Source organism: Bidens hawaiensis, unplaced genomic scaffold (assembly GCF_021521415.1).
Source record: "Bidens hawaiensis isolate Kalapana, Puna unplaced genomic scaffold, B.hawaiensis_p1.1 tig00009070_1, whole genome shotgun sequence".
Lineage (NCBI taxonomy): Eukaryota > Viridiplantae > Streptophyta > Magnoliopsida > Asterales > Asteraceae > Bidens > Bidens hawaiensis.
This window is the reverse complement of record NW_027491665.1, coordinates 507927-652105: the sequence shown is the minus strand read 5'-3', so window position 1 is coordinate 652105 and position 144179 is coordinate 507927. Positions and strand designations below refer to the sequence as shown.

General features: G+C 37.2%; 7 protein-coding genes, 1 non-coding gene and 4 pseudogenes across 10 annotated transcripts; 5 read left to right on the top strand and 7 right to left on the bottom strand.

Moving 5' to 3' along the window:
- The first annotated feature begins 33695 nt into the window (after positions 1 to 33695).
- On the top strand, positions 33696 to 35760 carry LOC143530999 (transcription factor TCP4-like; annotated as a pseudogene). Its single transcript, XR_013134948.1, has 2 exons — positions 33696 to 35025; positions 35114 to 35760. The product of XR_013134948.1 is annotated as a transcription factor TCP4-like (transcript).
- Positions 35761 to 38708: 2948 nt separating this feature from the next.
- On the bottom strand, positions 38709 to 41153 carry LOC143531043 (protein IQ-DOMAIN 10-like). The gene is made up of 4 exons (XM_077026433.1): positions 41010 to 41153; positions 40010 to 40237; positions 39580 to 39693; positions 38709 to 38960 (listed from the first exon to the last, which is right to left on the bottom strand). The coding sequence occupies exons 1-4, from the start codon at positions 41082 to 41084 to the stop codon at positions 38709 to 38711; spliced, it is 669 nt and encodes a 222-aa protein (XP_076882548.1). The 5' UTR covers positions 41085 to 41153.
- Positions 41154 to 42468: 1315 nt separating this feature from the next.
- On the bottom strand, positions 42469 to 42542 carry TRNAI-UAU (transfer RNA isoleucine (anticodon UAU)). Its single transcript has one exon. It is a non-coding gene; the product is annotated as a tRNA-Ile (tRNA).
- Positions 42543 to 48369: 5827 nt separating this feature from the next.
- LOC143531042 (uncharacterized) lies at positions 48370 to 49849 on the top strand. The gene is made up of 5 exons (XM_077026432.1): positions 48370 to 48861; positions 48944 to 49069; positions 49157 to 49317; positions 49410 to 49608; positions 49694 to 49849. The coding sequence occupies exons 1-5, from the start codon at positions 48370 to 48372 to the stop codon at positions 49847 to 49849; spliced, it is 1134 nt and encodes a 377-aa protein (XP_076882547.1).
- Positions 49850 to 50737: 888 nt separating this feature from the next.
- LOC143531022 (sodium/calcium exchanger NCL-like) lies at positions 50738 to 55830 on the bottom strand. Its single transcript, XM_077026419.1, has 7 exons — positions 55467 to 55830; positions 52910 to 53095; positions 52082 to 52263; positions 51859 to 52004; positions 51498 to 51774; positions 51094 to 51402; positions 50738 to 51004 (listed from the first exon to the last, which is right to left on the bottom strand). Exons 1-7 carry the CDS (start codon positions 55828 to 55830, stop codon positions 50756 to 50758), a joined length of 1713 nt encoding a protein of 570 aa, XP_076882534.1. The 3' UTR covers positions 50738 to 50755.
- Positions 55831 to 56876: 1046 nt separating this feature from the next.
- On the bottom strand, positions 56877 to 62917 carry LOC143531021 (sodium/calcium exchanger NCL-like). The gene is made up of 7 exons (XM_077026418.1): positions 62524 to 62917; positions 59605 to 59790; positions 59359 to 59540; positions 59126 to 59271; positions 58780 to 59044; positions 57483 to 57777; positions 56877 to 57180 (listed from the first exon to the last, which is right to left on the bottom strand). Exons 1-7 carry the CDS (start codon positions 62900 to 62902, stop codon positions 56921 to 56923), a joined length of 1713 nt encoding a protein of 570 aa, XP_076882533.1. The 5' UTR covers positions 62903 to 62917; the 3' UTR covers positions 56877 to 56920.
- A 7333-nt stretch (positions 62918 to 70250) lies between these two features.
- Positions 70251 to 74333, bottom strand: LOC143530998 (sodium/calcium exchanger NCL2-like). The gene is made up of 9 exons (XM_077026401.1): positions 73943 to 74333; positions 73642 to 73851; positions 73007 to 73191; positions 72789 to 72934; positions 71987 to 72254; positions 71734 to 71879; positions 71388 to 71646; positions 70618 to 70893; positions 70251 to 70487 (listed from the first exon to the last, which is right to left on the bottom strand). The coding sequence occupies exons 1-9, from the start codon at positions 74331 to 74333 to the stop codon at positions 70251 to 70253; spliced, it is 2118 nt and encodes a 705-aa protein (XP_076882516.1).
- Positions 74334 to 94709: 20376 nt separating this feature from the next.
- Positions 94710 to 96764, top strand: LOC143531041 (putative pentatricopeptide repeat-containing protein At1g56570 pseudogene; annotated as a pseudogene).
- Positions 96765 to 97032: 268 nt separating this feature from the next.
- Positions 97033 to 99483, bottom strand: LOC143530996 (pentatricopeptide repeat-containing protein At3g62890 pseudogene; annotated as a pseudogene).
- Positions 99484 to 109566: 10083 nt separating this feature from the next.
- On the top strand, positions 109567 to 111036 carry LOC143531040 (putative pentatricopeptide repeat-containing protein At5g40405). The gene has a single exon (XM_077026431.1). It carries the CDS (start codon positions 109567 to 109569, stop codon positions 111034 to 111036), a length of 1470 nt encoding a protein of 489 aa, XP_076882546.1.
- Positions 111037 to 111267: 231 nt separating this feature from the next.
- On the bottom strand, positions 111268 to 114236 carry LOC143530997 (sodium/calcium exchanger NCL1-like; annotated as a pseudogene). Its single transcript, XR_013134947.1, has 8 exons — positions 113830 to 114236; positions 113532 to 113740; positions 113150 to 113328; positions 112969 to 113114; positions 112634 to 112901; positions 112154 to 112558; positions 111789 to 112067; positions 111268 to 111504 (listed from the first exon to the last, which is right to left on the bottom strand). The product of XR_013134947.1 is annotated as a sodium/calcium exchanger NCL1-like (transcript).
- A 4182-nt stretch (positions 114237 to 118418) lies between these two features.
- Positions 118419 to 140777, top strand: LOC143531015 (glutamate receptor 2.2-like). Its single transcript, XM_077026414.1, has 6 exons — positions 118419 to 118704; positions 130551 to 131713; positions 131801 to 132113; positions 133026 to 133423; positions 134405 to 134491; positions 140245 to 140777. Exons 1-6 carry the CDS (start codon positions 118419 to 118421, stop codon positions 140500 to 140502), a joined length of 2505 nt encoding a protein of 834 aa, XP_076882529.1. The 3' UTR covers positions 140503 to 140777.
- The last annotated feature ends 3402 nt before the right edge of the window (positions 140778 to 144179 follow it).

The window sequence follows — 144179 nt, the reverse complement described above, 5'->3', positions numbered from 1 at the left end:
TTTCACCATGTTACTTTTTCATCACTTCTTTCGTTATTGGTAGCTCTTTTCTTATATATTTGTAGTTATGTTTATGTGCCTGTGTGTTTTGGAATCAAGGGTCTCTCTGAAAGCAACATCTTTATCATCAGGGATAGAGGTAATGCTTGTCTATATCACAACCTCTTCAGACCCTACCAATATTTGCGTAATTTACCGAGTGTGACTGTTGCTTTAAGCAACGCCTCTTATAATCGAACCCTATTAATTTGATTCATTTGTTGGCTATATACGAATCAAGTCCGTCCCTAAGAATTTGGATGTTCTGTGCAACTTGAAAAACATGGGCTCTCAATATATTAACTAATATATGTGTGTGCGTGTGTGTGAAAAATCAATAATACAACGATAAATGTGAACAATAAACAAAAGAAAAATGTTTTTAGCAAAATGATCTGTTTTAAATAGCTCAACGAATCACAAGGGTTTTGGGTTGTACACCATGTATATATATGCTTATATACAAGATCAAATCTGGATGAGCATATACAGATCAATGTGCTCTTTAGCCAGATGGAATGACTAATGTCTAAACTATCATGTCCAGATTTGTGTAATTATAGATTTACCTAAGCATTCTCATATTAGGTACCTCTAGCTCCACATGTGTCTTTTAATGACCCAACAATCTCTTTCGTAATAATACAAAAGTAACAAATAGTTAAATGATGCTTAATATCACCTGAAGCCTAAAAGTTGATATATTGTCCAATGCTAGTTTTGTTGATACATTTTAAGTAAAACAAGGTTTGTACTTACAGATGCACTAATATTTGGATTAAGTTGTGGATATTGTTTTCAAGTATAACAGCATATCCTACGTACAGTCTCACTTTCTCTTAGATTTTTTTAAATTACAAACTCACACACCCCTAAACATACTCATGAATTTATGAGGCTAATAACAGAACTAACCAAATAGTGTCACACGTTCACGAAATCGATCCATTCTTCTACGACGCTTGTCATGCTTTTATTTTCATGGCACTTGCCATGCTTTCGTAATTTTAAGCATGCATCATGCTTCTATGGTAGTTCCGCAATTGTAACGTTTTCCCACTTTTTGAGAAAATTGCGTGGTCTAGTACGAAACCAGCCAATTACAAGATGCAACGTATCCACAAAGTTCATACTTTCTGGATTTCTAAGAAATTACACTACCGCAAACAAAGCCTTTCAGCTTGAGCCACAAATCGCTAGACTTTTCGTTTTTGGGTTGTTTAATAGACAAATATGTAACTATTTTATTCGATAAAATATACTCAAATGACTAGCCACATGAAGTTATCGGTCAAAGATCCATTTACTTCACAATGGTGTTGACTTTTCTAATAAAAAACTTTTTAGTTAAATTGAAAAGTTTTATTAAATAACATAATAAAGTCAAAATGATGACAAATTCTTGCACTCTGAAAAATGGATAATCATGTCACGTTTAGCAACATAATTAGTTGTCAGTCTAACATAATTTGAAGTGGGTATTAAATAACATACCAGCTTGAAAGCGGTCCTTTTTTAGAGGGCTTTACTTATAACTAGTGCTTTGAACATCATCAATAACAAACCTAAAAAGCACTCAAAAACATATCTTGTCGGTCTCCATATCATAAAAACACTCATTTTTCAAAATATTAACAAACTTTTCCAATAAGTAAACCCAAAAACACTACAACATCATCACCACCATACACATTTAGTTTAAGGAAAAATTCCCAATTGTCCCTTTTGGAGAGACAGTCCCAAACTCCCAATGTCCTTGGATGATTAATCCCAAAGACAAGTTTTGAATCAAATCCGTCTTCGCAGACATGATTTGTTTGAGCCAATCAAAAATGTTTCAAATTTGTCTTCGCCAACAAGTTTTGATCGAAATCCGTCATCAACGACCAAACTTAAGTATTCTTTTTTCTTTAATATTTAATTATTAATTTAGTATAATTAATTTCACTTATACTTAGTTTTCTTTTATAACTTTTAAAATATAAAGTATTACAAAATTTTGAATATAGCGTTGAAACATGCTTATTTTATCAACATGCCAATCTAAATTTTACTTAGAACCGAGTCAGGCCAAATTTAGATCAAATTATGAGACGCTGAGATGGGTCAAGTTTTGAGGGTAGTCTCTAGTATGAATATGAGGTTTTAGGTCTGGCCAGGAGGTTTTCTCACCAATTGTGGGTTTCCTTCTAAAGATAGTCTCTGGTACTCGGAGAATGGATATAAACAGGTAGACCAGTGGCCAGTCAGTAATCCAAATTAGCCGTTAAAAAAACACATGTCTAAATCACTTCATATTTCACCCTAGCAAATGCCCGTTATTTTATGTTTGGCATAAAAGTAACTGATTGATTATGTCATGTTTTACAACTTATTGGAGCATGCCAAATTCGTCTAAAATTTACAAAATTGAGTTATATTAAAACAGGATTTACCTAAAAAGGTAAAACCCAAAATGTTTTCATTTGGGCCTGAGTGGTCCAGGATTAAACTCATTGGGGTTTCGGTCCTTTTCAAGATTTGAACTTTTACCAGGCCCAAGTCTGGGCTTTGTATACCTGATTTTTAAGAAACATGTTTAGACTTTAGAACCTAATCAGGTTTCAAACCCCACCAGGCCCGATAAGGTTTTCTGGGTTGGTTCATATTCAGGCCCGTTTGGTTCACCTATACGTTTATCCACTAAGTAGGATGCCCCAAACATTGAGTTGTGTTCGGGCTCGTTTAGCTTTAAAGAGCCTGAGCTCGATTCTAGAGCTCGTGCTCGGCTCGGGCTTAACTCGTTTATTATTTATTTATAAATTTTATTTATTTTTGTATTGAATTCTTTTTATTTTTAATATTATATATAATTTTGTTTTTTATTCCAATCTTATATATAACATTTATTGTGTAACTATAAATTTAGTATTCCAATAAAAGTTGCACAAATAGCATGTATGTTTAAGGTCACACATCTATTCGAGCTTGATAAGCGAAATTAGGCTAGGCCTCATTTATTAAATGAGCTCCATTGCTTCAATGTATGCTCGAGTTCATTGAAGCTTTAACGTAAATCAAGCTTTTGAAAAACAACTTTCAAATAACTCATAAGAGGCACGACTCTTTTGCACGTTAGATATACAAATTCAGTCATCTCGAAACCTTAACATCACACAGAGGAACAACATGATATCACTAAGCCATGCCCTTTGGTTGATTAAATTCTTTTAATAAATCTTTATGTGTAATGTCATATTGCTTGATAAGAAAAAAAAGTTCAAAGGGTTTTTAAAAACATAAATAAATAAATTTCTAAAGTGTCATCTAACGACTAACATTGGCTGCAATTTTTCCAACCACAAACCATATCACTTAAATGTTAATTTCTTTTTTCTAGATTTAATGTGGAAACAAATAGGTGGTTGATCCTCGTGGGTATTGAGGAACCTGTTCATTTCCGGTCGTATAGTGATAAACGGTGTACATTTATAAGGTTTTTAATCACGTCAGATTGAATGATGAACTATTCAACTCCATGGTAAAAATGATTGATTAATTTCATTCAATAGTGTTAGGGTTGTAAACGAACCGAACGAACACGAACAAGGTCTTGTTCATGTTTGTTTGTTAAGAAACTAATATGTTCTCGAACGGTTCACGAACACTTACCGAACAAGATTTTATGTTCGTGTTCGTTCATTAACGAAATTAATGCGTTCAAGAACGGTTCACGAACAGAAACGAACACAAATAAAATCGACAGAGCCTATAGATTGAGACCAATGTATTCATCAATGTGAATAATGAAAGCCTGTAAATGAATCGAATGAACACGAACAAAGGCATGCTCGTGTTCGTTCATTTAACTTTAAAAGAATAAGGACACTTAATCGAACAAATATTTATGTTCATGTTTGTTTATATAAAAAGGAACATTTGTGTTCGTTTGTTTAAAATATAAACGAACGTAACTGAACAAATATAAATGAACACAAACAAACATAAATGAACTTAAATGAAAACACTTAAATGAACGCAAATTAACAAATATAAAAACCTTTAATCAGATTATCTATCTAGATAATACTTAATTATGTTCTATTAATACATAAACAAACATAAACGAACGTTCATGAACATAAATGAACGAACGGAACATGTGTTCATGTTCGTTCGTTTAATTAAATGAACACAAATTTTTTGTTCATGTTCGTTCGTTTATTAAATAAACGAACATGAACGAACTTCCCGTCGAACGGTTGACGAATAATTCCCGAAAGTTCGATTCATTTTAGAGGCCTAAATAGTGGTAGAATTTTTAGAGATAACCTGGCCCGTAGGCTTCTATGCTAAACCCTATATATATTATATTTCAATACTAACACGACCTGTATTTTTTATACTTTTAATTATAACTTTTACACCTACCGTAAAATATATTATTTTGTACTGTTATTATAATTTTCATGAAACGTAAATTTTGTAATTCAAATAAAAGTTACACAAAGCATGCTCCTTTAAGTCCGTGAGTCTGTTCAAGCTCCATAATTAAAGTTTCGTTTCGAACTCGTTTATTAAATGAGCTTCAATAATGGTTCGAGCCAAGACTCAACTAAGCTCGAAATGTACCAAGCTAAGGCTCAATTAAGCTCGAAATGTGCCGAGCCATTAAATGTGCAAGAGTTGGCCATTTTATTCTTGAAATGGATTGGATTGCTATTAGTTTGGATACGGCAAAATTAATGTATTCAAAACCGGTTTTCATCCATCACCGATTATATATATAATAAAGAAAAAACTGTTGATACAAATTGTTTAATAAATCTGTAAAGCGTAATCCTATCTTGGTTAATAAGAAAAAGGAGAACTTTAGAAGTTTAGACAACGTCCATATAGTGGGACAAGTTGGTCCTTTATTATTTTGAAAATTGAAAATAATTGTACTTTTTTTCAGTGTACTAAAATTCTAAATTTGATGGGATGCGAAGTGATTCATCTTAGGCTGAGGGGTGTGGGGCTTCAACGGGGGCGCTAGAGCCCCTTCACTCGCGCCCCCAGGCGTTAACACCACACCACCGGGGCGCTAACGCGGAAAACCATGCAGGCGTGAGCCTGTTAGCGGGAGAAGAGAGAGAAAAGCACGGGATTTGATGGTTTTTTGACCGTTGGGAGCCGAACAAACCCAAAAAAAAAATATTTTTCCTATATAATTATACCCCATTAAAGCCCCCCACACCAGGGCCAGGGGCTCCAACGGGGGCTCCAACACCCCCTTATCCAGTTTCTCTCTCTGCCACACGTCATAATATTATTGGTTGGAGCCCCCATTAAAGCCCCCACACCCCTCAGCCTTATAACGCTCAAGATAGGAACAATCGGCCAACGATATAAGATTGTGACGTGTTTCGTTTTCTTGACTTTAATTAGGGATATAGTTTGTTGTATTCACTTATTTTCGCAATAATAATTTGTTTTACGGTGAGACAAACTATTTTTATATATGTCGGATCTATTTACTTACTTTAAAGGACTAGTTCACGATATGGGTGTACACACGTTAATACTTAATAGATAATAAATCAAAAATAAATATTAAATAAAATAATATACAATAGTAATAATAGTCAATATAGGAACACTTAGCGGCGGTGTTCTCAGCGATGGTAGCATCCCGTGTCGTGACGGACCAAGAAAAAATTTTCACGAGAGTCAGAAGAGGATTGGTATCAAAATTTCATAGAGATTGGATCGGATTTTAACATATTTATACCTCTAAAAAAGTTTTTTCCACATGGTATGGGCCGTATGGCCAACCCCTTATAAGCAGGTTCGCCAATGAGTTCCCAAGCCATTCCTTCAACTGTAAGATCGTGCGTAGTGGACGCCATACCCACCCAAAACGCCCCCAAAGCGACTGATCCCCCCCCTCCCCCATCATCGGATGAGAGGAAGAAGCTGATTAATGATTGGTGGGTTAACTTTAGTTGTTTTATTTTTAATAAAAAATAATAATAATGAGATAATGAGTAGAATGAACTATTTCACTCTACCATTTTAGTGTAAAGCACACTTAATAGTTCTTTAATTTGTTTGTATATTGATAGGTCGTATGTAGTTTTCTTTAGGATACTTAATGCTCTAATTTTATTTATATAAAATATATTTATCCTCTTATCAAGACAAAATTGGAGTATGATTGTTTTTATCGAGAAAATTTTCATATATCATAAGAAAATAAATGAAATCCCGATTTTGTTTGTTTGTGGATTAGATCTATCTACCTAATCCATTTATGGACGGACATGTGATCCTATTTTAATGATCAAGTAATGCGATGAAATACAACTTTTTGTCTGTAACTTTCAAAATTTTGTTTTTATTTCTACTGTTTACTCATCTGTCATCCTTTCGGTTCCTATATAGACAGCCAGACAGGAGTTGGGGTCTTTAAAACATCAAGATTAAGAGTTCTTGAGTTTAAATCTCACAAATGATAGAAATTCGTTGTTTAAGAAAAATAGATATGACATTGCCACTTTACCCTTACAATTTAAGGACGAGTTAACAAATGGTTACAATTTATCCCAATTGTAGTGATCGGGAAGAAGCACATTTAAATGTCGCTCCCTTTGCACTTCTGCCTTCATTATAGAAAAGACTCTACAGAATAGCCTTTATCTTTTTCCACAAGATAAGAATGCAATGATAAGAACTTGTCACGCAATGGCCAACGTTATCCATTACATAACATATCGTATCTAACCTGATTTAATGCAATGTTTCATACGGCATCACCCGCATATTATTGTTCGGTCGTTCCAAACGAGCATCAAGAGAGTTTACGTAGGCACCAATGATTGTGTTAAGCTCGATTACTTTCGGGACCCCGAATGATCAATTTTCTTATGTCAAGTGAGTACAATCCACTTATGTCACTCCTAGTTGAACTTTTAGCCATGAGTGTTTGTTGCTACCTCCTGTGGTTGAAAATAATGATTTGAGTTTGAATCCATATTATATGTTCATAAGCTTTGTATTAAATTTCACTTTTATCTGTCTATAAGGAAAATATTTTGATAGTAAACTAGTTACTTAAAATTCGCGTTACGACGGGAACGCAATGGAAACTTTGTCGGTATCGGTTCGATTTGACACACACCCGTCATTTCCTATAGTAAACGATGTGTGTAACCGACGTGCCTATTTTAGGATTTCAAGAATACTCTTAGCTAAAATTTTACATTTCGAAAATAATCTAGTTAAATAACAAAAACTACCAAATAAGTTTGGTCGCTCACTATAGTAACCGTTGTGTGTAAAAAAACTGAGACGACTTACATAATGTTTTCTTCGCATTAACCCATTTGCAACAAGGATGATTGACATGACATACTTTTAAAATTGCTCTACTAAAAGTTTGTTAGTTTTAATAAATACGTATTGTAAAGAAAAAACATGTGACATGTGAGGGTAAATCAAAACATTTAACTCGATTCGTTATATCTATAATGATAAATGATGAGAGAGGTTGGTCTAAAAAAGTTGCTTTAAGGCATGCGTGCCTGTGCATTTATGTTGAAAAAAAGACTTCCCCATTTATCCATCATGCTCCAATTATTATCTCACGCCTATTTTCATATTTTGGTATTTCATAATTCATATGTAATTTTATTTAAAAATTTTAATAAAGTAAAAAATTTGATTTAATGTTAACTGAACATCCTTTATATATGTTGTAATACGTTATAGGTAGTTGAAATGATGTATAAGTATGTCAGACCCTGTGTTACACACTGGTGAAAATATATAAAATTTTATAGATATACTAGATTTTATCCCTCGTATTACGGGGTTGTTTTACATTATTCGTTTTTAATATTTATATATGTATATTGGATTTTAATTTTATTTATTGTAAAAAGTTGATAATTAATATACTTGAGCTTTGATGATGAAATGGTTTCACAAATAAATGATATGTTATAATCCAGTTTAAAAGCTATTTGGGTTTGGTGATGCCCATTACCCGTTTATTTTCTTTATTATAAAATTGTTTCTTAATTATAGATAATATTTTTTAAATAAAATAGGATATTAATTTTTAGTATATCTCTATTTTATAGGATTTCATATCAAATATTTGATGAGATTATTTTTTAATATAATGAGATGTTATAATCTGTTTAAGAGCTATCTGGGTTTGGTGAGACCTTTACCCGTGAATTTGGGTCAAATGCGTGAGAAACCTTCATTTACAAATAAAGCAATCTGATGGCTTGAGAGAATGGTTGTTTTACATTTTTCGCTTTTTAATACTTATTTTTTAGATTTTAATTTTCTTTATTGTAAGAAAATTAATAATATACTTAGGGTTTGATGATGAAAGAGTTTCATAAATAAATGATATGTTATAACGTCCCTTTTAAAAGCTACCTGGATTTGGTGACCCTTGACCAACTTATGTCTCTTACTACAAAATTGTTTATTAATTATAAATAATATCTTTTTTTTTAATTGGATATTAAATTTTAGTATATCCCTATTTTATAGGATTTTCACATAAATAATTGGTAATATTAATTTTTAATTTAATGAGATGTTATAACCCGTTTAAGAGCTATCTGGTTTTGGTAAGACTCACACCCATGAATTTGGGTTAAATCAATAAGAGGTCTCCATTTCAAAATTAAGCAATCTGGTGTCTTCCATAAAAGGGGGGAGCGACCACATCGCGACACGTAGGATTTTAGGGTTTTTGTTTATATATATTATAGATGTGTGTGCGTGTGTGTTATACATTTTAATGAATTGTAAACGACAGATAATCTAACATTATTAATATAAGGTATCACATTATTGCTTTAATTAAAAAAATCCAGCATACAAAGAAAAACAGAGATAAATAACAATTTAAAACATATTTCTACCTTATACCATGAATTAAGAAAAGACATATTAATTAAACTTCATTATGTACTGAAATCATATGTTATAAGCTATGAATTGTAAACATGTAGATATTGTAACATAAGTTGCGTGTTATAAAAACTATTTTTATTGAAATTATAAAACATATAAGTATACAACATAAAGAATGCTACAAATATGAATATAACAATGAGATATAACAATTATAATTTTGATTAAACCTTTTACTAAAGAAACAATAAAATCTAAACTTCGTGACTTAAACAACCATTTCAATCCAACATCCAGTCCAAACGTTCATAAATAATTTCCCAAAATCCAACAAATAAAATAAAATAATAATAACAAAGTCTCAAAATTTTAGAAAATAACAATGAAGACAATTAATTGTCTTTGTTACTCAATAAATGGTGATTATAACCATTTATTTTGAAACATTATCCAACCTAGGAGTTATTGTTTAAAAATAAATTGTTTATTAGGTGGATAATTTATTTATAAAAATTGTATACTTGGCATCCTATGTGGATAACCTAGTTAAATGACATGTGAAAAAGATATGTTTTTAATATGTGAAAAAGATATGTTGCTTTAATAATATAGTAAGATATTTAAAGAATTCAAACTAATTAAAATGACCAATGGCATTTAGTCCAAATGATATGAAGATGTGTTGTTAAGACGGAGCCTTTTTTTAGTGTTCAACTCTCATAGTAGATAAAAGTTTGGGTAATATGTTACTATTAACAAAAAAAATTCAACTAATTACACCCTTATTTATGTGAACATTTTGTTCTATAATCTTCTTGTTGTTTTAATATATAAATTTATCCCCGTTTATTATTAATATTTAATATTTATATAAGTTCAAATACAAATAAAATGTCACACCCCGACCAAAGGCAGCGGAACATGCCGAGGTGTAACGATTGTCCATAAGCACATGACACTAATTAAAGTAACAGTATTTAATAAACTCATTTCATTTCACAACATCGAAAATGTCACATAACAATTATCCATAAAATAACCATGAACAAGATATCACAAAATATGGCAAATTGATATTATTCATTTTTACTAATATCCTAAGGTCTTTGATGTCGTTTTCTTCACAATCATAAATCAACCAAGATGCAAACCTACAACATTTCATAAAATAAAGTTTGTCAACACAAAGGTCGGTGAACAATTTATAAGTTTAATCATATTAGTATATAATAAAGATAGCCACAAAACTTGCATACGAAACGATAAATAAAGGTGGTAATTTGGATAAATAGATATCGCTAAACACATTAGCGACACCTAGCTATAAGGGGATGCCAAATAGTCTAGGATTTTATAGTTATCGTTAATTGCATTACGTTAACGACACCTTGCTATAAGGGGATGCCAAATAGTCTAGGATTTTATAGTTCCACCAACCAAAAGCGATAAACACATAGGCATATAAGCATAGAACACCAAATCGAGCAATTATTTAGGTAAAGTATACAACTACGTTTGTGGTTTAAGATTCAAATATAAAGCATTTTGTTGAATAAGTATGAAATGTCACCCCCAAAATAAAAGATGGAAAATGGGGTATGAAGTACTCACCTTCAAGTAGTAAACTTGAAAGATGATAATTTGGAGATTTGTTAGAACGACGAGTTTAACGCACAATGCATAAAAAAGAAAGAAGTCTTGAATTTAAAAAGGTTGTATTGAAGGTCTTTAAACAAAATAACTGTTGAGAAATGTAAATAATTAAAGTTCAAGGTTTAAAATGTAACTATTTAAGAATTTATAATAATAACCCTTTAAAAATGTAAGTTTGCTCGAAACCGGGTTAAAGTATCTAACCTTAATATTTACTCAACCTATGTTAAGTAATAAGGTGGGTAAAATGCAAGAATGCAAATCCCTTTGGAATAAAGATACTAAAACGGTTTTTTTTTATCGAGTGTTCGGGTTGTCGGTTCGGGTCTTGATAATTGGTCAAACCCAAAGTCAACTTTCCAAAATATTGAATGTTATGAGATAACTCAATAAAATTTAATAAGACTTAACCAAGTATGTAGTTCCATTGTTTTAGAACTAACAACGCACGTTAAGCGAGTGTTCGGTTTTGTCGGTCCAAACTTTGTTATGAGATCAAGTTGGATCCAACATTTCCAAGTACTTAAGAAAATATTTAAAAATCAATTTGTAACTATTTTTAAAGAAATATACAAGTCTTGATGGCTAAAAAAACACACTTGTGTGTCTTAAGCGAGCAATAATCGGTTTGGTTCGGTTTCCATCTTACAACAAGTTCATAGATGGTTTCCACATGTCCAAACACTAAATAACTTGTATAATAATGTACAAATAAAAAAATACCAAAAGTTAACAATAAAGTCTTTAAACAAAAGTTCGGTTTTCGGTTCGGATCGTGTTTCGGGTTAAGACCGAGGTAAGATTCTACAAACCCATAACCATAGAATTTGTAAAAATGATTTTAGAAACTTATATCTAACACTAAGTATGTTTAAACAAACAAAACTAGTAACAAAGTTCGGTTTACGGTTTAGAGCTATTTACGGTTAAACCGAAGCATAGACTCTTAAAAACCCATAACCATGGAACTTGTAAACATGACCAACAAACTAAAATAAGCAAGATTAATATGTATGAACAAGTTATATAGATGTATATATATCAAGGACACGAAGTCCTCCATGAAGCCTTGCCTTATGGGGTCCGAAACCTCACCGACCGGAATCGGAGAAGTAACTACCAAAGGTAAACAAGGGGTGTATATTATATATATGTTGCACAACCATAAACAAGTATTAATAAGGCTACATAAACTAATTAAGATGAAAGACCAAAATCCTTCAAGAACACTTAAGAAGATAACCTTGAATCTTTGATATTTGAGAGAGTTTTTTTTTTTTTTTTTTGAGTTGTAGCAAGGGAAAATGAAGAGAAAAGGTGGTGTATATATAGGGTAATGTTGGTGGTCAAATATGGGTGTGAGACACAAGAGTTTTCATGCAAAATGGATTAAGACAAAAACACAAAACAAAAAAATAATAATAATAAAAAAAAAATAAATAAATAAAAATAAAAATAAAGGTAGGATGTTTTCAAGACCCAACAAGTGTGAAACAATATTGTAACATAAATCCATTATTTTGATTATAACATAAGCTTCGGTTTACAAATTGGGTCGGTTTACATAATAAACAAATACAAAAACGAATACAAACAAGACCCGAAATGGACGAATGTCACAGTATCCCCTACTTTAGGAAATTTCGTCCCGAAATTAAGACGAAGACGATGCTGCGAACAAATGTGGATACTTCTCTTTCATTTTGTCTTCTCTCTCCCAAGTGAATTCCGCGCCGCGCCGTGATTCCCATCGAACTTTGACTAACCGAATACGGCTACGCTTGGTTCTCTTCTCGTTGCGATCCATGATCTCAACGGGTCGTTCAACCAAGACCATCGACTCATCGACATGTACTTCGTCGAGAGGTATATGGAGATTACCCTCGGCTAAGCACTTTTTAAGATTTGAAACATGAAATGTCGGATGAACACCGGTAAGTTCTTCCGATAGTTCGAGTCGATAAGCTACTTTTCCAACACGCTCAAGGATTTTAAAAGGACCAACGAAACGAGGAGCTAGTTTGCCCTTCTTTCCGAAACGGGCTACCCCCTTCCAAGGAGATACTTTTAGAAGGAATAGAACGCCAACATTAAATTCGATCGGTTTTCACCATTTGTCGGCGTAACTCTTTTGACGACTTCTAGCGGCTAGGAGGTTCTTACGGATTCGATCAATAACGTCGGTGGCTTCTTGAACCATTTCGGGTCCCGTGATTTGAGCTTCACCGACTTCGTTCCTACTTATCGGAGAACGACATTTACGACCGTAAAGAGCTTCGAAAGGAGCCATCTCAATGCTCGAATGGTAGCTATTGTTATAAGAAAACTCAATGAACGGAATGTGAGAATCCCAATTCCCACCGAAATCAAGAACACATGCTCGTAGCATATCCTCGAGAGTTTGTATTGTACGTTAGGATTGACCGTCCGTTTGAGGATGATAAGCGGTGCTAAGATCGAGACGTGTTCCCAAAACTTCTTGAAGTGAACGCCAAAAATAAGAGGTATAACGAGCATCACAGTCAGAGATAATAGTCAATGGTAAACCGTGTCGGCACACGATTTCACGAACATAGATTTGAGCAAGCTGCTCGACAGAATACTTCTCGCGGATCAGAATGAACTGAGCAGATTTGGTCAAACGATCGATGATCACCCAAATTCTATTGTTGCCCTTTTGGGTGTTGGGTAATTTAGTGATAAAGTCCATAGCAATGTCTTCCCATTTCCAAACGGGAATCGGTGGTTGCTCGAGTAGACCAAAAGGTCTTTGATGTTCGGCTTTAACTTTTGAGCAAGTAAGACATTTAGATACGAATAACGCTAGGTCCTTTTTCATACCCGGCCACCAAAAGGTAGCACGAAGATCGAAATACATCTTATCCGCACCGGGATGAATGGAATACCGCGAATTGTGAGCTTCGTCGAGTATACAAGTACGAAGGTCATCGCGATTTAGAACCCACAAACGATTGAGAAAGTACAAAAGACCATCGGGTTTGGTTTCGAGTTGAAGTTCGGCTCCACATGACATTTCGTCATACATGTTACCTTCTTCAACGGAGATACGTTGAGCTTGGAAGATTCTAATTTGAAGATCGGTTTGAACGACAATGCTTAGAGGCAGAACGGATTTAACATTAACCTTTCGACTTAGGGCATCGGCGACAACATTCGCTTTACCGGGATGGTAACGAATTTCGCAATCGTAATCACTAAGTAATTCGGCCCATCGTCGTTGTCTCATATTGAGATCTTTTTGGTCAAAAATGTGTTGAAGGCTTTTATGATCGGTAAAAACCACACATTTCGTACCATAAAGGTAATGTCTCCAAATTTTGAGAGCGAAAACAACGGCACCAAGTTCGAGATCATGAGTCGTGTAGTTCTTCTCGTTGACCTTAAGTTGCCTTGATGCGTAAGCGATGACTTGACCTCGTTGCATGAGGACACAACCAAGACCTTGATGAGAGGCATCGCAAAATACCACGAAATCGTCGTTTCCATCAGGAAGGGTTAAAATGGGAGCATTGCAAAGCATATCCTTGAGAGTACAAAAGGCTTTTTCTTGCTTCGAACCCCAATCAAATGGTTTTCCTTTATGAGTGAGGGAGGTAAGAGGCAAAGAGATCTTGGAAAAGTTTCGAATGAAACGTCGATAATATCCGGCTAAACCGAGGAAGGATCGAATTTCCGTGGGAGTCGTTGGAGTTTTCCATTCCTTAACGGCCTCAATTTTAGCGGGATCAACATGAATACCTTTGTTGTTTACGATATGTCCCAAAAATTGAACTTGCTCCAGCCAAAATTCGCATTTGGAGAACTTTGCTTAAAGTCGTTCGTTTCTAAGAAGTTCGAGAATGGAACGCAAATGATGCTCATGTTCGGCTTTGGATTTGGAAAAGATGAGAATGTCATCAATAAAGACAATAACGAATTTATCGAGGAATGGTTTGCAAAAGCGGTTCATGAGGTCCATAAACACCGCGGGTGAATTTGTTAACCCGAAGGGCATAACCAAAAATTCGAAATGTCCATATCGAGTACGGAAAGCGGTTTTTGGAATGTCTTCTTCGCGAACGCGCAATTGATGATAACCTGATCGAAGATCGATTTTGGAGAAGCAAGTTGCGCCTTGAAGTTGGTCGAATAGGTCATCGATTCGTGGCAAGGGATAACGATTTTTAATGGTGAGTTTGTTAAGTTCCCTATAATCGATGCACATACGAAACGAACCATCCTTCTTTTTCACGAAGAGAACAGGAGCGCCCCAAGGAGAAGAGCTAGGACGAATGAAACCTTTATTGGAAAGTTCTTCGAGTTGGTTCGATAATTCTTGCATTTCTGACGGGGCTAAACGGTAAGGAGCCTTGGCCACAGGCATCGCGCTGGGTACAAGATCGATTCGAAATTCAATCGGACGAAGGGGTGGAAGACCGGTGACATCGTCGGGAAAGACATCGAGGAAATCACGAACAATAGAAATATCTTGGATTTTCCTTTCCTTTTTGTTTTTTGTCGCCAAGAGAGCTAGGAGCGGAGCATTCTTTTGGCGTAAGTATTTTTTGCGATTGAGAGCACGACATGAGATTAAGCCTTCTCGAAGTAGCTTTTCCGAAGACCTTAATGATTTTACCGTTAACAAGCGGAATGCGAATGAATTTATCGAAGCAAACAACTTCGGCACGGTGCAAAGATAACCAATCCATGCCTACTATGAAATCGAAACTTCCCATTTGCATCGGGATGAGATCGATGGAGAATTTATGGTTAGCAAGAACGAGAGTACAATCGCAGACGACGGAATTTATGGTCATGGAGTTCCCATTGGCGACTTCACCAGAAAAAGACCAGGAAAGCTTGGTTTGAGACACGGCAATTTTCGACTCAAATTTCAAAGAAATGAAACTTCTATCGGCACCCGTATCAAATAAAATGGAAGCCAAATGTTGGTTCACTAAAAACATACCGTTCACAACATCGTTTTCCGCTTGATCTTGATTAACATTCATCATGAAAGCTCATCCTTGATTGCCTTGGTTGACTTGAGGTGCTTGCGGTGGTGGAGGAGGTGGTGCTTGTATGGCTTGGATGGGTTGGATGAGTGGTGCATTGTGTTGGGAAAGTTGAGGTTGGTAGGTTTGAACTTGGTAAGCTTGAGTTTGGTAGTAAGGTGCGGTCATGGTTTGGTTAGTAAGGATGAGGCGAGGACAATTGTTGCGGAAATGGTTAGGGTCACCGCAATTGTAGCAAGCTCGGGGTTGTTGAGGTTGGTTTGGGGGGTAAGGTGCATATCGGTGTTGAGTATTTTGGGGAAAAGTTCTTGGTTGGTTTGGTTGGTTAGGTTGGGTTCGTTGTGCGGATCGGCATGTGGTGTTGAGATGACCAAGTCGGTTAAAAATGGTACAATGGCGACAAGGCATGTCTGGTGGGTGATGGAGTTGGCAAATGTTGCATAGTGGGGCGGTACCGGTATAGGGTTTTCAGGTTTGGGGTGGAATTTGGGTTTGTTGTTGAGGTTGGGGTTGGGTAACGGCATAGTTTCGGTAGTTGGTTTTGGGTTTCTTCTTGTTGTTGTTATTGTTGTGACGGGAAGAGTTGGAGTAGTTAATGGCTTGTGGTGCGGGTTCAACCTTGGCTTGTGGTGCGGGCTCGGGTTTGGCTTTTTCGTTTGGTTTCTTGAGGGTTAGGGTACCCGCTTTCACATGATTCTCCGATAGCGCACCGGCTAGAGTAATGGCATCCTCAAGATTCACGGGTTTGCTACTCATGACTGAGTCCCGGATTTGCATAGGTAAACCCCCAATGTATTTGTCAAGCTCATGCTTAGCCGGGGTAACCAAATGAGAGACGAGAATGCTCAACTCGTGGAAACGGAGTGAGTAAGCGGCGTTATCACCACTATCTTGCTTGAGGTTCCAAAATTCCTTCTCAAGCTTTTGAAGTTCGTGTTTGGGACAAAACTTCTTCATCATGAGTGCCTTGAGGTCGGACCATGGAAGAGTCATAGCCGTTTCCGACCCTAGGAGATGCATGACACTACCCCACCATGTTAAAGCGGTTTTTCTAAACATGCTTAAAGCGAAATTTGTCTTTTTCGCTTTGGGGCACTCGCTATATCTAAACACATTCTCCATAGACTCGAACCATTGCAACAAGGTAGTCGCACAGTTCGTACCCTAGAATTCGGTTGGGTTGACACTAGTAAGTTGCTTATATGGGTAGGATACGGGTTTGGGTTCAACGGGTGCAACAACGGGTGGAGGAGATTGGGTAGCTTGGATTTGAGTTACAAGTTCGGGAATCACAGCGGCCATTTGCTTGATGATAAAAGCAGCCATACGTCGGTTGGTGCTCTTGCGCGGTCTTAGTGGAGGCATGCTAAAAGATTATAAAGAAATGGAATAAGTTTTAGGTAAAAAAAGAAATGGATATGAGAGTGTATAAAATAAGGTGAAGCTAAATTTTCTTTTTGATTGTGAATCCTAGAGTTAGTGAGGAGTAGATGTTAGTGTTAGATAAAATATAAATCTTTGTATATAAACAACAAACTGGAAACAATCGTAAATGATTTTGAGATTTTGAGGGGTTAAAAGCTTAAAAATTTGAGATTTTGAGGTTTATAGAGTCGGAAAATCGTACATGAACCACCATGATTTGATATTACAACTCAAAAAAAAAATTTATAAAACACAACGTTGGAGTCTAAACATGTGCACGAATCACCGCAATTTTTTTTTTCATGTTTTCGACTCAAATAACGATAATAACACCATAAATCGGGATACAACGTCATGTCAAAGCACTAGTCCACGAATCACCGTAGTTCTATTGTTTTGACACCGAAAAATTATGATGGCGACCGGAACGCTCGCATTCGACTACTTAAAGTATTGACATGTATAACATGGTTTGTGGCCTAGAAAACGAGCACTATAATCCCACCATTCCAGGTAAGTAAATCACCTTCGATTCTTGAAATCTTTTTGTCAAATGGTCGTTTTATAATGTCTCGCTTTCTATGAGGGCTACGAACCCGATATAAATGCAACCTTTAAGGGATTATAAACAACGGGATCCAAGTTAATCTTGTAATCCATAAACACAATGAAAATCTACTTTTTGCGTTTTAAGGTAAGGATACCTTGGAAATACTATGAAAGTGTGTGTATGTGAACATTTAGGATATTGGTGAATTTTAAACAAGTTTATAAATAATATGCGATATGAATAATCAAAATAGAGTAAACACGTATGAGCACACGTATAGGACCCTAAGCATAACAATACTAGGTCGTTACGTCTAACCACCTATCCTATTGTCATGGCTCTGATACCAATCTGTCACACCCCGACCAAAGGCAGCGGAACATGCCGAGGTGTAACGATTGTCCATAAGCACATGACACTAATTAAAGTGACAGTATTTAATAAACTCATTTAATTTCACAACATCGAAAATGTCACATAACAATTATCCATAAAATAACCATGAACAAGATATCACAAAATATGGCAAATTGATATTGTTCATTTTTACTAATATCCTAAGGTCTTTGATGTTGTTTTCTTCACAATCATAAATCAACCAAGATGCAAACCTGCAACATTTCATAAAATAAAGTTTGTCAACACAAAGGTCGGTGAGCAATTTATAAGTTTAATCATATTAGTATATAATAAAGATAGCCACAAAACTTGCATACGAAACGATAAATAAAAGTGGTAATTTGGATAAATAGATATCGCTAAACACATTAGCGACACCTAGCTATAAGGGGATGCCAAATAGTCTAGGATTTTGTTGGTGCATGTTTTGTAACAGATGATCTTTTGTGTTTGTTAGAATTGAGAGCAACGGTCAAAGGGGAGTCTGTTGGTACATTTTGTGACCGTCGCTATGCAATTCTGATCAGCGGAAACGAAAAACGAAGTTAGGACAACTTCGCCGTAGGCGAAGTTGTAACAACTTCTGCCGTAGGCGAAGTTGTAACAACTTCTGCCGTAGGCGAAGTTAGAACAACTTCGCCTACTGGCCCAAGCCCAAGCCCGCGAAGTTGTTTCGATATATATATACGTGTCTTGTTTAGGTTAGAGTATCCAGAAAGTTAGAGAGTTTTGTGTTACAGTTCATTTGTCTAGAGAGAAACCGAGAGGGAGAGTCGTGTGGGACGGCCCGAGGTAGAGCTCACCTCGGGTCGGCCGTGTTTCTGTTTATGTTCGGTATGTAACGTGTTTGGTTATTATATAAAAGATCTGTAGATGTGTTTATCCCGTTCGTGTGTTTGTATGTGTGTAATCGTGTTCTTCGTCTTCTACACCAATAAACGAGTCTAGGAGGATTCCGCACTCCTAGACCTCGTGCGGATCTCGTATCGATCGGCGACGCCCCGGGGGGACTTACAAGTGGTATCAGAGCCTTAGGCTCTTATGCTATGGTTCGAGATCTGCGTTTTGGTGTTTCTGGCACGTTTCTGATGCGTTTCTGGCCGAACAGCCGCCGCAGGCGAAGTTATGGGGTTCAGGCGAAGTTGTCGCTTAAATTTTAGGGTTTAGGCGAAGATATAAGGTTAAGCGAAGTAATTCACAACTTCGCCTACCTCACAAGTTCGCTTATCTCAGACGAAGTTATCTGTCAGGCAAAGTTTTGGACAGGCGAAGTTATGGACAGGCGAAGTTAAGGAGGAGCGAAGTTGACTTTAGGCGAAGTTAAAAAAAAAAAGTGTTTGGAGTTTTCGTCTGTATGGCCAGGTGTACACGATTATTGTGAGACCGAAGACGTTGTTCCGTCAACGAGTGAAACTTGTTATCTCTTGGTCTTACGTGTGAACAAATACGTGTCAACTCTGGATATGGAGTTGAGGTTGTGAATGGGATATTGATTGAAACTGGATATTGACACATATTTGGGTGTTTGTGGGCAATGAAATTGTTTTTGTTCGAGGTTGACCAACTGAAGAAAGTCAAATTGAACTGAAGGTTTTTGTCATTACTGGATTGCGGTCAGAGTATATTATTTATGTTATTTTCAAGGCGTTCGAGAATTGAATCCTGAAACGTGATGCTTATTTATTAAAGTGAAAATTCTGGAACAAGTTGGATTTAATCGGGAATTAAAGTGTTTATGTTCTTGATCGTTATCCCTGGTGATTGAAGATGCTTCGGATTAAGTAATGGTCATGTGTGTTAGATTCTGTCAAGGTGGTTTTGTGATGAAATTGATCACTTGATGTTGAGTAGTTGAAGATTAAACCTTATCGTATGCCGACGTGTTGGTGAAGTGGTGGAGGGAGCCCAACTTCACGTGTTGGTGAAGTCAGAAGGACTCACGTGATTGGTTGAGATGATCAATTAGGCACGGGGATGCATGCATTTCAAATACCTCAATCTATATAGTCGGAGAAGCTTATACTGAAGGGGAGATCTGATATGGAAGACGCTGGGTGATTGGTAGATTTGTGAAGCTACAAGACAGTTTCAGACACGGCTGGTTGAAGAGCAAACAGAAGATCATCAGTTAAGAGGGAGTCTGTTGGTGCATGTTTTGTAACAGATGATCTTTTGTGTTTGTTAGAATTGAGAGCAACGGTCAAAGGGGAGTCTGTTGGTACTTTTTGTGACCGTCGCTATGCAATTCTGATCAGCGGAAACGAAAAACGAAGTTAGGACAACTTCGCCATAGGCGGCGAAGTTGTAACAACTTCTATCGTAGGCGAAGTTGTAACAACTTCTGCCGTAGGCGAAGTTAGAACAACTTCGCCTACTGGCCCAAGCCCAAGCCCGCGAAGTTGTTTCGATATATATATACGTGTCTTGTTTAGGTTAGAGTATCCAGAAAGTTAGAGAGTTTTGTGTTACAGTTCATTTGTCTAGAGAGAAACCGAGAGGGAGAGTCGTGTGGGACGGCCCGAGGTAGAGCTCACCTCGGGTCGGCCGTGTTTCTGTTTATGTTCGGTATGTAACGTGTTTGGTTATTATATAAAAGATCTGCAGATGTGTTTATCCCGTTCGTGTGTTTGTTCGTGTGTTTGTATGTGTGTAATCGTGTTCTTCGTCTTCTACACCAATAAACGAGTCTAGGAGGATTCCGCACTCCTAGACCTCGTGCGGATCTCGTATCGATCGGCGACGCCCCGGGGGGACTTACAGATTTTATAGTTATCGTTAATTGCATTACGTTAACGACACCTTGCTATAAGGGGATGCCAAATAGTCTAGGATTTTATAGTTACACCAACCAAAAGCGATAAACACATAGGCATATAAGCATAGAACACCAAATCGAGCAATTATTTAGGTAAAGTATACAACTACGTTTGTGGTTTAAGATTCAAATATAAAGCATTTTGTTGAATAAGTATGAAATGTCACCCCCAAAATAAAAGATGGAAAATAGGGTATGAAGTACTCACCTTCAAGTAGTAAACTTGAAAGATGATAATTTGGAGATTTGTCGGAACGGCGAGTTTAACGCACAATGCCTAAAAAGAAAAGAGTTTTCATGCAAAATGGATCAAGACAAAAACACAAAACAACAAAAAAATAAATAAATAAATAATAAATAAATAAATAAAAATAAAAATTGGATGTTTTCAAGACCCAACAAGTGTGAAACAATATTGTAACATAAATCCATTATTTTGATTATAACATAAGCTTCGGTTTACAAATCGGGTCGGTTTACATAATAAACAAATACAAAAACGAATACAAACAAGACCCGAAATTGACGAATGTCACATTAAATTTATCAAAAAATGGTTCATTTTTAATGTAACACTATATAGAAAATGATCATAAAAAACTTATATTAAAATGAAGATAAAAATATACCTATTGTTGTACTGTATTCATACTTAAATAAAATAAAATACATATTAAAAGTAATAAAAGTTAAGTTATAAATGAAACGAAAAATTAGAAAAAAAACGTAAAGATAAATGATATAATCGACAAGAAAATATTAGGATGCATTTATACTTCCTCTGGTAAAAAATTATACCCCTACTTAACAAATATAGCTTATAACCATTATCTACTTTAGAGTATGCGTAGTGAGGCGACTTTGGGCTACCCCCTCCCCCCTCGGGCGATACGGGGTGCAACATAGATTTGTTGCCGTGAGTTTGTTTGGAAATATTATTATTTGTGTGATATATATATATATCTATATATATATAAGTATATATACATATATGATGTGATGAGGTAATATTAGGCTACAAACCACTATGTCCCTAAAATAAAAATCGTCTCTATGGTGGCATTGTCACACCCCGACCATGACGGAAACGTCGGGGCGCAACCGATTGTTCATCGCACACGACACTATTAAGTGACAATATTTAATCAACTTATTTAAATTCATACGTGTCTTGTTCAAGTATAAATAAGTGTTAACAAGTTGATTATAATGTAAGACTATGGTCAGTTTGACTTTGGAAAGTCAAACTGCCAAAAAAAATATGAAGAACACCTTTGAATGCTTGAGAATTGAAAGAGAAAGAGATGAATGAGTAGGGATTAATGAAGGGGATAGGGGTGTATATATAGGATGAGTTGAAATGGTCAAGCATGAGGTGTGATATCAAGGTTTGCATGCAAGATGGGTCAAGACAAGTCACAAAAAAAAAAAAAAAAAAAAAGATGGGGCTGCTGGTCTGCACGTCGGTTCGCGTCCAAAGTTCGTTTTTGATGTATTTTGAGGGTTTTAAGTCCGTTTTCGAAATCCGTAAAAGGGGTTTTTCAAATTAGACAAGCGGGAATGTTTTAGTAACATAAAATCCAATATTTTATATATTTGAAATGTTCGTGATATAAATCGGGTCAGTTTACAACATAAAAACAAATACAAAATAAATACAATTTGACCCGAAATCGAGGGATGTCACAGGCATGATGCCACGTGTTATAACCTATAACCTTTTATTTTAGACCTTAATCACCGACGCCACCAAAATGGAAATGAACATGATAATGATAATGATAATGATAATAATAATAATAATATACCTATTATTAAGCAAATGTATGTTAGAAAGGAACAATTATTTGCCAGTTGTACAGGGTTTTTATTTTATAAAAATTAAAGTGGGTGGACAGGGGAAAGGCTTACCAAGGTGGACATAGAAAAGGGGTCACCAGTAGTTGAAACGAAGGTTTTATGACGATGGAGATTGGATTGGGTCTACTACACCATCTATATTTATTTCTCTCTTCATACATTTTATTTTACTTCTTTAGGCCGGGTGAAACAAAAACTAGTAACGTGTTAAGCCTAACTTCTGCATCATTCATCTGTTTGATTTCAATAGACTTATCCACTCTTTTGAAATTAAAACCCGAGTTATTATAAAGACCGTTCACTTTGATTTTTCTTAACTGAATTCGTGAATATGGTTTGTTAAATGGCTATGGAGGCATTATGTACACGTTTAACTATGTTGACTGAAGATCCTTTCTTCAAACGTCCTACATCTCTTATATTCAATGTCATAAATTCAATATAACTGATTTTCAACATACTCTCCTTGAAACAATGTTTCTATCTTGATTGTGAAAATTGGTTAATTGGAAACTGAAGCATGTTATATGGCTTATTGCTACTAGAATTTCTACGTCTAAATCATATATAAATTCTTCTCATTTGCTTTATTGATATTTTTTAAAATATTTCTCGTACATTCGAAAAAGTTCAACTTGCCGCTTCTTATCCTTGTGAACATGTTTACAAACATGCTCTTTAGTATCGTTCGTCCAAGTTTTACGACTTTCAAATGATTTAATATTTGACATTAGATGTCATTTTTCTTTTAAAATGTGATACCTACAAAACAATTCTTTTTTTTAAACGATAAGCTTTCCATAAAACAGCCAAACTAACAAGTCACTAGAGACGTAAAACAAACATACAAATGTCTAAAAGTAGAAAGTACACGAATCTTTCTAGAGCAATGCTTTAAAAATAGATATGTTTTTTTTCAAAAAAAAAAAAAAATTACTTACCTTTGGCATCATAATTTCATTTTTTTGGGAAATAGTCTCACTTTTTTTTGGCTTTCGAATATACAAATACGTCGTCATTATAATGCCTTGTAACACCCTTTTTCTTTTTATAACAAATCAAGACTGGTTTTTTAACGGACTGGAAATTCCGAAGTGGGAAAACCAAAAGGTAGAGGCCTAGCATGAAATATTTTTTTTTCTTGTTTATCACGAACCAAGAAATGGACATGTCTAAGAAAAATTTTATCATAAAATATATATGTTTCCAGTTAGATTAATTGGAACCCGTAGTGGTTTTCTTTTTTCGAAATAACTTGTAATTTTAATTAACTACTTGAAATAAACGTGTGCGATGCGTTGGGATTCAATTCGGACATTCGGTCGTTATCAATGTACTTGTATAGGAACCGAAAGAGAACCGATGAATATAGTCGTAATATGTCTGAATGGACCCAAACGTGTTTGGCTCACTAGTTTTAGTTTTTATAATGTGGCTAGAAAAAGAAATTAGTTGATTTTTTTACTTTTTTTAAGTTGTAGTGGTGATAAAGCCATGAGATGCAGCGAGCGATAATTCAAGTATTGGTGTACTCACTATAGCAACCGAAAGATAAAACATAAAAAGTATAGTCGTCAGGGACGAAGCTTGGTGCATGGTGTATCTTCCCCCCCCCCCCTCCTTCTCCGTTTTATCCGGAATTTTTTACGCATAATATAAATTTAACTGTTTTCGTCTGAAATTTTGAGTCCAGCCCACTCCATTAATGAAAAAATCTATACGTATTGTGTCTGCCCCCCCCCCCCCCCTATTTCATCCAAGTTTTGCTATTGATAGTTGTAGGGTGCCCAAAAAGGTATCCGCTGGTGTTTGATTTGTTGTTTTTTTTAATGTAGCTAAAATGAATTTAGATGTTTTCTTTCTTTGATCTCGTAACTAAAATTCTATTATTATTAAATAATAAATATCATAGACCCGTAATATCACTCGATTCATATTTATACTTTTAACAACTACTAAATATATTTTGACATATTGTTTACATGGAGACAACATATATAGAAGTAAGGATGAGCAAAAATTGGTATGGTATCAAGTGGTATCGGTATTGAAAACGGTACCTACCGTCGGTATCGAATCAGTACCAAGGTTTTGAGTTTTCTGGACCGGTACGATAGGGTACCGATATTTCTCGAATTTTACCTTAAATACCGGTAACGGTACCAAAAAATTGCGATTTTCAGAATCGGGATTTTCACTACCCCGGTACTGGTACCGAGCTCATCCCTGCATAGAAGTGCCAAATTGATGTTTCTTTTAAGGGACGCAAATAATGAGAGACCACATAAAAAGGGTAAAAGACTAAAGAGGGTCGCTTTTACAAAGGTTGCATCATGGCATTTCTTTCCTTCCATTAACTTTATGATAAAACACATTTAAATCTATAAATTTTGAAATATAAACCAATATGTTTCTACCCAGAAAATATTTTATATATTTATTTTAAAGTGTTATGAATTATTTATAACGAACGAGCATATCTTGTGTTAAAGCCGTAGTGATTTCGTTTTTCTATATGTCATGCGTACAAAGTTTCATGTAAAAACCTGTGTATTTTAGGGCAATATATATGTGCATGTAAAAACCTTCGTAACAGTGTAAATATATTGTTATGTGTTGTAATTGTTAGATACACGTTATAATTGTTTAGACACAGTAATCCTTTAAATACGACGTTGTATTTTTAACAAATTATTTGCACCACTATAACTTTATACGTGCCACTGTAATCTAGAATGCATCAAAATTTATAAAGAAAAATGCATTTTCTTAATTATAACAACACTATATTCAAAATATTCAACTCACTAAATTATACTTTTTCATTATTCAAATCGTCTAAAACAAGGATTTCTAAGCTGATATATAAATATACAATTGAAAATTTTCACACCCCTTATTATCTTTTTTTTTGAACGGCCAATTATATGTAATTATTCAAGAACAGAAAGACTAGCAAGAAGGTAGACTTAAACAACAAAAACATCCAGCTACAAATACATACTATTACACCATGATTACCAAAACGAAAATAAACGCCAATTATTCATGTCAATCTCTGCTAGTTTCCCTGTATGCTTCACCCAAAGAAAGATCGAACTCTTGATGCCTTTCTTTATTCTATCGATGGACACTCTTTTGTTGTCAAATAACGTTTCATTCCTTGTCTTCCAAATGCACTAACATGTCATGATGATCACCGGTTGACTTGCTTTACTTTTAATCTTATCATATCCACCATTGAGGTGGAGTTTAAAAAGATCACGAATTGCGAACGCATACATCGGGTGATGCTAATTTTTCACTTCCAACCGAAAATGCTAATTTTTAGCGGGATCAAACTATTCCAATCCAAGACAAAATTCGATACATCTTTTGTGTTACTCTGGTGTTTACGTCGACATAACCTAGCGGAAAAGGATCCATCAGGATCTAAAGCCCAATCCATGTTTCAAGCCGAAATAGTATTTGTTTTCCATTACCCACCTTACCTTTTATCATTTCAGTTAATGAAATATTACGCCCTTTTAGTTTCTCAACGATTTTTACGATATTATTCCATACACCACCTCACTGTTTTATTTAATTATTTAACATAATATTTTTAAGTGAATACTTCACATCATATATTTCTTTTAAATTCTAATCAGATTTATAACTTGTTTTCTCTTATAAAATACGTGTATAAATTCAATTAGAATTTTATTTTGCATTAGTGCAGTTTTAACTAATAACACAATGTTTTCTTTTGATTAAACTATTTTATTTTATAATATACAATATTTTCCCTGCCTTATGGTTACGTTTTCAAGCTTAAAACCAACGTTCTAAGCAGAATAGATGTTCTATCTTTTTCATTAGATCTTAATGCCTTTCAAAAATAAAAAAGATGTTCTATCTTAAGTTCCCTCTTTTATAGTTTGGGTATGAAAACTTGTACGAAAATTGATTGAAAGAAAACATTACCCAGTAATAAAAAGGATTTTTAATGCTATTATATTCGTGCAACTTAAAAGACTAACTTAGTTCTTGCCTTGGTGGCAAATATGTGGTTGTTTGTATTCTGCTGTTCATATGCCCTGCTCTGGTTTGATTCTTTGCAAATACACATGAGTATTTTTTCTTTCTTGTCGTTGTAGGTGGACATCAACAACATGTTTTGGTTAATAAATATTTTGAGTATAGGGGGTTGATAATACTTTTTTCTAGAAAAAGTATTTAAAATATGTTTATTGTAAATTCAATTTTTAAAACATTTGAGTTGTACCAACGGACTAAACGTCGTTTTAAATATCTTATTTGTTTATATGTGAATTTGACGAATTTTATCTTTAAGGAATTAACGCTTGGATTTTACCAACATTGTTTATACCGTTTTTAACTAGGTCCATTTGGCGGCATCTGATTGGGCTAAGTATAATATATATATATATATATATATATATATATATATATATATATATAGGGTAAGGTTAAAATAAAAACCCACTTGTTTTAAGTTTGATGATTAAACGGTTATTCGCGTCCACTCACCATTACAACGCCCTAAATAGGCAACACGCGAGACTTACTGACGACTGGATTTTACAGACATTTTTGTTTTAGTTCCGAACCATAAAGAACGTAATGGTAACCAACCAAATTGATGTCGACTCACCGCCGTAAAACCGTGACCGACAACGCTCGAGTGTTACTAAAGCCCGTGTTTTATCAACTAAATAACCGACGTTTTAGATATTTTTTTTATATGCTAATTGACGAATTTACTTTTTGGGTTTTAATGCTTAGGTTTTACCAACATTGTTTATACTAAACCGTAACTGAAACCAACCAAATTCGTGTCGACTCACCGCCAGAACGCTACGAACCGATAATGCTCGGTTATACCAATGTTCGGGTTTTAATGGTCAAATAAACTTCGTTTTAAATATTATATTTGTTTTAACGCTTGCATCTAAGGATTTAGAGTAACGTGACTGGTATACAAGCATATTTGACAAGTCTCGACGCAACGCGCCGGGTAATTTACTAGTATATAGTAAACTAGAAGTCTAGAATCCTGGCGCCATAAAGTTCTAATTCTTTTGATTTCTAATATATAACTGATAATTGTGAAATACTAACACAAAGTTGTTTGTAGTTGGGTGGTTATTTTGTGGGTGGGTTTTTGGTTTGAGTAGGGTGTCTATAACCGGGGTTCGATTATTGGCTATGAAAAGAAGTATTTCCTTGTTTTTTTTTGGTTTATGTAGTTGGTTGGTTATTTTGTTGACATTTGATACTTTCTTTTTAAACGTGTCTTTTATGATTTGGTGCCGACATCGTTAATATCAGTCGAATTCACGTCGATTCACGACAATTATACATGCAGTTTTTTTTAAATTGTCAATTTTCGACGAATTTGTTTGTTTGTTTTTTATCATTTTAAATATGTTACTTTGTTGGGGGTTGGCGAATTTTAGTTCAAACATCGTAATGAACGTAAGCAGTACCGTTCGACTCGCGACGACTCGCCGCCGCAACATCCTGGTTTTACGGACCGGATAATCGTCATTTTAAACATGCTGTTGTAATATAAACTATACGACTTTTATGAGTGTTTACTATTTTTTTTTTTGGTTTAGTGCCAATACCGTAACAAATTCAACTGACGCACCGTGCATTTTTTGTTTTGTTTTGGTTTTTTTAATTGTCGATTTCCGCTGTGTATTTGTTTTTTTGTTTCATTTAAATATGTTAATTTGTTTAGGCGTTGGCGAATTTTAGTTCTGGTGCCGTGATGAACGTAACCGGTACCGTTCAATTCGCGACGACTCGTCGCCACAACGTCCGGGTTTTACTACCGGATAAACGTCAATTTAAATATGTTGTTGTAATATAAACTATACGACTTTTCTGAATGTTTACTATATTTTTTTTGTTTAGTGCCAATACCATAACAAATTCAACTAATACCAATCCAGTTTGTCTCACTTTGATCATAAGTTGTATGTGTATCAATGTTATTTTGGACGTTTACGGATTTATTTTTTTGATTCAGTGTCGTTGCCATTTCAAAGTCAATGTGATTGACCGAATTCACAACGGGTTTTGAGGTTGTATAATCTATCAAATATTGATTAAGTGCGGAGAAGATAGATTGACCAAATTCGCATAGTTGCGTCGCGGTCGCAACGCGACGGAGTTACATCTAGTTAATTATTAATTGTTATGTAACTCAATACTATAAAGAGAAAGAACTGAACAACAAAATCACAAGGAGTTTGATTCATACAAAACATGTAATAAAGTCAAAGTTTTAATACTTATCTTTTAGATCAACTGTCATCAGAGGAAGATGAAAGATTTAGAAGGCTATAAGAGTTTTATTGTAGTAGGCTTTTAGGATGCGAGTTTTTCTTGAAACAAGAGATGATAAACTTAGGCTATCCAGTGTTGTCTATAATCACGGGCTTATGGCAACCGTCTTTTGTCATCGTGTTACCTCGGGGTAGTAGGCGTTTATTTGTTGGTCGTTCAAAAAAAAATAAATAAATAAAATACTTGCATTGAATTTACTCTTAAGTAGTGTTTGGTATACAGAACTAACATGTGGAATGGAATGAAAAAAATGATATATCATTGTTCAAAAGAATTGGATCACCTATTCCATAGCGAATCTCATAGCCTCTAAGCACCCTAAAATCATTCCTCCACCCCCCCCCCCCCGTATTTTCCATTGCATTCCCTCATTCACCCAACCATCGTCACCACCCCAACTGGCCACCACCTATGGCCACTGCTATCATCGTTGTCACCGGCACCACCATCACTCACCACCAAACCCACCCGCACACCACCATCGACTACTACCCTAACCAACACCATCACCTCCGGCTGCCACCGCCATGACCACTAGTCACTGGTACTACTACCTACGGTCGCCATCACAACCACAACTTTTGTAGTCTAATATTTCTTCTGTTCCTGACTTACAAGCAACACAAAATAATAATTCATTTAATCTCTCATAGTAAACAATCTAGACGCTAAAATGATAGACATTCATTCTATTTCTTGTTCATTCCATTATATTCAAACAAAAATCACATTTAAAAAGAATGAGTGTACTCAAAATCAATCTATCATCCTGTCTCCACGTTTGTTACCACAAAAGAATGAATATAATATATAAGAAAAGATTAATTTCTACCTCTCAATGCTATTATCTACCATCGAGTAGAGTCACCGTAATACACTATCATTGTTGACCACCATATGTCGCAACCATTACTATCACCATATCACACCACCTTATTAATACTGCTGATTTCAATTTCACAACTCATGTAATCTTGCCCTATCTTCCACCGTCTTCTCTGTTAAGAATGTTAATAGTCTGGTTTAACCTATTTTAACAAAATGTTTGAGATGGTCCACTAACTACGATTTTGAGAAATGACAAACCAAAAAATTGGATTTAACAGTTTAATTGTTTATATCAGTTAACCTTTTTTTTTAATTAATAGTTTGTATTAATTTATTTAAGATTACAATACATATAAATGGTGTGTTCTAAAAAAGTTATATAAATAATAACAGTTAAATAATCGGTTTAGCTTATACGACCGATTTTGTTGACTACCAAACTGTCAAAACCAAACAAACAATAATATATAGTCTTGTTAGTTATCTTCTCTTCTTTGATGTGGACAAACTCAATCCTCTTGAAAAGAAAATAATAGCAACATCAATATACCTAAATACCGTGATATCTTGACCAAGTGCATATATAACACTAAACAACATGCTTTACCAAATTACCTCTTAAAATATCATGATAATTTGGTGACATTATTTGTCAAATGACATAAATGGTTTATAAATGCATTTAAACTATAGGTGCAGGACCAACAATAACATAAATACAATAACAATAACATATCAATAGTTGTAATCCACCAGTCCAGAAATAGTCATCCATTGAAAAACTATAGTCAGGGCCGTTTCTGAGAATTAACAAGCCCCGGCCAAGACGAAAAAATATGCTCCTTAAGATTTATTGTACTAAATAATATAAACACATTTTTATACGCCGATTAAAGTTATGACAATAAATATAACAATTAACAAAATCATGGTATTAGAATGAGTTTATGATATACTGAATAGACTAATAGCTAACAGAGGATTTGTGAAGTTCTCCTAACATTTTTGATATCAAATTGATGAATCAACTCTTCACAATTTATGCTCTCTAATATTCCGTTCTCGATAGCTATCATTGCCAACCCGCTAGTCTTTCTGAGGGCATTGTGGATCATAAATAAGATTTCAATAACTATAGTATCGAAAAGCTGCTTTGCATATGCTACTGTGACTGTTGGTGTTCGAAGTCGACTTTGTTGTTATCCCGCCTATTCATTTCTTTTTATTTATTTAACTTTTATTGATTAGTTAAAGTAATGAGCATTTTTCAATTTTCAATGAACCTATAAGTCTTTGGATATTCTAAAAAAAGTAGGTCTAAAAGGTTTTTGAGTATTATGTGTAAAAATAGTAAAAGTATAAGCGTTCAGGTATTCTATATAAACATCGGGAATTTTTTAAATTTTTTGTGCCCAAAAAAACGTGTCCCGGCCAGGCGTCCACATGACACACCCTTAGAGCCGACTATGACTACTATTATGATACGATGAAGATGATCAATGTTTGGATGGAGTCCATGAAAACCTAATATTCAACTCTTCGTCACTCTTCATCTTAAAACAAATAACTTGTTTAATTGAAAAGAAAAATCCGTCCAAACTCCGGTTTCTATAGCACAAGTTTCATTCACGAGTAAATTTTTTAAGTTCGAGCTCGTTTATCTTTTGTTTATTTGATTTCATTAACATATATAATTACACATATATATAGAGAGAGAAAGAGAGAAATTATGCAATTGGATATTATTATAATATCAAACTATTATATTTATTATAGATATATCGTTACAATCCATTTATCAACTATAACATAAAGGGTTATTTAATCATTATTGTAATACTTTTATTGCCAAACTGCTTTAAACTATAACAAAACCATAGGTTGTTTACAAAAAAATAAATACGAGGAAAAGAAAAGAAAAACATTTATTCTCCTTTTAGACATGATGCTTCTTACACTATACTTTTCTATCATTTTTTCAAATAATATTTTTTAGAAATATTACTCCTAAAGATTTTCTGACCGTCGTATCAATCAGGACCGTTTGTTATGCTTTAGTGGTAATAAAACTAAAGGGATATTGATAAAATTCTTTTGGATTTATATGATTTCTCTTTTATACTATAACTTTAGGGTTTGAATAATCGACCAATTATTCCAACTTGGATAGTTACATATTTTTTTAGTAACAATTAGTTGCCGCAAACATGCTTAAGGCTATGTGTATACGTGAATATAAAAAAAGTGATCATGTAGAAGTTACATACATGAGAGTGGTTTCATCCATACACCCACCATATCACCATGAATAACCCAACCCACCATTATAATCAAAGGTTGATGCGCGCTAAACCCACGTTCAGCCTCTCAAAACACAGTAATGAGCAAAAGGGCTTAAGGTAGTGGGACCCTAATCAAATTCAACCAATGAGAATACTTCATTCATATATTTATAAAAACCAAAATGATTATAAGCTTGGTAAGTTAAAGCTCATCCACTAAACATGATTTATGAGCTAGTTAGTTAGTTAATACTTTATTGCATACGTGGCAGTGACATAGTGACCGAGAATCCTTAAATTCATAACACTCGGTCTTACAAAAAAAGTATGTTATTGTGATGTGAATGTGAGTAATTCAAAAATTATTAGTTAATCGTTGCCATTAATTATTTTTATGCACACAGTTACAAAACTATTTTAAAACTCATGGTTTACCTACAAAAAATAAACACAACATTAATTTCCCAAAACTTTAATTAAAAAAAATAATAATAAACACACCAAACAATTTCCTAAAATTATTACATGTTATTTTTGTCCATAATTTTTTGTTTCCTCTTCTCAGCATCTTCACGATCTCGTACCTGAGTTCATTTGCTCTCCTCTCTCTAACTCGATGAACTCTAACATCCTCTCTGATACAATTGATTTTATGGTGTACTATTTTTTTTAAAATAATGGTATATGAAAAAATTATATATAAATATGCCTGGTATATATATTTTTTATTTTCAACACTTTTATAATCCTTCTTAGCTTCATTATGCAAACTAGACTTTTTATTTGAACATGTATATGGGTATGTGCGTGTGATAACCCTATTTTGAGGATTTCTTGAAACAAATGAAGGTGATCGAAATGATTATTCAAGTCATTTTCTCTAATAAAGTTGATATTTAGTTAAATAAAACTAATTTTGTAAAGTTGGATTAAGCAACATATAATATCTTAAGAAACCTCCAAACACTAATTTCTTGCAGACCCCACAAAAGTAAATATTCCTCTTTATTTCCTTCCAACCTTCCATCTCTACACTATTTTCCTCAGCCACCCTCCCCCCCCCCCTACATAAACCACCTCCTCCTCCTCCTCCTTCCAAACCTCTTTCTTTCTTTCTTTCTTGATATTTATTTGGTGCCTCTTTCACTCTACAACCCCCCTTGTTTCTTCCATTCCACCCTTTTATTTTACACATCAGGAGAGATGGGTTAGCCTTTGTTAAGTTTAACTCTTTTTCTCTCAATTTCCAAACTAGGGTTTGTTTTCATTTTTTATTTTTTTTTTTTTTCAATTTTGAGATGGGATTTGATTATATATATTATAATTTGAAATATAAAACTTGGACTAGTGATAAAGTTTGGAACTTGATTAAAATCAAAAATAAAAACTTTGTAATGTTATTTTGTTAAAGAGTTAAAGAAAGCTGGAAGAAGAGAATCACAAGGGTCTGATTCTGGATCCCCAGAGAGATCATCATCTTCATCTTTACAAACAACTCTTGGATTCAACCAAACAACAACAGCAACAAATAGGTGGCTTTCATGGACTCCAGCAACATCATGATCAGCTTCAACAAAATCAAGAAACCCACGTCGGAGTAGGTGGCAGTACGGCGCCACGTCAGCCGCCGCAGAACAAGCGATCTTATTCATCTTCTTTCGAATATGCACCGGAAAAAATGGGTGAAAGTTATCAGTTTCACAGCCAACAGCTCCAGCAGCAGCAACAACCAACTGGGTCGTCAAGATTGAGGAACACCGGCGGCGAGATTGTCGAGGTTCAAGGTGGTCACATTGTACGGTCCACCGGCCGGAAAGATAGGCACAGTAAAGTCTGTACGGCGAAAGGTCCAAGAGACCGTCGTGTACGGCTGTCAGCGCATACTGCGATACAGTTTTACGATGTACAAGACCGGCTTGGGTATGACCGGCCGAGTAAAGCTGTGGACTGGCTTATTAAGAAAGCTAAATCCGCCATTGATGAACTCGCCGAGCTTCCGGCGTGGAAACCCACTGCAACTCCGGTTGCGAGAAACGCAAACCCTAATTCTTCAATTGTGAATTTTGAGCAGAACCCGGAACAATTGGGTCAATTTGAGCAACACCCAGATGATAATATTGTTGATAATCAACTGGGTAGTTCTCAGAATTCAAGCTTTTTGCCTCCTTCACTTGATTCCGACTCGATTGCTGATACGATTAAGTCGTTTTTTTCCGATGGGTGCTTCTTCGAACCCGGCGAATAATAATAGTTCTTCCGGTATGCAGTTTCATCAGAGTTTTCCACCCTCGGATTTGCTTTCTAGAGGTAGTAATCGTTGTCAAGATCTGCGGCTTTCACTTCAATCGTTTCAAGATCCAATTCTGCAAAACCACCACCAGCATCAAGCGGATAATAACAGTAATAATAATAATAATAACAATAATATGTATTTTGACGGGTCGGGTTGGCCCGATAACCAGTCTGGTGGGTTTCAAAGAATGGTGACATGGGGTGGAGACGCGGTGTCGTCGACTGGATTCGTGTTCAGTTCGCAGCCGACGACGCAGTTTCTGCAACCGTTGTTTGCTCAAAATCAAACCCAAACAACCAACAATCAATTGTTTAACAACAATTCTCAGAGGGGACCCCTTCAGTCCAGTACCGCGCCTTCGTTTCGTGCTTGGATCGACCCGCCGCCACCGTTCACAGGCGTTGCCATCGATCAACACCCGACCCTAACGTTCCACCACCCGTCTTCCATGCCCGGGTTTCCATCCGGGTTGGGCGGGTTCTCCGGATTCCGGGTTCCTACGCGAATTCAAGGTCAAGAGGAGGAACACGACGGCATATCCGATAGGCCGTCGTCAGCCTCCTCCGATTCTCACCATTGATTCAGTGTGATGCCACCTCAAACAGGTCAAAGTTGTTCCCAATTATTCATGTTTTACATATTTTGTTGTTCATATTAGTCTAATATCCATGAATTGGTGTACTTTAATTTCAGGAAAATTTGAAGCAATTTGGCAACTTTTATAAAGTGGAGGGGGGATAATTCAATGGTGGAAAAGCTGAGTTCATTCAGGTTTTCAAGATTTAGTTTTCATGTTTAATTTGAGCTCTTTGTTAAGCTCTAAACCATGCTTTAAGTTATCTGGATTTCATGTTTTTAGGCCATGGTATGTGAGACTAAGTTAATTGCCTTCTTTTGATTGAGAATTAAAATACTCTGCTTGCTAAAACAGGTGAAGTAATTTGTTTGTGTTAACTTCCCTCTTCTTTACTTAACCTGGTAAGACAAGAATCTTTGATGATGATATAGAATTAGTTGAATCGGATCGAATATAGGCCAAACCGGCACATTATTTGCTTTTGGTTTCCAAATTGAACCCATGAGAGGGGCAAATGGGATGTTTCATCATGTTTCCCTTTGTTTAGAAAATTTTTATTTGGTTGTGATGTGGGGTTTAAAAAGCTGTCTCTTTTTTCCCAAATCTTGCAATCTTGCTTTTCATTAGTGTGCCTTAATGGAACATGATGGGTGGTTTCATTTTCTAACATCTCCATCGTTGGCGTTGGCTGGATGCTCGCATTTCTGGGAGCCACATCGGTGATACGTCGTTTTCAAACAATTTCGGGTGATAATTTACATTTGATATTGAAATGTGTATGTGTTTTTGATCTTGAAAGTTCCATGTGCCATTAAATTTTTATGTTAAAGCTTTGTTTTATATTTTGGCAAGTTGAAATCTTGAAAAGCTTCATCTAGTTGATGTTTGTTTTTAGAATTTGATTGTGCTTTTTGCCAAAATCCCATGTTGCAAGAAAAAGGTTAGAATCTAATTCTTTTTTTGATAAAGCTAAATACCCTTTTGTGGCTTTTTCATTCAAGTGTCTCTAGATTATCATTTCTTGAATTTTAGTCTAAATTTCAAGAATTTGTTAAATGATTAAGGTAGAAGAGTAAGGATATGTGCATTATGAATGGTACTTAATGGTACAACTAACTACCCAACCAAATCAACAATGGAATTTGCAAGGCTTTAGTTATGGAGGGAACTCCCTTGCTCAATAAATAAAAATTTTGGTACTTCTTCTGGCTTGTGGTCCCCTACTCTGCAAATCTCTGTCAATTATAAAACTAAAATCAATTTTTAGAACACACAAAAATTGTCTCATATGGAGATGGTGACTATTGCTTGTAGGTTGATGAAGACAACTCATAGAACAAAAGGCTATTAATTGTCTAGTATTTTCCATTTAGAAACTAAGCCAAAAAAATTTTAAGCAAGATGATCAACTAAAATATAAATGGGTTGTTTTTAAGTATTGTTGATAACCTTAGAAGTTATCTACTTGAGAAAATTCTTTAATGTATAAAAAGTTGTTTTTTGGATCTTGGGTAAATAAGGCTCTATGCTTGAGGTTGAATCTTGTTCCATAATTTGATGTAAAATGCACTAATTGCAATGATTGTCACAACTTAGTGATATAGACATCTAATAAATTAATATAGAACAAATAATAATAATAATAATAATAATAATATTTGTATTATTTAGTTTACCATATTTATATCACAATTTTATCAATAGTCTATGCAGATATAGTTTATTTTTATTAATTTACATCATATTAAAAATAGTATTTAGTCTATTAAAATATAACTTAGTATATATATATTTATATCATAGAAAAACTAAATAGTATGACTATTTAGATATGAAAAATGGTGATTATTAATGAGTGAAGAATAAATGGATTGCTAAGAAAAATCTTTGACATAGCCCCCATTTATAAGTATGGCTCTTGATGTAAAATGTAGTAATTGCTGGTATTGTCATAATTTTATTGTTGTGCATGAATAATAAATCAATATAAATATACAAATAGCAATTAAAAAAACATTTGAAAGTTAAATTATTATATGGAAATATTTTTCTACATCCTTTTTTGAATCATAACCAAATTATTCAAATATAATATAACCCACATCCAACTCATGAATGTGATGGATATTCTTTTTTAATACTTGGCTAATCATTTTTTAAAATTATAAATTGTTTGGTTGGGTCAGAGGGATGTTGTCCAAAAAGAACAACTGACCTTTTAGAATACTTAAGACCATTACGTGTAACAGTACTCTGATTAATATTTTTTTAATTAAGTAAAGACAACACTAATCATGGTGAAGAAACACCAAGTGACCCCGGCAGATTACGGATAATCTTAGAGTCAAGTAGATGTTTCCCACGAGGGTTAGGTCCGGCAAAGATGGTTATTCTTCTGATAACCTGCAAAACAGACACCGTGAGCTCGTCACTGAGAAGGAGGGGGTACCTCCTTATGACCACCCTCCGGCGTGAGAATCAGACTAGATTGCTCTGAATATAAACGTATATTAAGAGAAATAGCTAGAGCAGATAAGATATGTGATGGTATAAGATAGTATATGATAAGATGTGATACCGTTTCAAGGTGTTGGAGTATTTATAGCCGAAGGTAGGTTTCCAAGCAGGTACAGCCAGCTGTATAATATTCCTTTTCTACCAACTGTGGGCTACGCACGTGCCGTGCTGGTGGTTGGTGGGTAGGCAGCGGCTGATAGTGACATGGCCGGCCGTGTACTATTCCTTTTCCACCAACTGCAGGCTATGTACGTGCCACGATGAGGGTTGGTGAGTAGGCAGCGGCTGATAGTGACATTAAGTACTAGAGCGTGCTGCTCGTCGTACTGTTGTCAGTGAGCTGTCACCCTGTGATTGGTTCATGGGCTGCTTTGGTCAGATCTTGTCTATGTTATCCATATCTTGGCAGGTATAGTACAAAAGATCCTCCAGAAGCGTACGGACTGGCTCATTTGGGCGGGAGTATTCCCGCCTTGCTCATTCCTTCTTCAGGTGACATTACTGAATTATTGAGAGTTAGTGCCTTGTGCGTGTAGCCTTGCTATTAGTGCGGGTAGCCTTCCCTGATGGCTTGTATCCGCAGCTGCGGGAACAGGCGGGGTACTTCACCATTGGGAGGCTTTTCCTGCGGGAACAGCTTGCGTACTGCGCGTAAGGTCTTCATCTCTCTGAGCATGGTGAGTCCTGCGGAACCAGTTGGTCTTTGCGCATACGTCCCTCTTCAAGGTGAGTCTTGCGGGTCCAACTGGGCTCTGCTGGGACCTACCTCTTCACATGGCAAGAAAGCTATTTTACTACAAAAATGGTTAAAAAACTAGTATTATTTATAAAATATAATTCAATTGGCTACTATCAGAAAAGAAAATCCAAGCAAAGTGCGGCAACTATTTTTTAATCAACTTAATGAAATAAAACATTATAATATATTAACAATCATACCCCATGATGTTCAGGTGAAAAGGATATGTCATGTAACACCTTACAAACTTAATATAATATGCTTGTCACAATCCCATTCCCAATGGTAAAATATTTAAAAAATGTACCAACTAATATGCAGTCAGTGACTTGTGCTATGTGCAGTAGAACTTGTACATTGAACAGGATGCCATCTTGCATGATGAAAATCTTGATTTCTAAGCTTTGGTAAATGTATCATGTATGAGTTTAGCATGAGCTTAAGAAGTACAAGTACTATTGCTTGCTTTGGTTGTACCTTTTTTTTTCAGTAACTTTATGCTGTTTCACAGCAACTACCATCTTTGTTTTTGCATGCTTTATCTTTTTACCTGGTTGTGCTGCCCGAGTTGAGGTGATGGGCCGGGCAATGACTCGGGTCTCCCACGGGCACACCGCGATCCATCTCTCCATCCAACTCCAACCCCAGCTTTCTTTGCTTATATCATAATATGCTTGACCGAAATATCGGTTAGAGCTCACCCTCCACTTGACACCAAAACCCAACATATCAATACGTGTCGTTCTCAAAATTTTGTTGTTATAAAGTTACTCAATTTTCATTAGGTGTTACAGTCTTGTGACATTCTTTATAAATGTTTAGTTTGTTTTTTTTTTAAATTAAGCGAGTCATGAAGTATATATTAATACTGGTTTTTATTTAGTGATTATGTTTTTCAATTTAACTTGAAGTACGTGTTAAAAGAAAAATATTCAGTAAATAATAACCAAGTTTTATAATTGTTTAATTTAAGTCACATTAGAAAAAGATAAATCACTAAGTAGTAACCAAGATTCATATATGTATTATTTGTCTCACATATTATAAAAATTAAACATTTATTAAAAAAATTTCACAAGATTGGAACGCCTAATAAAAGTGAGTGACTTTACGAAAGGGCCAGATTAATATATAGTTTGAAGGCGAACATATCAAACGAGTTGAAAGTCACGGGCCTACTTTTAATGTATTCATCACAATCAACATCGTAATCATAATTAACTTATTTTGACCCGATCTGGCTTGTTTTCACAGCATTTAAAAGTGGCCCGTTTCAACCCAGACATGCTTTGACCCGTTAACCAACCTGATCAAAAAAACCCATACCTGGTGTGAGAAAGCGTACGCCATGGCTCGTTCACGTTTATTGGTGGCTTCCTCTCTCTGCTGTATCTTGGAAACTATAACTTCCATTGACTCAGTTCCACCACACCATTCAGCCTATTGAAAATCATCATAATATATTTCAGGGCTTGACATAAATGTATGATAATCCGAGCATAAGGGACCATTTTGCGACATTTTAAAGTCAAACGGGCTACCATTAGGCCATAGGGAAGGCGCGCACCAAATGCATTAACCGGACCACAGGAAGCATGGAAGTTTACCTTACAATAAGGGCAGTTGCAATGGATATATCCAACAATGTTTGAAATGAATGCTAATAAATTTTATTAAAAATCTCTTTAATTTTGCAAGATTCCTTGACTTGTCAAGATCTCAACAATTAATTCCAGAACTCAAGTTGGTAGTATACCTCTAGTTCATGAATCTTGGACTCAGTTTTCAACTTATTTTGAAGGTTCTTTTGCTTTAATCGGCTTTCTTTGACCACACGGAGTCGACGCGTTCTTAGTTCCAACTGTATTTTGCTCCAAAAATGAATTCTATCAAGTGCACTTGAAGCTTGATTATTAAAAGCATTAGCCTCTATTAATGCCTTAGATTTTGAAGCCACTTGCAGAGAATTTCTGGACTTTTTCGCCTAAATTTGATTATATACAAAAATAAATCATCAAGATTTCTCCTTTTTAAATAAACGTTTTTCGCTCATTTAGATTCTTGGGGTGTTTTATATGCCCTCCAAATGAATATTAAGTATTCATTGTTTTGATAATAGTGTATTGTAATTGTAATTCATGTATTAATGTATTAATTTATTAATGCATGCATTGATGAAAATCGACAAAAACGTGTTAACGGGCCAAAAAACCTTTTTTGTATTAATTTATTAATGCATGCATTGATGAAATCGACAAAAACGTGTTAACGGGCCAAAAAACCATGTTTGGCCCGGAATTGAATAACACAACAAGATTTGGAATAAAAGTTTTTTGGGTCATTCAGATTCTTGGAATTGTGGTGTTGTGTTGCTACTTTGAAATATTTACCAAGAATGGTGGTTTGACTTTTAAGGAATAACTAACTGCTTTTAGTTTGAAAATTTATACGCATGGTACTGGTTTTGATGACATAAATGATAACAGAATTGATTATGACAGACAGTACAAGCAGAAAATTTGTGATAATAATTTGAAAAGCAGTGAATTTGACTTCTCAAAGTCAAAAACATATATGTTGTCCTTTTTAACTCAGGGAACACAATAAAGAAGGCAACTCACAATGTATTAAAGAATCATAATGCAGTAACTACACAGAAACAGTTTTAGAAAACAGGTCCCCTACCCCCCTCCCAACCTAAATATCAAGGATCAGATGATGATGTGTCCGAATAAGCCACATATATGTGGTGTTACCTCAAGTTTTTTGGGTTTGTTACCCTTCTTTCTCTTATTGCCAGCTATCCTCTTAAGCCAAGCCCACAAGCCCATTTGTAGTTGATAAAACGGAGTCGAAAACTAGCACAAAAGGATCATTTTTTTATTAGAAACTTGATTGAAAACATTTATAGCTAAAAGTTGCAGCCTTGTAGGTTCCTCTTGATGTATTCATATGATGTCAATATGTATTTAGATCTAACAATGTGTTTAAACTGTAATCATAAAGTATACATCTAGTTCTATATTGAAATAGTACCTTATAGACTTATAGTCAAACTTGAGTTTACAAGCAACCTATTTGACACCAAAAAAAAAAAACATTAATTTTTGACTTATTGGAAAATTGAAGCTTTTGCTTAAATATATGAAGGTTAGAAATCGGTTTCTTTAGTTTAGACCGTAGAAACCTTAGTCGAGTTTAAATATAAGAGAAACCTATTCGACACCCAAAAGTCAAATTTGACTCTAGTTATCGGAACAAGGAAGCAGTTGCTTGTTTACAGAACATTGTCAACCATAGGCCACAATGAACACCAATTGGAATTTGATAACAACCGAAAGGTCAAATTTTGACTCTAACAAGGAATTATTTGCACGTTATTGGTCAAACATAGTAATCGGTTTCTTTAGACCATAGCAACATATTTGACACCTAACCTTCACTCTAGTTATAGGAACAAGGAAATCGTTGCTTATTTAGAACATCGTCAACCATAGGCCATAACGAACGCCAATTAGAATCTAACAACAACCCAAAGGTCAAATTTTGACAACAAGAAATTATTTGCTTGTTTATAGTCAAAACTAGTAGTCCGTTTCTTTAAAGAGTTTGAATCTAAGAGCAACCTATTTGACACCCGAAGTCAAATTTAGCGTGTTCACACGAAAGTAGTTGCTTATTTATAGAACATTAATTAGAATCAACTAACAACCCAAAGGTCAAACTTTGACTTTAACAAGCAACTATTTGCTTGCACTTTCTATATAGTCAATGCACCAATAGCAAGATTTGAATCCAAACCAACCTGCTGACCATCAAAAGTCAAAGCTTGACTTAATAATGTAATCCATTAAAAATCATTAGCATGAACATAATGAACAATATTAAACTCTAATTCAGTACACGAAAAGTACCCACAAAAAAACAAGATTAAGAAACAATTTGTCGCACCTGCAACTGCAACGCTGTGACAAGAAACTGGAAACTTAAAGACACAAGGAGAACCAATGAAGTTATAAGCAAGATTTGAAAGAAAAGGATGAGGATTTTAGGTGTTGAGGCAATATCAGACATTGACACCAAACCCAGAAATTGGTTGGGAGAATCCCATCTACAAACCATAATAAATTACACAGAAAACGAAACCTTAACGATTTGAACTAATTTGAGTCGTTAAGAATTAGAAAGTCAATAAAAAGTCAAAATTTTCAAATTTGGTCCCGGCGGGGCTCGAACCCGCGACCTTCGGCTCATAAGACCAACGCTCTAACCAACTGAGCTACGGGACCTTGATGTCTTTTAATCTTGATAATATGAACTCATGTGTTATACAAAAGAGAGTTATTTTGAAATCTTTATTTATCTGTTTTGAGCAAAATTATAATATGTACTAGTTTTAGTTTTCATTTATTAATGATTTTTATTTCTCCCAGTTTATTTGTTGTTCTATGTCAAACTATTCATAATGGTTTTGCTTTAAAAGTATTCCAAGATAAATAAATTAGGTCTTAAAAGGCTGATTACCGATTATATAAGTATTGATCACATTATTGTTTTTAAATAAAAAATTTGACTTTTCAAAATTTTGACACTAACCCCGTTATCTCTTGCACGCTAACCGGACATAGAAAAAAATTTCACAGGTGTCGGAAGAGGAGTGGTGACAAAATTTTATAGGGGTCGATTGATATTTTAACATATATACACATTAAAAAAAAATTAACAGGAGTCGGCTGACACCTTCGTCAATGCCCTCATATAATTAAAACCTATTCAATACTACCCATAAAAAATGTTCTAATGTGTCACAATACTTCTTGTACGTGGGATCAATCCAATTATCGAAGTTTGGGCAACCAAGTCATTATTACAACCGGTTGCTACGAACAACCTCCATCTCAACACTAGTACCAATCAATGTTTGAACAACAACAAATAATTTATTGTACGTTGTTTTATTTTGTTGAAGATGTCAATTTATGAGTATATGTACAAATAAAAAGTTGTAATCAACAAATAAGTATATTAATATGTTATTTTTTCCCAAACAAAGCACTTTTCAAATAGTTTTATCATTTGTAGAAATTTTATATATTTGCATAAAAGACAAAAATGTTATATAAGGTGTTTGGTTTGTTAGAATTATGATAATTGTACGCTAGAAAGAAAATGATTAAAGATTTTTCTTAATATTATAGTAAATAATAACCAGAGAGTGGTGAAGAGTTTGTGTGTGAGAAGGAAGAATCACAATAAGTACTTGATATTTTAAAACAAATAAAACTGTATTTGAGGTTTCATATCAACATATATTCTTAACCACATAAGTTTATAAAAGAGGATTTTCGATACTTGTGAAACAACCTGTATGCCAGATGGATAATAGGTAATCAGGTGCGTGATAAATATAAAATCGTGTATAAGATACAATTTTATAATACAGAATGAGTGAGATTATTGAAAAGGGTATCAAACACATACTAATTTATAGAATCTTAGAAATATTTGATGGAGAAAAAAAGAATCCTATTAGTAGATGGTTTAGTTGGGTTGTCAATTGGGATATCCAACAAAATCTTTAACTTAAATCAATAGAAGAGGTTTTGGTTTTGTTATTATCTACTTTTAAAGGTAGAGATGGCCAATGTGGGTCCATTTTGGAAAGCCGAATCCATCAACCTTGCATATATCAAGATTTGGTGATGCCCATTGAATGTTATCAATTTTCAATCTTACCTATGTTTAATTTATTAGCTTTTTTTTATTCTTATAAGATAGTGACATTTTACATTAACAACTTTTATAAAATACTGGTTCATACAATATGTTTTTATATCGATTTGTGTATTGTTAAAATCTTCAAATTATTTTGGATGGAGGATAAATCAAAGTAGTTATATATGCGAAGTTAAATATATAATTAACCAAATTAGTTAAATACTTTTAGAAAATATGAATGGAATTCGAATTTCAGCTCACAAATAAACTAAATAGATTTTCATTCAAGTTACAATATGGGTTTGAAGATGCGGAGTACACAACTACATACTCCTACGAGTTGATCTCAATCCTGAATCATTCCAATGACAACTTAAAAGTACTTGGAGATGAAATTTTGATACGAATTTTGTATCTATTAATCAACTTTGAGTCTTGACGACAATTAATGTAAACGGTATTTTGAATTCAACTTTTGAAATGATATGTGTAGCACGAAAATGAGGATTATCTTTCAAGAATGATATTAGTAAGACAAATATTTCTTCTAGGTAATGAACTCTATTAATCATATGTTGATGATTAACATTTGAGAAAACTTAAATCAAATGATTATTCGTGAACTGGTATGCGTGCAATAGTCATTATGACCGTTATGTCTGTCTCTCAACTCCTCTTCAACGTGTAAATACATCAATTTTTGTTAAATGACACTGTCGTAAAAGTTAACTAATTTTTTATGAATCATGTAATGTCTTCTATAAAAAGGTGATTCGGTTTATATGCACGTGTAAGGAGAAGATCATAACAAATCCACGTTACTAAAGTTTTCATTAAGGAATCATAATTTAAAATTTTATATTTATGTACAATTGTGTATGCTATGTATATAAAAAAAACAATCAAACTAATATGATCTTTATTTTTGTACCGTTTACATATACCAGTGTAATTTTATTATGTACATAAACTAATTTTAGGAAAGACGATTGAGAAACAATAACCATTGTATTTATGATCTTTCTTTTATATACATAACAATTTTTTAATATTGAAAAAATTAATGATATATTTTTAGCTCGTATGATATTTTGTGTTATGCCCAGACAGATTGCTAATATCTATTGAATATTCTACGACCAAGTTTAAACAAAAACAGATATCAGGCTATACCTCGAGAAACAAGCCCTTGATTTACACTCCGAGGAGACATGCAAGAACGAATATCCAAATATCAAGATAAGATTGTACGTGTCCCCACCGTGTAGCTCAGTTGGTTAAGGGGGCGTAAGACATAAAACAATCCTTTGAGATCATCCTTGGTCCTTTATTTACAAAATCATATGTTTGTGAGATACAAGTTAATGCATTCCTAGAAATGGTTCATCTTACGCTTCTTATCGAGCACTTGTTATGAAGCACACGCCTAATCTGGTGAGAAAATATTACAGATGTGCAATACAATGTATCCTCATATTATATTATTTATGAGAGTCCACTATGTTCAGTCCAAATAAAAATTTTCAGACTATAGTGATATTAAATTGTCTTGAACGATGTGGTTTTCTTATACTATTGGGCACGAACCTAAACATATAGCATGACGATACTTAAATTAAATGAAGTGGTTATGCTCTTCCTATATTGTGGTCGTGTGCATCCAAACTCGATCAATACAAATAAGTATCCTGGGTCAAAACCAAGGCTAGAACCCTAGATTTATTTGAACACATATTTGATATTCTATTATGGTTTTTTTTTAAGGTGTATCTAAGTAAGTTGTGGATGGTGCCATTCCCATGAATGATGCATCACCTGACACGCATGTCTCATACGGTGAACGAATCTTCATAGACGTGCACTTTATAAATGTTAAGGCGTTAACCTTAGGGCATGTTTGGGATTCCATTTAGATCTCTTTATCTCCTTATTAGCTTTTTGCAAAAGGAGATAAGGAGTTAAGGTGTTTGGGTATAATGTTAAAAAGGAGTTTTTAGTAAATAAATAAGGAGATAAGAATAAGTTAGCGAGGTGTGACTTATGAAAAAAAGAGATAAGGAGGAGTGAAAAGGAGATGGAATCCCAAACACCCCCTTAGTATAACCTTAGAAAATATTACAGAAGGCAAGCGTGCAACAAGCTGCGCTATAATGATCGTGAATAAATTTCAAAATATAATGCCACTACGTGTCTGATTATGCATAGTTCAAAGGTGTGTCACTTCAAGTGGAGGTCATGTTAGAACTCAAACTAGAGAGAGCAATTATTATAATTAGACTTTCGTATGCGTTATAATTTACAAGCGTGAATATTACCCATAATGTCTGGATGCATTACGGCGTGGTTGCCTCTTGTTCTTGTGGTAGCCATCACATAAACGCTATTTCAAATATGTGTATATATCACAACCCACATGTCTAAGCTCATTCCCGTATGTTTGATGTTGTTCACTATAAAGAAGGTTTAGATAAAACCTTATTGACAATTACTCTTTGTCAAGTAAGCTGATTTATACGTCACCAATAACTAATTAACTATCAAATATCGATATCACCACCAAAATTGAAAAATCCGTTGCCATTTGTCATTTTGAAAATATTTAAGGGAAAAACTAAAACTAAAAAGGATAAATTATACGTAGAAAAATTAAGTATCAGATAAAATGAATATGAAACAAATATTCGAATTAATAGATATCACATGAGTTATAATCGTGTATAAAATTGCTTTATAAGGACAATGACGATTGATGTTATTCTATAAAGTAAAACTGATATAAAGTGTTGCACAATATTTAGCTTTAAGGTAGTATTAATGGGTAAAAAGTAGGCTGGTATTATAAAAAGCCAGTATAGTTTTTTTAATTTTTATGTTAAAATTCGCTCAACTTATTAGATATTAAAGTTCTTAAACATGTTAAAAAACACCAGAAGTTTCTGAATCCAATTTAGTTACATTAACGCCCTACGACTAAATTAAATTATAAATCTATGAAAATAATAAATATTTAAAATAATGACTCCTTGTCTCCTTATACTTAAATTCGCCAAACTAAAATTATACAATTCTTTTGTGCTAAAAAGTTAAACGTCACTTTATCAAAACTTGATAATATTAAGAGGCAACATATAATTTTTAATATTCTTTTTTCATAAATATATGCATTCTATAAACAAGTGTGACGACTTTAATTAGGAATTGCAGAGGAAATCCGAATGCAGCTAGGTGAATCCAAAACACTCGGGTGAACGATTATGAGAATATTTTTAAAAATTTAAGTGGTATGGAATGGATATGGTGTCACGTGATACTCGACCCAATTACCCGAAACATGCATAAATTTTATCTGAATCATTTCGTAAACATTTTTTTTTCTGTTCTTTGATAATATAATAATTTACGAATTCATTGTTTTTTAGTTTTACATTTGTATTTTACTTGCGTAATAAAATTATATAAAAGTTAAAGCAAAGATAAATGTATTTGGAAATCTCAACAGAGATAATATTTAATGAACTAGCATGTATACTCGATATTTATCAGGATAAGTGCTAAAGATGAAACACAGTTTTTCTTATCAGGTATAAAACATGAATTACCAATATCCGTGCCAAAATTGTCATGTTGACAACACCCTAACATACATCAAAATTTTGTATCATGACTGTTCATGTTTCTTTACATGCTTAAGGAGATTAATGTGCTAAAATTACATCGAGTGAGTGCTCGTTAAAACAAGAAAGCATCTTAATACTATTAACTCTAAAAAGTTAATTAAGAGTATCATACACAAGTTAAAGTTGTGCCCTACTACTATTTTTTTCTCTTAAATATACAATAATAAACATATAAATTAAGGATGTTTTATTAAACTTACTAGGTTATAAACCTATATATACTACACAAATCTGAATAGATAACGCACTATTTATGATTTTATTATGATAACAAATTAAGCATGGCATGGTTTGTATTTGTGGGCATGAAAGTTGTTGTCACCTTTACCCCTATATAATATAACAAACAAGAACGAAAGAAAATAAAAAAAAAAGAGTACGAAATTCATGGCGAATTGTGAGAGAGAGTGTAGATGTAGATCTCAACCGAGAGCTGGTCTTTCATTTAGACCGACGATTTTGGCGACTTATTAGCTAACAGGCACTCTACCTAGATTTTCCATATTCCTATATATTTATTTCTATATTCTAAATTCTATATTCACATCCATTTTTATTTATTTATTTATTTATTACTTTCTGTTTCCCTATATTAATTAGATCAGATCATCATTTTGTTGTAATCTGCTTTTATTGTTCCGTTACCTGATCATTTGAATCAATATTATTATTTTATTATTGTTATTAGTATTCATTGTGACTTAGATGGCAGTGGTGATCAATGGCTCAAGACGAGCATACTTCCAAGTGTAGTAATAATAATAACACTGGTGGTGGAAGTAGTAGTCATCGATCGACGTCGAAAAAACCGAAGCATAAGAAGGTGCCACAGAGAGGCATGGGAGTGGCTCAGCTTGAGAAGATAATATCAGAAGAACACCAGAAGAAAGATGCAATTATTTCCCCTAGCAATTCTTCAAATTTGAATAATATTCAGAAAATTCCAAATTTTAATGCCATACCGCCACCTCCTCCGTTGCCAGTTTCGAAAACGGATGGTGGAAAAGTGTCGAAAACGAGTGGTGTTGGTGTTGGTGTTGGTGGTGGTGGGAACTGGTCTAGGATATGGAGTGATGGTGAGTATAAGTTTGATGGGGACCACTCTAGATACACTGCATCATTTCCAGCAAATCTTGGTGGTTTGCCTTACGAATCCAGTCCGCCGATTTGGGCGCCTAGTCCTAATCTAATGATGCAAAGATCACAATCATTGGTAAAGTTTTCGTTGTTTGTTGTGTTATGTTTTTGTGTATAGTTTTGGATAGTTGGATTATATTGTGTTGTATTGTTTGCAGGTGAATGTTTCGGCGAACACTGCATCTTCGTGTTCATCGCCAGTTCTGAATTTTCAGATTGAGCTCCCTTCAAACCAAAGCTATTGTGGCAATAACTTCCAATCGTTATGGCCCGAGGAAGAGAAGGTGTTGTTACTTGTTAGTTGTTACTTTTTTTTTAATATGTTCAAAATCTAATGTGCATTTGTTGATGGTTTATGAATATTATGGCAGATGGTTGGCATGAAAAGGCCGTACCCGTTTTCGTTGGAAAACATGCCAATTCCGTCTTTTCACTGCAAGTTTCCTTCTGCATATGTGTCAAGATCAGATGAATATGCTTCTTGTAGCAATGGAGGTACTGCTAGCATAGATCCTGCGCATCCGGTTTTCAGGTGAATATATAGAACCTTAGATATAATTAGTTTTTATTATATTGTTTGTTGTTTATGGTTTGAGACTTTGTAGTTTTGGATTTCATTTACAGAGAAACATGTTCAAGTTCAGGTGCTATATCTGATCCAATAACAAAGAAATTCATCGATGAAAATCACATTCTGACCCGGGATTTTCTCAAACTAGCACCTCCTCAAACAAACCATTCGCGTTCAAGTTCGAAAGAAAGTATACATCTTTCACCTTGTAGAGCCGAACAGCCACAATTTGAGAGGTTAACACTTCAAAAGGTAATAATTTTATAACAATTTAACACTTTCTACTTATTTTCCATTCATTTTGGTTGATGACGGTTTCGTTTTTTCTTTTGTTTAGGACCAATCAAAAGAACCGATCCATTTGACTGGACGAAGCGTGTCAAACCCACAGCCTTTTCTTAGTTTCTTTCCAGCTGCAAAAACACCCATGGGGCAGCCCGGAAACGGCAATGGCGATGCAGGGGAAAGTGTTGATTTAAATTTGAAGCTATAAATGGTTTTATGTTTCTTGATGTCTTATTTATTTATGTAGCTTTTTATTCATGCTAGAAATGTGACCTTGAAAAAGTAATATAACCTCAATTAAGTACCCCTCTATCTTTATCTTTTGAATGCTATTTACTTATTTAGTTAACTTTGGAGCAAGTTTAAGTTGTAAATGAGAAAAAAAAAACATAAGTCATAGTGTGGATACATTGTATTTGGTCCATTCGGGACCGTACTAGGTTTAGACAGGTCTGGTTTCTTGTTTCACAATTTTATAACTTTGGTTGTGGTTTGGTCCTGTGCGGCTGTGGTCCGCTGCACACTTGTAGTTGGTGAGAGGTTTAGTGGTGTCAATAACTCGGTGAGAGGACGGAGGGCACCACCGTAACAAACTTATGCATGTGGGTTCATGGTGCTTTCGTCATACCGGTCTACATCATTCTTGTCTTCACATATGTGGATGTTGAGATCTTATCTTCCACATTGTGATTCTAGATTGATGATGAAACTATTGACCCACCAACAATAACACAAGCAGAGGAATTATTGTATGATGACAGCAGGATATCTTACCAATTGATTTGTTGTACAGCCAAATTTGTGTTAACCTTTTGTGCTAAATTGGTATCAATGTGAAAATGGTAATTAACTTCATAGGGTATGGTTATACATTTATAGAAAAGAATCAACAAACAAGACAATCCCACCTTACAAAGAAACCAAACCTTTATTATTTCATATGTAGTAATCCTTGATACATATGGATATAACTTAAATATAAATAATAACAGTAAGAACCAGTCTGGACCACACGTGGTACAGATTAGTTCTTACTATTTTATTTATGGTTTAAGTTTTTACTATAACCGAACACTGTTTATTTCAAACTAAAAATATCATAGAAAACCGTTGTCTATGACCAACCGTAAACATTGTCAAGAACATATACGAGTATGAGGGAGAACGGGTAGAGCAAGAAAGCCAAGAAGGAAGTCCATAACGGAAAAGTGGTCCGACAACTGCCAAACACGCCCATAACAATGCAAACAATAAGAATCACAAGAACTTCTGATGAAAAATCCCATGTTAATCCTCTAACATATACAAGTGCTAAGAACACCGATAAGCACAACACGTTGTTCATCGTTACTGCTCCATATAACTGCATAGACACACACAGAACATTAACAAAAATTAGTCTTTTTGTTTAGATATGTTAAATGCATTAACTACAAGATACATGGAACAAACCTCGGAAAATGTCAGAGACGCAGATCTTTGTTTTTTACGCGTGGCAAAGATGATAGCAGACACTGCTTCACTTGAGTTTGTTGCTAATGGTAATACAATGAATGAAATGAAGAAAGGCGGGATGTGTGTTGCAGCTGAAAAATTGTCAACTGCATCTACCAACGGGTCAGCAAATGCAGCCGCTATAACAGTACCGAGTAATAATAATAGCACCGCCTTTATGGTGGTTGTACGAGGATCATCCACGCCCTCTTCTTCTTCATCATCATGAGTATGATCTCCCAAAAGATTGTGTTCTTTCATTGTCTCCTATAAAATCAATAAATTATTAAATGTTAGTAAAAAAAAAACTCATTGCTCCCTTTAATACCTTGCTAACCAATCGGACGAGTTAAAAATATTACCTCATAATAATCATGAACATACTTCAATGAGTCAGGACCAGCAAGAGAAGTACTTTTTTTAAAACCTTTGGCCTCATCAAGCCATCTTCCAATCCCATTAACAAATTCATCAAACTCAACTTCATTATTTTCAGATGTATCGAAATCTTTCATAACTTTAGTCACAGCATCATCTTCATTCAAATTAATCTCATACAACTGCATTCCAACAACCAACGCTCTTAGTTCAGGAACCGAAAGGCTTCCGTCTTGATTAACATCAATCGAGTTAAACAGCCTGTCATAACCACCATACAAAATGGTTTAGAAATTAGACACATTATAATAACATGTCGAATTAGGTTCATAAATCAGAACTAACTTTAATAGAACTTCACGGTTCGGTTCACCATTGCTATCAACAAGTCTTCCTAGTGCACGTTTTTTTAAGTACTTAAGAATCCTAGACCGAACGTGCTTGTGTTTTGCAAAATCAAGGTGTCGTTTTTGCAATGTCGGTTGATAAACCTACAAAACGGTTGTAATATGTTTATGGTTTTGCATGCTCTCGAGAACGTGTATGGCGTAGATGGCTAAAATGTTACCTGATAAAGGCAGTATGCGATTAGAAGAGAAACCGAGAGGATTAATGCAACTAAAACTGCAGTGTGTCGTCCTGAAGTCGAATGGAGGATTTGTGGGAATTGAACAACTATAAAAGGAAGCACAGAGATAGCCATTATCATTGCTGAATAGCTTGTCCAAATATCAGTACTCACACCAGAACCTGCATTACAAGAAAACAACACATGTTATTGTCAAGGTTTCTAGAACCGGACCAGGAACTAGCTACATAACTTGTCCGGTTGAGTGTATTTGAATATGTGGCTACCGATTGAACCGACGAACCAGACTATGTGGGATAACATTTTCTTTCTTTTCAAAATCTCATTTACTACTCCAGGCTCCATATTTTATTTTGTATCCCAAAAGATAAAACAATCTCATGTTTCGTTTTAAGTTAGTTATATAATTAAAAGGTTTAAATTATTTATAACGTCATCCTGTTTTTTAAACTGGTCCCACCAATCTGACTAGGACTATTGGTTCAATGACCAGTCCAGTTTTGAAAACATTGATTATATTTGTTTCCTTATCAAAATCTCATTTATTGATTTATTTACTACTTCAGGCTTCACATTTTATTTTATTAATATTACAACTCTACACCCAAAGATAAAGTAGCTCCATATTTTGTTTTAAATTAGTTACGCATTTATTTAAACGTTTTAAACTATTTATAACGTCATCTGGTTTTGAAATTGATCCGACTTGTAAACTGATTAGACTAGACAGTCATGAAAAGCTAGATTGATTATTTTACTATATGGAAAAAACAAGCAAGTGATGCATATTTATGTTGTGAAGGGAACCTATTAAGTTGAAGCCTTTTGTATCTTTGTTATCTTGAGCCACCGAGTTTTGTAGATCACACTTGCCAACTACAATACATGTTCCCCATATGCTTGTAAGAAGCATGACGGTTGAACCGGCTAGCAACCCCATTCCGACTGAGACTTGGTCTTGGGCTGTTTTTGTGCTTCCTGATAGTCCAGATACTGCAACCAAATGTAAGCAGTTAAATTAGATAACATGAACCATTGTTAGTATGGGTTCATGGATATGAACTGAAGCCTGATCAAAGGCCCAAACCCTGAAGAATAGGTTCATGTTAAACAATGATTCATTCAAACTAGGCTGCAGCCTGCAAATGAACCGAGTCCAACTAGACACCACTAGAAAATTGGTTTCCATTGACTACAAAAATTGATTTAAACTGACAAATATATATATATTGTAGATTTTGACTACAATGAGGCGCCAATGAGCCAATGGAAGTTTTATTTTTTATTGTACTTTTTTTTGTTAGAATGTGTCATTTTCATTTTTCAAATAGTTGACAACATTTTATAGTTATTTATTTTAATAAAAAATAGCTATCACAGCGGAAAGAACTGTCCGTGAGTATTCGCTGCCAATCTATCATATCCGTCGGTAAATAGGTTGTCGGTGATTCGTCTATGAAGTTGGTCGTTGATCCGTTGACGATGTCTGTACCCACACTCAGCTTACCAAGTCATGTTCTCGTTTTTGAGCGTAAACCAAATCCGAAAATTCAGCTTTTGGGTTTTCTGAAGCCTTTCGGTTTCAGCTTTTCCGGTTTTTGCAGCTGGTTCGATTCTATTTTAGTTTTTTTTTTGGTTTTACAGGCTTGGAAACTTTTTTTGGTTGAATAAATAGCCCAAATAATGAATTTGAGCTTGAAACTTCGAGCTTAAAAGCCCAAAATAATGAACTTAGCTTGAAACTTTGAGGCTCATTTCTCAATTACAAATTTTGTCCTTTAAAAAAAGCCAAATTACGGTTCGTGTCCTTTCCTTGCAGGCGGTGTCCTTTAAACATTTTTTTTCCTACACGTTACGTCCTTTACGCTAACTGGGTTAGAAAAACTCAGTTAAATACCCTCACGTGAGACGCATGTGAGGGCATTTTTGTCTTTTCGTATGTACCTGCAAATTTATAACACCTTCCCCCTCCTTTCTCTCTTCTTTCTCTCTCTATGCCACCACCATCACCATATCACAACCACTCCGGCCACCATACCCCCCACCCACCCCGTTGCAGATTCCATTCCATTCCCACCGCCGCCGTTAACCACCCATCTACAACCACCACCACCACCACCTGGTCAACTCTCCATTAAACCTCCTGGTCGAAACCCGGCCACCACCACCACCGGATCCGGCCACCTCCAACCCATCCACAACCACCGGATCTGGCCACCTCCAACCCATCCACCACCACCGGATCTGGCCAACTCCAACCCATTTTGCCTCTACCTCCACCACCACCTAACCATTTCGCCTCTACCTCCACTACCACCAAATCATTAATCCTAGAAACCCTAGATCTCAAACCCACCAAATCACCCAATTTCTCTAACTCCGACGACAATCCAACACTGACCCACGAAACCCACACCCCCAGTTCCCACCATCACCTCCGCCACCACCGTAAACCCACCGGATACCCTGTTGGATATCCATGAGCAGATCCGCCGCCGTAAACCCAACGTAAACCCGCCGCACCATCTTCTTATACAGAGACAGGTTCCTCTACAGCAAGTTAAGCCTGGACTCCCCTGTGATCTGTCGGGCCTCAGCAGTGACAATGACAAGATCAGATCTGACGATGTTGGAGTAGTCAACGAAGGCGGTGATGTTGGTACGAGGAAGGAAAGCGGCTACGTGTTGGAGGTCAAGCATCTCACCTCGGAGCTTGTCTGCGTTGACGTTAACGAGTGCGATCTGGTCGGTGATGTTGGGTTAGGATAGTCTGTGCTACAAGGGAGAAGAGTAGAGAGAGAGAGAAAGAAGACGAGAAGAGAGAGAGAGTATATATATAATAATTACTATTTGTTTTTTACAATAATATATTTGAACCACTTCGTTGAAAAGACCAATATACCCTCACATGTGTCTCACGTGAGGGTATTTAACTGAGTTTTTCTAACCCAGTTAGCGTAAAGGACGTAACGTGTAGGAAAAAATGTTTAAAGGACACCGCCTGCAAGGAAACTAAAAAAAGGACACGAACCGTAATTTGGCTTTTTTGAAGGACAAAATTTGTAATTCTGTCCATTTCTTTTTAATCAATAACAAAATGATTATTACATATGAGGACCTAAATTTTAACTAAGCCATTTATTAACTTAAAAAAAATTACTTTAAACGAATTTTTAGGTTAGATTCTTTTTTTTTTCTTTATACCAAAACCGAAACCAAACAGAAAGATCGGTTTTTCTAACCATAAAACCAAACCATCGTTTTTTACCTACCGACGGGTACAACCTTTTCCTAGGATCGTCCAAAACTCGATTGGGCATCGGAGGATTAGACTAGAGACGGAATGAAGATTTTAACCACTTACCTAGAATAAGCATAGCATCCGGAAGCGCGCCAAGAGCCGGAAGGCAGAGGCCTCCAACAAGACCAGGCCCTAGAATTTGCAACAACAGCTCACTACCGGCCGAGAGTTTAGTAGCAGCAAGGTACATTAGGTAACCATAGACAGTAATAAGGAACAAGTTTCCATATGCTGTAGTGGTGCATGGCATGAACCCGTAAGTTTGTTCACACTCTTTCGGTGACGATACGTAAAAAGAGCTGATCACTCCCTCGCCATCGTTAAGACCATCGGATAAGGAAGGTGAAGTGGTGGTTATAAAGCGGCCCGTGGCTGCGATTAAGAGGGAGAGGATGGTGAAGAGAGTGAGGTATGAGTTGTTAGCCATGTTTGGTTTGTGTTTAAAGTTTGAAAACAAAGGTGTATTTATATGTTTGTTTCATTGTTTGCATGGTGAATTATTTAATGATATTCTCATTTTTGGCTTGCATACGCCCAAAATCCAAAAGAGGGCATAATTCCTTTAGTTTTGTAAACTACTTATTTTATACTTATCATCATTCTATTCATGACTTTTTCTCATGTTTGTAGAATATCATATAAGGCTATTCACTATGGAGGGGCGGGTTTTAAAGCCCCTCCACATCATCGCCACGTAGGAAACGGCGCTTCAAAACCCTTCTCCATAACTTCCCGTTTTGGTTTAAAGCCCCTTTACCGCCCCCATTGTATATATATGTGTGTGTGAGAGAGAGAAAGTGAGCCCCCCCCCCCTCCCCTGGACACCCCCTTGAGCGCCCTCGGCGGTGTTCAAGCCTGAAGGCGCCCCAGCGCCGCCCATATTGACCCGTCTAAGGGCGTGTTGGCATAATTGAGCCATAAGAAGTCAAGAACAGCATAAAGAGTTATACATAATTAAAAAATGATTATAAATGTAGATAAATAATTTTAGAAAGAAAACGAGTCTGAGCTGTTGTAAGTTAAACAAACTGATATTAGGCTCGACTCATTTGCACCCCCAAACTCACATATCACGTCTTCAAATGACACTTTTCTAAAATGGAATTATCACAAAAAAAGAGTTTTTATGCAGGCCTTATAAATTTTTTTAAGTTTAAGTTTGTATAAGGCCGATTACATAGTCTAATCCCACATCAAATTCACATGAGCTAAAACCTCTATGCAACTTTCGTCTTTGATCCTTGATTAAATTTATAATATTTTTCTTCTTGGTTCAAATTCAATCATTTATGAAACATGGACGATGAGCACAAAATGCAACTCAAAACTAAATAATTGAAAGCTATTAACATTTAACATCACACTTAACATTCAAATTACACAGAATTGAGACTCGAAAGGGTGGGTGGCGCCGGGTGGTCAAACAAACTGCCAAACATGCCTATTAGTGGCAGAACATGTGAAAAATACGAGTGAACAACTACCTAGGTTTTGATTATGAGTTACAGTTGTTAAAACTATGACCAACCGAAAACATAGTCTAGAACATATACAAGAACAAGGGAGAGCGGGTAGAGGATAAACGCAATGAAAGACGTCCAAAGAGGGAATGTGGTACGCAAGCTGCCAAAAACGCCCATCACCACGCAAACAATCACAATAACAAGCACTTCTGATGAGAAATCCCATGTCAATCCTCGTACATAAACAAGTGCCAAGAACACCGATAAACAAAGTATGTTATTCATCGTTGCTGCCCCCGTATAACTGCAAAAAGGTAACCCGCTAATAAGCTATAGTATTATAATTTCATGTCTCGTTATCTAAAAATATTAATGAGTTAAAACGGGGAGTGACATTTTTTGACACAACCCAAAATACAAGGTTTTGGTTTGTCATATTTAACCCGTTTAATAAGCAGGTCATGTTCATGTTGACCTACTTAACCTATGCAATGAAACATATTGACCCACCAACCCGTTTTGACTACTACGAAAAAAGAACCGGTTTTGACCAGAATCCATTTTACACATTAACTCACAAGCAAGAAAGTCAAAGAAAGTCGAACCTCTGAAAAAGTTAAAGAAGCGGATCTTTGCTTTTTGCGCGAGGCAAAGATGATGGCAGACACTGCTTCACTAGAGTTGGTTGCTAACGGCAAGGCGATGAATGAGATGAAGAAAGACGGGATACTTGTTGCAGCAGAGAAACCATCAACTGCATCCACTAAAGGATCCGCAAATGCAGCAGCAATAAGTGTGCCCAATAACAATAATAACACTGCTTTAATCGTGGTCCTGCGTGGGTTATCTACACCGTTCTCTTCATCATCACCGCCTTCGTCTCCCAAAAGATAGTGTTGTCTCTTTGTTTCCTGCATACACAAGAGGTGCTAAATGGGTCAAACCACGAACCCGAAAACAATGTCAGTCACATGAACCAAAGATGACACATATTTTCGCGGGTTTACACTGACTTGACATGTTTAATCCAATATCTTATTTTATTTTTGGCATATTGATACTCTTAAAATTTAAAACTTACAATAAAAAATACAAAAGTATATAAGATGATTATGTTTAAACTAAGAGTGTAAACGAGCCAATCCGTTTGTGAGCTACTCAAGATCACCTCCATAAAACCTTGAATCGAGCCGAGCATAAACAAGCTCGAGCCTAAAATTTATACTCTAAAAATTAGGCTCGAGCGTGTTTAATAAATGAGCCCGAGCCCGAGCCCGAGCCCGAGCCCAGTCCCAGCTACACTTATGAAGCTTGAGCTGGCTCTCGAGCCTATATGAGCCTATTAGTTATATAATTTTTATTTAAGATATTAAATATATACTTGTATAATAATTACATACAAAATTATGATAAAAATAACTAATAATATATTTCAAGTTATAATAGATATACAAAGTAATTATAAATGTATTTAAATTAGTTAATACATAGTAAACTGGCCGAGCTCGAGAGTTAAAAATAAAGATCGAACGAGCGGAACTCGAGCTCTCGTAAGTTAAGCGAGCCGGTCGCACCCCTAGTTTAACTATGAAACCTGTTGCTAAGCTCTCAATTATATTACAAATTTTAAGATAAAAAACCCAATCAGTTTAATTAATTTATGACATAAAACACATGTTTACTAGAAATAAACGGGTCAAGTCACGAACATATCTGAATAAAATAAGACCGGTTTAGCTAATTAAACAAGCCCACAGGTTTGCCCCGACCCGTTTAGACTAAACTCAAACCTGCATATCTTAGGCTTGCAAACTCATATCAATAAGTGCTGCCTTAAACAGTAAGTGGGGTCCATGATAAAAAATAGAAATATCATTCAATGCATCCTGATTCCCTTCATAATAAGCCCATACCTCATGATAGTCATGAATATAGTCAGGACCAGCATTATAACTTATTTTGGTCCTTTTAGCCTCCTCAAGCCACTTCGCAATTCCCGTTACAAACTCTTGAAAATCTACTTCCTCGTCTCCAGACGTGTCAAATTCTTTCATGACTTTATCAATCGCGTCATCTTCCTTTAAATTTATATCATTTAACTGCATTCCTACAACTAGAGCTCGTAGCTCCATTACTGAAAGATGTCCATCTCCATTCACATCAACCGAGTTAAATAGTCTGTCAAAGATAACGATAAAAGGTTATTTACTTGATCAAAATATTTACAAGAAATATAAAATAAATAGTAATGCAACTTACTTGTGCAAAACTTCTTGATTAAGTTGGCCTTGATCGTTTAAAAGTATTCCAAACGCATTTGTTTTTAAAAACCGAAGGATTCCAGAACGAACGTGTTTATGCTTTGCAAAAGCAATGCGCCTTTTTTGTATATTCGGTTGATAAATCTGCAAAACAGTCCCAACCAATGCCAATTAACCATTAAGTAATTTATTAATATGTGCATTGTCACATCATTGATTAAAAATATATACCTGATAAACACAATATGCAATTAGAAGCAAAATGGATATTATAAGACCGATTAACACCGCCAGGTGTCGTCCAGACGATGAATGAAAGATTTGTGGGAGTTGAACAACAATAAAAGGAAGTACAGATGCAGCCATTATCATTGCTGAATAGCTTGTCCAAATATCAGTACTCACACCGGACCCTGCAGACCGCGTACAACATTTTTATAATTTTTTTTAAACAAATTGGTTGTTTAAATTATGTACCTAATAAGTTGAATCTTTTGGTATCTTGGTTGTCTATTGCAACTGAATCTTGTAAATCACATTTGCCTATGATGATGCAAGATCCCCATATGACAGTTAGAAGCATGACTGTTGAACCAGCCAATAAGCCCATGCCAACAGAGACTTGGTCTTGTGCTGTTTCTGGGCTTCCAGATAACCCGGATACTGTAAAAAATAGATAAGGTAAAAATATTAAATTGCTATATAATAAGTGGTAACTAATTTAAAACTTTTGAATGGTCATTAAACAAATGGATTAAGTGTGACTTTCTTTTTCTAATTTAGTTTGAGTAACTTATATAGACCGTTAACTTAGTGACATATTTATAAATAACAGACTTTGAATGTGAGGGATATTATAAAAGTAATATGCTTGTGTACTTTTTGTCTCTACTATAAGATGAAGAAAAGTAAACTGAAAAAGCATAAATTGAGAGCATCCAAGATAAGGAGGTATGAAATCATAAAAAAAAAACGCGTGTCTAGTCAGCTGTCACGTCATAAAAATACCGTCTTTCAAAAACACTCAAAACTCATCCAATATGAAATTATAAAAACACCCAAAAAAATTTTCGTCATCACCACCTTCTACTTCAAAACCCATACATCAAAATATTAGTTAACTTGAGTGATATTATAACTCGAATTATACAAAGTCAACTTAGAGTATTGTCGTCAAACTTGCTAAGTAAACTTGGTCTAATTAAGTGAATAGTATACCCCACTGCCCCATGTGTGTCACCATCGCCTACTTGCCATCTGCCACTATCTTACCTGTCACCATTGACAGTTTGACACCCATTTTAGTTGGAACTAATATTGACCCGAATCTAATTGATGCTTTTTAAATTTTTATAACAGCTCGTTTTGACTCGGTCTTATTTTGGTTAGAGCTACTTTGACCCGATACACGACACACCATATTTCATTTCAAGTAAAATGTTCAGAAAAATGAAATTAGTTAAATTACTAAACAAAAGAAAGGAAAAATAAAATTAAAGAACAAAGCCGAAAAGATAAAGCATAAATATAAAGATCTACGTACATGTCAAAAGATACCAAACGACACTTGTTCAAAATAAGGAATCCGTTAATTATTGGGTACCTAGAAAAGTTGGGACAACCGAACATCACTACCCAAGTAAGGTATCCAATTCCCTCAGCATCTTAGTTTCTAATTCATTTCCAAAATTATGAAACATTTAAATTAAGTGTACAAGTTCAGTCAATTAAGTTAACCTGTTAATAAATAATAATAATAATAATAATAAGAGGAAGGTTAACGTACAAATGAAATTAGCGTGCTAATTGTGAGAATCATGTAGAGTAATTATATATACGAGTAGAATAATTATGCAATTATATCATAGAGTAATTATATAATTACTCTATGATGTCATTAGATCATTATCCTACTTGTATATATAATTACTCTACTTGATTCTCACAATTAGCACATTAATTTCATTTGTATTTGATCTACACCCATAATAATAATAATAATAATAATAATAATAATAATAAGGAAAATTGGTTTTTATTGGTCCCAACTATTTCATTTTTGTTGGCGCTGGTCCCAACTTTCATTTTGGCTGGCAGCGGTCCCAACTTTAACATACGTTTCTTCCACCAGTCCGCGACTAACGGAGTACTAACTCCGTTATGTTTTTATTGATGTGTCCATCTGAGTTGTCAAAAAAAAAAAAAAAACGTTACGTGGCAGCCATCTGAGTTGTCAAAGACCGGAGAATCAGAAACCCCTACCGGACTCCGACCTCCCACCCATCGCCGCTATCAAACTCTAACCCACCAACGCGTCAAACCCCCAATTGGGGATTTTCATATCAACATCGCTAGCCATCCTCTAAGATTTGAACTCTTCACCACCAACGCGTCAAACCCCCCAATTTATCATATATGAATCAGGTTCCTTAATCGGAACACGGGGGGTGGGTCGCCGGAAAAACGGGACAAGGCAAGGATACGAACTGAGATGAATAAGGAATATGGGGGAGACAGCTCGAGCAGTTTCAAAACTCCACAAGCATGATGGTGGTGATGCGCAAAGATAATGGTGGTCAGCCGCCCGGCCGGAGATAGTGAACGTGACGGTGGCCGATGCGGCATGACGGTGGCCGGAAATGGTGAACGTGACGGTGGCCGATGTGGCGTTGGGCAGTGGTGGTGGGGGTGGCGGGAGTGGCGATGGGACGGTGGTGTGGGGAGGTGGGGTTGAGTTTGATGGCGGCGATGGGTGGGAGGTCATGGAGTCCGGTAGGGGTTTCTGATTCTCCGGACTTTGACAACTCAGATGGCTGCCACGGTGGCTGCCAAGTAACGTTTTTTTGACAACTCAGATGGACACATCAGCAAAAACTCCGTTAGTCGCGGACTGTATGTGAAAGTTGGGACCGCTGCCAGCCAAAATGAAAGTTGGGACCAGCGCCGACAAAAAATGAAATAGTTGGGACCAATAAAAACCAATTTTCCTAATAATAATCCAAGAAATGGGAAGGGAAAACAAAACCAAGAAAATTCTAAGACGGGTGTGTAGTGGGATAACGTCTCACTCCACGTTAGCTTTTAAGGGCGTTTAACACCATTACAGGCTCAACATTGAGTGGCGCTAATAGTGAGCGGGCCGCTTGAGGGCAAGTTGGGGCCACACTTTTTTCCAACAAATCACACTCATCCGGTCGTATATTAGAAAAATACATTAAATAATGATTATTTTGTTAGTTAAACTATTACACGTTTTTTATATAAAAAATTATTGAGAGCCATATGTATATGTGACAGTTATGTAGTCATTTATTCACTTTTTACTTTAAGTTAATCCACTACACATAATCTAATAAAAAGGTACATAATCTAATAAAAAGGTTTTTGCGTTCGTACCGAGAATGAGCATGGCGTCAGGAAGAGCTCCAAGAATCGGAAGAAACAATCCGCCGACTATACCCGGACCCAAAATCTCCAACATCAACTCACTACCCGCGGACAAGTAAGTAGCAGCAAGGAACATAAGGTAACCATAGACTAAAATGAGAAAAAGATTGCCAAGAACCGTGGTATTACAAGGCATGAACCCGTAAGTCTGTTCGCATAACTCGGGCTCGTCCGTTGATAATAATAAAGGATTAAGACGGGGTATAGTTTCGTGAACACCATCATTTACAAGTTTGGTGGATGAGTTGGTGATGAGGCGACTGGTGGTTGTGATGGTTAAAGAGGTGAGGATAATGAAGAGGATGAAGATATTGATATTGTGAGCCATGTTGTCGGTAAGGGTTTAGTTTAAGTGTTTAGTGGTTTATAGTGAAGGTTGGTTTGGTGTCGTGAACGTGTGGGAAGCGCGTAACGACAGAAATCAGTTTGTGAAGACGAAGAGTGATCTTTTTCTTAAGTAAGGACAGACACAATGAGTTATCGCAAGTTGAATATTGTTGAACATTTACTTCCAAAAAAGTAATAAAAGATTGTTACTACTAGAGTGGCTACCCGCGTTAGATACAGGTGAAAGATAAAATAAACGTAATATATATTACGTGCATGTTATATATTTTAATGAATTATAATTGTCATATTTATAAGAACGAATAATTTAATATAATTAAATTTAATTAAAATAAAATAATTATTTGATTTTGGTCAATAAAAAAAAAGATATAAATCATTTAAATATTATGCAATATGTATATTGTGAATTATGAAAAGGTCGACAATTAAATATAATTTTGGTTTTATACTTGAAAAAAATGCATATTTATATATGTTAAATCAAAAAATCTAACATAATTACCACTTAAGTGGAGTTGGTAACCATTTTTAGTTTGAAACATGAGGTTTTTTAGTTTGAAACATGAGTTCTTGGGTTGAACAAACAAATATATTGGCAATAAGAAGAATCAAATAACCCAAATTTTGAGCTTTATTGAGTTTGACCGTCGGTTAAGATGTCGATTGAGTTTAAGGAATAGATTTGTGTTAGGGTTTAGTTAACATTATAAACAAATATAAAGTGGTTAAAAGAAATGAGAAATTAAAATATAAATAAATAAAACTCAAGTTCGAATCTCACTTGTGTCACTTTTGAGTGGATATTGGCAATAAGGGATTTTGAGCTAAGTTTTATGCAAATGTTGTCAGTTCGAACCCTGAGCTCACCTGGGTTTTCGTTCTACCGTGTGTTACGCCAGAGATTTCCATTCTTACTGTGGCATAACGATTGTCAAGTGGCAGTCGACGGTATGGTTTCCCAGGGGACCGTTCAAGCCAAACTCTGAAGCCAGCGTGAGCACGGTTAAGACAACACAGTCTAGTCAGAGTGGGGCATCCGGGCTCTCCAAATTTAGAGAGTGTATTAGTCTAAATACAAGAAAGCCACCGTTCTAAAAAAAACTATTTTCGTATATTTTAGTTTGTACGGCATGTTTTTGTAAAAATATTTGTTACGACTTATGTATAGAACCATCAAAGATGATCACTTCTTAAAAGTTTAGGGAAAATTTTAAAATGTCCTATTAATGGCTAAATTTTATTTTTGTCAATGAGTTAGTGGTGGAGTGGTAAAAAAAATACTTTGTATTTTATGTGACCCAGGTTCAATTCCTGCACCCGGCATTTTGTTTCAGAGGCACTAGGGTGATGATGAGAGACTAGGCGAGTAGGTGACTTTCACTAGTTGGATCATTGAACTTAACGAGTTTTATCTCACCTCACTATCGTGTCTTCGGGCGAGTGTTCACGGACGTTGACCTTAGGTGAAGGTTTTTCCTGGATCAAAAGACGAGTGTATCCCGATGTGGTGAATTTAGCCAGTAGCTCATTTGGTCATTTGGAGGATTCGTTAGCCGTTCAAAAAATAAAAAAATAAAATAAAGTTTCCAGAAATGCCCCTATAAACACGTCTCCGACGACATGTTTGGTCTCAACGCGCCTTTCATGACATGCTTGGCTTCAACGCGTCTTTCACGATCAGTTTGACCACCAAACGCGTCTTTCACGACCTGTTAGCCTCTTACGCGTATTTCATGATGTGTTTGGCCTCTTTTGTTATTGTTTTTTTTAATATTACATTATTATAACTAATGTTATTCATATTTGGTTTTTCTTTTATAGCTTTTAATATATAAAGTTATATATAGTTTTGAATGCGTCATTAAGATGTGTTGTCGTGTTAATTATATCTATATATTGTCATAAATTTTACTTAAAATCGAGTTGTGTAAAATTTATATCGAAATGTTTAATAAATTTGACCAAGCTCGGTTTTAAGTAAATTTTATGCCAACCAATGGCGAAGATTCATTAGTGCCCTCCTGTTTTTTTTTTGCGTAGTAGTGTAAGTGTATCCGTTTTTCGCCTAAAAATTTTATACGTAGTGCAAATTTACCCGTTTTTGGCCGAAAATTTGAGCTCGACCCCCCCTGTTTTTTTTCGCAGTAGTGTAATGTATCCGTTTTTCACCCGAAAATTTTATACGCAGTGTAAATTTACCTTTTTTCGCCCACAAATTTGAGCCCGACCCCCCTCGTTTATGATTTTTTTAATACATTTTGAGTTTGCCCTCCCCCCTTCGGCGCTCGTGTCCAAGCTTCGCCACTAATGTCAACACGTACATATAATAAGCACATCACAACGGGATATTTGATACTTTATAAAACTTTATATATTAAAAATTATTAAAAAACAAATATATGTAAAATTAATTGTAATAATGTAATATAAAAAAACAAAAAAAAAACAATTAAGAGATCAAACATCTTGTGAAAAACGAGTTGGAGGCTAACAAGTAGTGAAAGAAGCGTTTGGTAGCCAAACAGGTCGTGAAAGACACGTTGAGGCCAAACATGTCGTGAAAGACGTGTTTGTAGGGGACATTTAAAAATTTTTTATTTCTGATGACAAAAATGGAATCTCTCACTATTAATAAGACATTTTGGAAAATTCCCATAAAAGTTCATTATATTTTTCTAACATCTAATATTTAATATTTAATTTTATTGTTTTCTTAAATTTTTATCAATTTGATTTAAAATTAAGAATACTTTTTAGTTCACAAAACAAGATGGATAGTTGCAACTTGCAAATAGTGAAACACGTGACCGTGTCGTTGTTTTCCATGTCGACAAGATAAGAAGCATCCTTAAATTTATACAAAGATATTATGATTCTTTTCATCGTATTTGTCTTTATAAAAGATAATTAGTTTAATTGGGTTTTCTTTGTTTTTTTAATTAGATTGAGAAAACTAGAAAGGGAAATGGAAAAGTTATAAGGAGTTAGGGTATCAGAGCGTCTCTCGGGTTGGGTTCGTGTTCCGAAAGGATTGGTCGGGTAAACCGGCGCCATCACTTCGGTTTGAGCTTCAGCTACTAATTTCAGTTTCACCGAACCGAACGAAAATGTGGGTGGAGCTATATATTTGTGGGGTTATGACCAATAAGGAGAGAGATACATTTATTTTTTTCTTTTTTTTTTTCAATTTTATTTATTTTTTTTTATAAATCTTCATATACTCTTAACAAATTTTCATAAATATTTTAAGTTTGAGGTGGCAGTGTAACCTTGATATATTTTCTTTGTAATTATCCGTTATCTTTCATTCACTCCTAATAAAGTTAAAAAAAATAAAAAAAAGCTGATCGGTTAATCGAAGAAAAAAAATATGTAACAGAATTAAATATGTTAAAAATAAAAAAAGTATATATATTGGTTAAGAACAATAAAACTATTATCAGTATAATAAATGTTTTTTAAAGTAAAACATATAGTTTTCACAACACACACTTTTGGAAGAAAAACAATTATTATTCTTTGTGGGCCAAGGGCTTTTTCTTTCCCTTTTTGTGGGCTAGCTTATTACCACTCCGCGTGTCCGCGGTGCGCGTATTAATAGCGTGTCGTCCACTTAACTTAGTAAATTTGGCTGTTTCACCATACGTCCAAAAATAAATCAGTGGCACAAACAGACTCTTGCACATCGGGGTTTATATATTTATTATTAGGATGGTAGATATGAGAGTAGTTATTCAAGTGTCAAAAATTCGTGTTAGTATGAAACAATGTTGCAAAAGTCGTTAGGCGGATCCTAAGCGGTCGATTGGGAAGTTGTGAGTAGTAGGAGTACTCGAAGAGTATTTGGAGAGTACTCGGACATGGTAATTACAATGAAAATTAATTTTGGACATTATATATTTGTCAAAATAAGCATAATTCAGGTCAAAAGGGTACTCTAGCTGACTCATCAACTTTTAAATTACTTTTAACTGATTTTTAGAGAACCCTAGCCCGCCTAGCTCGATTTTTACCGCCTAGCCCGACTTTTGACCGCCTAGCCCGACTTTTAGAAATTTCTAGCCCGACTTTTGACCGCCTAGCCCGACTAGTCCGACTTTTGACCGCCTCCGACTAATCCAGGCCGTCTTGGAAAAAGTCTCCAAGGTAGGGGTCCGAGGACCGACTTGTCGCCGACTAGTCGGCCTTGGAATCTAACTTTTAGAACACTGGAATGAAATGATATCTGTCTAATGACCCAAAACCGATGTTATACGTGTGTACGGACGTCGAAACTGAATATGTTAAAATATTGCAATATAAAACAATTAATTTATCATTAAAATCAAAACGATTACAATAAAGTGGCAGGCAAACGGGCAACAAGCTGCGCCGCAACCCCCTTTTGAATAGCAAGACCAATTCTACTAAAAACAAAGCGTTGGGTCGTAGGAGACAACAAAGTACCATGAACAACACGCAAAATGGATGACCGGGGTTTCGAACCCGTGTCTGGCTGTTTACACACATGAACACTATCCATTGGACCAAGATGAACACGTGTTTCTAAACACGAGAAAGTCTGTTTAGAAAATCAACACGTGTTTCTCCCTTTTGCTTTTGATACATTTGGGTTTCTGGCCCCGGAGGCCGTGAATTTTCTAAACAGGGTTCAACGTGTCGTTCATGGTACTTTGTCGTCTCCTACGACCCAACGCTTTGTTTTTAATATATAAATGCACTGTATAATATTTTAAATTTATTGAAGGTTAGAAACTTGAAATTTTAATATATCAAGATTTTGAAAGTTTACAATTGTTCACTGGTGTTGATATTTCAAGTCGGTTTAAACTTCTTAAAATGATTATGAGCTGGGTGAATAATGTTGGAAATTTATAGGCAAATTGGATTTTAATAATTATATATATATTTTTAATTATCCGATAATAATCAAATCTCATAAAATAACTACCACAAGTTCTATCTTTCATGCTAATTCTTTTTGTTAGAACTTTGTTAAAAAAAACTTTAACACCGTAAAGGTTTTTCTTTTTTTTTTTTTAATTTTAAATTGGTGTTTTAGGGCTTTTGACCGGAATGAGGGTACGAACCGATTGACATAAAATTTACTTGAATGGTGCTCTAGACGACGAAATAGTGCTTAAATTCGGGTGTTTAAAACTTTCAATTAACAAAAATCAAACCGTCTAGAGCATCATTTCAGTCAAAAGCTATAAAACAACATTTTGAAATTCGGAAAAAACTTAATGGAGTTAAGTTTTTTTTAACAGAGGTTCAATAAAAACAATTAGTGTAAAAGGTGAGGACAAGTGGTAGCTATTTTCTGAGATTAGATTACGATCGACCAACTGCAAAAATGTGAGATTATTAAATCCAATTTGCCTAATTTAAAATATGATAAATGAAGTTATTTAGTTGATTATTTGTGCGACCTTTCATATGGTGACTTGAAGATAAACTCTTTAGTAGAGTTTTTTATGTCACTTTATTAGAGTTTTAATTCTCTAATTAAGCGAGTGTCTTCATCCACCCATTATATTTGTATATAAATAGTAAGCTTTTGTTAAAAAGATGATATATATAAGAATTCTTTGAAAACTTGACGACTCACATGTTGAGGAACTAAATAAAAAGCGCTCTCTACTAGTCTACTCCGCTCCACTCCACCTTCAAATTCTTATTTTTGCCATAAGTTCAAACACTACAAGTTTATCCAGTGTAACCTCGGGTGCGTGTTTTTTTCCGATAGCACATGCTGCTTTAGCTATTGTATTCTGGGAGACAGACGCGTTGTCGAAGTATATGCGCAAAATCTGTTTTAAAGGACCCGATTGAACACTAATCCTCAGCCACAACCGTCAACATTAGTTTATTCGTTCTTCTAGCAAAGGATCATATAAGAAGGCACGACTCAATCACTCATCGAAGGCCACACGATTTCAACATTTGCCCAAGACCACGGTTTGAATCAATTTGTATACATATGTTGTATTTCATGTAATTTTCGTTTGGGTATGTATACGATACATGTACTACAACCTCCCAAATGTTAATATATTTTTAATAAAAGTGTAACCCATGTCTTACATATAGAAATCCTAATGGGTATCCTAGGGAAGATCCACGAGCACAACCGTTTGTGTGATACCATATATGAATATTGTTTTAAACTAAAATACTATATTAAACGTTGAGAAATTTTATTAAGGGCGGTTTGATAAAACTCATGGGTGGCTTGGAGGAGATTTAGAATGACAATAATAAGTTTATTATTAAAAGTTCAAATAATGTAGTCTTATCTATTTTTTATTTGGTTTGAGTTCAAATTCAGTATTAGTTTGGGTAGGTTTAGAACCAAAGGTGTTATATAAACCTTTGGTGTCAATGTATTATTAAAAAGGCGAATTGGAAATAAATAATCTTAACTTTTGTATATTGGCCGATAATAATCTCAACTTTAAAAATCACTACCAACGGTCCCAACTTTCAACTATTTTTGTCTCAATGGTCCTCCGTTAAAAAACACTTAACGCCGTTACGTTTTTTCCCGAGTTTCAAACCGATGTTTTAGGGCTTTTGATCGTAATAACGATACGATTCGACTGATGTAAAACTTATCTCGAAACGATGATTCAGATGACTTGATTTTTGTTAATTGGAAATTCAAACACCCAAATTGAAACATTGTTTCGTCGCTTGGATCACCGTTTCGAGATAAGTTTTACATCGGTCGACTCGTATCGTTCTTTCGATCAAAAGCCCTAAAACATCGTTTTGCAACTCGGGAAAAAACGTAACAGCATTAAGTGTTTTTTAACGGAGGACCATTGAGACAAAAATAGTTGAAAGTTGGGACTGCTGGTAGTGATTTTTAAAGTTGGGATTATTATCGGCCAATACACAAAAGTTGGGATTATTTATTTCCAATTTTCCTTAAAAATAAACCGAGTCGCTTCGTTCGTTGAAGCAAACATTGCTCACTTTAACTGCTTGTAGCCGAAGCAATCTGCTCGCTTCTTTGCAGTTCACACAGAAGGAGCAATAGAATGGATTTGGGTGTTCTTTTTTGTGTTGTGATCTCACTTGTGAAACATTTTCTAGTTTAACATACAAGACCAACAATAAAATAACTCATTTCAAGCCCTGCCATTGTCATTACTAATATTTATATAAAATGTGACTGATACACCATAAAAATGACTTTCTACACCACTTGATACCATATGAATGATATACTATACAACACATGGTACAATATCAATAATATCCTAATATGTGTGTTAAAAAGAACAAAAGAATGAAAGAATGCCCTTTCCCCTCCTAATTTACAACTTATTAAAAATGCAAACGAATATCAAAGATAACGGATAGAGCAAGTATGCTATGAACGAAGTCCAAATGGGTAACTTCGATCTAAAGCTAGTTGTCACACCCACGATGATACAAACGATCAACACGGCAAGCACTTCACCCGAGAAATCCCATGTCAAACCTCTAAAATATATAACCGCTAACAGAACAGAAAATCCAAGAACGTTGTTCATGAACACACCGTTGTATAACTGCATATACATTATAAACAAAGAACTCGTTACGTTGGGTTGACTCGCATATGCATTTCTTTACTTATTTTTTGAAAGTTATGTATTAACTATGGTTGCAAAAATGATATTACAAAGATACGAGGCATACCTCGGAGAAAGTCAAGGAAGTGGTTCGTTCTTTTCTTTGATTTGCGGTTTGGATGGCTGAGATCGCGGCTCTAGCATTAGTAGCCAAGGGAACTAGAATAAAAGATATGAAAAATGAGGGTATGCTTGCAGTGCTAGACACATTCTGAACACTGTGTATCAGAGGTTCAGCCAGAAGTGCTAACATGGCTATCCCAAGCACCAGCAACATTATGGCCTGTGTCCAGGCCCAACTAGATCTATCTACTCCATCTTCTGTCCATCTTTCCCATGGTTTCTGCATATGTTTTGAACTTTTTTGTCAAACTAGTTAATAACTTGATATAGAGCTGATTCAAGAGTAGCAGACTCATATTTGACATGCGAAAAGGGCCCAGCTGGAAAAACATAACTTGGGCTACGTCTGGAGTTATGGGCCCCATAAGTAATGGGCCGGATCATGTTGTCAGACCCGAATACCATCATCTGGAGCCTGATTACAGACTCACCGTTTCTTCCACAATTTTACAAAAATTTTAATTTGTTTCCTTTATATGAAAAATCGCGTATATATATCTATATGAGTAATTATACATTTATTTATCCTATAAAAGATGGCTTGCCTGATGAAATAGTCTAGGCATTGAAATTTAATCAATTTTTTCTTCAGATTGTTATATTTTATTCTTGCTTTCGCTCCGCATCACAACGAACCTAACGTTTTACGTAGGGCTTTCTTTAAAATAAGTTTTGGTTGTTAAACACTATCTATGCTAAGAAAGTTAAGCTTACCAGGGATGAATCAGATTCAGAACCAGGTGAGCTGGGACCGATTTCTCCATTAGATGTGTAGAGCCAATTTTTAAATCCATCTATGAATTCCTGTTCATCAACTCTCTGATCTCCACTTTTGTCAAGATCTTGCATTATTTGATCTGTTGCTTCATCTACATCCCATTGTATCTTCTGAGAACCAACTTCCATGATCAATCTCTTCAACTCAGATTGCGACAAACAATTATCTTTATCAAGATCAATCCTTTTAAACAACCTGAAATTTCCACAAATTCACCATCACAACCAAGATCCACCGATCCAAAACTAAAAAAAGAAAAGAAAAAAATTTATTAATTCTCACCCTTTTATAACGGATACATTTGGTGTTCCGTTTTCGCTGTAGAAGTTTCCTAACGGAAGGCTTTGAACGTGTCGAATAATTTCAGATACAAGAATCTTCATCATTTCTTGTTCTTTCTTTTTGGTTTGAACCCATGGTTGGACAATCTGTAAATAGATATATTTGGATAATTGGATAATTAATTTACACAGTTTATTCCAAATAATATTTGTTTGAAATGGCAAGTTGATAGTCTAAGTGTTTAAACTAATACTTGATATAAGTCCTTCCATGAGCTAATTGACCGATATGGTCGATTATCCACCGCACCCTTTGTCTCATCGAGCCATTTTGTGAATCTTTCGACAAATTCTTCCATGGAGACTTTACAATCAGAATCTTTATCAAATTCTTTCAATATTTCTTCCATTGTTTTCTCCTTGTTCCAAGTTAATTGCCTGAACTTAATATCTTGGAGAAGCTCTTTGAGTTCAGAAAACGATATGTAACTGTCGCCATCTTGATCAATCTTTGTAAAGAAGCTGCATGATAAAACTCATGTTTATCAAACCAAAATATAAAAAAAAGACTAAATTATAGTTTTGTCTTTAAACTACTGAAATTACCGAAATAATTCTTTATGTAGATATGTTGTCACACTTTTTGTCGTTTCCTTGAACAGCGATTGATTTTGGTGTTAACTTCAGTGAGGACAATTTGGTCATTTTACCATTTTAATGAAAAAAAAAAAGTTAAACGAAACTGGAAAAACTTAAAAAGACAAGGGATAGAGAATGCTTGCTATTAAAAAGTTAAGTTCCATTTAACTTTATTATTTTCATTAAAAGGATAAAAATGACCAAATTGCCCTCAACTGAACTTAATACCAACATCTAACGCCCATCAAAGGAAATGATTGAAAGACAACATATTAACATAAAGGATGATTTCCGTGATTTCCGTAGTTCAAGGACGATTCGTGCAAATCGATATAAACCTAAATGACGAAAACCGCAATTTACTCTATAAAAAAATTGAAGGGTGAAAACAAAAAAGAGAAAGAAAAAGAAATAAACCCTTTTATCGCGGATATGTTTGCTGAACCGTCTTCAGTGAGTAATTTTTCTGCAGTGTGTTCTTGCAGATGTTTTAGTATGTCTACAACCAAATGCTCGTGTTTAACGTATGACAATCTTCTTTTTTGGATCGAAGGCTCGAGCACCTACATTAGAATATTCATGAATCTTGTTAAGAATCATGAAAGAAATTTATATATCTATCATGTTATTATTACCTGATAAGTGAAGTATGTGAGTAAGAGCATGACTGAAACAGGAAGAGCAATTATGAAGATGTATCCTTGATGAGATGAATCTACACCAAATAGTTCGGGAACTAGGAGAAGTGTGAATGGGAAAACCGAAAGAATCATAATTTTGGCTGCCCAACTTGTTTCTTGATCTGTAGTTACACCAGAACCTGTGAACAAACAAATAAACAAACACAAAGTGATATACTAAAAAGAACAAATTTTGATTTTAGTGAAGCTACGGGCCTGTGGTTAGGCAACGGAAAAGTCTCGATGAGCCACATTTGTGGCAACACTCGGGCATGAATCCATCATTCGGGCCTACAAATTAAACTCTCCCAAAATTTAAGATCTTTCTAAGTTCATTTTATTTTGTAATTTAATGTGAATAGTTAGAGGTTTTCTACAATCACACTTCTCTTAGTTAAGGAATTTTATTATTTATGGTATAACTTTTTTTAAGGACTTTTGTTAAAATTTCATTGTATGGCTCTAAATACTAAAGATATGTTAATTTTCTATTAGATACCGCTTTAATCAATCGATTGTTGGAATCCAAAGACAGACAAAATCTTAAAGAAAGTAAACTGATTTAGGAAGTTAAGAAGATTGGAGCTAACCGGTTAAAAGTGACAAAATCTTTTCATATGGATTTCGTACAGGATTCATTGAAGAACTAGAACTTGATTCAGCATCAAACTTTTGACTGCCAATGATGACACAAGTTCCCCATATTAAAGTGAGGAGGAGTATCGTTGAACCCGCTAGCAACCCAACTCCCGTTAGAACATACTCTTGAGCTACATCTTTACTGTTTGAAAGTCCAGATACTATAAATAAACAACAAAACATCATATTATTTGCCTATAAAGATTGGTTCTTTAACTAATATAAGAAGAAACAAAGATATATGAGACATACCGAGAAGTATGAATGATTCGGGAAGGAAACCAAGGACATGAAAAGCACTTGCACCAAATATCCCAGGACCAAGAATCTTGAATATTCGTTTACCGCCAGAAGCAACATATGATTCACCGTGATACAACAAGTATTCATAAATAAGAATAAGGAAAAGATGGCCTGAAAGAGTTTCTGAACATGGCAGAAAACCATACATTTGCTCACAATGCTGTTTAGGATAATCAATTTCATTGAGACGCAAGAATGATGGTCGGTTTTCTGGAATTGGCTCATTGGTGCCATCTGAAATTAACTTGGAATTACTGTTATGTAATAACCTGGCTGTAACCTTTGCGGATAACACAAGAAGAAGAAATGAAAAATATGTGATTTTTGCAAAATTTACCATCTTAAAGAGTTAAATGATGTTGGTATCTTTAACATTGTGCCATTAAACATTGGATTATATAGAGACAGTAATTGGTGGATTAAACTTCAAAGAAAATCTTAATAGATTTGAGGGAAACTTGTACTACAGGTTATTTCAAGGTCAACACGGTGTAATTTACCAGATTTTGTTGTGTTGAAGCTTTAAATAACAACTTCAAGGTTCATTTCTGTTTGATTCAGTTATAAGATAACTATTGAGTATTCCATGATTTCTGAATCAGCAACTGATCATCATAGCCATGCAAGATTAATTAATCTTTTAATTTAATTCCACTTGTTAGATAGATAAGGTTCTATGATCTATTTCTTTAATTCACAAGAAAATTAAGTTTAAGAAATTAGGAAGGTGATTGAGATATAAATAGTTTAGTTGATCATTGGTTCGGGTCTTACATGTGAACCGCGCTCATTTAAAACCACCCAATAAAGTTTTCAGCATTTTCAAGATTCGTTTTTCTTATCTGTTACCACTATAGTTTTCTACCCTCCCCAAAACCTACTAATAGCTTGCTATGCATGGGATAATATTGCACATGATTGTTTGTTAGGTAACGTTATTAAGTTATTTTAAAATTTTGAAGTTGACACGTATTCTATTTACTTAAGATAGAACCCTTCTTCACAAAGGAATATTTTGTAACTTTGTGACTTATTGGTTATATCATAGTTGCTTTCTAGTTCAAATTATACTTTTGTGACTTGTGTTTAACATCAGAAGCAATATGAGAAAGATATTAAGGAACAACATATTACCTGGCAAAGATGGAAACAATTCTCCCCAACCTTTATGGCAACCAGTACACAACACATAAGCTGGGAATAAAACTAATTAATTTACATTTTACAATAAAATAAAACATGTTGCTAGAATTATCATCATCATTATAAGATGTTATTTTATTCTTGTAACCTAAAGTCAAATGGTATGATTGTCATTTGTGAAGATGAAGAGGTTAGAGATTAGTACTTCTTTCAAGATATAATTTCTTGCAAGCTACCTACACACGTCATCATTCTTGAGTTGCTGACAAGTTGTTATAAACTGCAGTGGCTTGTTTTGCAAGTAAATCCACTGGTTGTATATGCTTATACGGTATTATCAGCAATAAAATAATTTCTTCACTGAAACGCCTCATGGATCAATGACACTTGCTCATCTACACGAATCAAGAAAATAATCAGTACGTAGCAGTTCTATAACAACAGATGAATAGGCACCCTAATTTTTCATATTGTCTCTTCATGGATGCTTACAAAATCCACGCTTTTTAGTATTAAGTGTTTTTATCATGGGTGTTCAGGGTCCGGTTTCGCTGATTTTAGGTCAAATCGTGAGCGAAACAACTAGTAACGGTCTTTTGTCATTGAAAATAAAACCGAACCAATACCGACTAACAACATTGGTGCCGGTGCATGTATCCATTTTTATGGTCACTAGTTTTTATACGAGTTGGTTTCAATATCTTTGCACTATTAGTACCAATCTGGTATGGTATCAGTTTTGGTATTTATTCGGTACCAAACATTCTAATATAAATTTTATTTTAAGCCGAGACGTATTAATAATAAAATATATGTTTTTGATATCATATTTGTTTACCAAGTACAGGTGTTGTACGGAACCAATAGTGACCGGACAACATCGGTGTTGGGACATATATTCATTTTAGTGGATTTCAGATTCGATATGAGTCGGTTTGATATTTTTACACCAACCAGTACTTTATCGGTTTCAGTTTTTCCGATACTGCTGGCAATACGGTGCTAATCTCACCCCTATCATATTCAAGAAATCCAAAAATACCGAAATCCGAACTAAAACCGAAAAACATATCCGAATTCCTATTCAGATATTCAGATCGGATTCGGATGCGAAAAATTTAAAACTTAGGATTATTCGGATATTTGTTTAACCCGAATAGGCATCTAACATGCATATTTAGTTTTTTTTAGAACATTGATTTTGTGTTGTCATTTTTTTTTGGGTCTGGACATTTATTGTGATTCTAAACCAATAGCATGTTATGAACCAAAAATTAGGAAAAACTAAACATGAACTAAAGTTAGGGAAAGTTGTTACTCGGTTCATCGGATTATTCGGTTGAAATCGGAATATTCAGATTTATTTGAATCCGATTTGAATTCAATTCGGATAGATTAAGATCGGATAGGAACATCTCTAATTAGGATGTGATCGAATTTCGGATATGGTCCTAAAATTTTCAAATCCGAATGCCCGATTTAAATAAACCGAATAGCCTGTTATCCGATTTTATGAACACCTCTATTAACTACCAAACAACGTTTAAGAGTAGATATTAATCAATTTTTTTCTAGTATTTTTGTTATAAATTACTAAAATATGCCATTCATCATCAAATTTAGTTTCAATTTATATTTTATCTGTATTAACATTATTTTAGTATTTAAAATAGACAGAAGTACAAAAATTATTCTTTATATTTACACACACTTTCACTCATTGTCCTTTATCTTCAAAATTGATTGGTTTTATTTTTTACGTTTACAAATTCAATAGTGTTTGTCCGTTGACCCTAACCCAGTTAGTTTTTTTCATCAAGTCAGGTAATGTGTCTTGTACACGAGGACATATTCACAATAAGTTAAAAATATTTTAATTATTAAAATTAAAAGATTATGTGTATATATTAAATCTCTCTCTCTCTCTCTCTCTCTCTCTCTCTCTCTCATCTGCAGCAGCATACCCACCATCACCACACCTTGAAGTTCAGTGGCTTCAAAATCAATACCTTTGACTCCATCACTCAAGAACAAATCGGACCCTTTATTTTCCATCGGCTTCGGCTTTGGCTTCTATTAAACAATTCAAGATTCATCGGATTCAAACAAAATAAGATCAGATCAGATCTAGATTCACTTTATGGTGAATGTGTTCGATTAAAGTAACCAGTTTCCTGGATTTGAAGCCCAAAGCTTGAGTGTAACAGTTTCTCGAGAATGATTCTTTGGGCCGGCGTTATCTTCCTCGCGAGAACCACCGTTTGGGCCCGCCACCATCCAAGCACTACCGCCTGCTGCCACCGTCATCAGGCGGCCTCCGGTGAGAAATCCTAGCACAGATGATAAGGGAGAAAAGGAAATCTAGGGTTTGGTTTATAACTTCAAGCTATGGGAGCAAAATTGATGAAGACCGTGGTCTGGTGGTATGATTAAAGAAAGAGATAAAGAGAGTGTTTTGACTGAGAGATCAGAAAATATATACGTTTTTTTTAATATATATAATCTTTTAATTTTAGTAATTAAATTGTTTGTTAAATAAATGGACAAAAAGATGTGTGACTTTCTAATTGGGTTAGGGCTAAAAAACAAACGATGCTGGATTTGTAACGTAAAGAATAAAATCGATTAATTTTGAAGTTAAAAGACAATGAGTGAAATTAAGCGTAAACATAAAAGACGGTTCCTGTATTTCTGTTTATAAAATACCTGTAATTCGGTCTATAAAATCCCAAAATTCGGATTTCAATAGTTGATATATTTGTACGTACCAAATATTATTTTCCATGTTGGCTTAGGTTTGATAATTTATAAGTCAAAAACTTATATTTCAAACATCAGAAAGCGAAAAATACATGCATGCATATATATAAATTCATAACCAACGTTCAACTTTGCTAACATGGAAACTACAACCGTTCAAGATTACGGGTATTAGGAAATTGAAACGGCGGTGACTTTCCTCTAAGCAACAATAATCGCTCCATGCTCTCTATTTTTTCGGCCATCTCTTTTTGAGCTTTCTCATAGTGAGAAACATGCTCTGCTACCTGCGCTGCTACTTTAGCCTCTATATGCATCTCGAGTCGAGATTGAACCATCTTATTTATTTCGTTTAGAGATGCTTTATTTTTCGAATATGAGCTAGCACAAAAATTATAACAAGCAGGTTGTCCTACACCAAAGGTCCCTACACACCCGTGTCCATTATCAGTGATAACTTGTTCGGCCACATCACTAATTTTCTCTGATTGTGGTACATGCATCACGTGGCTTGAAAGTGGATCCCCATGCGAGGAGGAGAAAAATGAAGAAACCGGGTAATGAGAAGGCCTATGCAAGTGTGGGCTATAATCCACTGTATCATGTGATTTGAAAGCGGTACCGCATGACGCTTTTCGCTCCAAGAAGATGATGATGATCTTTTATTTGAGTTGTTGTTCAAAGCTTGATGAGCAGCATTACCAAATGTCTCTTCTAACCTTCGGGAAATTTCTAAATACATCTTCGTGGTTGCATCCGACACATCCTGAATATTGAAATTCAAATATTCAAGATTTCATGCTTAATTATTGGATAATTATGCAGATTAATTTGAATACTTTCACACTAACCCGTGGTGAGACCCTCTCACTTTCACCGCTCTTTGAAGCTTTTCTACACGAGATCTCCTCGATGAACTTCATTATTTCAACGGTGGACCTCAGAAACCTTTTGGACTTTGGATGCCCGTAAGTCTACGTAGGGTTTTAGTGTTTGGTTACCATCTTATCTCATAATGGAAAAGTATAAACAGAAAGTTACACTTCAAAGACGAGTAGTGTAGTTTACCTTGTCAACTCTGTTTCTCCAATTTTTCTGTGGATATGTTCGCTTTTTAACTGTCCACCCTTTCAAATTTTTTAGTAGTTCTCCGGAATCTAGAGTGATTCCATCTTTTTCTCTTTGTGAAATTATCTGTCAAACAAATATAGTTTTAGAAATGGTAGCATTAACGTACATAAGCTGCATACTAGTTTTGAGAAAATATAAATCGCAAATTTGATGTCTGGATAGCTACGTTGAAGAAGACGGTTTCTCGGATAATCCATCTTTATATGCAAACAAAATACATTAAATTTACCTCATCGATGTTGTTAGAATATTTGTATATTTCCGAAAGGCTGAACTCCTTTTCTGTTTCTACCTCTAATTCAGACTTGGATCGTTTTCTTTTTCCGGTTGATCCATCTCCCTGCATGTGGTTTTGGGTTAAGAAATATCATTGCAGATCTATAACATATCGATTACATTTTCACTCAACAGCCAACGCTACATAAACATGTAAATGCCCAAATTCTCAAATTCCATGGAACAACCGGATAATATGCATGTAGTATGTGCGCTAAATATTTAAGGTCATTAAACACAGTTATGTCTTGGTCATTGTTAGCTTGAGTAATATCCTCAAAGATATAATACACCTGGAACACTATTTACTCTATCCAATCATGTTGTCATGTAATTAAATCCAAGATCTGTAGTTGAAATCTGTCAACTAGAACTATTATTACTTGAATATGCTTTCTATCTTGAGGAGATCGAGCGACTAGTAACACATTGGTTATTAATTACAATGATGCAGTAACTCGTAGTATGTAAGGATATATTACCTCAGCTTCACCAAACACGTCTTCTGGTCTCCTCCATGATATTGGCTCTGCCGCAGTAACATTGTTTGTGCATTCCCTCAAGTTTTTCATTTCCTGTACTTGCAACAACATCAGAGTTAATTAATTGCTGAGGAACATTCATATTTTAGAATCGGGATAAAATAGATCATAACCGTAATATAGTAAGAACAAGCATTTGGCGCTGACCCAATTAAATTTATAATCGAAAAGAATATAGAATAAGATCAGCATAGATTGGAAGATCAACTTAGAGAGTTCCCAATACATGGAACCCTTAAACGGATACCAACTACTATGCTTGCTGTTATTTTGTTATAATAAAATAAACATAAAAGATATGCATACATACATACATACATATATATATATATATATAATATGGTTTTTCAAACATAAAAATATCATTAAAATGGAAGCCTTAACAAATGGACCACCATTTTCTTTAGTTTCTTTTGACAGAAAGATGATGTATATACAAAAGTCACCACGAAGAATTTTGAGAGGAAAGTATAATTACAGAAAAAACTAATGACACTTCTTATATCACCACGTCGTAAAAGCATATTATCTTCCTTAAAATTTCTTGGTGCATATTTCTTAAATTGATTTTTAGCCTTTTATCAAAAGTTTTCACTTTCTCAAAGACATGGATATGAAACATAATCAACAAAAAATAATTACTCTTTATACCTGATCATAATGTAAAACAATCTCCATGCCTGTAGGAACGGATGATTTGTTCTCAAGGTTGTTGGTCATTTTTCTGAATGCTAGTGATTTAACAATAACAAGAAGAAGATAAGGGCAGACCACTATAGAGAGGGAAATTAAGTGTGACATTTTGGTTGATGATGCTTTCAATTTATACTCATTAGCTATGAACACATTTATTAGTACTAATACAACATAACATGTAAAATTCAATGTGTTTGTAACATTATATTATTTCTTAATGGTGTTACCTTTTTCGTTACAAAACTTTAGGAACAAAAATAAATGCAGTGTGTATGGTAGAAATAAGATTTAACTTTTCCCTCCAACAATGTAATCAATATATTTGAATTTTATAGATGATAGAATTAGAAAGAACTTAATTCAAAGTACAGCAATATAGATGGAAAATAACTTATATTCTCATCAGCAAAATATCATGTTTGATCAAAGAAGAAGGACCAGGAACCACCAAAACCAGATGGCAGTTACCCGTGAATGGAAATCTGGGACAAATGTATCGGGGGCATATATGCCTTTTTACAATTTATTTATTTTTTTACTCTCGTTTGTTTTTTTTTATGTTAGAACAACACAAAGCAATAAAATTAATTTCCATTTTCGTCATGATCAATAGTTATATTTCTTTTAACTCTTTTAGGTAGCGCTTGGTATGCAGGAATGGCAAGGGGAATAGAATGATTTATTACGTGAGAATGAAAAAAATGGTGTTTAGTTGCTCAAGGGAATGGAATCATCCATTACACATGGAATCTCATTCCATCAAAATCATTCCTTCCCACCCCCCCTTTTTTTTTCATTCCATTCCTCATTCACGCTACTTTCTCAACAACAACCACCAAAACTACCATCGGCACCACCACTACCTCCGCCGCTGCCACCGCCACCACCACCTTACCACCAACGTTACCACCGTCACCACCGCTGCCAACACCGTCGTCGTAACCATCGCAACCATTGTCACCGCCGCTGCCATCACCGCCACCACCAATGTCGTTGCCTGGCCACCACCACCACCATACCATACTACCATTGCCATCACTATCAATTCTACCATCGCCACCCCTACTGCCTGACCACCACCACCATTTTCGTTGCCGGAGTTACCTCCATCGTCATTGTAGGTATTTTTTTTTAGATAGAAGTGTTTTTATTATTTCTATTTCATTCCTACAATTTGTTTTGGATACCAAACAAAATAAAGTAACAATTCATTTATTCCCATATGTTAACCATTCATGACAAAGAAATGTAATGATCCATTTCATTCCATAGTCCATTCCATTCCTTCTCCCATTTCATTCCTTCTTCATTCCATTACCTCCAACCAAACATATCCTTAGTTATATTTCTTTTAACTCATCTGACCCTATCGAGAGTGATCAAGAAATCCTAAATTCCTGATGTCAAAATGAGGGGGTGATATTTTTTGTTTTCTTTTTAATATTCAAGCAAGGGCCATAGTTTAACATATTATATTCATTTAGTAATTTTTTTACTTAATAATATCTTGATTAGTGTAGTTAAAATTAACAGAAAAATCTATCAGAGCTAGTCTCAGAGACGAAAAAGATTGATAAAGGGAACCATAGACCATAATATGATCAGGCCAATGGTAGTGTTTAAGAAATATATAATTTTTTATAATTATAGATAATAATTAGTTGATATAAAAAAGTTACGTTTTATCAATAGCTTGATTTTGAATACGATGGGGGTGGGGGGGGGGGGGGGGGGGGCAGTTGATCAAGCATATGACCTTTATAAACAGATAAGCAATGATTTGGTAATTAACCAGTTTTATTTGTTGACTGTACCTTCACATACATATATATACAATACACTAAATAAACTATTTGTTGATGCATGTAGTTTACACTGCCACCGGATCCTACTGGTCCGTGCATGGGGATCAATCTGCTGCCTCAACCATAGCAGATGCTGTTGCTTAGGCCGTGGATGCTCCTATCTCAAGTGCGCCTGTGTCTATCCATGTTAAACCGCGCCAGCCCAATAAAGAAGAATTACTAATACAATCTGCATTGGGTAAAATTGAAAATCAATTTGGTGGTCAGGAAAGTTGCGAATGATTTGGCGCTTTTACTTTAAAAAGAGGGATTAGATTACATTTGATTTTCCCAAAGGGATGTATCCTCTGGATGAAATCTATTGACCTGTCTAGTTTACTAGAGTTATGTCTCAACCAATTGCCTGAGATCGCAATTTTGACTTGGTTTAGCATGTAAGTTTGATTTTTTTTTTCATTTTATTCAATTGTTTTCTTGATAAGTATAACTTTTTTATATTTTGTGATCATAGGCATCTATATATAAAAGTGAGGGATCAAGGATCAAAATAGTTTGTTGACTTATTCGTTTTTTTCAAAAAGCTATTTTGAAAAGCGCAATTTGTTGCTTTTAGAAAATAAGTTTTTAACCCTTTAAAAAGGTTAAAATAAAAAGATTTGTGATTGCCTAACACTTTTTAACTTATTGTTTTTCGAAAAAACCAATAAGCTAATAAGTTGTTTTCAAACTTACCCTTAGTTTTGATAATTTAAAAGTCAAAAAACATATATTTCAAACATCAAAATCTAAACATAAATTTGTATGTACATAAACTTATAGCCATCATTCAAGTTCACTAACAAGGAAACTACAACCATTTAGGATTTGCGCGCAGCGCGTATTAGGAAATTGAACGGTGGTAACGTTCCTCCGAGCACTAATAAATGTTCCTCAATTTTCAGCCGTCACTTTTTGATCTTTCTCATAATGGGAAACCTACTCTACCGCGGTTGTGCCTGGACTGGAGATTTCACCGTCTTTTTTATTTCGTTTAAAGAAGCTATATTCTTATACTCGAAATCGCCTCCACAAACTTCCGCACTTCAACTGTGGACCTCAACTTCTTGGACTTCGGATGTTTGAAAGTCTACATAGTGTTTTTGTATTTGGTTACCATCTTATCTCATAATGGAAAAATATGAAAAGAAAAGAAAAGGTACGGTTCAAAAGATGAGTAATGCAGTTTACCTTGTCAACTCTATCTTTTCCATTCTCCAGTTGACGTTTTCGGCTTTCTACTATCCACCCTTTTAAATTTTTCAGTAATTCTTCAGGATCTAGAGTAACCCCATCTTCCTCTCTGCCAGAAATTATCTGTTGAACAAATAGATTTTTAGAAATGGTAACATGAACGTACATTAGCTGCATGCAAACGAAAATAATATAAATTGCAAATTTTGTGTCTCTATAGCTAGGTTGAAGAAGAGGGTTTCTCAGATAATCCATCTTTATCTAGCAAACAAATAAATCAAATTTACCTCATTGATGTTGTTGGAGTATCTGTATAGTTCCAGAAGGGTGAACTCCTTTTCTGCAGTTTCCACCTCCACTTCAGCCTCGGTGCATCTTTTTCTCTTTCCCTTTGATCCATCGCCCTGCCTGTGGTTTTTAGTTTGGAAATAGCAATGCATATATATATGTATGTATGTATATATATATATCAGATTGATTACATTTTTACTCAAGTCTAAAGGTTTCGTGCACTATATGTACTAACTAAGAATTGCTTTAACTAATTAAGGTCATCAGATAAAGTCATGTCACGTTCATTGTTAACTTAGTTATATCCTATAATAAACCTTGAACACTAAGTACTCCATCCATGATCTGTAGTTGAAATCTATCAACTTGAACTATTATTACTTTTGCGCGTTTTCTATATTGAGGAGAGTCACTATTAACATATTTGTTATTAACAATGATGCAGCAGCTCATAGTATTTAAGGATATATTAAGGATATATTACCTCAACTGCACCAAACTCGTCTTCTGGTCTCCACCATGATATTGGCTTTGCTTCAATAGCATTATTTGCCCGTCCTCTCCAATTTTTGGTTTCCTGTATTTGTAAAAACATATATGTTTAGAATATAGGGAAAAAATATAAACAGTAAGAAGCATAGCCATAATAGTAAGAACTAGAAGAAAGAAGCATGATAACTGAAGATATAGACAGTACTGTAGCAAGCATTTCGCATGTCCCAAATTTAGAATTGGGAAAGTATACAGAATTAAGATCAGCATAGACATAAAAATATCACAAAAATATAACCAACCATTTTTTAGTTTAGTTTGACACAAAGAAGACGTATATTAAAAAGTCACCACAAAGAATTTTGAGAGGAAAGTACTAATATAGACCATAAAAAAAATTTTAAGTGGAAAATATAAGTACAAAAAGAACATATGAAATCACTTCTTATATCACCACATCGTAATTCAAAGATCAGGAGATTTGATAAATCATTTTTATGTGCGTTCAAAATCGAAAGACTGGTATATTTAGACTTTTATGATCAGATGTTTTAATTTAAAGATTAGTTCAACAAGAAATAGTTACTCTTTATAGATATATATAAGCATGTATATATAAAACCATATAAAACCTGATCATCATATAAAACCATCTCCAAGCCGGTAGGAATGAATGATTCGTTCTCAAAGTTGTTGGTCATTTTTCTGCAATGCTAGTGATTAAACAATTAATAGCAACAAGAAGGAAATGTCAGACCACTACAGAACGAGAAGGAATTGAAACTGTGTGTGACATTTTGGTTGATGATGATTTTAATTTATACTCAGTAGTTATAAACATGTTTATTATAACAAATACAACAAAAGATGTAAAATTCAATGTATTTTGTAACATTATTATAATCTCCTAAATGTTGTAAGTGATTTACCATTTTTGTTTAAAGCTTCAAGAACAGAATTAAATCGGTATTTATGGTAGAGAGTAATTTAACTTTTTCCTCCAATAACTTATTAATTACTTTTATATTTATAGATAATAAAGTTAGAAAAATATTAATTCAATATATTTCTTTTTCTTATATATATATTTTTAGTTTTTACCCTCATTTGTTTTTAAATGTTTACAAAGCAATAGAATTAATTTCCATTAATTTCGTTCTTCTTAACTTTATTAGGTTGTTCAATATCAAATTAATTTTTTGTCTTGTCATGATTTGTGGTTTTATATTTTAATTTCACCTGTCCCTAATATGGTACGGTGCGGGTCCTCGTTTTCGTCTGAAAATGATAACCCTCCTCTCACTGTTTTGTGCCTTTGTCATCCAAGTTTTGCCACTGTCCCTAGCATTAACTCTATTCATTTTTTTTAATCACTAATTTCAATTTTCGATGAATTGAATTTTAATTTTCGGTCTCAAGCTTTGTTTATATATAAAGGAGGATCCTAGGAGTCAGTTGACCCGATCTGAGTTTTTTTAGCAATATGGCATTATAAAAATTTTCAATGGATGGTGGCGGAGGATAGCGCCGGTCAGCTTCTTAAGTTAGTTTTGTTGGGGTTTCGTACACGGGTTTTAAAATTGTTTTAAAATTATTATAAAAAATTGAAAACATGTGTACGAACCAATCCAAAACTAATTACTTCGGATTGCCTACCAGGAGTCCAAATGTGAAACCAAATAGAAAAAACACAACAATAAAGTGTTTAACAAAACCATACCTCTTCGTAGAAACACGGCTAACCAAATTGCAACACCTTGGTTCAATGAATTGGTCGGTAGATCCAACACACGAACACCAGAAATGGAACCCCTCAATTTAACCTCACAAAATACCCGTAATTATCGGTATCAATTGATTCAGAATGACGGCCAAAAACGGCGATGATGGGCAGTAACGGTGGCAACTGGCAGAACGAGTGTGGCGTCTTGGAGGTGGAGGTCGATCGACGGCGGCGGCACAAGGTGGTGGGGGCGGCAAAGGTTTGAGTGATAGGGGGAGGGGGAGGGGGGGGATAAGAGATAGAAATTTTTTATTAACCTTTAAACAAAAATCTAATCCCTATTTATAATTCCACAATTAGGGTTTCAATCAAAAAGCATCTTCCAAGATGCTGAGGAATATTCCTTTTTTAATTTAGTTCCATAATTACCCCTGTAATTATTTATTAATTTAACTATTTATCAACATGCATTTAAATAATAATATTAATGAACTCTTTAATTAATAACCTATTAGTTTGTTTAATTATAAACAAGTCTCTCAACTTAGACAAAATATTCAACTAATAATCCGTTCCCAAATTTCACCATTCTTCGTATCATCATATTTAACTACTTTATATTCTATTTTATTCGTCGTCTAAGGAGTAGCTCTTTAATCATACCTTATTAGTAGTGTTGATTATCAATATTTGGGCACAATATTCCAACAAGTTTAATATCAGTTCGAGTTAAGATAAAGAAGAAGACCACTTGAATTATGAAATAAATTACTAATTTTGTTATTCAGGTACATGGAAATTTTCACTGTTCGTCCTTAAACTAAGGAATAACATAAATCATCATTTTATTGTTGGTTGTAACAATTTATGACATTTCCTCTAACAGATGTTAGTGTTGTCAGCTAACTCCAATCGTGTGCGTTGATCATGAGGGTAATCTAGTTCTTTTTACAACTTTTACTAAAAAACCTTGTAAAGACAAATAAAATAAACCCCTAACTTTCCGTATTCTTAGATTCTCTATCTACCATGGCTTCTCATCTTCAACCTCTTTTCTTTCTCTTTCTATTAACCATCACCAAATATCTCAAATCCGCCGGTATGTAGGGATAGCAATGAAACCTTGAAACATGAGGGTATCAGACGTGTTTGGTATTACTTTTGAATTTTTAAGTGAGTTTGGGATTGCTTTTGAAATTTTTCGTGGGTTTGGGATGTGTATGGGATCTTTCGTATGTCCGATTAATCCATAAATCAACTCAGTTACTCGATTATATCCCAAAATAATCAGGCATAATTCTCTTTTAAATTAATATATTCAACATCACATTTTTAAAAATTTTATGCATCCAATGTAACCTTTCGGTTTTCAGTTCTGAAAATTGAAATTTAACTTTTCATTATTTATCCCTAATATCCTACTAGTGATCCTTTCTCCGGCCCATGTTCCTACAAATAATCGAACAATTTGTAGAGTGCAGCCGCTTGCAAGTCGCAACCCTAATCCATCGGATCATCTCACGAATCTTACTCCAATAATTTGTATTTTGTAATCGTATTTAAATCAGAGGTAACCTTTTGCTAGATTTTGTTTTTAATCTAATCATATTTATTAATCTCTATATACCAATCGTACTATTGAAGTCACCAACTTTCAACTTCCTTTTTATATATTATTATAGTACAAGATGAATATTACTTTTCTAATCAACGCTTATATTTAGTAATAAAAACACCCTAACGCTTATATTTAGTAATAAAAACACCCTGAAACACTTAAAAAGTGAATGCTTAATCATCTTAATTAAATTACTACCGAATGATTTATTTTTTGCTTCACCATCTTTAGTCTAGCTTGTAATTTATTTAATCCAAACTTATTTAATAACACAATTACAAAGTGAACAAAAAACAAGTTTATACTATTTACATTTAATATTTTTGGTTTTCTTGCTTCGAGCTATGAATAGTAATGTTATGACTCTTAGATATGTAAGGGCTATTTTTAAACAACTTAAGAGCTAGCGACAGAGCTTGTTGCTCGTTTATCTTCTATGGAAGGATATAACCTTCTCAATGAATTGTTTTTCAAGTAAATCTACTACTTGCATATGCTTATATATATAACCACAAAATTATAAAAACATTATTTGATTGTAGGATTCTGGTGGTCAAAATCACACTTTTTATCTTTTCAAAAACAGCTAGCTTTTGAACTCATGCAAAACAAGAGAAATATGCAATTCATTATTTGGTTATGTAATCAATGGTCTTTAGAAGGGGAAATATGTAAAATCTCTTTCAAAAAACATGATCCATTCAATGTTTGACTTTTCAGTATTCGGTTCTAAAAATTGAAATTGAAATTTTCATTATTTATCCTCGATTCCTAACTACTACTCTCGTGTCCCGCCCATGAATAGTTGAATAATTTGTAGAGAGCAACCACTTACAATTAAGTCGCAACCATAATACACCGGACCATCTGCCGTGGCAGCTAATCCACGAATCTTAGTTTGATAATCTATAATGTGTAATCCTATTTAAATCATACGCTTTACCGTGTTGTTAGATATGGTTTGTAATCTAATTGTATTTATTAATATGCATTCTGTAATCGTATTATTGAATTTTGATTACGCTATCGTACCGATCATGCAAAAACCTGATTTTACCTATAGACAGAGTAAGTCATGTATCGAATCCAGAGGAGCCTGTGGTTAATGTCATACGTTTTTTTTGTTTATTTAGTCTTGTTTATAAAACAATTATGAAGAAATAGTTATGAAGTTTTGTTGGGTGAGTGCTAATCACACTAGCAGGTTTTGATTGAAACAAGTAACACTTAAACGATTTTAGCTATTAACAAGAACAAAATCAAACCCAAGGTTCAAGCATGCAATCATTCAGTCCAATCATGTCATTAAGTGATAGATAATTATTAATTGAGAAATATGATTTACCAACAAATCCTAGTCGTCGGCATCAACAATCGCTAACACACGGCATTGGTAACCAAAGGTTCCTTACCAGCATGACTCAATTAAGGGCAATTGTATGCTTTATTAGACCAAGACAATCAACAAACCCTACGCAAACGAGTATTACTGTAGTTGTTAGAGAAACGTCTTGAAATATACCTAGACCAGATGATTGATCCAGCAATTCTTCCTTGATATTCAATAACATCTATTGACTTTACATTAAATTAGTAATCCCAACACCGATTTGAATATTAATTCAATCAAACTTATGATGTCACATTGTGCAAAGGCCAAACTTCTTTTCTTTCTCAAATCCATTTAGCTAAATTATATTATTATATTATCAATTTATATTGACAATAATAATAATTATAATAATAATCTATATCTATACCATATAACAAATAAAGGTTTATCAATGCCACATGGCATCACACAAGATAACTTCTTACAAAATTTTTCCGCCTCTCTCTCTTATTAAATACATTTTTCTTTCTTATTAGTAGTTTATATTTAACTTTTTTTCTTCTTTTTAATCTATTATTTTTTATTTTAATTAATAATTATCTTTTGATTTAGAAAATTTAATACCAACATAAATATATTATTCAGTTTTATATAAATATATTGTATTAGTTATTAACATTAACCTTTTATAAGTAACAATTCTTCACCTTGATTTAGATAAAATAATTAATTTCAAATAAATAAATTTTCACTTTATTTTTGTTTTGAAATAAAGATTAATTAAAACTAAGGTCAGTCACTATAAATGGTTGATTTGTTTTTGAAACAACCTGTTTTAACGCATGGTAAGTTATGTGTTTTCTAATCTAAAGTTGAAAAAAAAACTACTAATTTTGAGATTATGAATAAAATTACAAATATTGTATACAAGAAAAAATATATAGAGATTATGAATTTTCAACAACTTTTTGTTTCCATATTGTGTAATGTGTAATTTATTTTATCATATATTATATATTTATATCTTTAAATATATTTTTTGTATTCACACTGTGCTATTATTTAAGTAAATTTATTTATTATAACTCGTATTCTATATGGATCTTAATGTCATATATTATTACACATGAGTGACCCATACAAAAGTTTTCCACATCTCTCATATTAAATATATATTTTTCTTTTTCTTATTAATAGTTTCATATTTTATTTTTTTTTCTATTTGATCTATTATTTGATCTTTTTAATAATTATTTATTGGTTTAAAAAATTTAATACCAACATAAATATATTATTTAGTTTTATATAAATATATTTCATTAGTTATTAATATTAGTCTTTTATAAGTAACGAATTTTCATGTTTATTTAGATAAAATAATTAATTTCAAATTTCAAAGAAAGAAAATTTTCACTTAATGTTTGTTTTGAAATGGTGATTAATAAAAGCTAAAGTCAATCACTTTAGATGATTTGTTTGTTTTTGGGACAACCTGTTTTAAAACATGGTCAACTATGTTTTCCATTATCTAGAGTTGAAACCAAAAACAAAATGAAACTACTAATATTAATATGAAAGATAAAGTTACAAATTAAATTATAAATATTATATACAAATAAATATTTAGAGATTTATGAATTTTCAACTTTTTAATTTCATATTGTGTATTTTGTAATTTCTTTTACCATATATTATATTTTTTATATGTTGAACATATTTTTTATATTTCACATTGTGTTATTATTTAAAGAAATTTATTTATTTTAACTCGTGCTCTACACGGATACCTAACCTAGTAATAATAATAGGTAAAAGATCCAATATAACAATCTCTTATCATACATTACATGCGCAACTTCCTACACCATCGATTTCAAAAAACACGCGGTGGCAATATTGTAAATTATTTGAGTTTGTTTCCATTCAATTAACCATTATGAACTTCAACCATCATTAGTGACTCAATTGCAAACACTCCAATTGAATTGAAAAATTGAAAATTGATTTCAACTGATAAAAGTCTAAATACGTTCCAGATTTGTTCATATGATGAAAACGATGATCAAATCGATAGTCGATTGATAATTATTTGATGATTACGAGATTATATGAAGTGATTTCAGTATCGAATTTCATGTTACAGAAAACTAATTTCATATATGATCTTGTGAACGTTTAAAGGTTTGTACTGAGTGTTTAAAGTTTTTATTCTGAATTTCTTAGATTTTGGTAGAGAACTTCTTAGTTTTTGTTTAGAAATTTTTAGACTTTTGTTCTGAACATCTTGGATTTTTATACTGAATTTCTTAGCTTTTTGTTCTGAACTTTTTAAGTTTTGTTATGAACTTCTTAGATTTTTGTCATGAAATTCTTAGACTTTTGTTTTGAACTTTTAGATTTTTTGTACTGAACTTCTTAGTATTTTATTATGAACGTTTTAAGTTTTGATTGAACTTCTCAGATTTTTGTACTGAATTTCTTAGCTTTTTGTTATGAACTTTTTAAGTTTTGTTGTAAACTTCTTAGATTTTTGTTCTGAAATTCTTATACTTTTGTTTTGAACTTCTTAGATTTTTGTACTGAACTTCTTAGCTTTTTGTTATGAATGTTTTAATTCTAAACTGAACGTTTCAATTTTGTTCAGACGTTTAAACATAATATTTTGAACCCTAATCAGAGCTCAATTGAGTGTATTATTCTACAATTTCATAATCGATTGATGATTCTAAAGCCTCCCACACATCAATTTGATTGAATAAATCAGTAACTTTTGATCAATTTGAAGATTCTTAATGTTCAACGACATTCTATTTTGATTTTGGTTTTTAAATTTTGAGATTTCATACTTTAAGCTCTTATTAGGGTTTAGAAATTGAATGAAATAGAGTGAGGAGTTCAGAATTTGGAATAGAATCAATTTGTAACTGATGAATTTGATAACAAACTAGTTTTGGGTTATTTACGAAATTGCCATCACATGTTTTGTAATCTATTGCTCTGGAATGTCGCGTATGTAATGTACGATAAGTCATTATTGTACAATAACTCACCCCAATAATAATACTAATAATAATATAGCTAACAATCCATTTAAAGAATAACTCTTCAATCGCTCGCGCATCATCTTCCCGAGACTACAAAGCATGCTCATAAATATCTTTAATTTGTATCTTTAATGTTCAATGACCTAAAACACTATTGAAGTATCCGAGTTCAAATAATAAATAAAATCAAAACTATAAAATAATACAATTATATACATAACTTATATCAAACCATCACGTCCCTATATTTACCATTTGCGTGCCCTCAAGCAAACTCTAATGTATACATTGACCTCTATTATAGGTATACCAACTATCATCATTAATATTATTAACGTCTAAAGTCATATGGATTCCTAAGACTAATTCCCATCGCGCTACGTGACGGGTGGAATTAGGCTTCGTCACGATATGCTAAGAGTTATAATTATCCGAAAAATTTTAGACTTCATCGCGCTACCCGACGGGCACTTAAGTGGCCCATCGCCATACGCTGTGTGGAGGCTACGCAGCCGTGACACGTTTCCTGCCACGTGGCACAACTAGGCTGACTCGACAAAGCTATAGGATCATCATGCTACGTGATGCTCTTTTCTGAGTCCGTCACGATACGCGATCGACTTTAAAATCAGTTATAAAAGGGGAAGCTCGTGGCCTGCTTCAATTGTTTAGTTTTCTACGCTTCCTCTCATTTTCTGATATATTAGAGTATTGGTATAATACCTCGGGTAGCTGCATTTGCGCGAGACAATTGGTTTTCTAATACTGTCATGATGATTTTTAAACTTACAAAAATTATGACAAATAGTACAAATGTTTTCAAAAAATTCTTAAAGGGTTTTAATTACATTACATTGATTAAGTCTCTGTACACTCATGAGATGATTCCTACTAGTATTGTAGGGTTTTGTACACAAGGCTTGCCTAATAGGTTATTACATGTTACTTATTGAACAAGTGTTAGCCAATAAGTAATATGACAACAATCACATATACAGTTAAGTGACAAGTACCTTTCGGTAAATTGTAAGTAGGCAGGTGTAGAAACATCTTAATGATGTATTGTAACAATGTGTCATTTACAAATTAATGTACTCACCGGTTTTTCTAGCTGATCAAATATCTTTAAACATGTTTCAAGTGATCTGTTAAAGACAAAGGAATGATGTCTGCGGGCCTTCCAGCTTAAATAAGTGGCTTATCACTAGAATAAAGAAACATGTTTTTGCAGATTATGGTTTATCCCTATAAAACCTTTGTACATATAAATGTGGATTTTATCCCAGTTTATGAAATAAAAATCATAGTGTTTTATACCCTGATACAAATTTTTTCTAACAACGGTCCTGATGAATTTTCAGCTGCCAAATTAATAAACATCGATACCACCGCTCAAGATCACGGCTCTCCTCCCGGGGTATAGGGTCGGAGCTGTGACATAAAGAGTATAACTAACGGATTTTGCTGGGCTTAGGCTCGGGTGCGGAATAGGAATATTTAGCGACTAAGGTGAATGAAACCCTGTTTATTCAAAACAAACCAACAATCAAACTATTCGCTCATCACATTGCAAATAATCCAATTTTTCACGAACGCCCTAAGCACGTAAAGATGGATTGCTAGTTTGTGTGTGAGAGAGTTAAAAGTCAAGAAATTCAACCTCATCACATCAATACCAAGATGCAAATCGTAGGTATATTCACCAAAGGGTTAGGAGCTCAACAACTCTTCTATTTGTCAAGTTAGGCATATAAAACTTGCATGCTCCAACTTGAGAGTGGATATTAAATAGCATTTTCTACCATACATTTCTTTCTTAATTACTCCTTTAACCTATCGTAACATTCTCCTTTCACCATCGTTTTCTTAGTTGTTTCCTTTACTCGTTAGTTTTTCTCTTTATTTATTTGACTTTGCAATATTGTATGATTATCAAAATTATACAGCAAAGAATTTTGGTACTGTCATTTTTTTAGAGTTGGTCGTGTCCAACGAGTCATGAATAGTAATATTATGACCCTAAGATGCTCTTAAAAGATAAAAATTGTTCGCTATCCTTCTATTTCGATGCTAAACGTCGAATGGATAAAACCTCCTCAATGTGTTTTGGAAGTTAATCCACTACCACAAAATAATAAAAAAATAACATTACTTGGTTGTGGGGTTTTGATGGTCAAATCACATATATTATCAAAAACCCATGTGAGATTGCGAGTGAAGGCTAGGGGTATGAAAAAACCGAAAACTCCAAAAGAAATCCATAAACCAAACCGTATCCGTAACCAAAAAAGGGATCCGAATTGTGAATTCAGATTTCGGTTCGAATCCGAATTGGGAATTCGGTTTTCGGATATGGATGGTAGACAATTACGAATTCGGATTCGGTTCGGAAAACGGATAGGACCAGAAAATTTTAATTTCCGAACCGGTGAACACCCTAGAAGACACTATTATCAGTAGCCGTTTTCTCTCTCAGGCATTTTCACAATGATCATGTTTATTATCAACAACCCAAGACACAATCACTGCGTTGATTCTATGACAACTAATGGGATTGCTGATCTTTCACGTTCATCAACTCCACCATGATTTCTGTCACTTATTACGAAACCTGCAACGGAAATGTGCAACCATGAATCGTAAAATACAAGTATTTAATCCTCTAGCTTGGACCCGTGGTTACAAAGGGCAATCAAACCCACCACCGTTTCAACATGAATCTCCCGCCACCAATCTCATCAAGGCTTACTTTGATAATGGGTTACTCAAGCAGGCACGCCAACTGTTCGACGAAATGCCTGACCGAGACGTCGTTGCATGGACCTCTATGATTTCGGGCTATACAGCCTGTGATTGATACAGCTTGGCGTGGACATGATGTTTAAGGACATGATGAGGGAGTGTTTGGACCGACCGAACGCGTTCACGCTGTCGAGTGTTTTGAAGGCTTGTAAAGGCATGAAGTCTCTTTGTTGTGGTGGTTTGGGTCATGGGCTGGCTTTGAAACATGGGTTTATTGGTGGTGGTATATATGTTGAGATGCACTCTTGGACATGTATGCTACTTGTTGTGAAAGTATGGAGCATGCGTGCTCGGTTTTTGAACAGATTTGGGTCAAAAATCAGATGCCTTGGACTACGCTAATAACGGGATTCACTCATAGAGATAACGGGCTTGCTGCCCTTCAAGTGTTTCAACAAATGTTCATGGTAAGTGTTACTGGTTATGGCCCACAGGCCCGATGCGGGCCCATATATTTAATTGTGCCAAAGACATAAGCAAGACACTTAAAATCCTGTAACTTAAACGTGACATGTTTAACTCATTTGTCTAACCAAGTCAAATGGGTTGACGGGTTGTAATAAATGGGTTAAAGGGGTTGGTGGGTCAACTTGTTTACTTAAGTTGGTTGACGAGCCGACATGCTTGATTAAATCGGTTAAATATGCTGACCTGAACACACCCGTTTAACTAAACGGACTATTAAGATTTCTTTGATAATTTTGCGCAAGAGGAAGCCGAACAAAACCCGTACAGTTTCTCAATTGCATTTCACTCATGTGCAGGAGTCAGGTCTCATACTTTTGGCAAGCAAATACACGCTTCGGTGGTCAAATTTGGGTTTGACCTTAATCTTCCAGTAATGAATTCAATACTAGACATGTATTCTAAGTGTAACAGTTCTGACGAGGCACATGCATGTTTTAACGAAATGAACGAAAAAGACGACATTACATGGAACACATTAATATCAGGATATGCGAAGTCCGATCCATTGAAAGCTTTACATCTGTTTTTGCAAATGGAATGGGTGGGTTGCAATCCAAATTGCTTCACATTTTCTAGTATTATATCAGCTTGCACGAATTTATCAGCGTTGACCTGTGGTCAACAGATTCATGGCAGAATCTTCATGAAAGGCCTTGAACAGAATCTGCCACTTGCAAATTCCTTAATCGACATGTACGCAAAGTCCGGAAGCATTGAAGATTCTAAAAGAATCTTTAATGAAATGTGGTGTCGAGATCGGTTTTCTTGGACTTCAATGATGGTTGCACTCGGGAGCCATGGGTATGGAACCGAGGCAGTTGAGTTATTGAATCAGATGGTGCATTCGGGTATAAAACCGGATATGATTGTGTTCATCGCGGTTCTTACTGCTTGTAGTCATGCGGGGCTTGTTGACCAAGGGTTGACTTACTTTAAACTGATGACTACCAAGTATAAAATATGCGCGAGTCAAGAAACTTATGCATGTGTGATTGATTTGCTTGCTCGAGGTGGAAGGTTTAAGGAAGCATATGATATGATACGTGGTATGCCATTTATGCCTGATGAATCTGTTTGGGCAGCGTTTGTTGGGGCGTGTAAAGCACACGGGCAGCCCGTTATGGCATCCCGCCCGGTGTTGGAGTTAAAGCCTAAGAAGTCAGGGATATATGTCACGCTGGCGAATATGTATGCAGCTGAAGGTAAATGGGACGATCGGGCCGAAATGAGGAAAATGATTAACGGTTTGGGGGATAAGAAAGTTGCGGGTAGGAGTTGGTTGGAGGTTCATGATCAGGTCTATAGTTTTGTTGCTGGAGATGAGGGTGGTTCGCACATTGAGCCTGTGTATCAGGTTCTTAGAGTATTGGGTCGACACATGGTTGAGCAGACCGATGTGACTCGTGTTGGGGCATAGGGTAGGGTTCAGCAGGATTCATGTATCTTATAGTTTATAATGTGGGTGATTGACACAAGTTAATTCCACTCTTTTGCCACAATGGAATTATATTTTTGACATTTAACAGATAATCAAACTCATTTCAGAAGTATATATGCCATCATACACAGCAACTAAGTCTGGCAAACGGGCTAAAACGGGTTCGTATAAACAATTCTTTACTACAGATGGTAAAATGGGATGTTTACATATCTTAATATTTGATATCAGATATGATTACAAAAATTCTAACCATCCTATTTGAAGAATATATAACTCAAAACCGACCCATTTATAAATAAACTGTAACCTTCTATAACAGCCACTACCAATATTCCATACATGAGCAAGAACCCTGCCTAAAGTGGTGAAAAACATGTCGATCCCTCACCACTATCTCCCGGTCGAACGCCTTTGACACGAGCTTTGCGAGCGCGTGACAATCGTTACATATCCTTAAATTCTTCATTATTCTAATCGGAGTTGTGGGACCCGTAACCATTAGCCCGAAAGTGATTGCTAGCTTTTCACTATGTCTAAAAAGTGTCGTTTCCTTCTCTTCGTCATCAACGTCGAAACTAACCTCCTTCGTATCTGGGGAATAACCTATCATCTTCACCCGTTCGATTATCACATCCAGCATTTCCATAATCTCATGAATCCGAGGGTGTCCTGTGTCCCCGGCTACAAACTCATGCACTACACCATTGGCTTCAATTATGCTACAGCCGGGCGTTTTAACAACACGATTTTCACTCATGGTCCCGCGGATTCCCTCCACGTGGTCCCAACGCCCTTTTGACGCGTATATATTTGACAAAAGAACATGGAAACCGTCGTGGTCGGGTTGAAGCTCGATGAGCTTCAACCCAACCCTCTCTCCCATCTCATTGTTACCATATTTATTACACGCGCCAAGCAACGCCCCCCATGTGGCGACATCGGGTGTCATGGGCATACTCTCAATTAGTTCTTCGGCTTCTTTGAGTTGGCCCGCACGCGCAAGAAGATCAACCATGCATCCGTAATGTTTGATATTTGGCTCGATTTTGTGTGTATTGATCATGGAATCAAAGTGGTGCCGCCCCTCATCCACCAACCCCATGTGTCGGCAACCACCAAGGACCGCCACAAACGTTATCTCGTTAGGAAAGACTCCAGATAGTTTCATTTCCGAGAACATATTAAGTGCTTTATCGACCTCGCCGTTCATCGAAAGCCCAAGAATCAATGCGTTCCAAGCTGACACACCTTTGTTATTCATTTTGTTAAAAACGTCTTCCGCACTTTCCACACACCCGAGCTTCATGTACATGTCGATAAGTGTGGTACCAAGAATAGGATTAACCACTACACCGTTCTTATTGATATACGCATGCACCCATTTACCTTGCTCGAGAGCCGCTAAGCGCGTGCAGGCCGAGAGCACACCAACCAAAATGGCCTCATCAGGTTTGATTTCACCATCAGCCATCATCTCATTAAACAACGAGATAGCCTCATCGAACATACCGGCTTGTGAATAGCCGGATATTAATGCACTCCATGAGACGACATCCCTCACAGGCATTTCTTTAAACACTTGACGTGCTTTCTCAAATGAACCGCATTTCGAATATCCAGAGATCATAGAGTTCCAAGAAACAATATCTGTGCAGGAACTTGAATTAAAGAGTTTCTCTGCAGCTGCTATATCTGCACAAGTGGAGTACATATGAATCAAAGCATTATGGATGTTAACATAAGCTAATGTTCCTGTTTTAATAACCAATCCATGGATCAATGATCCTGTTTCAACAGCCGATAACCGGGCGCACGCGGAAAGAACACTAACCACCACAACTTCATCAATCCCGACCCCCTTTCGGTTCATTTCAACACACATAACCAACCCCTCTTCACACATCCCACTCTGCTCATAACAACTAATCATTGCAGTCCACGAAACAACGTCTCTTTCATCCATGTTAACAAACAACCGATACGCTTCCCCGACACGCCCAAACCGACCAAACAACACAATCATCGAATTACACACGATTATATTCTTCTCGGGCATGCGATCAAACACCATCTCTGCTTCTTCTACATCACCCATCTGAACATACCCCGCCAAAACCGAGTTCCACGAAACCGAATCTCTCACAGGACTTTCATCAAACACCTTGCGTGCACCCACCATGTCTCCACAGACAGCGTACATATTAATCAAAGTGTTCCGCGCGTAAACATCCGAATCAAAACCCATTTTCACCACATGATTGTGCATCTCTTTTCCCTCCAAAACCGACCACCTGGCAATGCACGCTTGGATTAATAAAGGGTATGTATAGGTATCAGGACAAACAATATTCTTGTTGTTTAACATCAGTTTGTAAATAAAAACAGTTTCTTTTGGGTGATTTGTGTGCAGGTAAGATCGCATCATGGTGTTGTAAATAAAGGTGTTGGGGTTTTGGATGTGATCGAATAATTTACGGGGGTAATTGATGTTGGTGAATGAAGATTTGGTTGTGGAGATGGTGTGGATTCTGCTTGCTGCGTATGTGTCTTTGATGAAGCCAGTGATGATCATTTGAGAGAGGATTTGGTTGAGTTGGTTTAAATGTTGGCATTGAAGCAGAAGGGTGTCTAAGATTGACTGATTAAGTGTTGGTTTACACACTGCAGTTGATTTGATTAGCTTTGCAGATTTCATAGCAGAATGGAGAGTGAATGATTAGTGAGAGGTAACTGAGAAGAACCAATCTCTGTTTTTTAATTTTAAAAATGAGTATTAAATTTTGAAAAATATCAATTTTAGTTAACTTATATGGTAAAAAACGATGGATAGAATAGAACGCTCTAAAGCTATGTGAAGAAACACTAACCGGGACCCCGGGCAGATTACGAGTAACCTGGGGGTTAGATAGATGTTTCCCACGAGGGGTTAGACCCAGAGAAGATGGTTCTTCTGATAACCTGCAAAACAGACACCGTGAGCTTGTCACTGAGAAGGGGGGGGGTCCTCCTTGTGACCACCCTCCGGCGTGAGAATCAGACTAGATTGCTCTTTAAATATAAATGTATATTAAGAGATTGCTAGAGCAGATATCAGGTATAATATGATAATAATGTGATAAGATATGATGATCATACCATTTGTGGTATTTATAGCCGAAGGTAGGTTTCCAAGGAGGTGTGGCCGGCTGCAATAGTATTCCTGTTCAACCAACAGTGGCCTACGCACGTGCCCTGCTGGTAGTTGGTGGGTAGGCAGCGGCTGATAGTGACCAGGCCTGCTGTATACTATTCATTTTCAACCAACTGCCGGCTATGCACGTGGTATGACAGGAGTTGGTGAGTAGGCAGCGGCTAATAGTGACATACAGTACAGGAGCATGCTGCTCGCCATACTGTTGCCAATAAGCTGTCGTATCTTTAGTCAGATCTTTTGCCCATACCTCGTCAGGTACAGTACAGAAGATCTTCCTGTATCGTACGGACTGGCTTATTTGGGCGGGAGTATTCCCCCTCCCGCCACTGTGCGGGATTGTTCCCGGCTTTGCTCATTCCTTCAGGTGACACTGAATGATTGAGAGCTAAGTGCCTTGTGCGTGTAGCCTTGCTGCGCGGGTGGCCTTCCCTGATGGCTTGTATCCGAAGCTGCGGGAACAGGCGGAGTCCTTCACCATTGGGAGGCATTTCCTGCGGGAACAGCTTGCGTACTGCGCTTAAGGACGTCACGTCTCTGAGCATGGTTGGTCCTGCGGATCCAGTTGGTTTCTGCGCAGACGTCCCTCTTCAGGTGAGTCTTGCGGGTCCAACTGGGCTCTGCTGGGACCTACCTCTTCAAGTCCCCCCAGTCCAATGTTCTTCTCATGAGTGTTTAATAAAGTGATGTGAACTTTTGGACTTAAGCAAAGGGTTTTGAAAAGGGTTTTTTAAGGTTTTCCATGGCGATTCTTCCCGCGGAAGTCCTTGTCACTTGCAGAAATTCCCGAGTTTCCTGCTTGATCTTTGGGTATGATGCGGGTAGGTCTGTAACCTCCTCGCAAGTCAGGAGCGTTGAGTCCCACTTGTGTGGATTCTCCATGAGGTTTTGGTAGTTTTGAACATAGTGATCAATTATGTTAAAACCACCAATTCCACCCTGGAGCTTCAAACAACGTAGTTCTCGACATTCCCGCTATGCGGGGATGTTATTTCCGTTTCCGCAAGCATTGCCCAGAAGATCCTTCTTGGTTTCAATTCCCAGCGGAGCGCTAGGTATGTGAAGGGTTTTGCCTTAACACTGTACCCGCGCTCGTCTTACGGTTACTTTACTTCCAAGGTATTCCTGGCGTCAATTCCCTGCAGGTGCTAGGTATGTGAAGGGTTTTGCCTTAACACTGTACCCGCACCCGTCTTATAGTTGGTTACCGAGGTATACTTGGCTTCAATTCCCTGCGGGTGCTAGGTATGTGAAGGGTTTTGCCTTAACACTATACCCGCATCCGTCTTACGGTTACTTGTTTGCCAAGGTTTTCTTGGCTTCAATTCCCTGCGGGTGCTAGGTATGTGAAGGGTTTTGACTTAACACTGTACCCGCATCCGTCTTACGGTTACTTGGTTGCCAAGTTATTCTTGGCTTCAATTCCCTGCGGGTGCTAGGTATGTGAAGGGTTTTGCCTTGACACTGTACCCGCATCCGTCTTACGGTTACTTGGTTGCCAAGTTATTCTTGGCTTCAATTCCCTGCGGGTGCTAGGTATGTGAAGGGTTTTGCCTTAACACTGTACCCGCATCCGTCTTACGGTTACTTGGTTGCCAAGGTAAGGGGTATTTTCCCGCTTACTTTTGAATCTTTTTGAATTTTGAATTTTGAAATTCGAAGAGTTGGTGGAAGGATAAGAACAGTCAAAACCTCTGAAACGTCGTGCGACGGTTTCTTCTGACTGTGTCAGGACGTGCAGGAAGTTATGGTGACGTGACAGTACATGGTCATTCCAGACGCTTTTTCAGGCGCGTGGGCGCGATTTTTCGGGCGCGTGGCCGCGAAATTAATGGTACGCGTCCTGTCAACAGCTGTTGCCAGCTTGCTTTTTGCCACGTGTCATAGTTTCATTGCACCTTCGATTTCTCTCTCTTCCTCATTAAATGCATCGCATTAATTGCGATTAGTATATAAAGGGGGAGAGGGTTCTTTGTAATCCACACTTTCACTCTTCTCTTCATCTTCAGAACGATTTCCGGCGAATACTCATCTTTCAGTCGAGCATTCTCTTGAAATCGTTCTTCTTTCTTTTGCAAGATGTCGTCTCGTGATCTCGAGTCTACAGCCGATGACAAGAGTACTGCTGGCGAGTGCCAGTGTGCTTTGCCTGTCGATCTGTATCAGTACGTCGTCAGGAAGTTCATGCTCGAGTCTCTCGAGCCTGGGTTTCCTGAACCCCATCAGACGGTGTACGATGCCCCCAGAGGCAAGATCGGGGTATATGCTGCATTCTTTGTCTATGGGAATCTTAGGTTCCCACTGACAAAGTTTGTTTACCGTGTCCTTGAGAGGCACGGTGTTCATTTGACCGAGTTGCACCCCATGGCGATCGCCAAGATTCGCCACTTCGAGTGGGTGTGCCGGATTCTGGGCATTGAGCCCTATGTTGACCGCCTGATGACCTTCTACTCTTGGAGGTGCATCTAGGGGTGGTATACGTTGATAACCCGGATAAAGGGTTTGAAGATTTGCGCAACCGAGCGCAGTCTTCGCTCTTGGAAGAGGGAGTTCTTCTACCTTTCTGCTCGCGCCATCCCCCTTGCCATGAAATTTAAGAATGGGCAAGCTCTCCCAAGCCTTCACGCCTCCAACTACCAGGAGGCGGAATGGTTAAGATATCCCGGGTCCAATCTCCGGTTTACCGGTTTGCGGAGTCCGGGATGGTGATGCTGGGGATGAGCCGGGTGTGGAAGGAGGCGGATGCGCAAAAGATCCCAATCGTCCTTGAATACGGTTCGAACTCTGTTCCTTACGGTATGCTTTTTCTTATTGTTGATTTTGAATTTCTTCTAACTTCTTTCCTGTTTATTTCAGAGGGGAACGACTTTCAGTCGCTCCTGAACCCGCGGGAGGCTGACGGTCCCGCTCGGATGGGTACTCGCGCTCTAGACGAGAACGAGTTGCCCATCCTAGAACAAACGGCGGATCGGTTCGTGGAGGTCTATCCGCTAGGCCATGAGATCCTTAGCGCCAGGCGGCCAGGTAAGGCGCTATTCGACCCTCGACCCCTCAATGTTGAAACCTCTGCTGGAATTCCTCTAATCGTATGTTCTGATGAGGAATCCGCAGATGGTCCTCCGTTGGTGCGGAAGAAGAAGGCTGCCGGCGGGAAGGGGAAGGAGAAGGTGGCCTCCACTGCCGATCCAGCGCCTCGGTCTGATTCGGAGACCGAGAGCGAAGAGGTGGCGGGGAATCCCGGTGGTGATAAGACCACCGTTCCGGAGGCTGCGACTGTCACCTCCGGAGAGCCCAAGAAGACGACGGTGACCGGCGCAAAGAGGCCGGCTCCATCGGGTTCGTCCCCGCCTCTCCGTACCTTTAGGCTCAAGAAAACCCGTAAGTACAAACTTCCTTTATCTTTAGCTTCATAGTTTAATATCGTTAACACTTATCTTCTTTACGCAGGCGTGGATGTTGACGCATTCCAGGGTGGAGCGCAGAGGAGTACCTCTCCGCCAATGACGGTAGGCTTGGTCAGCCTACCTGAGGCGACGACCCAGGCGCCTGCGCCTGCTTCCGCTGGTTCAGTTGCTCACTCCTTTGAGCCGACTGTTCCAGCTGTGATGACGTCACCGCCGGCTGTGAGTGCTATTTTTACTGCATCATTCACCGAGCCGGCGGTTATTTTTGCTGCGGATTCCGCGGCGGCGACCGCGGCGGCTGCTACCATGCCCCCGTCATCGGCAACGACGGCCGATCCATCAGGTACGCATGGGGCTTCTCGCCAATCTCTGCCACCTTCCCATCTGCCTGACCTCTTGGATGGATTTCCCTTGGGTTCAGGTGATGGGTTCGGCGGCTATCGGCCTGTTATTGACCCTACAGGTGCGTGGGGTTCTTTTGGCCTATTTTATATTTTTCAATCATCTTTTCCTAACTGCTCTTTGTTTTTTGCAGTTTCGGATTCCAATGAAGTGTATGTTCCACGATGGAACATTCGCCGAGGAACAACCCTTCGCACCCCTGTGGAGTGCGTGGAGTGGGCTCGTCACGCTGCTCCTAGTGGTGCGTTGGGGGAAGCCATGGCTAGCTACCAGGAGGGTAGGCTAAGCAATGAGCTTCGGGTTCTCCTGGCCTGGATGCAGCCGCGCGTCGAGCTGCTTTGTCGTGAAAACGACAAGTTAAAAGCAGCTCGCGTTAAAGAAGTAGCTCAGGCGCGGGCTGTCCGGGAGAAGAACCAAAGACTTACCGCAGTGGCTGCGGAGAAGGAGAAGGCCTTCAAGGCCCTCGAGGTTGAAGTTCAGGCCCGGCTCGAGGCCCGTTCCAAGGCTGCCCAAGCTGTTAATGAAAAGCTTCGGCTGGCTAAGGAAACTGCAAAGAACGCAACCGAGAGGGCCACCAAGGCTGAAGCTATTGCTGAGCCTCTACGCGTGGAGAATGAGGAGCTTAAAGCCAAATTAGAGGCTCTCCAGCAGGCTCCTGATGCCTTGGCGATGGAAGACGCCAAAAAGCTCCAAGAAATCCTGGACCAGAGGGGGGTGCTTGACCATGCTGAGCGTAAGCTAAAGGGCGTCGAAGAGGCTGCGGCTAAAGAAGTGTTGCTTGCCAACCTCAACAAGAGTGAAGCCGAACGCGCCCGTAACGAAGCTCAAGCTGCCCTCCAAGAAGCTCTGGTTGCCAAGGAATGGCTTCTTCGAGAAGCGTTGTCTCAGGTAAGCTTTTCTTGTCTTTACGCTTTTCTTTGTAAATAGAAAAGGTTCTGATACTTGTATTTTCTTTTTTGTAGGTTGTGCATCGAGTCTTTGCTGAGACGTCGTATGACGATGCTATGAGCGCAGTGAACCAGTATGCCGCCTTCCCGCATCCGGTGGTGGAGAAGGTGAACGAAGTCGCTGCTGCTGATGATGGGCTAGCTATCCTTAAAGCTTTCCTTGAACTGCCACGCTCTACTGATGGTGCTGGTCCAAGTGGAAGTGGCCCTGAAGCCTGATCCTGAAGATCCCTTCCCACTGCTAGGATAGATTTAGCTTGTATAGATTTATTTTCTTGTAGGCGGGTAGTTACCCGGCCATTCTTGTAATGAATCATTGTGAAATATAAATCTTTGTGCGGGTAAGACCGCAATTTTCTTTGGATTCCTTGCTTTATAAACGTTATATGACTTGCATACTTTAGTTTAAATTAGCAATTTTCCAAGTGTTTAGAATAAGTTAAACTTTGAACGTGGTAGATAATAGGTTGAAGTTTTGCTTCCTCTTTCGTGATTGTGCGGGTAAGACCGTCACTTGCACTTAGTAGGATGGCTAAACTTTACGTACATCTGACCTGCGTGTAGGTTTTCCTCATCTTTTCTGAAATTTCTAAGTGTTTAGGATAAGTTAACCTTTGAACGTGGTAGATAATTGGTTGAAGTTTTGCTTCCTCTTTCGTGATTGTGCGGGTAGGACCGTCACTTGCACTTAGTAGGATGGCTAAACTTTACGTACATCTGACCTGCGTGTAGGTTTGCCGTTTTTTGGGTTTATGCGGGTTTTGCCGCCTTCCCCATGCAACGACTTTTCACGTAATTATGCGGTGAAAACCGGCATATCCGTGTTGAATAAATTAACCGTTCGACGCGCGGTTGTCAATAGGTTAGTGTTCAGTTTCCTCTATCATGATTCATGCGGATAGACCGGCACTTTCATTTAGTGGGAGGACTGAACTTTTCCCCTTCAACTGACCTGCATGAAGGTTTACCGTTTTTTGGGTTTATGCGGGTTTTGCCGCCTTCCCCACGCAACGACTTTCCACTTATGTATGCGGTGAAAACCGGCATCAGTGTTGATAGTTCATAAAGTATAAATGTAAAATCATCAGCGTCGATGTTCTAAGGAGAATCATTTCCATTAGAAGTGGCTCTTGGCCTTTTCTTTACAAATTTGGAATTGATGTACATGCAAACTGTGTAAATGAGCTCCCTTCCATGTTGTTGGGATGGGAGTGCCATCGAGCCGATACGCACCTGGTTCGGGGTCTCGTTCTTTACGCAGCATGTAGTCTCCATGTTGAAGCTGGAATTTTATTCGTGTTTTCCCCAGCTGGGGTTCTACACGCATCAGCCTGCTCAGCGTTCATTGCGCCACGAGGTGCGCGAGCGTCCCATTTCTGACAAATGCTTCGACCATGTCCTTTACGTCTATGCATTCTTCAGTGTTGTGGCCTTTTGTCCTGTGAAAGTCACAGTATTTGCTCCGATCAGCATTGTGACGATGTCGGATTATTTGAGGCTTTGGCCATGGGAGCTCCTCGGTGGCGAATATCTCGGTGACGCTTTTGGTGAGCGGCGTCCATCTGGAGTTCTTGTTTGACTGTACGTTATCCCTTCGCCTAACCGATGTTGCAAGCCGGATGAGGTGTCAAAGTTTATCCTTGACTGCCAAATGCCTAGCTTCCGCTTTTTGTTTAATCGGGCGGTAAGGACGTTGTCTTCTCTTGTTTTCTGGGTGTAGAGGTTTGTGCTCTGTGGGAGATCTCTACCCAGTTGCTTCTCCGTTTCCGCAAAGCGTTTAGCTGCTGTCATGATGGCATCCCATGTGGATGGCATGCCATCTTTACCCGTTAAGGTGCGGATGAGCTCTGGGTCATTCGCGCCCTGAATAAAAGCAGCGCGAACAAGATCTTCGCTAATGTTACCCAGACTTAGCTTCTTCGAGTTGAAGCGAGTGATGAAGTCTAGCAAAGATTCATCTTCCTCTCGAGTGCATTTGAGGATTGTCCATTGCTCCTCGGTATACTTTCGTTGTTGGCTGAAGTGTTGGCTAAACTTCTGTTGGAAGTCTGCCCAGTCGTAGATGTGGTTGACCGGTAGACGATCGAACCACGCTCTAGCAGCCCCAACAAGCGTCATTTGGAACATATAACACCACGTAGGTTCCGTCCAACTACTGACGGTTGCCCCCGCTATGAATCTGTTCAAATGATCGTCTGGATCAGATATACCATCATAAGTGCCGATGTTGGACATATGTTTGGCACTTTTTGGGGCGATTGCTTCCGCAATGTCCCTTGCAAATTTGGACGTTCCCGCATTTGCAACGTTTGGTCTGAATGTTTTGGAGAAGTCTCGTGGACTTCCACCTGTGCTTTTTGGTTTGAAGGCTTGTCCAAAATACCTTCTCGGTTGGGAGTCCGTTTCCTTACGCTTCCCTTTTGCCCTATGGCGAGGGTTCGCGTCGAAGTCGGATTCATCCGAGTCATCGTCCAAGTATTCTTCGAATTCGTCGGCCTGTTGGACGGAACGCAAGCGTTCGTCCAACTCAGCTTGGAATTCCTTTTGACGTGCCTCCGCCCATGCCTTAACTTCATCGAGAGTTTGGCGGGGGAGTCTTGTTCGTTTCTCAAAATGGGAATCGGTGAATCCCAGTGAGCGATTATTTACTGCACTTGCCCCAGCTTGGGTAACTGGGGTAGTGTTCGTAAAATTTACTTCACTTGCCCCGGCTTGGGTAACCGGGGTAGTGTTTGTAAAAACTGTGTTGCCGGTATTCCCCCCAGTAGCTGGGGTTGTGGTTACCGGAGTTTCTTTAACCATCTTTCTAAAAGTTTGAAAAAACTGGAGAAAAATGAAGTTCTAGCTTTATGTACGGATGGCGCCAATGAAGAAACACTAACCGGACCCCGGGCAGATTACGGGTAACCTGGGGGTTAGATAGATGTTTCCCACGAGGGGTTAGACCCAGAGAAGATGGTTCTTCTGATAACCTGCAAAACAGACACCGTGAGCTTGTCACTGAGAAGGGGGGGGGGGTTCCTCCTTGTGACCACCCTCCGGCGTGAGAATCAGACTAGATTGCTCTTTAAATATAAATGTATATTAAGAGATTGCTAGAGCAGATATCAGGTATATTATGATGATAATGTGATAAGATATGATGATCATACCATTTGTGGTATTTATAGCCGAATGTAGGTTTCCAAGGAGGTGTGGCCGGCTGCAATAGTATTCCTGTTCAACCAACAGTGGCCTACGCACGTGCCCTGCTGGTAGTTGGTGGGTAGGCAGCGGCTGATAGTGACCAGGCCTGCTGTATACTATTCCTTTTCCACCAACTGCTGGCTATGCACGTGGTATGACAGGAGTTGGTGAGTAGGCAGCGGCTAATAGTGACATACAGTACAGGAGCATGCTGCTCGCCATACTGTTGCCAATAAGCTGTCGTATCTTTAGTCAGATCTTTTGCCCATACCTCGTCAGGTACAGTACAGAAGATCTTCCTGTATCGTACGGACTGGCTTATTTGGGCGGGAGTATTCCCCCTCCCGCCACTGTGCGGGATTGTTCCCGGCTTTGCTCATTCCTTCAGGTGACACTGAATGATTGAGAGCTAAGTGCCTTGTGCGTGTAGCCTTGCTGCGCGGGTGGCCTTCCCTGATGGCTTGTATCCGAAGCTGCGGGAACAGGCGGAGTCCTTCACCATTGGGAGGCATTTCCTACGGGAACAGCTTGCGTACTGCGCGTAAGGACGTCACGTCTCTGAGCATGGTTGGTCCTGCGGATCCAGTTGGTTTCTGCGCAGACGTCCCTCTTCAAGGTGAGTCTTGCGGGTCCAACTGGGCTCTGCTGGGACCTACCTCTTCACTATGTATTGTAGGGGCTTTAAAGCCAACGTAAAAATGCCACCAAGGCACGTGGGGCTTTAATCTTAAACCGTGTGTGGGTGTGGGTGTGGGCGTGGGCGTGGGCGTGGGCGTGGGCGTGGGCGTGTGGGAATGGAAATGACCTAGCCCCATCATTTGTCCATTTCAAGCCCTAGTAAAAACTTGAAGCCCACTTTCTTACCGCCCCTCCCATGAAGCTTTGGCACGGTAAAGCCCCGCCACATCATTTTAAAGCCCCCATTTTGAAGCCTACGACGGTGGCCTAACATATGTACGTTGATTAACATATTATCTGACGAAGTTAGTCATTTGGAATGAACAACTAAAACTACAAACTATATATGTGTCTTAGGTGAAAAGCAAACTTTTGGATTAAAGTTTTGGTAATCCATAGGGACGAAACATAACTTATAATTCTAAAAGGAAAAGAAAATAACGATAAAAATTAAAAAAAAAAATGGTTCTTTAGAGGTAAGAGTAAAATTGCCATTTTCAAAAAGGTAACCAAGGTTTTTAAAGTTAGTGTGAAGAACATGATTTGCTACCAAAAGTTAACAGAAAGGATGTTCAACATGATTCTTTAAGATAAAGAATGAAACTTGCAAATTGATATTTATGAAAGGAAAAAAATTATTTCTCTAGTCTTATTTCATTTGTAAAAGATAAAATAGATTTTAATAATCTCAACTTTAACATACCACTAGGATTATGTTTGTAAACAATCTTAACTTTAAACTTATAATCTAAAGTTAACCCCATTAGTTTTATTAGTAGGATAATGTTTACAAACAATCTTAACTTTAAATTTATAACCGAAAGTTAACTCCATTAGTTTATTAATGACGTGGACTGGTTACGGAATAATCAAACTTAGAGAGTCATTTATGCGATTTTTTGAATTTGATTTGAAGAACCCGGTGAAAACTACCGCAGCAAACCACCAATCGCCGCCACTGCCGGTGTCCAATGCAAGCTTTGAGAACCTTTTTGAGACACCCAACGGTTTCCATTGCGGATTCATGCAAAACCCTTGGAGAAATCAAACAAATTCACTCTCAGTTGCTGGTTAATGGTTTCCTCGATGATCCAGATCTTGTATCCAAATTTGCTGCATCAATTGCTCTTAAACACCCATGCAATATCGAATACTCTGTTCAGCTTTTGGACCCGTGTGATAATCCAACCGTCTTTGCTTTAAACTCTTTAATCCGGGTTTACTCCAAAGGCTCAACTCCTGAAAAGAGCTTTCGGTTTTATAAATCGATATTAGAATCAAATCAAAAACCCGATAACTACACGTTTACGTTCTTGATCAAGTCTTGTGCACATGTTATGGTGGTTAAGGATTTGGGCTTGGCTGTGCATGCAACTGTGTTGAAATACGGGTTGGATCATGACCCGCATGTTCAAAGCGGCTTAATCAATATGTACGCTGAAATGGGGTTTCTAGGAGCTGTAAAAGATTTGTTTTTGGATATTCGTGACCCCGATTTGGTGACGCGGACGACGATGGTGGTTGCGTGTGCGAGATTGGGAGATATTGGTTTCGCACGCCAACTGTTTGATAAAATGACTGAGCGGGACGTTGTTGCTTGGAATGCGATGATAACTGGGTATGTTCAGTGCGGGGAGCCGTTGAAGGGATTGGAATTGTTTTTTATGATGGAAAGAAATGGTTTGAAGGTTAATGGGGGGTCGATGGTTTCTGTTTTGTCTGCGTGTACTCGGTTAGGCACTTTGGATACGGGTAGATGGGCGCATAAGTATATAGAGCATAAGAAACTAAAAATTGACGTGACGTTGGGTAGTGCGCTTGTGGATATGTATGCAAAGTGCGGGGAAATTGATATGGCTACGGAAGTGTTTTGGGGGATGAAAGAAAAGAATGTATACACATGGAGTGGCGCCATTGGAGGACTGGCGATTAATGGATATGGTGAGAAGTGTGTTGAGTTGTATAAACGTATGCTGCACGAGGGTGTGATGCCGAACGAGGTTACATTTACATCAGTCTTAAAAGGCTGTAGTGTAGCAGGCTTAGTTGAAGAAGGTTGTAAGCTATTTGAATCTATGATGAAAGAGTATGGGATGGAGCCGCAACTTGAGCACTATGGGTGTATGGTCGATTTATATGGATTATCTGGACGGTTAGATGAGGCCTTGAACTTCATCTATAGCATGCCAATTCAACCACATGCGGGTGCTTGGGGTGCTCTGCTTAAAGCTTGCAAGCTTTACAACAATGTTGAGTTAGCGGAGCTTGCTTCTAGAAAGATGGTCGAACTAGAGGGTAAGAAGGATGGTGCTTATGTGGAGTTGTCAAACGTTTATGCTGATTTCAATAAGTGGGAGAGTGTCGATTGTGTGAGACATAATATGAAGTCGAAAAGGGTTGCTAAGGTTCCTGGTGTTAGTGTGATAGAAACACATCCTTGACAACAAAACACAGGTGCAATAACTTATTTGTGAATTTGTTCCAATTTTTGCATTATCATTGATAGATATTTACTTATAAAAATATCACTAATAAAGTAAGTCTCATGTAAACCATTTCCACTAACAAGTAAATCTTTATATTTGAAAAACGTCAATTACAATTACATTAATTTCTCTATGGATATTATGTACAAATGCAATAATCCTGTACAAGTATACATTTCTTTGCATTTAGAATCTATTAAAAAGATAAACGAAGATCAATGATAACGGGTAGAGAAAGTATGCAATGAGTGATGTCCAAATAGGGAACTTTGATCTAAAGCTGGCTGCGGTTCCCATAATGATAGTAACTATCACCACCACCAAAACTTCTGCAGAGAAATCCCACGCCAAGCCTCGAAAATATACAACTGCCAAAAGAACAGAAAATCCAAGAACATTGTTCATAAAAACTCCATCATATAACTGCGCATTATCAACAAACAACCCAAAAAATATTATCATTATTACTATATAAAAGGTGATGTTCAAGCCATTTACTCCATATTATCATTATTATTTTACAAAATATATTCAGATTTATAAAATCTCAATTTTCTTTATCAAAAAACTTATATTATGTTAAAAGTGTGTGCAACTTGGCCCAACCCGGCCGGCCCGTCTTGACCCGTTTAATATACCATCTATTATGATGATCATGATCATCATAGATAATATAAAAAAGAGGGGTGAATAGGCATAGAACAAACCTCAGAGAAGGTCAAAGAAGTAGTCTTTTCATTTCCTTTTCTTGCAGTTTTAATGGCTGAAATTGTTGCTCTAGCGTTAGTGGCCAACGGAACTAAGATAAAAGAAATGAAAAATGACGGTATATTTGCAGCACTAGACACATTCTGAACACTGTGTATCAGCGGTTCAGCCAAAAGTGCCAGCATGGTTATCCCAAGAACCAGCAACATTATCGCCTTTGTCCAGGCCCAAATAGATCTATCTACCCCATCTTCCTCTATCCATCTCTCCCATGGTTTCTGCATACATTTGACTTTTTCAGTCAACTCTATAACTTCACAAACTTATATCTAAAATCTTTTAAAAAACATGTGACTTTACTTACTAGGGGTGCATCGGTTGTAGGCCCGGGTGACTTGGGGATGAGCTCATTAGTAGATTTGTTTAGCCATTCTTTAAATCCTTCTATAAACTCTTGTTGGTCAATTCGCTGGTCCCCGCTTGTGTCAAGATTTTGCATTATGTTAGCTGTTATTTTGTCTACATCCTCTGGTTTTCTCTGAGAGTTTAGATCCATTATCAATTTCTTCAATTCTGATTGTGATACAAAGTTATCTTTATCAAGATCAATTCTTTCAAACAAGCCTTTAATTGCATATATATTTGTTGTTCCATCTTCATTGTAAAAGTTATCTAATGGGTAGCTTTGGACGTGTCGTATAATTTCAGATATCAGGATCTTCATCATCTCTTCTTCTTTCTTTTTGTTCATAACCCACGGTTGGACAATCTGAAATAAAACATACTAAATTTCAGATTTTACTAAAACATAATTTGTTGATGCAAAATTTATAGTTTTAAGTACCTGATATAAGTCCCTCCACGATCTAACTGATCGATACGGTCGTTTATCCACTGCACTTTTGGTCTCCTCGAGCCATTTTTCGAATCTTTCTACAAATTCTTCCATGGTTACTTTACTATCACCGTCTTTATCAAACTCTTTCATTATTTCTTCCATTGTTTTCTCCTTGTTCCAAGTTAACTGTGTGAACTTGATATCTTGAAGAAGTTTTCTGAGTTCAGGAAAAGTTATGTAGCTATCGCCATCTTGATCGATCTTTGTAAATATCCTGCAACATCAAACAAAATGTAAAAAACAAAGGAGCATAAATATGAAAAAGAACAAAGAATTCTAACCGTTGTATAGCAGGTAGGTTTAGTGAACCGTCTTCAGCGAGTACTTGTTTTGCAGTGTGCTCTTGCAGATGTTTTAGCATGTCCACAACTAAGTGCTCGTGTTTCACATATGCTAATCTTCTTTTTTGAATTCTAGGCTCACACATCTACACAGGAAGATATAGAAGCAATACGTAAATACCTGGTATATAAAGTATGTGATCAAGAACGTAAATGAAACGAACAGAAGGGTCATGATGATGAAACCCTGAGACACACCAAAAAATAGTTCTGGAATCAAGAGGAATGCGAATGGTATAATCGACATAACCATAATTTTCGCTGCATGACTTGTCTCTTCATTTGTAGTTACACCAGAACCTGCAGATAATAAAACACAAATCACTATATATAGTATTAACCATGGTCAGGTTTTGGGTTGTTACGATCTAGTCTCCCGTTTAATAAACAGGTCGTGCTTGGATTGACCTGATAACCCGTTTAACTAAACGGGCTGTGTTTGAGTCAACCTGTTTACGACCTTTTATGACTGGGAATAAAACAAAATGGATTGAGGGGCTAACCCGTGAACATCGATAACAGCTTTTGGTATTGGTTTTGGGCAGGAATTGTTGAAGGGGTTGAACCAGATTCTGATGCAAACTTTCGACCTCCAACGATAACACACGTTCCCATATTACGGTTAGAATAAGTATAGCGGACCCGGCTAGTAATCCAACTCCAGTTAGAACATTCTCTTGAGCTACATCTTTAGCGTTTGAAAGTCCAGATACTGTAAACAGACAACAAAAAGATAAAAATATATTTAGCCTTTATAATACGTGGGTCCCGCAGAAGAATCCGAGATATTTATTGACATACCAAGAAGTATCAATGATTCAGGAAGGAAGCCAAGGACTTGGAAAGCACTTGCACCGAAGATCCCGGGACCAAGAATTTGGAATATTCGTTTACCTCCAGAAGCAACATGCGATTCTCCGTGAAACAGTAAGTACTCGCAGACCACAATAAGGAAGAAATGGCCAAGAAGAGTTTCTGAACATGGCAGAAAACCGTACATTTGCTCACAATGTTGTTCAGGAACATCGACATCGATTCCTTTAAGGTACAAAAATGAGGGCATGTCCCCTTGAGTCGTGCTGTCGGTCCCATCTGAAATGAAACGCGATCGTAAAAGCCTAGTCGTAACTTTCGTGGATAGTATGAAGAGAGTAAATAAAGCATAATATATGGTTTTTGTAAAGCTAGCCATCTTTATTGATGGGTAGGTGTATCTTTAAGTTTTGTGTGGATTAAGGTTTTAAAAAGAGTTTGATTATATAGAAAAGCTAGGTAGGAAAAGAAAGATCTTGGAAAATCATGAAGACAAAGACTTTGTGTAATGTGTGGTTTGGAATATTGTTCATGGTCAACTAGACTTGGTTTACAAGTTCAACCATGCATGTTTTGTGCCACGTGATTGAATGACATTAGCTTTATCGGATTGATCCTACGTGTCAAGATTTGATCTGCTGAATGTTAGTTTGTCAGGTCCAGAGGTATCATTTTCATCTTTGATTGTTTAATGATACATGGCCCCAAATTATGAGGGAAGCGTACAAGAAACTGCCTTCTAGATATATGATGCAAATGACTATGCGTCTTTCTTTCTTTTCTCACAAGAAATCTCTAAATATTAATCTACAGAATTTACATAATCGATTTGGCAACTCAAGGATTTACTTTTTAACGTGGAATCAGTTCAAACTAAGAGGACCTCCTACGCAGTCGTTTGTTGGAGAGTTTGCTCAAGCCAAAAAGTGAGGTGACGGATGTATAGCGTGGCCCGGGTGGGTTTGCTCCACTCGTTCGGATGGGAAGTTTGGGTCTACAAACAAGCCACGGACGGCTGATATCTGATGTGACAGTTTGTGGATGTTTAGCATTGTGGATGCTAAACATAAGCACGAGCTTGGATAGTAAAGTAGCCCCGGAGTTGGCATAAACTGTTTACTAGCCTTGTAATTTTAAACGTTTCAAGTTTTTATTTCTTTTTCAATTGTCCACGTTTTTTGTTTTGTTCTTTTATTTTTTTTTTTATGTATAAGTCCATTAGCCTTTACATAAGTTTTGATTATACCATAGTGTTGTAGAAGAAAAGTCAAATATTAAAAATTTGTTACCATTCCTTTCCGACCTGTACGGACGCTTGCGCATTGAGAAAATAGCGAGTTGAATAAGTCAACTTGATTTATTTAAAAGTCAAGCGCTATAGTATAGTTGTTAATTAGTTGTGAAAATTAAATAAGATAGATAAACAATAAAAAAATGGTTGGTACTATATATGTTTCGGTCAGTTTCATTAGCAATGCACATGTTGGTCATTATACAAGTTGTGTCAGCTTCATTAGCAATGCACATGTTGGTTATGATACAAGCTGGTAAATAATAAACAGATTGTGGGGGTGAATTCAGTCTTCTATATATCTGGATCATGTTTTCAAGTTCTTCATAAGTTCATAGGTGGTTATTATAAAACACCGTATTCAACGTTAATGAAGACGATGATGAAACTTGATTAAAATGGACGGTATGCTACCTAGGGATGAGCAAATTCGGTACCGGTACCGATTTCGTACCGTTGGTACTGAATCGGTACCACAGTTTTGAGTTTCGGGATTGGTACGGTACCGGTACGATACGGTTACCGGTATTTCTTTTACCTTTAATACCGATACCAGTACCAAGAATTTATAATTTTTGGTACTGAGATTTTCGGTACCGGTACCTGTACCTACCGATCTCATCCCTAGTTTGCTGCCAAACATCATAATTCCGTTATTTCAGTAATTGTTTATAATTTTTAAAAATTTAACAGTTTTTAATTTAGAACCTAGAGGTTATAGACTTATAGACTTATGGCTGGCTGGTTGCCCAACACCCCTCAAGCCCAGACTTTAGCTATTAAGTATTGGGCTTTATTCAAGACCGTTTGGATTGGGCCTGTTCTTGAACCGTTTGGATTGGGCCTAATAGTTAGACACTTAAACTTAGACCATGTAAATTTGCTAGCAACACATTGTGGACATATTCATTTGGGCCAAGATGTCCAACCATTTTTTGAGATTACATATAATATTCCGAAAAGATTCTCGACAATGTAGACATACACGACAAAATGTCAAAATATCTAATCTAGTAGGCTAGAGCTACAACTTGGCTGATAACCCCACATCTATTAACTTCTTTGGCAAAATGCCAATATCCTTTCATACCATTTGGCTTATATTAACTAACATTGTGGATGATGTTGGGGCACAAGAAACATCTGGAACCTGTGTTTAGATATGAGATTAGTTTTAAAAAACTTTGCATGCAGAGACAAATATGGTATTAGGTTACACCAAACCAATTAAATGAAACATACATGTTCGTTTATCCGAATAATACTCGTAAAAGTATATTTTAGTTTTTGGGAAAATTTTCAAAATTAATGACCCATCACAAGAGAGATTCCAAGAATAACCTCTCCTTTTATTAGATTCTCAAAATGGTCTGTCTCAAACTAATCGTGACAGTGAAGTTGCTTAGGGACACGATGAAATTCAACAACGAAAAAGAAACTAACATGTGGCATCAAAATTAATCATGAAGATGAAGTTGATCTCAAAACTTCACCTTCACGCCTAGCTAGGTTGAGATCAGCTTCATCCTCACGGTGAGCTTTGAGATCAATTTCATCGTCATGGTGAGTTTTGATGCCACATATCAGTTTCATATTCATTGTTGAATCTTATTGTGATGATGGGTTTGGGACCTTTATTTTTTGGAAATTGACAAAAATAAAAGGGGGGGGGGGTTTAGTGGACTTGATCTCTCTCTTAAGAAGGGTCATTTTGTGACTTTTCTCTTTTCTTTGTATATTATTTTATTTTGGCCTTAGGTGATACAGCAATCTATGAATCTAGTGTCTTTTCAGTTTTATAATTCAAATTTCGCTGGGTAAGAATTAAGTTGAGTTATATAAAAACTAGAATAGCTAGTGAAAAGGTAATTTGGAACCCCAACATGCGGTGTTTAGCAAACTAACATGTATACTTGATGCATGATGAGTAATTAGTAACGTACTGGAGTATGAGACTGAGATTATCAACAACTGTCTCATTACATGCCTTCTCTAGTCTAAAAGGATAAACATGCTAAACCAAACCATTTTTATCAATTCGATCTGCCTAGTAAACCGAAATCTAACTTATTTGCTTGTAAAACTGTCAATTAAGCTTTACTGATTTTATAACTTAGGGGTTAGAGTTATTGACACCACTCAAAATGCTAATAATAAGATTTTAGGTTACCATATTTGATTTGTTTATGTTGTGTTAGGGTTGACCTATAAATTTTGTTAATTAAAACGAATATGCTTAAGTAAGCATGTTTAACCTGACCCTTAACCCGTTTAAAATTGGAACATAAAATACACTTTAGAAGGTTTACCCACTAACTCGTTTGCGTCCCCTTTAACACGTTTCTTACACATTTGTGGCATGTCTAATTTGTCTAGAACTTATTTTCATATCTGCCGCCTAGTAAACACATTTGACTCGCTTAGATGAATGAAGTACAGTTTCATGTTCAGGTCACACAAATATAAACATGTCCATGTTAGAGTTAATGTTTTTAACAAATAGATAAATATGTTAAAATACAAGATTATTTCCAATTTGTAGTCCTGGTTTCTATTGTAATTAACCTTGGACTTGTTTTATTGTTTCATGGGTTTTTCCTCTTACATTTGGGCTCTCACACTAGACCTTATCCGTTGGCGTTTCACATATCTTTGGAAAGAAGCGTCCCTCCCAACTAGCTATCGCTCCAACGTCTCTAATCGTACTTTGGAAGGTCTCGTAGATTGCTTGTACCGCTCCTTGTAAATTGGTTGCCGCTCCTAGTTCTAAAAACTAAGGCTCTAGCAATGTAGTCTCATATTATTTTTTTGTATTTCAGTTGGTTTCATCCGATTAGGTTTTTCTTAGACCAACTTCGGATTCTTATTTTCTAAGTATTGTAATGTTTCAATTCAATAAATCGATCTTTCTTACTTGTCATGCTACAATCTCTTTGGATTAGTCAAATCCTGGTGCTAGTTGACATGATGATTTGGACGGTTAGAGTTGACATTTGAAAACCGTTATTTAGATGACAAAAAACGGTGACATCGTGCTTAATTAATTAGGAGAATTATCAATTATGTGACCCAAAGCGTCTCCATTTAACAGGTCCACATTAACAGCTGCAGGGAATTCTTGGGCAATACTTTTCCACCAAACAAACGTGTGATATGATACGGACTTATGGACTTTAGCTACGGGAATATCATTATAAATTAACAAGACATTATTATGTATCAACATACAGAATATATACATCACCTTTTAAGATACATATTTATTAGTTATCCACGAAAAGAAAATATGCATAAAGTTTGTACTAATTACCTGATTCTTTCTTTGGCTGCTTTCTCATTACCATGTTTTCTTCTTCTGCAAGCAACCATGGCAACCGGTAGCTTGACTACCACGCCAACAGCCCGAAATGAAACCGGAATTGGTGCCATTCTTGACCTAACGTCTAGGCCCGGCAAAGAGGCTAAAGTGGCGTTCGAGTTAGCAATTCACGATCTCAACATCAAAACCGATCAATGGTTGGCTTTATATCTTAAAAACTCTCCAAACAAGCCTGTTCATGCAGCTGTTGCAGGTAAACAAATCTCTTCTGGTACTAGCATGATCAGAAAAAAAGGGTTAGAATCCAAAGTTGGTAACCATATGCTAGAGTTTGATATTCCTTTCCTTTTCAAAAATGGGTTATTTAATTTTTAAGAACGCCAATAGTGGCGTACCCAGGATATTTGTTATGGGGCCGAAACTTTTAAGTTCGATTGTCTTCTCTAAAATGTTAGATCTTTTTAGTCCGGGTATTGTCGATCAGTTACTATGATAAATACTAAATCTCTTCGTTGAATTTTAAATTGACTTGTGACCGGGCGGGGCGGTTAATGTATAAAGTATGGCTCTGAAGAAACACTAGGCTACCCCGGGCAGATTACGGATAATCTGGGGGTTAAATAGATGTTTCCCACGAGGGGTTAGACCCGGCAAAGATGGTTCTTCTGATAACCTGCAAAACAGACACCGTGAGCTCGTCACTGAGAAGGGGGGGGGGTACCTCCTTGTGACCACCCTCCGGCGTGAGAATCAGACTAGATTGCTCTTGAATATAAGTGTATATTAACAGATTGCTAGAGCAGATATCAGGTATAAGATGTAAGATACGAGATAAGATATGATAAGATGAGATGATCATACCATTTGGGGTATTTATAGCCGAAGGTAGGTTTCCAAGAAGGTATAGCCGGCTGAATAGTATTCCTGTTCTACCAACTGTGGCCTACGCACGTGCCATGCTGGTAGTTGGTGGGTAGGCAGCGGCTGACAGTGACCAGGCCTGCTGTGTACTATTCCTTTTCCACCAACTGCCGGCTATGCACGTGGTATGACAGGAGTTGGTGAGTAGGCAGCGGCTAATAGTGACATACAGTACAAGAGCATGCTGCTCGCCATACTGTTGTCAATGAGCTGTCGTATCTCTGGTCAGATCTTTTGCCCATACCTCGTCAGGTTCAGTACAAAAGATCCTCCAGTATCGTACGGACTGGCTTATTTGGGCGGGAGTATTCCCCCTCCCGCCTTTGTGCGGGATTGTTCCCGGCTTTGCTCATTCCTTCAGGTGACTACTGAATTATTGAGAGCCAAGTGCCTTGTGCGTGTAGCCTTGCTGCGCGGGTGGCCTTCCCTGATGGCTTGTATCCGCAGCTGCGGGAACAGGCGGAGTACTTCACCATTGGGAGGCATTTCCTGCGGGAACAGCTTGCGTACTGCGCGTAAGGACGTCACGTCTCTGAGCATGGTGGGTCCTGCGGATCCAGTTGGTTTCTGCGCAGACGTCTCTCTTCAAGGTGAGTCCTGCGGGTCCAACTGGGCTCTGCTGGGACCTACCTCTTCAAGTCCCCCCAGTCAAATGTTCTTCTCATGAATGTTTAATAAAGTGAGGTGAACTTTTAGACTTAAGCAAAGGGTTTTGAAAAGGGTTTAGTTTTAAGGTTTTCCATGGGGATTCTTCCCGCGGAAGTCCTTATGTCACTTGCAGAAATTCCCGACTTTCCTGCTTGATCTTTGGGTATGATGCGGGTAGGTCTGTAACCTCCTCGCAAGTCAGGAGCGTTGAGTCCCACTTGTGTGGATTCTCCATGAGGTTTTGGTAGTTTTGAACATAGTGATCAATTATGTTAAAACCACCAATTCCATCTTGAAGCTTCAAACAATGTAGTTCTCGACGTTCCCGCTATGCGGGGATGTTATTCCCGTTTCCGCAAGCATTGCCCAGAAGATCCTTCTTGGTTTCAATTCCCTGCGGAGCGCTAGGTATGTGAAGGGTTTTGCCTTGACACTGTACCCGCACTCGTCTTACGGTTACTTTACTTCCAAGGTATTCCTGGCGTCAATTCCCTGCGGGTGCTAAGTATGTGAAGGGTTTTACCTTAACACTGTACCCGCACCCGTCTTATAGTTACTTGGTTGCCGAGGAATTCTTGGCTTCAATTCCCTGCAGGTGCTAAGTATGTGAAGGGTTTTGCCTTAACACTGTACTCGCACCTGTCTTACAGTTACTTGGTTGCCAAGGTAAGGGGTATTTTCCCGCTTTTGAATCTTTTTGAAATTTTGAAATTCGAAGAGTTGGTGAAAAGATAAGAACAGTCCAAGCTGTTGAAACGTCGTCCGATGGTTTCTTCTGACTGTGTCAGGACGTGCAGGAAGTTATGGTGACGTGACAGTACATGGTCATTCCAGACGCTTTTTCAGGCGCGTGGGCGCGATTTTTCGGGCGCGTGGCCGCGAAATTAATGGCTCGCGTCCTTTCAACAGCTGTTGCCAGCTTGCTTTTTGCCACGTGTCATAGTTTCATTGCACCTGCGATTTCTCTCTCTTCCGCATTAAATTCATCGCATTAATTGCGATTAGTATATAAAGGGGGAGAGGATCCTTTGTAATCCACACTTTCACTTTTCACTTCTTCAAAACGATTTCCGGCGAATACTCACCTTTTCAGTCGAGCATTCTCTTGAAATCGTTCTCTTCTTTCATACCTGCAAGATGTCTTCTGTTCACGATCTTGAGGCTACAGCCCAGGAGGCTGGGGTGTACGCCGAGAACCCGTCATCCACGTCCGACAAGGATGACAAGAGTACTGCTGGCGAGTGCCAGTGTGCTCTGCCTGTCGATCTATATCAGTACATCGTCAGGAAGTTCATGCTCGAGTCTTTCGAGCCTGAGTTTCCTGAACCTCATCAGACGGTGTATGATGCCCCCAGAGGCAAGATCGGGGTATATGCCGCATTCTTTGTCTATGGGAATCTTAGGTTCCCCTTGACGAAGTTTGTGTACCGTGTTCTGGAGAGGCACGGTGTACACCTGACCGAGGTACACCCGATGGCAATCGCGAAGATTCGCCACTTCGAGTGGGTGTGCCGGATTCTGGGCGTTGAGCCCTTCGTCGACCGCCTGATGATCTTCTACTCTTGGAGGTGCATCCAGGGGTGGTATACTCTGATAACCCGGATCAAGGGTTTGAAGATTTGCGCAACCGAGCGCAGTCTTCGTTCCTGGAAGCGGGAGTTCTTTTATATCTCCGCTCGCGCCATCCCCCTTGCCATGAAATTTAAGAATAGGCAAGCTCTCCCCAGCCTTCACGCCTCCAACTACCAGGAGGCGGAATGGTTTTCAAAGATTTCCCGAGTCCAATCTCCGGTTTACCGGTTTGCGGAGTCCGGGATGGTGATGCTCGGGATGAGCCGGGTGTGGAAGGGTGCGGAGGCGCAAAAGATCCCGATCCTCCTTGAATACGGTTTGAACTCTGTCCCTTACGGTATGCTTCATTTCTTTTTGTTGATTTAGAATCTCTTCTAACTTCTTTCCTGTTTATTTCAGAGGGGAACGACTTGCAGTCGCTCCTGTATCCGCGGGAGGCTGATAGTCCCGCTCGGATGGGGACTCGTGCTCTAGATGAGAACGAGTTGCCCATCCTTGAACAGACGGCGGATCGGTTCGTGGAGGTCTCCCCGCCAGGCCACGAGATCCTGAGCGCCAGGCGGCCAGGTAAGGCGTTATTCAACCCTCGACCCCTCAATGCTGAAACCTCTGCTGGAATTCCTCTAATCTTGTGTTCTGATGAGGAATCCGCAGATGGTCCTCCGTTGGTGCGGAAGAAGAAGGCTGCCGGCGGGAAGGGGAAGGAGAAGGTGGCCTCCACTGCCGATCCGGTGCCTCGGTCTGATTCAGAGGCCGAGAGCGAGGAGGTGGCGGGGAACCCTGGTGGTGATAAGACCACTGCTCCGGAGGCTGCGACGACTGTCACCTCCGGAGAGCCCAGGATGACGACGGTGAGCCGCGTAAAGAGGCCGGCTCCATCGGGTTCGTCCCCGCCTCTCCGCACCTTTAGGCTCAAGAAAACCCGTAAGTACAAACTTCCTTTATTTTTAACTTCATAGCTTTCCATCAATACTTATCTTCTTTTTGCAGGCGTGGATGCTACCGCATTCCAGGGTGGAGCGGGGAGGAGTACCTCCGGACCCATGACGGTAGGCTTGGTCAGCCTACCTGAGGCGACGACCCAGGCGGCTGCGCCTGCTTCCGTTGGTTCAGTTGCTCACCCCGTTGAGCCAACTGTTCCAACTGTGATGACATCACCGCCGGCTGTCAGTGGCATATTTACTGAATCTTTCACTGAGCCGGCGGTGACTTTTTCTGCGGACTCCTCCGCAGCGGCGACCACGGTTGTGAGTTCACCTACGGTGAGTTCACCTCCGCTGGTTTCTACTACCGCGGCGGCCTTCATGCCTCCTCCGTCATCGGCAACGACGACCGATCCTTCAGGTATGCTTGGGGCTTCTCGCCAACCTCTGCCTCCTTCCCATCTGCCTGACCTCTTGGACGGATTTCCCTTGGGTTCAGGTGATGGGTTTGGCGGCTATCGGCCTGCTGTCGACCCTACAGGTGCGTAGGGTTCTTTTGGCCTTTTTTTTTATCATCTTTTCCTAACTGCGTTTTGTTTTGTGCAGTGTCGGATTCCAATGAAGTGTATGTTCCACGCTGGAACATCCGCCGAGGAACAACCCTTCGCACGCCTGTGGAGTGCGTGGAGTGGGCTCGTCACGCAGCTCCCAGTGGTGCGTTGGGGGAAGCAATGGCTAGCTACCAGGAGGGTAGGCTAACCAATGAGCTGCGGATTCTCCTGGCCTGGATGCAGCCGCGCGTCGAGCTGCTTTGTCGTGAAAACGACAAGTTAAAAGCAGCTCGCATCCAAGAAATAGCTTAGGCGCGGGCTGTCCGGGAGGAGAACAAGAGGCTTACCGCCGTGGCTGCGGAAAAGGAGAAGGCCTTCAAGGCCCTCGAGGTTGAAGTTCAGGCCCGTCTCGAGGCCCGTTCCAAGGCTGCCCAAGCTGTTAACGAACAGCTTCGGCTGGCTAAGGAAACTGCACGGAACGCAACCGAGAGGGCCACCAAGGCTGAAGCTGTTGCTGAGCCTCTACGCCTCGAGAATGAGGAACTTAAAGCCAAACTAGAGGCGCTCCAACAGGCTCATGATGCCTTGGCGATGGAAGACGCCAAGAAGCTCCAAGAGATCTTGGACCAGAGGGGGGTGCTTGACCATACTGAGCGGAAGCTAAAGGGCGTTGAAGAGGCTGCGGCTAAAGAAGTGTTGCTTGCCAACCTCAACAAAAGTGAAGCCGAACGCGCCCGTAACCAAGCTCAAGCTGCCCTCCAGGAGGCTCTGGTTGCCAAGGAATGGCTTCTTCGAGAAGCGTTGTCTCAGGTAAGCTTAGCTTCATAATGTCTTCACGCTTTTCTTTGTAAATAGAAAAGGTTTTGATACTTGCATATTTTTTTTTTTGTAGGTTGTGCATCGAGTCTTCACGGACACATCATACGACGATGCCATGAGCGCAGCCCTCAACGCTTCTCATGAGGATGGGGAAAAGGCCGGCTTCCTGCTTGGTCTAGGGTTCGTTGAGAAAGGCATCCCGCCTTCCAACTTCCCTTTGTATGATGTGGATACTGAAGCTGTTTATGACCAAGCAGTGAATCAGTATGCCGCCTTCCCGCATCCGGTGGTGGAGAAGGTGAACGAAGTTGCTGCTGCTGATGATGGGCTAGCTATCCTTAAAGCTTTCCTTGAACCGCCACGCTCTACTGATGGTGCTGGTCCAAGTGGAAGTGGTCCTGAAGCTTGATCCTGAAGATCCCTTCCCACTGTTAGGATAGGTTTAGCTTGTATAGATTTATATTCTTGTAGGCGGGTAGTTACCCGGCCCTTGTAATGAATATTATGAAATATAAATCTTTGTGCGGGTAAGACCGCTACTTTCACTGGATGACTTGCTTTATAAACGTTATATGACTTGCTCATGCATACTTTAGTTTAAATTAGCAATTTTCCAAGTGTTTAGAATAAGTTAACCTTTGAACGTGGTAGATAATAGGTTGAAGTTTTGCTTCCTCCTTCGTGATTGTGCGGGTAGGACCGTCACTTGCACTTAGTAGGATGGCTAAACTTTACCCATATCTGACCTGCGTGGAGGTTTTCCTCATCTTTTTAGAAATTTTCTAAGTGTTTAGAATAAGTTAACCTTTGAACGTGGTAGATAATAGGTTGAAGTTTTGCTTCCTCTTTCGTGATTGTGCGGGTAGGACCGTCACTTGCACTTAGTAGGATGGCTAAACTTTACCTACATCTAACCTGCGTGGAGGTTTTCCTCATCCTTCTGTTAGAAATTTTCTAAAGTATTTTGAATAAGTTAACCGTTCGACGCGCGGTTGTCAATAGGTTCGGTTTCCTCTCGTGATTTGTGCGGTTAGGACCGGCACTTTCATTTAGTTGGATGACCAAAGTTTACCTATGACTGACCTGCGTGAAGGTTTGCCGTTTTTTGGGTTTATGCGGGTTTTGCCGCCTTCCCCACGCAACGACTTTCCACGTAATTATGCGGTGAAAACCGGCATCAGTGTTGAGTAAATTAACCATTCGACGCGCGGTTGTTAATAGGTTAGTGTTCAGTTTCCTCTATCATGATTCGTGCGGATAGACCGGCACTTTCATTTAGTGGGATGACTGAACTTTACCTTTAACTGACCTGCGTGAAGGTTTGCCGTTTTTTGGGTTTATGCGGGTTTTGCCGCCTTCCCCACGCAACGACTTTCCACGTAATTATGCGGTGAAAACCGGCATATCCGTGTGGAAAGTTCATAAAGTATAAATGTAAAATCATCAGCGTCGATGTTCTAAGGAGAATCATTTCCATTAGAAGTGGCTCTGGGCCTTTTACAAATTTGGAATTGATCTACATACAAACTGTGTAATTGAGCTCCCTTCCATGTTGTTGGGATGGGAGTGCCATCGAGCCGATATGCACCTGGTTCGGGATCTCGTTGTTTACGCAGTATGTAGTCTCCAACAATGAAGCTGCAATTTTATTCGTGTTTTCCCCAACTGGGGTTCTACACGCATCAGCTTGCTCAGCGTTCATTGCGCCACGAGGTGCGCGAGCGTCCCATCTCTGACAAATGCTTCGACCATGTCCTTTACGTCTGTGCATTCTTCAGTGTTGTGGCCTTTTGTCCTGTGAAAGTCACAGTATTTGCTCCGATCAGCATTGTGACGATGTCGGATTATTGGAGCCTTTGGCCATGGGAGCTCCTCAGTGGCGAATATCTCGGTGACGCTTTTGGTGAGTGGCGTCCATCTGGAGTTCTGGTTTGACTGTACGTTATCCCTTCCGCCTAACCGATGTTGCAAGCCGGATGAGGTGTCAAAGTCCCACGGATGGCGCCAATGAAGAAACACTAGGCTACCCCGGGCAGATTACGGATAATCTGAGGGTTAAATAGATGTTTCCCACGAGGGGTTAGACCCGGCAAAGATGGTTCTTCTGATAACCTGCAAAACAGACACCGTGAGCTCGTCACTGAGAAGGGGGGGTACCTCCTTGTGACCACCCTCCGGTGTGAGAATCAGACTAGATTGCTCTTGAATATAAGTGTATATTAAGAGATTGCTAGAGCAGATATCTGGTATAAGATGTAAGATACGAGATAAGATATGATAAGATGAGATGATCATACCATTTGGGATATTTATAGCCGAAGGTAGGTTTCCAAGAAGGTATAGCCGGCTGAATAGTATTCCTGTTCTACCAACTGTGGCCTACGCACGTGCCATGCTGGTAGTTGGTGGGTAGGCAGCGGCTGACAGTGACCAGGCCTGCTGTGTACTATTCCTTTTCCACCAACTGCCGGCTATGCACGTGGTATGACAGGAGTTGGTGAGTAGGCAGCGGCTAATAGTGACATACAGTACAAGAGCATGCTGCTCGCCATACTGTTGTCAATGAGCTGTCGTATCTCTGGTCAGATCTTTTGCCCATACCTCGTCAGGTACAGTACAAAAGATCCCCAGTATCGTACGGACTGGCTTATTTGGGCGGGAGTATTCCCCCTCCCGCCTTTGTGCGGGATTGTTCCCGGCTTTGCTCATTCCTTCAGGTGACTACTGAATTATTGAGAGCTAAGTGCCTTGTGCGTGTAGCCTTGCTGCGCGGGTGGCCTTCCCTGATGGCTTGTATCCGCAGCTGCGGGAACAGGCGGAGTACTTCACCATTGGGAGGCATTTCCTGCGGGAACAGCTTGCGTACTGCGCGTAAGGACGTCACGTCTCTGAGCATGGTGGGTCCTGCGGATCCAGTTGGTTTCTGCGCAGACGTCTCTCTTCAAGGTGAGTCCTGCATGTCCAACTGGGCTCTGCTGGGACCTACCTCTTCAGGCTCTCAATTATTTTAATAGGATAGTTTTTTTAACTTTTTAACTATTAAAACTGTAAAGCTTAAATGCTATTTGCGCTTAACTAGTGTTATACCCGGTGCGTTGCGCCGGGCATGTTAGTAAAACCCAGGCGATGATAAACCCGAACGTTGTCAGACCCGGGCATTGAGCCGGTAAGTCAACGAACTTCAGTTGGTTTCGATTAAGTGTGTTATGATACCGGAACTAAAAACCAAAAATAAAATAAAAACATATAAAATTTGAGGTGGATCAATTGAGTGGCGTCAGTCGGAAACACTCAGGCCTTGGGAAGATCCGAGCATTTCAAACAATAAAGTTACGTATTGTCATATTCCTCATTAAAATCAAAACAATTACAATAAAGTGGCAGGCAAATGGGCAACAAGCTGCGCCGCCACCCCCTTTTGAATAGCAAAACCAATTCTACTAAAAACAAAGCGTTGGGTCGTAGGAGACGAAAAAGTACCATGTACGACACGCTGAACCCTGTTTAGAAAATTTACAGCCTCCGGGGCCAGAAACCCAAATGTATCAAAAGCAAAAGGGAGAAACACATGCTGATTTTCTAAACAGACTTTCTCGTGTTTGACAACTTTGCCCGATTCAGCCTTCAACGCAGCCTGACCCATAACAAATCTGCGGTCCCTAAGCCCGACAAGAGGGGACACTCTTGTAAGGTCCACACAGGCGTGTTTCCCCCCTGCCCACCCAAACACAAGAATATCAGCTGGTCGTAACGTAGACCTCCCTTCGAGCGGATCTGTAAGAAAGTTAGCAGGGGCCTCCTTTTTAACAGAGATCCCTACCCGTTTAAGAACATCACACAGAACATCCCTAACCAAATTAATTGTATAATATAAGCGTAGTTGTTATACATTTGTTAAATTAATTTATAATAGGTTTATATAATCATTTGTATAATTTTAAAATCTCAAATATTTTTTTTCTCAACGTTTGGTGTCAAAGTTTTATTGGGTTGGTTGTATTTCACTAAGTTAGTTTAAAATTTTCTTAAGAGTCCCTTAGGATTAAATCTATAATATATATAAACGAAAACCCAAAAATTCTATGTGTCGTGATGTGGTCGCTCCCCCTTTTATGGAAGCCATCAGATTTCTTAATTTTTAAATGGAGGCCTCTCATTGATTTAACCCAAATTTATGGGTATGGGTCTTACCAAAACCAGATAACTCTTAAACGGGTTATAACATCTCATTAAATTAAAAATTAATCTTACCAATTATTTGATATGAAAATCCTACAAAATAGGAATATACTAAAATTTAATATCCAATTTAAAAAAAAAGATATTATTTATAATTAATAAACAATTTTATAGTAAAAAACATAAGCGGGTCATGGGTCAACAAATCAAGATAGCTTTTAAACGGGTTATAACATATCATTTATTTATAAAACTCTTTCATCATCAAACCTTAAGTATATTATTAACTTTCTCACAATAAAGAAAATTAAAATCCAAAAAATAAATATTAAAAAACAAAAAATGTAAAACAACCATTCTTTCAAGCCATCAGATTACTTTATTTGTAAATGAAGGCTTCTCACGCATTTGACCCGAATTCACGGGTAAAGGTCTCACCAAACCCAAATAGCTCTTAAACGGGTTATAACATCTCATTATATTAAAAAAAATAATCTAATCAAATATTTGATATGAAAATCCTATAAAATAGGAATATAATAAAAATTAATATCCTATTTTATTTAAAAAAAAGATATTATTTATAATTAAGAAACAATTTTATAATAAAGAAAATAAACGGGTAATGGGTATCACCAAACCCATATAGCTTTTAAACCGGATTATAACATATTATTTATTTGTGAAACCATTTCATCATCAAACCTCAAGTATATTAATTATTAACTTTCTTACAATAAATAAAATTAAAATCCAAATATACACATATAAATATTAAAAACGAATAATATAAAACAACTCCCGTAATACAGGGAATAAAATCTAATTGCATATATACTACAACAAGAACAACCCTACCTAAGAAATTCTATAAATAATATAGCTATTGATAGGGTCTAGAGAGAATGGAACATAAAAAAACCTTATTTCTAATCCTAGGAATAGAAATGCACCTAACACCACAAACAAATAATAAAGAACTAAGAGCATTCTCATCCAACCCTCATATTATGTGAGGGGTTTTAGGGGCATTTATATATTTTTCTTTCTAAACTTTGAAATTACATATTTTCTCAAACCATGTTTAAAGAGCATTATACATTTTGTATTAAAAACTTGTATTATAGGGAAATATGTAATTTCAAAGGTTTAGGAAGGGAAAATATGTAAAAATCCCTTAGAGAGTGATTCAGGGTGTTGTGAGTTGAGAGTTTTTATATTTTAGAAAAAGTAGTGATTTTCTGTATATTTGAAAAGATACTGTTCATCCTCTATAATTTTTTAATATATTTTGAAAGTGGTTGTGAGTGAAGGAAAGAGAAAATGTAATGATAAAAGGTATAAAAAGTATTATTTAATTGAAATGGAGAGAGAAAATAAAATAAGTTTTGATATAATTTTTGGTTTAGAGATAGGGGTGGGATGAGAATGCTCTAAAATAGCGTTTGTTATGCAGTAATGATAGGAGAAATAGAATGACTGATTGCGCGAGAATGAAAAAAGTGATGTTTGGTTGCTCAATGGAATGGAATCACTCATTACACATGAAATCTCATTCCATCAAAATCATTATTTCCTACCCCCTTCTTTTTTTTTTTCCATTCCATTCCTGTTTCACATTGTTTTCTCAACAACACCACTTGACAACAACAACAATCACCACCACCACCACTACTATCGCCACCGCCACCACCTGACCGTCACTGTCGCTGCCACCACCACCACCATCACTGCCAACATTACCTTAGCACCAGCGCTACCACCACCGCTGTAACCACCACAACCATTGTCATTGCCGCTGCCTAACTACCAATGCCACCACCACCGTCGTTGCGTGAACACAACCATCGTCGCCACCACCCTACCACCACCACCATCGGCACCACCACCATCATCGTTGCCTTTTCCACTGCCATCACCACCGTCGCCATTACAATTTTTTTTTATTTTTCTAAAATTCTTTTGAAATATGAGTATTTTTATTATTTTTATTTCATTTATACATTTTTTGCGGATACTAAACAATATAAAATAATAATTAATTTCATTCTAATAGGTAAACCAAAAAAACAAAGGAATGTAATAATGCATTTCATTCCCTTGCCCATTTCATTTCTTCTATCATTTCATTCCTAAAGCAAGGTTAGACATGGATGGGAAAAGTAACCTCAATCATTATCATATCTAACCATGCCTTAGGAATGTAATAATCCATTTCATTCCCTTTCTTAGGTAAGTAAAAGTGACGAACTCTATGCCTCTCGCGCCTCAAGTGCGCTTTTTAAAACCATGGATATAACTCTAACCAGCGATGTCATATGAGTCCTTTTCAATACTCAAATCATGTGAATCTCTCTCCCTTTATCTTATTATCTGATGTATTAACACTTCTAACTTTTTCTTTATAACCTCAATTATTATCATGTCTAACCTTGTGTGTCCATACGCATACTCTAACATCCTCCCTCCACTATCTTCACATGCAGCAAAAGAACTTATTGATGAACACAAAGTGAAAGCCATTTTGGGAGGACATTCATGGGAAGAAGCATCAACCATAGCCGAGGTTATCAGTGACACTAAACTTGATCATGACATGCCCGTCTTTCTATCCTTAACTGACACGATTCCATCACAAGAAACCAATCAATGGCCATTTTTCATTCAAGCAGTTACCACACAATCCACACAGATGAATGCAGTGGCTGCCATTTTACACTCAATGGACATACGCCAAGTCACTCTCATATACGAGACCTCCTCATCCGCGTCAATCATTTCTCATCTCACTCAGTCACTTCGTCAAACAGGTTCCGAGCTAACCAATATTTTACCCCTCACATGTACTTCATGTTCCTTATATGAAGAGCTTGAGGTTACGAAGAGACAACAACGTAAGGTGTTCGTGATTCATACATCTTTTGAGCTTGGAGTGAGGTTGTTTCAGACGGCAAAGAAGATGGACATGATCGGAGATGGGTATCTATGGATCGCAACTAATGCAATCATGGATTATTTCCATTCCGTTAATTCCACCGTCATTTCTTCTCTGAAAGGTATGGTTGGAGTCAAAAGTTACTTCCCAGAAAACAATCCAGAGTTTTTGCATTTCAGGAAAAGATTCCGGCATAAGTTCCATTCCGATTACCCGGAAGAAAAGCAGGAGGAGCCTGGAATCTTCGCCATGCAAGGATTTAACGCCTTGCATATGATGGAAGAAAACTTCGATGAACTGAAACCAATTCGGGTGAATACAGTAGAGATTGTTAACGTGAATGGGAAGGGATATCATAGTGTGTACTGGACAGAAGGATTGGGGTTTTCGGAGACGGTTCAAAATGAGATCAATGGAGAAACTAGTTACACCCATTCGATTGATAATATTGGACATGTTCTGTGGCCGGCGCAACCATGGTATGCTACTAGAAGTCGCCGGTATCTGCTTGAAAGTCCAGGGAAAAAGATGAAAGTCGGTGTTCCTGGTAATTCTTTGTTCAAGCAATTCGTGCTGGTGGATCATGAAACCGGTAACGTCGATGGGTTTGTTATTGAGGTGTTCGATGAAATGATGAGAAAAATGAATCTACCATATGAACGAATTCCATTTAATGGTTCATATGATGACTTGATCAGAGAAATACATTTAAAGGTCATATATTTTCACAATCCAACACTCATAAAAACATATCTTTAATTTGAGATACATATGTTTATTTTTGTTTTTATTTTGTGGCAGAATTTCGATGCTGTAGCCGGTGATGTAACGATCCTATCGGAAAGGCATGAATTCGCGGATTTCACCCAGCCGTACACCGAGTCGGGTTTGGAGATGATTGTACCAGTTAAATCCAGATTATCAAACCAGCCATGGTTGTTCTTGAAGCCTTTCACAGCAAAAATGTGGTTGATAACTGCAGCAATTACTATTTACAATGGGTTTATTATTTGGTTAATTGAGAGAAACCACAATAAAGATCTTCAAGGCTCCATCATAAACCAAATAGGAATCATCCTTTGGCTTGCATTCTCCACATTCTTCACTTTGCGCGGTAACTTATACTAACTCGCAGTATTGTGATGTCTAAGCTCTCAATATATTTTCGTGGGTAAATTCTAATGTTGATAATAAAAAAATGGACAAAATATTATTTTTTAAAGTTATTATTGTTGTAAATTTTCTCTTTAAAAACAAATTTTTCCGCTTTTATCTTGTACATTAAAGGATTTGAATCCCAACCTCACATTTGTGAGGGGATATTTTTTATGGAATCCCAATGAAAACATTAATTGTTTACTATGAAATATAATTAAAAAGAAATGGATAAAAAGATGTTTGCACGTCAACTCAACTAGATCTATACTAATAATCGCCTGATCCCTCTTTGATATGTTAACCAACTTAACTAAGGGAATGATTGAGCTTGAGTTCACCTAGACTCGAGCTTCGCTTATTTAACTCAGGACTTAGGAGAACCAGGCTCGTTTTAAGCTCTATTTCAAAAGCTTGAGCTCGTTTTGGGCTTAGCTTGTTTACTGTTTATTTATCCATTCAGTAATTTATGTATTTATATTTATAATTTTAAATTTTTTATATAACATAAACTATTTAGTTATTGTTATCGTAATTTTAGATATCATAATAGCAATACAAAAAATTAATACTAATATTATTGTTATGAAATAATTATTACATATAAAATAAAAGTTAGATAAACAATAGAGTAGCTTTGTTTACGCTCACAAATCTACTTGAGCAACTCTATTATTAAACAAGTTTTACTTTTTAGGCTTGATCTCATACTCAAGGTTATTTTGACTCGCCTTGTTTCAAGCTTTTAGCGAGCCTATCTTAGTAGCTCATGAGCAACTTAGTTCGTTTTCACCCCAAAACCCATCCATAGTGCCCTTTAGTGCTACCTTTGCTAGCCTGCCCTATTATTTATGATCTTTTTCTTTAATAGGTGATAAGATGCATAGTAATTTGTCAAGAATGGCGGTGGTGGTGTGGCTATTTGTGGCACTAATTATCACACAAAGTTACACTGCTAGCTTGGCAAGTATGCTCACGGCTCAAAGGCTTGAACCCACGATAGAGAGCGTTGAGATGCTTAGAAACATGAATGCAACCGTGGGCTACTGCAATGGATCGTTTATAAACAGATATTTGAACGAAGTTTTAGAGTTTGATAATTATAATATCAACAGCTATAACTCGACCCATGGATACGCCGAGGCCCTTAATAGTGGTGAAATCAAGGCAATCTTTCTTGAAGTTCCTGCAGCTAAAGTTTTTCTAGCTCAGTACTGCAAGAGTTTTATCAGAACCGGAGAGACATTCAAAGTTGGAGGCTTCGGATTTGTAAGTCCTCTTGTTTTTATTTTCTCATAATTCATATATAAGTATCCAAAATTTGGAATAAATGTTATATGAATTTTCATCCATTAAAAATACAATTGTGATGATCTTTGAGCTATTAATTTGAGAAAAGAAAATATATATAACCCAAATCGTTTTCAGTTATGAGTAAACGGGTTTTACTGACACCTCTGCATAACTGGTTTAAAGTTGGAATATATGCAAATTATAATTATCACAGGTCATTATGGGGTGGTAGTAAGTGACGGATCCAGAATAATTTTTTCTATGGGTTCACCTTTTTTCGGTATTCAAATTTCACAGAACCAAGCATTAAATTTTTTGGCCCAGCCAGGCTTTGTCGGAGAATAAATATAATACAATACCACAACAAAACAATATGTTAATTTAAAAAACATGTAAGGTCATTAAAAATGAAAAAAATTACAATAAATGGGTTGTGAATGTGTGATGTGTGAATAGGTCCGGAAATAATCAGAAGCGAAAACGTGTTTTTTAGCTATTACACCCCAACTAAATACACAATAATGGTTTACCAAAAAGAAAAAAAAATATTATCAAAATAGGATTTAGAAAGACTTGAAGTTGACACATTTCAAATAAAACCCAAACTAATAGCACATTGATTGCTTACCAAAAAGAAAAAAAAATATGTAATCAAATGGGCCTTTCAAAATCCAGAAATATTGTTTTAAAGGAACTTGCCACTACACCATCTTAAACTTTTTGATATTGGTTTACTTTTAAAAATCTTATGGGTTCACTAATACTTTTTATATATCCTTTTAATGTAAAGTTTGAAAATCAATGGGTTCCAGTGAACCCAGGGAACCCGCACTAAATCCGCCCCTGCGTGTAGTTTAGTCGAAGGATATTATATATTGCCATTTAAAAAAAAGGAGTTAGTTTCATAGGGTCTATAGTTTATAGATATTCTAACACGGTGTTGTATAATTTATGCAGGCATTTTATAAGGGGTTTCGGCAACTTTCAGAAGCCAACAAGGCACTAATGGATGTATCGGAAAGTGGGACACTCAAAGCACTCGAGGTTAAACATCTAATTTCGGAGGAGTGTGTGGATGAAGAATCTTCACCTGATGAAGCCGGGAGGCTTAACCTCCGCAGCTTCTGGGTACTGTTTGTGTTAACCGGAGGGACATCAACAGTTCATTCTTCGGGCGGTGCGTGTTGGGTGCGTAAAGCTGGCAAGACCTGCATTTTCTGATGTATGCCAGTGCATCCGTATGCATCCCCGGCCAAAAGTATCCCGCGTTGTTTAGCTTTGCTACAACAGCGCGGGGACCTGCGTGTACTCCACAGATGCCCTCGTGTACTTCCCTTAGGAGGTAGTCAGCGTCTTGGTTGTCCACGCATCTTAAGAGTGGGCCAAGAAAGTTACGTCTGTAAAGGATGTCATTGACGAGTTGATAATTCAGTGCTTTACAGCGTAGTTTTCTTGCCTGTGTTTTTGACTCTGGTAGTGTTCCTGCTGCAAGGTAATTTATTATTGGTGTCATCCACGTTTCTGTACCGGTTTGGATGACACAAATTTCCTTGTGCGGGACTGATGGTGCTTCGAGGAGTTCAATGCGGATGTCCTTTCCCAAGTGGGTGAAGGCTAGTGATGCAAGCTTGCTTAACGCATCCGCAGATTTGTTTTCGCTGCGCTTGACGTGTATGACTTTACAATCATTAAAATCACGCATAAGGGTTTTTGCCTGGGCGAGGTACAGGGCCATTGTGTCGTTCACAGCCGTGTACGTCCCATTTATTTGGTTGGCCACCAGCATGGAATCCACGTGGGCTTCCAAGTTTTTCACTCCCATCTTACGCGCAATTCTCAATCCGGCCAAGAATGCTTCATATTCGGCTTCGTTATTCGTACTTGGAAAATCCAACCGAATAGCGTAAGTATATTCTTGGCCTGCTGGGTTGGTTAATTTTAACCCTGCGCTTAAACCTTTGTTACTGGCTGCTTCATCAGTGTAGAGTCTCCAGACATCATTGATGTCCTGTGCTGGGGAGGGTTGAGCCTCCTCCTGGCACTCTTTCTCCCGCGAAGCGGGGACTTCTGCAATAAAATCGGCCAGGACCTGGCCTTTTATGGCTGGTCTTGGCTTGTACTTAATTGCATATTCTCCCAATTCAATTGCCCATTTGGCTAGACGTCCCGATAATTCGGGTTTGCCTAGAACGTTTGAGAGTTTGAAGTTGGTGAGAATGGTGATTGGGTGGCCCTGGAAATATCGTCTTAACCTGCGTGAAGCGTGTATAAGTGCTAAGACCAATTTTTCGAGGGTAGAGTACCGGGTTTCTACGTCTGTTAGTACACGGCTAACATAATAGATTGGCATCTGGATGCCTTTTCGTTCTATTAGCAGGACTGCCCCGGTTGCTCTATCTGTTGCGGAAAGGTATATGATTAACTCCTCTCCCGCTTGTGGTGCTGTAAGTGTTGGGAGTTCGATCAGGCGTGACCGAATCTCCTGAAAAGCTGCTTCCGCTTCTGGTGTCCAGCAGAAGTGCGTTTTCTTTAAGCAGTTTCTCAATGTTGACACGAAAGGAAACGACTTATCCGCATGGTTTGCCAAAAAGCGATTAAGTGCGACTAGTCGTCCATTCAGTGTCTGAGCCTGTTTGATGGTGGTAGGTGATTCCATTTTAACAATGGCTTCGACCTTTTCAGGGTTCGCTCTGAAGCCATCTTTAGTAACAATGACTCCCAAGAACTTCCCTTCTTCCATCCCAAATGAACACTTGCTCGGGTTGAGCTTCATGTTTATCTTTCTGAGCGTGTTGAAAGTTTCTTCAATGTCTTTCAACATCGCTTCTGGCTCGGGGCTTTTGATGACCAAATCATCCATATAGACTTCCAAGTTTCTCCCGATTTGGGCATGAAACTCTTTGTCCATCAGTCGTTGGTACGTGGACCCTGCATTCTTAAGTCCGAATGGCATCATTTTATAACAAAATGTACCATCGGGCGTCCGAAATGCGGTTTTGTCCTGGTCATCTACGGCCATGTGGATTTGATGGTACCCCTTATACGCATCCAAGAAGCATTTAAGGCGAAATGGTGCCAACGAATCCACCTTAAGATCAATTTCTGGTAACGGATAACAATCTTTGGGGCATGATTTGTTCAAATCTTTGAAATCTATGCACATGCGCCATTGTTTGTCATTCTTCGGTACCATTACGGGATTTTGCAACCCATGTTTGATATCTACTAACGCGTACGATGCCTGCGTCAAGGAGTTCCTTGACTTGGGTTCTACACGCGTTAGTTTGTTCAGGCCCCATTACTCTGCGCTTTTGTACGACTGGCGTAACAGCCGGATCGCACTTGAGCTTATGCTCCGCCTTACTCCGGGGTACACCAGTCATGTCAGCTGGTGCCCACGCAAAGATGTTAGCGTTTTTCTGCAGTAAGCGTTTGAGTAGGGTGCGGGTGGGATCAACGATTGTTGGTCCAATGGTAACGGCCTGGTCGGGGTATTTGCCATTGAAGGCCCATTTTTCCGGTTCGGTGATGGTTGGTTTAGCCATTTTCGGTTTGGGTTTAGATGAGACAGATGCGATGCATACCTGGGGAATGCCAGTGATCATCGCTACACCCTCAGCTGTTGGCCATCCCATCATGCCGTGGACTGAAGATACCACGGCGTTGAATCTTGCCATCCCGTCTCTTCCGAATAGGATGTCGTACGTGTGGTGTGGCTTTTTCATCACGACAAAATCCACGTCTTCTGTGCGTGAATGATTCCCATCGGTAAGAGTAACGGGGAAAGATAGGATACCCAGGGGGTTTCTGTACTGCCGTCAAACCCTTCCATTGAAGCGTAGACCGTTTCCAAGCGTTCTTTGTCTTCATCATCCAGCTTATCAAAGAACTGCCTGTACATCACTGTCGACGAAGCGCCGTTGTCAGCAAGAGTGCGGGAAGTGATGTAATGCCCCAGCTGGCTTCTGATGACGATGGGGCCTTCTTTGCTGGGGCCTCCTGGCACTCGCGGGAAGCGTACCTCAGCTTCCTTCCACGCGCATGGTTCTGTCACTCGTCTTTTTCTTCCTCTGACCTTGCCATGAACCATGTTGATGCTGATGTCGACGGGCTTTCGTCCGTTACCTCTGTACCGGTTGTCATTCCTTCCTCCCTTCCTGATTGATGCCACGAGATGTGCAAGTCTTCCATCCTTGACAAATGTCTCAACAATATCATTCAAGGATGTGCACTCTTCAGTACCATGACCCTTTGTCCCGTGGAAATCACAGGATTTGCTTTGATCCGCATTAGGTTTCTGCCGGATCAATGGGGCTTTTGGCCATGGCAATTTTTCCGTGGCAAATATCTCCGTGACGCTCTTGGTGAGTGGCGTCCACCGGTGTTTTCGGTTTGAAGGGTGTGTGTTGTCCCTTCCGCCAACAAGAGGGCGAGAGCTGGATGAGGTGTCAAAGTTTACCCTTGACTGCCAAATACCTAGCCTCCTCTTTTTGTTCTGCCGGGCGATCCGGACATTGTTCTCTCTTGTCCTCTGCGTGTAGAGGTGTGTACTCTGGGGAAGATCCCTTCCCAGTTGCTTTTCCGTCTCGGCAAAGCGCTTTGCCGCCGTCATGATGGCATCCCATGTTGATGGCATGCCATCCTTACCCGTCAATGTGCGGATAAGTTCTGGGTATTCGGCGCCTTGGATGAAGGCGGCGCGAACCAGATCCTCACTTATGTTGCCGAGACTTAGCTTTTTGGAGTTGAAGTGGGTGATGAAGTCTAGTAAAGATTCATCATCCTCTCTCACGCAGTTGAGGATCGTCCACTGCTCTTCAGTGTACTTCCTCTGTTGGCTGAAGTGCTGGCTGAACTTGTTCTGAAAGTCCGCCCAGTCATATATGTGGTGGATCGGTAAACGATCGAACCATGCCCTGGCCGCTCCGACCAGAGTCATCTGGAACATGTAGCACCACGTGGGTTCCGTCCAGTTGCTGACGGTAGCCCCCGCAATGAACCTGTTCAAATGGTCGTCTGGGTCGGATAGACCATCATAAGTGCCAATGTTGGACATCTGTTTGGCACTTCTCGGGGCGATTGCTTCCGCAATGTCCCTTGCGAATTTTGACTTTCCTGCATTTGTAGCAGTTGGTCTAAAGGTTTTGGAGAAGTCACGCGGGTTTCTCTCCGCGATTGGTTTAAAAGCTTCCCCAAAATTCCTTTTTGGTTGGACGTCCGTTTCTTTACGCTTCCCTTTCGCCTTATGGCGAGGGTTTGCGTCGGTATCGGACTCCAACTCGTCGTCTGAGTACTCGCACTCACTGCTCATATTGAGGTGTTGGCGAGTACTGCCGAATTCGTCAGCCTGTTGAGCTGAACGCAAGCGTTCATCCAATTCGGCTTGGAATTCTCTTTGCCGTGCTTCGGCCCACGCCTTCACTTGATCTAGTGTTTGGCGAGGGGCCCTTGTTCGTTTTTCCAACTGGGTGTCAGTGAACCCCAGTGGAATATTTACTGCACTTGCCCCGGCTTGGGTAGTCGGGGTAGTGTTCGTAAGATTTATGTAACCGCCGGTGTTCCCCCCAGTTGCTGGGGTTGTGATTACCGGGGTTTCTTGGTCGGTTACTGGCCTTTGGACCGGAGTAACATTAACCATTTCTTCAGAAATTGTGAAAAAACTAAAATAGTTCTAGCTTTTATGCACGGATGGCGCCAATGAAGAAACACTAGGTGAACCCTGGACAGATTATAGATAATCTGGGGGTTAAGTAATGTTTCCCACGGATGAGATCTAGCTGAGAAGGTTGTTCTTCAGGAGACCTGCAAAACAGACACCGTAAGCTCGTCACTGAGAAGGGGGGGTTCCTCCTTGTGACCACCCTCCGGCGTGAGAATCAGACTAGGTTGCTCTGAATATAAGAGTATATTAAGAGATTGCTAGATAAGATTGAGATATCAGATGATCTTACCATTCCAAGATGTTGGAGTATTTATAGCCGAAGGTAGGTTTCCTAGAAGGTACAGCCGGCTGAATAGTATTCCTGTTCTACCAACAGTGGACTATGCACAGGCCATACTGGTTGGTGGATAGGTTACGGCCAACAGTCACAAAGCCGGCTGCACTATTCCACCAACTGTAGATTATGCACGTCCCACCTACTGTGGATTATACGCAGGCCATGCTGGTTGGTGAATAGGTTACGGCCAACAGTAACACTATTCTACCAACTGTAGGCTGCGCATGCCCCTCAGTAAGAGTTGGTGAGTAGGCAGCGGCTAATAGTGACAAACAGTACTAGAGGGTGCTCCTCCTCGTACTGTTGTCGGTGAGCTGTCACCCTGTGATTGGCTCATGGGCTGTTCTGGTCAGATTGTCTGTCCTATCCATACCTTGGTAGGTATAGTACAAAAGATCTTTCAGAATCATACAGACTGGCTCATTTTGGCGGGATTGTTCCCGCCTTGCTCATTCCTTCATGTGACTACTGAAGTAGCTATTGTCTTGTGCGTGTAGCCCTGCTGTCTGCGGGTAGCCTTCCCTGATGGCTTGTATCCGCAACTGCGGGAACAGGCGGGGTACTTCACCATTGGGAGGCTTTCCCTGCGTGTACAGCTTGCGTACTGCGCGTAAGGTTCTCTGAGCATGGTGGGTCCTGCGGGAGCAGATGGCCTTTGCGCAGACGTCCCTGTTCAAGGTGAGTCTTGCGGGACCAACTGGGCTCTGCTGGGACCTACCTCTTCAGTTTCCGCAACTTTCAGAAGCCAACAAGGCACTAATGGATGTATCGGAAAGTGGGACACTCAAAGCACTCGAGGTTAAACATCTAATTTCGGAGGAGTGTGTGGATGAAGAATCTTCACCTGATGAAGCCGGGAGGCTTAACCTCCGCAGCTTCTGGGTACTGTTTGTGTTAACCGGAGGGACATCAACGGTTGCTCTTGTCATCTACATCGTCATAAGCATCAATGAATTTAAAAAATCAAAACTAGAAGATACAAACCTAATATCAGCATTTATTAAAGATTGTCGACGTCTCATTCGACGATCATCTAGCATAGTTTTGCCAGTGTAGAAACGCTAGACACACTCGAAACATTCATCAGTTAGATAACACAGAAAACTATTCATAAGTCATTACAAGTAATTAAAGCTCCCATAGATATGTTCATAAGTTAATGGTATAGGAGCAACAACAGCACAGTTTCTTTTTCTTGTAAATCATGTTATGTACAAAGATGTTTTAATTAATTGTAAATCAGCTTACTCTTAGTTTCATTGCTTGTGAAATAATTTCTTGTTTCGTATCTTTTGTCGTCGTATAACTGGTCGTACACATATTTTAATCCAGAATCACCATTCACCATTCTGACCCATTACGTGCACCTAATAGTTAAACATGTCTACATAATTATCTATGGTTAAGGAGATATTTGATTTAGTAAGAGGCAGGTACATGCATGTTGGGTCTTGAAATTTCATCATCGAAAATGACATAAGTAGACATATATAAATATAGATAATATGGCTTGTAAAATAAGAATTGTTCACGACTTTGAATGAGTAATAAGACTGACCTTGATGTCTTTTAATTTTAAATTAGACCATATATAGCTTTCCAGAATTCAAGTTTCGTGTTTCAAAAAGCACAGAATCAGTAGTCGGATTAATTAGTCACAAAGTTTCTGCGAAGAAAGATAATTCTTTTCTATGAAATTCGATGTTTAAATAAGACCGGATATTTGTTTTATATAGGGGTGAACTATCACAACACTTTAATTGTTGGTTAACAGACAGTTGTAACTTAACTGATTTACAGTTAACATTTGGTTGGAACACATTGGTAACTTGTTGCTAGGAACTCAAATATTGAAGTAGAAGTAGGGAGGTTTGAATAAAAGAATCATAAAATAGTTAGTAATGAAGATTAGGACCTATAAATTGATATTTTCCAGGAAATTTTACATTTGACCGTTATTGTTAAATCTTTAAATTTAATATTGACAACCAAGTAATAAATTATCGATTAAACTATCGCACTTAATGATTTACTCGTTTTTGTAATCAAACGATAACTAAATTTTGCTAAATTGAGGAAAATTCTTAAAATTGGAGCTCCATATGACAAATTAGAAGCACAGGTTGGGGTAAACCGTTTATGTGCCTAGTAACTGTAAACTGGCCAAGTTTTTCGTTTTTACCTAGTCCACTTGTTTCGATCTGTCTGGTTGGTTCTTTTATAAGTTTATTAACTTTTGAATAAATCCGGACTGAAGGCCTAATAAACATGGTGGTGTATGTATTAATAGAATATAAATATTATTTTTTTTTACCTTCTAAGAAGTTATTTTCATCTTTACGGACACCTATGCATTTTAAAGTCAAGTGGTATAGCATAGTTGTCAGTTGTGAAAATTAAAGAAAAACAATAAAAAAATTTGGTTGATAGAATGATTTTTCTAGCAAGCCACATGCATACGTGTCGTACAGTAGAGGTGCAACAAAAAACCAGTTTGGGACCGGTTCATGGCAAACCCATCTAAACCGGTGTGATAAGAAAACTGGTTACACCCAAATTGGTTCATGAACCGACCCAAACCACCGGTTTTAGTACCGGTTCCCCTTTTGAACAACCAAACCGATTTTAAAACCGAACCAGATTGAAGAAAACCGGTTTTAATCGGTTTAAAACCAGTTCTAAACCGGACCGAACAGATGTCGACCAGACCAGCCTATCTTGCTTCTAAACCGGTTTGAGTCAAACTGGTTTTGACCAGCCTTTGACCAAACCGGTTCGGTTTGAAAAAAACCGGTTTTATACACCTCTGGTCCACGCGCAGTGGCCGGATCTAAAAAAAGAAAAGAGATATCACAAAAGAAATTTTTGAATATGGGTATCCTAATATTTACTTAAAGATGTCCAACACATAAAATGGGTAAGAAGAAAAAGTTTTGCACTAATTTTGTATTTCGTCAATAAATTTGAGAGGTAGCCGAGCTACCCCTAAGCCCTAGGTAGATCCGCCACTGATCAATAGTCCACCGTTGAGTGAATGACAAGATTTGATAAACCCAAGTGGCTGTACAAATATGCTTTACTAAGTATTATTTAAGGATTAGTTTCATAAATATCCGGACAAACATTAAAAATATCATATATACCCAATCAAAACATAAACTATCATATGTGTTCTTACAAAATAATTAAAATATTATATACGCTCTTACAAAATAGTTTAAGTATCATATATACCCTCATTCATTAATAACACTTTAATAAATGACTATTTACCGTTATTTTCTAAAATTTTAACTTTCATATATGCCAATCTTTTGTTAATGAATGGATCATTCTACCCTTTTCCATTACATGAAGTGTTTATACCATATGTTATTATTTTAATTTTGCTCAAAGTTTCTCATCTTTGACGACAACCAAATCGTCAATATAGACTCCATTATATTCAACGGGATAATTATGGCCCGGAAAATAATAAATGGAGCGTGAGGATGTATTCAGTCTCGTGTATTATTGGATCAAGTTTTCGAGGTCTTTGTAGGTGGTTACCGAGATTAATGAATCATTTACTGCAGGTTGTATACGAGTAAAATATAATGCTGCTAGCAATGTTGATGAAGAAGATGATCGGAACTTGATTAAAACTGATTTCTTCTTTAAATAAATCTTTAATCATAATTAATATAATAACTATCTATAAATTTCAAAATTCATTCCCCCCCCCCAACCCCCCCAAAACCCTTCAACTGAGCTCATTTTAGGTATTTTCGCCCTTTGCTCAATTTTAGTACTACCTCAAGGCTATAGTTGTACACAGGGCTCTGTAAAGGAAGATAACTGAGCACGGTCTATTCATGTTTCGATGTTAAGTTATTATCGAACAAGTGAACAGTTTACGAAAAGCTAACCGAACGAAGTTTCTTGTTCGTGTTCATTCCTTAAGAAAATGAGCTTGTAAGTGAATGGTTCATTAACACAAAAAAATGTTTTATTTTGATTTGGCTATCTGAGAATGGTCCGTGCCAACGGTTCGGTCCGGCTACCAAATTTGTGTTGGTGATTTTAAACATTCAAATCCATATATATAATCGGCGTAATAATACTCGTGAATATTTTTTGTTTTATAGTTAATAGTTTTTCTTAAATATATATAATAATATTAGAAAAGTCATCAAAAATATTAAAAACCTTTAATGAACAAGCACAAAGTAGAAACAAACATCAATGAATATAGACGGACGTAAACGAATACATTATCGAACATTTACAAACACAATTGAACGAGCAAGGTCTTTGTTCGTGTTCATTCATTTAGTTAATCGAACGAAATCCCTTGTTCATGTTTCTTCATTTATTAAATAAACAAAACATAAACGAATTTCCAAACAAACAATTCATGAACAATTCGTTGAGTGTTCGGTTTGTTACAGCCCTAGTTGCTTATGCTCTGAAGGCTGAAGCCCAGACTTCAAGCATTAGCTTTTGGGCTTTATGCTTGACAATTTGGATTGGGCTTATCCTTTGGAAAAAGTAATAAAATATTTTAGGGTATGTGAATTTGCTGACACCCTATTGAGGACTATGATGACAAAGGGCCTGGTTTGCAACTTTGCATGTATATTCATCGATCTTTGGCCAGGACTAAAAACTCTCTCGTCTTAACTTTGCATTCATGCATTGTATACACACGCGCATATATAGTCAAATCATTCCTTGAGATCACGTATAATGAT

What these genes read in the sequence shown, in the direction of transcription:
- LOC143530998 (XM_077026401.1), bottom strand. Translation starts at nt 74,333, where the DNA reads ATGGTAAATTTTGCAAAAATCACATATTTTTCATTTCTTCTTCTTGTG. An exon ending in AACATATCCGCGATAAAAGG is followed by an intron (nt 72,255 to 72,788) that starts GTTTATTTCTTT and finishes TTTATCATGCAG; the next exon opens with CTTCTTTACAAAGATTGATC. An exon ending in AATGTATCCGTTATAAAAGG is followed by an intron (nt 71,647 to 71,733) that starts GTGAGAATTAAT and finishes TGGAAATTTCAG; the next exon opens with GTTGTTTAAAAGGATTGATC.
- LOC143531021 (XM_077026418.1), bottom strand. Translation starts at nt 62,902, where the DNA reads ATGGCTCACAATATCAATATCTTCATCCTCTTCATTATCCTCACCTCT. An exon ending in CAAAAGATTCAACTTATTAG is followed by an intron (nt 59,541 to 59,604) that starts GTACATAATTTA and finishes CGCGGTCTGCAG; the next exon opens with GGTCCGGTGTGAGTACTGAT. An exon ending in GCAAAGATCCGCTTCTTTAA is followed by an intron (nt 57,181 to 57,482) that starts CTTTTTCAGAGG and finishes TTAGCGGGTTAC; the next exon opens with CTTTTTGCAGTTATACGGGG.
- LOC143531015 (XM_077026414.1), top strand. Translation starts at nt 118,419, where the DNA reads ATGCATAAAGTTTGTACTAATTACCTGATTCTTTCTTTGGCTGCTTTC. An exon ending in TCAGAGAAATACATTTAAAG is followed by an intron (nt 131,714 to 131,800) that starts GTCATATATTTT and finishes ATTTTGTGGCAG; the next exon opens with AATTTCGATGCTGTAGCCGG. An exon ending in CACATTCTTCACTTTGCGCG is followed by an intron (nt 132,114 to 133,025) that starts GTAACTTATACT and finishes TTTCTTTAATAG; the next exon opens with GTGATAAGATGCATAGTAAT.
- LOC143531040 (XM_077026431.1), top strand. Translation starts at nt 109,567, where the DNA reads ATGCAAGCTTTGAGAACCTTTTTGAGACACCCAACGGTTTCCATTGCG.
- LOC143531042 (XM_077026432.1), top strand. Translation starts at nt 48,370, where the DNA reads ATGGCTCAAGACGAGCATACTTCCAAGTGTAGTAATAATAATAACACT. An exon ending in TATGGCCCGAGGAAGAGAAG is followed by an intron (nt 49,070 to 49,156) that starts GTGTTGTTACTT and finishes ATATTATGGCAG; the next exon opens with ATGGTTGGCATGAAAAGGCC. An exon ending in AGAGGTTAACACTTCAAAAG is followed by an intron (nt 49,609 to 49,693) that starts GTAATAATTTTA and finishes TCTTTTGTTTAG; the next exon opens with GACCAATCAAAAGAACCGAT.
- LOC143531022 (XM_077026419.1), bottom strand. Translation starts at nt 55,830, where the DNA reads ATGGCTAACAACTCATACCTCACTCTCTTCACCATCCTCTCCCTCTTA. An exon ending in GGATGCTATGCTTATTCTAG is followed by an intron (nt 53,096 to 55,466) that starts GTAAGTGGTTAA and finishes ATTTGGTTGCAG; the next exon opens with TATCTGGACTATCAGGAAGC. An exon ending in TCGCATACTGCCTTTATCAG is followed by an intron (nt 52,005 to 52,081) that starts GTAACATTTTAG and finishes ACCGTTTTGTAG; the next exon opens with GTTTATCAACCGACATTGCA.
- LOC143531043 (XM_077026433.1), bottom strand. Translation starts at nt 41,084, where the DNA reads ATGGGCTTGTGGGCTTGGCTTAAGAGGATAGCTGGCAATAAGAGAAAG. An exon ending in CCAAGATTCATGAACTAGAG is followed by an intron (nt 39,694 to 40,009) that starts GTATACTACCAA and finishes GATTTTCAATAG; the next exon opens with GCTGAATGGTGTGGTGGAAC. An exon ending in CGTACGCTTTCTCACACCAG is followed by an intron (nt 38,961 to 39,579) that starts GTATGGGTTTTT and finishes TTTGGTGTCAAG; the next exon opens with TGGAGGGTGAGCTCTAACCG.